This window comes from Marmota monax, unplaced genomic scaffold, assembly GCF_021218885.2.
Source record: "Marmota monax isolate L192 unplaced genomic scaffold, Marmota_monax_Labrador192_F-V1.1 WCK01_AAM20220418_F8-fsc00101, whole genome shotgun sequence".
NCBI classification, from domain to species: Eukaryota; Metazoa; Chordata; class Mammalia; order Rodentia; family Sciuridae; genus Marmota; species Marmota monax.
This window is the reverse complement of record NW_026692786.1, coordinates 1,225,110-1,346,483: the sequence shown is the minus strand read 5'-3', so window position 1 is coordinate 1,346,483 and position 121,374 is coordinate 1,225,110. Positions and strand designations below refer to the sequence as shown.

Sequence of the window (121,374 nt, the reverse complement as noted above, 5' to 3'; positions counted from 1 at the left end):
ATGCAACTACAGCTAGCTACAAAATAAATATTTTTTAAAAACCAATATGTCATTTGTGTTGTATTTTATTTATGGTATTTTTTCAATATGAATGATTTTATGATATCATACTCCAAAGCTGAGATTAACTCTAAAAAGTATTCCCTCCATATTTGTTTATACTATTTCATAGTTTTCACGTTTGATGGCTAGATCTTTGCAACATTTGGAATGGATCCTAATTTGAGCTGATGGTATACATGTCTTGTTCTCCTCTTTGACCTCACTTCCTAAGACAGTGCCTGAAACATACTAGTTACTCAATAAATAAGAGTGTATGGGTAATTAACACTCAGATCTGCTGACACAGTGCCCCTTGAAACTGTTGTTTTTGTTGCTTTACTGTAACTCGGGGACCCCTATGCTGTGTATCTCCCATTTCTCCTATTTCTCATAAGAAGACTCACTCAGAGCTTTTCCCCGTAGAGCACTGAAATTTTTTGGAGGGTGAGAAAACTACTGATAGCCTGTCTTCACGCAAAGGCCTCTGACCGGGAGACCACCCAGACTCCCAAGGTTGCTGTCTGTAGTTATGCTGCTGCCTGGATCCTGGGACCTCAAGTGCCTCTAGCCTTGCTGAACCCTTTTTCATACTCTGGGGTGATAACTAAGGCATGCCTCGCTCCAGATGATAGAAAACAGCCTCTTCTATGTTTGGCCATGGAAACCACTGGGCACATGAAGCCAAGGTCATAGAAAATTTCCGTCTCTTGTTTGAGAGCCGAGGCAGGTCTGTCCTTACTGTGCAGTGCTTGGTTCAAATTTACAAAATGTAAATTTAAAATGTAATGTGTGAAAACAAAAGGAAAGACATATGGTTTGAAGGCAACTTTTGTGGGAAAAACAACTTGCGTTGTTGCATAATACAAGGGGGTGAGGGCGAGAGTAAAGAAGGGAGGCCAAGAGACCACGCAGAAACACCCAGGTGGCCTCGACTCCGCTCTCCTTCCAATAAAACGGAGCCCAGGCATCCACCTGGGCTGCTCCTGCACTTGGCCTTCCCGGGTCGAGATTCCTCAGTGGGTTGTGCTGGGCAAGACCTCTCAGATTTCCAAAGTTGAGAAGCCTAAATGGCCCTAACCAGGAGATTCCTAATCCCAACTGCCACAAAGAGAGAAGAGGCAGGACTCTAAGGAAAGAAAGTTCCTGATGGGGAGGAAATGTCCTTTCCTGCCACCAGAAGAGCCAGTGCATCCTGAGGAAGCCACCAATTTTGCAGAGCCTGAGTTCAGCCCAGAGGACCAGGAAATGAATTTGTCATGTTCAGGAATGGAGGGAGAGTGAGGTGGAGGCTTTAATGGACTCAGAACCAAACCCAGGCTCCAGGGGAGAAGATTCTGTAGGGATGAGGAAAGGACTCAGTGTTCCACAGGAGGTTCAGCAAACACAGGTACAGACACCAGGAAAGAAGTCTTGGGGTCCAGGATTTTAGCAGAAAAGCATATTCATGTGGGTTCAGACTGGTACACGGGGTGAGAAACCTGGTGTGTGCTGGGGATGGGGTAGGCACATGCCAGCCTGAGCACGACAGGGCACTGGGCAAAGAAATGACTCAAAGGAGGATAGAAGAGAGGTGAGGTGTTATTTATCTATTACTGCACAACAAACTATCCTAAAATATGGTGGCTTTAAAAACACATTTGTTGCTGGGCAGTGTGGTGAACGCCTGTCATCCCAGCAGCTGGGGAGGCTGAGAGAGGAGGATTGTGAGTTCAAAGCCAGCCTTAGCAAAAGCGTGGTGCTCAGCGACTCAGTGAGACCCTGTCTCTAAATGAAATACAAAATAGGGCTGGGGATGTGGCTCAGTGGTCGATTGCTCCTGAGCTCAATCCCTAGTACCCCGCCTCCAGAAAAAAATAACCACCTTTGTTATTCCTCAGTTTCTCTGGGGTCAGAAAGCCAGGCGCAGCTTTTGTCATCTTCTGCCTCAATCAAGCCAGGACCGATGTCTCATCTCAAGAACAGGAGGTGGGCATCAGAGGAGGACTTCTTCTAAGTCTGCCTGCCACAGGTGGGGAAGCACCCGGAGAAAATAGCTAGAGCTCTACTTTCCCCTGGATCTAGACTGTTCTTGAGCAGTACTTAAGGAGACAACCTTTTAAGTTAATTAAATGGCAAAAAGAGAGAGAGAGAGAGAGAGAGAGAGAGAGAGAGAGAGAGAGAGAACTTACAAAAAATGTTAATCTTTCCCAAACTTTTTAGAGTCAATTTCCCAATATTTTATAATAACCAGGATTGACTTCTTATGAAACCACCTTTTAAAAATAATAATTAATGAAACATAGGCAATTCACCTTGGTATCGTTTGGATGTGGTTTGAGTGTGTTCCCCAAAGGTTCATGTGTGGAAGTCCCCAGTGTGTTGATGGTGGTGGCAGTTGTTGGGACCTTTAAGAGATGAGTCCTAATTGGAGGTCATTGGGGGGCCTCATGAGAGGCAATTGGTTCACAAAAGAGCAAGTTGTTATAAGAGCAGGATCAGCCCCTGGATGGCTCTCCGGCTCCCTGTCTCACAGTGTGATCTCTTGCTCTTTCCATTGTGATACCATCTGCCATGAGGTCCCCACTAGAGCAGAGCCATTGCCAGAGCCATGTACCTGAACCTCCCAAACTGAGCCTCCTGTCTTTACAAGTACCCAGCCTCAGGTATTAAAGTACAAAGACTTTGGCCTTGCCCCCTGTTGGAGTAGGAGGCTGGGAACAGATCCATCTGGCTGGACTAGAGAAAAATCACTATGCAAGGTCACTGGCCAAACCTGTGCATTTGTGATTCTCAACTTTCCTGTTAAGACGGTAAAACTCTTCATTTTCCACTGCAGTGTGACAAATTACCGCAAATCTAACAGCTTAAAACAACACCCATTTATTATCTCCGTTTTGTAGATCAGGAGTCCAGGAAGGCTTGGCAGGGCACTGCTTAGTTTATTGCAAGGCCAAAGTCAAGGTGTCCACTGGCTGGGCTTGAAGGGATAAATCCATGAAGATCCCAGAAATTGTACCTCTATCAGGACTTCCAGCATCAGAGCTTCTCTGCAAGGGGCTGCTAGGAAGGTTCTAGCCACCAGAGGGCACCAGAACCACAATCCTGAGGCAGCTGTCTGTGTTTCTGCCCCCTTTTGCCCAGTGTGTGTCTGGGTACCAGCAGCATCTGCAGAACCTGGGATATTGTTAGAAATGCAGAACCTCAGACCCTAAGACCAGACATGCTGAATCAAAATCTGCATTTTATCAAGACTTCCAGGTGTCTCATGTACACATAAAAAGGGCACCGGAGTTCGGTAGCTCTCAACTTTGGGTTCGTGTTAGAATCCCCCAAAGAACTTTTACAATTCCACCCTCTAGAGATTTATTGGCCTGGGATGTGACCAATTGACACAATTGGGGATTCTAATGTGCAGACGAGATTGAGAACGGCTTCAAGTCCAGCCTAGTGAGCTCCATCAGAACTTTGTATACACACGGAACAGAACATGTGTGTATAGACACGGGGAAAGAGAGCCCTATCCTCAGGGATCTCCCAGGATGCAACGCCCCAGACCTCAGGGACCTCCAGGCTAGAGTGAAGTCAGGGCAAACGTGAAATGCTGCTGAAGGGTTGTCTCATATTCCAAGGGCTTCGAAGATTCAAGGCACTTACCAGCTGCTCAGCAGGAATTCCAGTTCTTCCTCTGGGTGATGGTGCTGACCACCAGTATCCTGTTTGCTTATCTCACCTCCCAATCTCCACTTTGGGCTCCTTGAGAGCACAAAATGTGTAAATCCCTCTGCATGGCAGTGTTTGCTCGGTGAAACCCCACCCACAACTGCTATGTGACCTGGTCAGACACCGGCTGGTGATGGAATGGAGTTGAGTGTCAAGAAAGAATGTGCCTGGAAGGCAGCTACGGAATGTGAGCAGGGACTTTAGAAAATATTTGTTCTTTCCCAATTATATAGCTCTTTCCCAATGCACATTTTTTTGTACATTGTTTCGTTTTCATGATACCCATCTGCACTCGATTAGTGTAGGTCAGCTGCAACAGATGAGGAAGACTGAGTGACCGGGAGGTAGATGGAGGGACTGGAATTTTCAGGATGAGTCAGGCAGAAATAGAACAAGAAATCACTTTCCTGAATTTCTTAATTTCCTACATGCTATTTCCAAGAAATAGCTATATCCAACTTCTGGCCTCTCTTTCCCTTTCACTGGGGAGAATTTCTGGGCATTTTGACTTTGTTTTTTCCTTTTCCATTCTCCTTCCCCAAGTGGAGGGTTTTCCTTATCATTCTGGAATTCTCTGTTGACCTCTCAGCAAATGTCCACTGACTTACTTGATTTCTCATTTTCGATAGTGGATTCTCCAGATGTGGAATACATTCTCAATGTGTGCTAGCAACAGTGATAAAAGACTCATTTCAAGGGCTGGGGTTGTGGCTCAGTGGCAGAGCACTTGCCTAGCATGTGTGAGGCTTTGGGTTCAATCCTCAGCACCACCTATAAATAAATAAAATAAAGGTATTGTGTCCATCTACAATTAAAAATTTAAAAAAAAGAAAAGATTCATTTCAAATTTTTTGAATGTGTCTTTATCGTGCAATTCCCATTGCATCTCTAGTGCTGGACCCAAATGCTTGGGGAATGAATGAACAGTGATTCTAGTAAAGGGATTTGTGAAGTTAAATCTGAGGGAGGAAGCAGATGCAGAAATTTTATCTGCAGCAAGTCTGCAGGTGCTGTGGTGGACCACGGTTCTGACCCCTGAACCAAGAGCTGGAAATATGTCATGTGGAAAAAATAGTGTCAACACCATGAGGTGGTTGCTTTTATCTCCTCCAATAAAGGACAGCTCTTCTGCATCCTATTTCCTTTTCCTGACCCTCTCTAGGATATATTTCCTGCTCAAAGGAAATGCTGTAATGTTCCTGTAGCAGTCAGTGAGACTTTGCAAACTGATTCAATAAGGGCTTCCCTGGCTCCTGGTTTTCTTCTGTCAGATGCCCCTCCTCCTTTTGAGGTCCCCAAACAACTCTCCTCCCCTGACATTTGCGGTGTAGAAAGGATGTGATTATACACCCCACCTTCCACCACTGGTTTCTGCCTTGTCAGGATGCTCTTGGGCTCCGCACCTGCCCGCCACCAACCACCTACCCTTGTCCTTTCCCATTGACCTCTCCATCATCCCCCACTTTCCTTGAGAACCGGCTCTGGGGCTTGCAGTGCGTGTCCAGGGTGGAGCTGTGGCCAAGGGTATGGCTCCTGTTCAGCCCTGTCTGGCATCCTTGGTGTGGTAGACTTTCTGAACAGACCATGGGCCCGTATTCAGGGCCTGTGAGCAGCCAGTGAGGACAGGAGAAAGAGGCTACCACGGGTAGACGTTGACGATTGGTGATAAGAAGGCTGAAGAAAGAGTCATGGGCTCTGGCTCGCCTGCTTCAGAAGCTGCACCCACTGTAAAGGTTTTATGTCTCTGTTTTCAGATCACAAGAGAAGAAGTTTCCATGAGAGTGTAGACAACGAGTGTTCTGACTGGATCGAATTGAGACAATTTGAGGTTGAGTCCCAAGATAATAAGGGGTCCAAAGAGCCCCAATTTTTACCTTTATGTGGCCCCCAGGGTATTTAAAATCTCCTGATTCTTCAAAATCCAAGTCCTTTTCCTCATATTGTCTTGGATCTCATCTGAATGAGGTAGCAAATATTTACTAAGAATTTTTAGACACAGAATTTCCCTGTGCCACTAGGGAAATGTGGGAGGCTGTGGGTATAAATATTTGTTAAAAGAATACACTCAAAATGCGTACATTTTATAGTATATAAATTATACCCCAATAAGTTGTATTGAAAGATTGGCAACAATATCGATACTGTCAAAGATGGATAATGTACACAGGAACAGGTCATAATACTTTTCTCTCTACTTTTGGGAGTGTTTGAAAATTTCTCTAATGAAATGTTAAGAAGAATTTACTCTTGCTAGTACATTTAGTTTGGGAAAGCCATGGGTCATACTTGAATTTTTTAATTTAAGAATCACACTTGAATTTTTCTATTTACCAAGCAATGCACTGAACACCAAGTCTGTGCCCAACATTTTGCCAGGCACACAGAGAGTGTAACCAGGTGGCACCCTGTTCCTGTCCTGGTGGTGTGCATAGGCCAGTGGAAAAGACAGCATTTAACACATAATGGCCCAGATAAATGGATGATTTTCCTGATCAATATAAAGAAGAGGGATGTCACAAGACATTGGAGAAGGACCAGCTTGACCTGGGTAGTCGGAAACATTCCTAGAGGAGGAGTTAGCACAACTGGATGCTGAAAGATGAATAGTGTGTTCATAGACAAATATTTGAGCGTATTAATTCAGTAGAGTTTCATGACATTGTATCATCATCAGAGGAAACGGGGACAGTAAAGCCCCATGTCCCTGGATGCCCCCTTTCTCAAAAACCTAGCCTAGTTGAGTGACTAAAGAGAACAAGCCCGGGCTGGAATGTCCAGATACATATTATCTTGAAGGACACTGGCTTTGTCTTGTGCACATGGGAATGAGAGCAAATTAGTGTGATCTGTAGAAGGCTACTTTCTTGCATTTACACCGGGACAGTTGCTTCTTGGGATGCTAGTCATAGGGCAAACTGAACAAGCTAATGCTAATGCTTTTGCTGCTTTACATCCAAAACTGTGTCAGTGCTGACTGCTGTGGAACTGAGAGCACTGTAAAAGGATAGGGGTCTCTCGTCCAGCCTGCTGCCCTGGATAGGAGGAGGAGGCTCTGGTTGGCAAACACAGTGAGGGATGGAGGTGCTGTCTGTCTGGCCTGTCACCACCAAACGCTTCTTGGAGCGGCCACTGATCTCTTGTAAACTTTCCCCAATAAATCATATGTCTCCCACGCTGTCTTCAGGCACTCTCTCTGGCCTTTTAGCAACTGGGCTGTGGGCATGATAGGCATGGATGCTATGTGACTAATACCAACTATGTTTTCCTGGGAACTCTTATCAGGAGATTCCAAATGGTGCTGAGTATTTATTATGACTCAAGATGATTCGTCCTCTGACCAAAACCTTATTTCTTTGAAAACTAAGGAGAGAGATATCTTGGAGAGAATTATTGCTGAGGTGTGTGCAGTGGATGTCACCTGTAAACTAGATGTTAAAACATAGCGAAGGGCTGCAGTTGTGGCTCAGAGATAGAGCGCCTGCCTAGCTTGTGAGAGGCACTGGGTTTGATCCTCAGCACCACATACAAATAAAATAAAGGTATTGTGTCCACCTATAACTAAAAAATAAATATTAAAAAACAGTGGATATTCATGAGGTATATTCAAAGGTTATGCATGAAGCAGAAATGTTGCAGCCATTCAAAAAAAAAAAGTACTTTGGGAGTGGGAAAGAAGGTGGTGAGCCTGAAACTGGACTTTGAAAAGTGGGTGGGTTCTGCACAGGAACAAAGGGTACTCTAGGCAGGCTGGATCACACAGGTTTGTAAGAGGAACTGCAGTGATGTGGGGGGGAGACTGGGAGTTTTCTCCCACACTGAGGACCAGGGGGAGAGATGGCTGGGTATTCAAATAGGTTGGGGTTGGTGCGGGGCCTTTGAAAGCCAAGACAAGGTCACTGGAGTTCACTGCCAATTGCATGTCCCTGTCACTGACCCAACGTTGGGGGTGTGAATGAGTAGGACCTGGGAGCCTTTCAGTACCAAGAAGCATCTTCTTTCAAACTTGCTACGGATCAGGTCTGGCTGGGAAACTGCAGTCTGGCTGGAGGTGAATGTGGTCAGAACCTGAGCATCAAGTGAAACAGCGCTCACAGCTCAGCAAAGCAAGCGCAGCCGGGTTGAAGGACCGTTTTGCTTTCTGGAGGGATCTTCAAGCTCCGCCTGCTTGTGCCGCAGAAGGAAAGCTCACAGAGTCCTGCAAACAGGTTCAAACAATCTGCCTTCACCCAGAAGCCGCTCCTAAGGACCCAGACTTGGTGAACAGAATCCACAGTGACAGACAGGGGCAAAAAATAATGATGACGTCATCCACATGAATTGTCATCGTTCCCATCTTTTCAAAATAAGGGCTGCCAGGCACCTGCAAGACAGAGGGAGCTGAACTGTATTTGTTTTTTAATATTTATCTTTTAGTTGTAGTTGGACACAATACCTTTATTTTATTGATTTATTTATTTTTGTGGTGCTGAGGATCGAACCCAGGGCCTCTCACATACCAGGAGAACTCTCTATCACTGAGCCACAACCCCAGCCTCCTGAACTTGTATTTTTTTTTAGTGAGGAACCCACTCTAGAGATGACTCATCCACTCTGGAGATAATGGCATTAATCCATCTCTTAATACTGTTGCAATGGCGATTAGATTTCTCATGGGTTTTGAAGGGCGTAATTCCTCTCCCACACACATATTTCCTTCCTCTCATCCATCCTTCCAAAAGGATGAACAGCATCCTTTGTTATTCCATGACTTTTATTAAATCCATATTCAGTGATATTCTTGTGCTTAGGGAAATGGCAGAGTAGAGCGATGCAGGGTGCTATCCTTAGATTTTTAGTGGTAGATGGACACAATACCTTTATTTTATTTATTTTTATGTGATGCTGAGGATTGAACCCAGTAGATCCTCAGAGCTGGGCAAGGGCTCGACCACTGAACTACAGTACTAGTCCCCTTGTATTTCTTTATGATGCCACCTTTTTGTCTTTCTTTACAACTGGAGTTAAAATGTACCCCTCCTCCACTCCTATGATACTAGAACTGAACCTCCCATATCTCTGCTCTTCTGTTCCAAATCTGTTCCAAAGCTGCTCTCTGAGCCCTCTGGGACTTCCCTCTGCCACCTTGTTAGGTTGGCCTTTGTTTTATGTTTACTATCTTATTTCGCTGGAAACATCTTCTAGAAGCTTCTTGAGAAACAGTGCTTGGAGGCAATTTTTTTTTGAGACATTGTTTGCCTGAAAATGTCTCATCTTGTTTCCATTTGATTGATAGATGCATAAGCTAAATAACATTTTCTCCCCAGAGCTTCCAGTAGCCTTCCAACCACAGTCCTTTAACTGTGATCTATTTTTCCCTCTCTGGAAACTTATACAGTGACTGTTCTGAAATATTATTGTCCTATTTTAACAATTGTGCAGAACACTCTGTAGGTCTCTTCCAATTCTGTTCAGCTGTAGTGAGTTTCCCAGCAGTATTTCTTTAATACGTTCCTCATAACTGTATTTTCTATTTTCTATTTTTTTGTCATTTCTGGGTTTAGCCTCTAATTTTCTTATTGTTTTTTTCTTACTATCCATTTTTTGTTTTATTATTTTTAGGGAGTTTTCCTTTTTAACACTTGTAGTTCATACACCTCTAAGGAAGCCCTCTTCGATTCCTAGTTTGCTAAGAGATTATAGTCATGAATCCATACTGAATTTTCTAGAATGCTTTTTTTTTTTTGCATCTTTTAATCTATTAATGTGTTGGATTACTTTTATTGATTTTTCTATATTAAACCATCCTTACAAACCCACTGCGAATTTCAGTCTGCTAATATGTTGTTCGGTGTTTGCATCTATGTTTTTGAGTAGAATTCTCTTTTTAACAATGAAAATTGACAAATTTGTCAGATTTTGATATCGAAGTAATACTAGTCTCATAAAATGAGTTAGAAAATTGTGGGCTGAGGATGTGGCTCAGTGGCAGAGTGCTTACCTGGCACGTGTGAAGCACTGGGTTCAATCCTCACCACCACATACCAATAAATAAATAAAATAAAAAAGAAAAAGAAAATCTTTCCTCACTTTTCTTTCTGGAAACAATGTATTTTAGACTGGAATTGCTATTTTATTTAATGTTTGGTGAAATGTCCTGTTAAAAATTTTTTTGGCCTGTGTTTTTATGTGTTTGGTTTGATAGGGTGGTTGAGTGGAGAGGGAAGAATTTTAACCAGTAACTCATTTTATTTAATTTCCTTGTTACATAACTATTGCTATTTTATGTTTTTTCTTGAACCCATTTTGGTAAATTCCTAGGAATTGGTTCATTGCCCCTAAGTTTTCAAATATATTCACAAAAAGTCAATCATACAGCCTGTAATCCCAGCAGCTCAGGAGGCTGAGGCAGGAGGATCATGAGTTCAAAGCCAACTTCAGCAAAAGCGAGGTGCTAAGCAACTCAGTGAGACCTATCTCTAAATAAAGTACAGAGTAGGGCTGGGGATGGGGCTCAGTGGTCGAGTGCCCCTGAGTTCAATTCCTGGTACCCACTCCCCCGCAAAAGTTGATCATACTCTAGTTGTCATTTTAATATCTGTGAATAGGTATCTTTGTCCCTTTTATTCATTTTTAATCTGGTTTAATTATGCCTTTTCTTTCTATCAATCTTTCCAAAGTTTTGTCAGTTTTGCAATGAACAGTTTTGTAATAAAAAGAATATATTCTTGGGGCTGGGGTTGTGGCTCAGTGGTAGAGCGCTTGCTTAGCATATGAGAGGCTCTGAGTTCAATCCTCAGCACCACATGAAAATAAATACTATAAAATTTTTTTAAAAAAGGAATATATTCTTTCCTTGTTGGGTGAAATTTGTTGATTATCTTAGAATCATTATCTCTTCCTAGTGAACTGAACTCTTATGTTGTTAGGTAAAGGCTTTCTTTACCTTTAAAAATGGGTTTTTTTTTTTTGCTTCAGCATTTTTTTATTTGTTATTCTAGCTGTACAGTCTTTGTTGTTGGTGTTTTTTTGCTGAGAAATCTTCTTCCTTCTTTTTACTTTCAACCTTCCTTTGTTCTCAGGTGTCGGTCATTTGTCTTGTCAACAGCACAGCCTAGTTTTTTTTTTTTTTTTCCTGCTTCTGGTTTGGCGTGTGTGTCTTTTAACTGAATTGCTACTCCATTTACTCATATTCTAATTGCTGATATGTTTATTATATTTCAGCCACAATGTTTTATGCACTTTCTCTTTATTTCATTTCCCTCCAGATTTCTTATCTCACCTTTTGTGACTTCTTTTTGATGGAGGGTTTTTCTTGTCCATCTTTATCCCTCTAGGAGTTTAGAAGTTACGCGTTCTCTATTATTTCAGATGCATGTTTTGGGCTGGGGATGTGGCTCAAGCGGTAGCGCGCTCGCCTGGCATGCATGCGGCCCGCGTTCGATCCTCAGCACCACACACAAACAAGGATGTTGTGTCCGCCGAAAACTAAAAAATAAATATTAAAAAATTCTCTCTCTCTTAAAAAAAAATAGATGCATGTTTTGCCTATCAAAGTTTTTCATCAGGGCTGGGGTTGTGACTCAGTGGTAGAGCACTTGCCTTGCACATGTGAGGCCCTGGGTTCCACATTTCCCAAGGGAAGAAAGCTATCACAACCAATAGAAAAGGCCTTATTGAAAGCCTTCCAGTACCAAAAACCAAAGAGGAGATTCTTTCATTCCTGGGTCTGGCAGGCTACTTTAGGGCATGGGTACCAAATTGCTCATTACTTGCCAGACCATTGTATGATCTAGCAAAGGGGAACAAGCATGAGCCCTTGTTACTTTCAGCAGCACTACATTTCAGAACCCTCCAGAAGGCCCTCTTACAAGCACCGGCTCTACACCAGCCAGGTGTTAATAGGCCTTTTACTCTCTATGTCCATGAAAATAAAGGGCAAGGCTTGGGGGTGCTGGGACAAATGTATGGGCCCACCTTTGCTCCGGTGGCATACCTCTCAAAACAGTTAGATCCAACTGTCCAGGGATGGGCTCCTTGTCTCCGTGCCCTAGCGGCCTCCTATGTTTTATTAAAAGAATCACAAAAACTTACCTTTGGAGCTCAAATCACTGTCACCTCTCCTCATCACCTCAATGACTTGCTAACGTACAAAGGACTGCAAACCCTCCCTCCCTGTCGAATTTTCTCTCTCTTGATCTCTTTCCTCTACGACTCCTCCGTGTCCTTCCAAACCTGTGCCCCTCTCAACCTGGCAACTCTGTTACCCATTCAGGGTCAAGGTCAAACACAGTCCCCAATACATAAATGCAGGGAAATTCTAGAAAACTTCCTCCCATGCCCAACCAATATCACTGAGGGACCTCTAGACCAACCTGATTACACCTGTTCATTGATGGCAGCTCCTTTATGCATGAGGGGATCAGGAAAGCTGGATATGCCACAGTGTCCCTATCACGGGTAATGGAAGCCAACCCCCTGCCTGCAAATACCACCTACCTCAGCACCACATAAAAATAAATAAACAAAATAAAGATATTGTGTCCACGTATAACTAAGAAAACAAATTTTAAAAGTTTCTCATCAGTCCTTTGGTCTCTACGAACAACATAAGAACTTTTAACTTACCATTATCATGGATTTTAGGTCTATCCTGCTTTTTTTTTTTTTTTTTTTAGCCTGAAATGTGTTTTTGTGCCATCACGGTCCTGTTAGATCTGCACCCACATTTGTCACTTTTATTGCTCATTATTCAATTCTGTGTCTCATATTTCCCCCTCGGATATGGCTTTTCTTTCTGTTGAACTCAATTCTTTAAAACCTCCTTTAATAAGAAAATAGATTTAGCAAAAAATTTTCAGTTTTGATTCCTGAAAGTGTGTTTATTTCCATTTGCATCTTTGAAGGACCAACACGGATGCAGTTCTAGATTGACAGTGGTTTTCTCTCAGTAGAGTGAATGGAAGTATCATCCTCGTTCCCACTTTTGCTACTGAGAAATCCACAATAAGTCTAATTTCTGTTTCATTGGTGATTTGTCTTTTATTTCCAGCTACTTTCAAGATCATATCATTGTTTTTGGTGTTCTGTGGTTTTAGGTGTGTTTTTTATTATTATTATTTCTATTTATTTTCTATTTTAATGATTCTATTTTCATTCATTGCACTTATTTACTTTTTTTAAAAAAAATCTAATTGGGCTTCCTACCCAACATACTTTTTTTTCTTTTTTTTTTTTGTTGGTACTGGGGTTTGAACCCAGGATTGCTTTACCACCGAGCCACATCCCCAGCCCTTTTTATTTTCTGAGACAAGGCCATGCTATTGCTGAGGGCCTCACTAAGTCGCCAACAATGGCCTCTAACTCACGATCCTCCCATCTCAGACTCCCAAGTTGCCGGAATTACAGGGGTGCACCATGGCACCTGGACCAACAGCACTTTTCAATGAAGTCCTCTTCATCTACAATTTTTTAAAGTTTTTCTTTTATTTATTTATTTAGTTTTTCAGTTCCTGTGTGTATCCTTCCTTCTCTGTCTTTCTAGTGAGAAATTCCAAACAAGAAAAGCTGAAGGAACTATTCATTGAACACCATCTACGTTCTGCCACTGACATTTTTCTACACTTACTGTGTCTTATTTTTTATGCATCTAAAGTCAGTTGCAAACCGACTTTAGTGGGCCACCACACCTATAATTCCAGCAGCTTGGGAGGCTGAGGCAGGAGAATCATGAGTTCAAAGCCAGCCTCAGCAACTTAGCGAGGCCCTAAGAAACTCAGCAAGACCCTGTCTCTAAATAAAATATAAAAAAAGGGCTGGGAGTGTGGCTCAGGTTAAGGCCCTCTGGGTTCAATCCCTGGAGCTAAAGAAAATAAAATGAAAAAATAAAGTCATTTGCAGACAACAAAACCCACCTAAACCCACCATTACGCATTCCTCTTTCAGTTACCTCTGGCTCATGAAGGAGGGGAGCTCTTCCTGTGCCAACTAACTGGGAAGCTTTGTCCGGGGCAGGGGATAGTTTTAGTTTCTGTCCAGCAGGAAGCCTCCCTGGTTCCAGTAAAGTTCCCAATTCCAAGGAATATGTGTCTGTGAGTCCTTTAACCTTCCGTTGCCCCAACTGGCCACAAGCAGCAGCAGGAAAGCCACTCACCCCCACCTCCTCCCTGACAGCCAGGCTGCTTCCTGTCCAGACAAGAGTGTGATGACTCTTCCTCCTGTGCAGCCTCCCTGGCCCCGGGCCTTGATGGTAGCCGGTTCCAGAAGGTTCCAGGCTGCCAGGTTGTATATCCCTCTCTTCTTATTCCAAACAAGTGGCTGCTGGTTTGACCATCAGGATGAGCTCTTTGAACTTTGCAGGCTTAGTCTGAGATCATCACCACGGACAGTTTTTCTTCCCTTCTTCTTGGACCCTTGAATTTCATTGCCTTGGTAGCCCTTCCTCCAAGGCCATATGTATGTATTATTAGGCTGCAAGTGGAGAATGCATAGCATGTAGGCTTTTGAGTGCTCCCCTATGGACCGGTGTGATTCCTCAAAAAAAGCATATGGCAGTGCTTTTATTTGCCAAAATAATAATAATAATTAACATAAAACTCTTAATATCCTGGGGATGGAGGAATGGGAAGTCAGGAGGAAACTTTTGGGAATAATGGATATGTTGGTTAGCTCGACTATGGTGATGTTTTCATGGGTATCCGCATCTGTCAAAGCCACATATCAAATCATATGATTTAAATATGTGCAGTTTATCATACATCAACCGTACTTCAGTAAAGTTGCTAAAATAGTTTTAACATTGTTATTAAATTGTTAATTATTTTAAACTCTTTATTGAGGTAGAACATACATACAATAAGATGCACAAGTCTTAAACATACAGTGTAATTAGATTTTCATATGTGTTGGGAAAAGTATAAACGGCAGCCATACCCCAGAGAAAAAACCCCAACATGGCGCCTAAGCACCTCTTCTTCCTACCTTCTTCTTTTCTGCAGTGTGAACTCTCCCGCCAGCGCCAATTTCAAATCTCGCTGGCGGGGAACCTTAGCCCCAATGAGAACTAATTCCTGGACTCCGGAGCTGATATCTGAAAGAACTTGCCAATAAACGGGTTGCCTGCCATTTATCTAAGCCCTACCATCTCCCCCTTAGTTCTATATAAGCACACTGCTTTTTGCAATAAAATTGGAATTCTCCCGGCGAAGTGTCTTTGCGTGGGGAATTCTTTCAATATGGATGCCAGTAATACTTAGATTAAAATTCTTTGAGAATTTTTGCAACACCTCAGAAACTTCCCTGTGTCCTCGAAGTCCAAGGGTGAGCACTAGGCTGACCTGGAATACCACAGATCAATTTTTCCCATTTTCAAACTTCATATTAATTCTGAGGTTTGTGTCAACAATTTTCTTATTTTTTTAAAGAGAGAGAGAGAGAGAGAGAGAGAGAGAGAGAGAGAGGACCAGCAGGAGGGAGTTTTTTTTAATATCTAATTTTTTACTTTTCAGTGGATACAACATCTTCATTTTATTTTATGTGGTGCTGAGGATCGAACCCAGCGCCCCGCGCATGCCAGGTGAGCATATTAGTGCTTGAGCCAAATCCCCAGCCCAATTTGCTCATTTTTACAGCCATTTTACATTCCATTTTCTGAATATATCACAATTTATCTAGTCATCCTATTACTAATAGACATCATCAAATTTTGAGCTATTATGAGGAAAACTTCTAATGTCATTCTCATTCATGTCTTTTAGTGACTATTTACAGTCTTTTCACCTGGGTGCTGTAAGAGATTGAATTGTGGTCTCAAAAGAAATTTCAACATCCTAGTCCTCTGAAACTATGACTTTGAGCTTATTTGGGAAAAGAATCTTTGTAGATGTAATTAAGGACCTTATTTTGGATTTTCCCAATGGACCCAACTCCAGTGACAAGTGTCCTTCTAAGAGACACAGGGAGGAGGAGAGGTCATATGGAAGACCTGCCGGCAACAGAAACTGGAAGAGACCTATGACAGCAACACAGCTCTGCTGACATCTTGACTTTAGATTCCCAGCCTCCATAATTCTGAGATAGTAAACTTCTGTTGTTTTAAGCCACCAAGTTTGTGGTAATTAGTTATGGCAGACCTAGGGAACAAATACAGATGTCATTTAAAATTTACTAACATCCATTTATATTTGTTTTTAACGTGTACTGAACTCAAACTGAAAAACACATTTTTAATTAGGTGCTGTTTTCCCCCATTTTGTAGTTAAAGAAATGGAGGCACAAGTCTACATAGCCTCCGTGGTGAAGGTACATTTCTTTCAGGTAACCAGGAGCCTAGTTGTTATCCTCAGTATCCTCTCCAGTGTGAATCTATAATTTTATTTTGCCACATAAATATTCAATTATGGTCAAACTTGAGATTAGTACACATTAATTTTATTTTCAATTGAAATGAGATTTCTGGCTTTGCTTTGGATATAGTTCTGGATGCCTGGAAGTCCAAGAGCGTCTGATAAGGGCCTTCTTGCTACCTCATTACATGGTGAAACGTGTCACATAATGAAACAGCAAGTGTGCTCTCAAACTGAAGTTTTAAAAATATTCCCAATGCCAGACAAACTTTTTCTTCTATTTCTGGAAACAACCTGATGTTTTGCTCAATATGCAAAAGTGTTGAGAGTAGCCCTGTCTTAGTCCCTTGTGTGTTACTAACACAGAATACCCGAGACTGGGTAATTTATAATGAACAGAAATTTATCTGGCTCATGGGTCTCAGATCTGGGAAGTCCAAGATCTAGGGGTTCCTGGTGGCAAGGGCCTTCTTGAAACCTTAACCCATGGAAGAAATTGGAAACTTCTTAAATTTCTAACACATTCAAACTACAGCAGGCCTCAGTGCATTTGTTAACATAGCTGCAAACCTTGTCAGTCACATGTGGGACTCTGAGAGCCATATTCTTACCTAGAGGGGTCTACTCCTTAGGCAGCCTGTGCTGCTTCTGCTAGTATGGCTAGTTCTCCATCCCTGTCTTTTTTCAGGTCTGCAAGGACAAGTCCACCTGTTTCCTATTAAAATATGCTATACGAGAATTTTTAAAGATTTTTCTTTTCACAAAGCAGAACCAAAATATGCATAATTCCAATACACAGAGCAGAAAATCAACCAACCAACCAACCAACCAACAACAACCACAACCCCCCCACCAAATTATACCTAATGAAACCTGCCCTGTTTGGAGGGCTTTTCTGACAACCTGATTGTGGAACAAAATGGAATCATTTCAGTTCCCTGTTCTTTGTTCCCTTTCCAAATACGCATGCATCACCTTCTCATTTTCAGGGTTTTCCCTGGGGCTGGAGTTGTAGTTCAGTGATAAAGTGCTTGCCCAGCATGTGTGAGGCACTGGGTCTGATTCTCAGCACAGCATATGAATCAATAAAAGAAAGGTCCATCGACAACTAAAAAAATATTTTTTTTTTTAAAAAAGAGTTTTCCTAATAAGCGGTATGGAAAAACACCCAGAGCTAAACAAAGCCAACATAGAGAGCTGACCAGTATTCTAGGATTCCTGTATTTCTCCTAGCTTTATTTCCCCAGCACCTGGTTCCCAGCATCTTGTATAATGTGGTTGTTGAAATCATGAACCATGGACGCTTAGTCAAACACCCTCTCGGGAACATATAATAGTAGCTTCCACGGTGACTTGGTACTTAGTGTGTACTCAGAGCCCAGGCCAAGCATTTTACTTATATTATCTCATTATAGCCTCTCAAAACCTCTTGAGGTGGGTAATAAACTCCATGCTTTATAGATGAGGGTTGTAAGCTCACTGACTGCAGGGAGCAGATCTGTAGATCTGTGGCTCAGTTCCCCTTTTCTAGAAGAGCAGCTGACAATGTGTTTGTCACTGGGAGAGGAGAAAGTCTAAAAAAAAAATATTGCAATTGATCAAAAGACCCTCCAACCCTCACTGCTGAAATGGACCCTCTACTGTGTTGGAGGTTCCTGAACAGAGTCCAGATGGGCTGACAGGTGGGATGGAAATCCCATTCATTATAAATCCCTCCAAAACAAAAATTTTACATTTGGTTTTGACAACTCCTTGTGGAAATACACCCCAGTGGTCAGAAAAAAGCAACTTTATTTAGGTTTGAGAAGCAGAGTGAGTCATGTTATTCTGAACTATATCTGGGTCTTCTCCAGACTTTTCAAGATAGCAATAAAATATATATACAATGAGACCCAAAATCGAAAAGTAGGTGCTGGGAAGAAAGATGGGGAACAAGAAGAAATGCATTAAGTCCAATCTTTAGTATTCTGGTTCAAAAAATAAATAAATAAATAAAAGGAAAAAAAAAATCTTCACTCCTGCCCTGGTGCTAGTTCCTTGAGCAACTCAGTGTACACCAAACTTCCTCTGCAGATAGCCCCAAGTTCAAGGACAGGAAATGGCCTTGAACCTGGAATCCCTGCTGTGAGAGTAGCATCTTTTCTATTCAAGATGACAGAGGACAAAGCAAATGTTGATGAGAAGCAAAAACCCAGTATCACTCAGAGGTCACTCCAGAGGGTGGCTGGGAGGGAACTGTCCCACAGGAACACGTCAGTTTTGTAGAACTGGAGCTCATTGTAGCCAGAAGGGTCAGAAGGTGAACCAAAAAATTGAGGAGAGGACATCAGAGGAGCTGGGACTTTCCAGGGTGGAGGGCGTGGGACAGGGTTTGGTCCACATCAGACGCACTGGGGGAAGAAACCCGAAGTAGACAGAGAACGTGGGTGGGATTTGATGGGACTGAGGGTTCTGGGGTACTGAGTGGGTACATTCATGGAACAAACCAGAAGTCACAGTTCATTGGAAACAAACAGACACAGACGACAAGACAGCAAATCCTTGGGGGACATTTAAGATCCAAACTAGAGCACCCCCCCCCATTCCATTATCTCTGCCTTTCTCACCCCCTTCAGGGAAGTCACAGGGTCATAAGACTGCCCAACAGAGTCCCACCTGGGGTGGGGGTGAATGGTCCAGATTTTGTGCTATTTCTATAGATTTTTCCACATGAAGTTGATGCATAGACAAGGTCTGTGATGGTTGAACTACTTTCACTTCTTTGTGGGTGCCCAACAGAGTGTGGGTCTGAATATTTCTGACAAACAATAAGCGTTGAGTAATGTTTTCACTCCCCAGATACATCAAGATTTGCTGTACCATCTCACCACAGATCCAAAGCAAGAGGCCTATAGATCATCCACTGGAACCTCCAAAACCGTGAAGCAAAATAAACCTTTTTGCTTCCTCCACTGAATCTCTCAGGTATTTGTTACAGTAATGGGAGGCTGACTAACATAGAAAGGGATGTTTTTCAACTCACAGAGCATTTAGGGTGGGGAAGCATGAGGACATTCTTAGGTAACCCTGCTCTGTTTGAGATTTCATTTCCACATATAAGTGCTTTCCCATGTTTCCAAGATCACTGGGTTCACATGAGTTTTCTTCTTTCTGTAGTCTCAACTCTGAACTTTACTCAAAAATCTGCCTGCTGATGCAGAAGGTCAGGAAAGGCAAAGAGAACACTGATTGGAAGCTCAGTTTCACCCGATAATTCAAACCCTAAGAAAGAATCTTGAGTCAACCTTGATGATACCTGAAGGTACTAATCTTGGGCAAGGACAGAAGAGGGAAAAGATGTGCCAGGTGAAGCGAGGACAAATTGGACAGCTAGACACTTGGGGCTAGGTGATCTCCACCTACTGCTGCAGGTTCCCAGGGTCAGCTTGAGCTCTGCTGCATGTTGCTTGACGCCTCCATCAGAGGTCCCACGGGCATCTCTAGATAGAACTCTTGGCTGTTTATTTTGCAAAACATTCCAATTCTCTGCTGCCCTTTCAGTTGCTAAACCACAGGTTTGGGGGATTTAGCTGGGTCCCACTCCTAAGTATGGACTGACAGGCAAGGGTCACGCACATTTGAGGAAACTTAACCAAAATACATGGACAGCGACCCCATGTGGGCACTTTGGAAAACTCAGTACATTCAGGACAGGTTGAGCATCCCTTATCCAAATTGCTTGGGACCAGGAAAGTCTTGGATTTGGAATTTTGAAAAATTTTGGGTGGCGGGGGACGACTTTTAGGGAAACAGTTATCTAGCAGGGTGTACAGTGACTTCACTTGGGTGTCCTTGACCTAGGAGGACATCAGGAGGTGGCTTTGGGCCAGCTGGTGCAATCAGGCTGGGAAGGACCCTCCCCGGGAACACCAGCTCACCACAGGCCACAAGAGGTCTCCAGGGCTGCACCGGCAGGTCACAGGGTGCACCAAGTGTCCCTCCATCCCCTGGTGGCACGGAGGTAGTGGATGCAGTTCTCCAAGGGCACCGAGGCTCCAGATCTCTACCGCAGGCCCTGTGGGGCCCTTCATGGGCACCGAGCCATGCACAGAAGGCTGGTACAGGGCTGCCTTGTCCAGTGGGCACAGAGGGACTAGGCCCATGGGAAAGCCGCCAGCATCAGAGCGCCACATGTGTTGGAGACACCCAAGTCATCCTGAGGATCCATGCTAAAGTCCCCACCTAGGCCATAGAGGGTATTCATGTGGCTCTCATAGTCACCCTAGGGCCTGGGGTTCATGGATGGCCATCGAGAGGCCAGAGGCTGCCTGGACCCCCCAGGACGTGGAGAAAGCCCTGAGTGTTCTCTGAACACAAAATTCTACACACAAAACTTATTTATTTATTTATTTGTTTATTTATTTATTTTTAATTTTTTTAGTTGTTGACAGACCTTTATTTTATTTATTTTTATGTGGTGCTGAGAATCGAACCCAGTGCCTCACACATGCCAGGCAAGTGCGCTATCACTGAGCCCCAGCCCCAGCCCACAAAACTTATTTATGGTTTCATATATACCTTCTCCACATAGACTGAAGGTAATTTTATATATTTTTAAAATAATTTGGGGCACAAAACAAAGTTTTGTTGTACATTGGACCATTAGATATGTGGCCTCTTGTTAGTACTCAAGAATTTTCAGATTTTGGAATATTTTGGATTTCAGATTTTCAGATTAGGGATGTTCAACTTATATTGTAAAGATATCAATTTCTGGTTATAGCCTAATAGTCAAATTCTCATTATTGGATTTTTTTTTTCCTTTTGAAACTTGATAAACTGACTCTGGAGTAAGAAGATAAGACTTACTGATATCAATACTTACTACAGGGCTAAAGTAATTCAGATAGTTTATAGTTCAGGGCTGGATAGGAAACCAACCTGAGTACTCACAGATGGACTCCTACAGAGGAAGCAGGGCTGGCCGGGCAATCAGTGGGACTCTGGCTCACCCAGGAGCACTCGTGCCAGCTCCATTTTCATAGCTGAAAACCAGACACAAGCCAGTGTCCATGGGCAGGAAAAAAATGGATTAATTGTGATGCATTCTCACAGTGGAATACTGGACTGCAGTAAAAATAGATGAAGTAGAGTTAACCTGTAACCACACAAGATGCATCTTAGAAATACACTAGACTCTTCCCATGTGCGGTTTTGCTTTCCAGGGTTTCAGTTACCTCCAGTCCAAAAATATTAAAAGGAAAATACCAGAAATAAACATTTCACAAATTTTAAGTCGTGTACCAGTAGCATGATGAAATCTCACAGTCTTTCTCTGTCCTACCCAGGATGTAAATTATGGCTTTGTCCAGTGTATCCATGTTGTATATGTTACCTGTCCATTAGTCACTTAGTAGTCATAATTGTTATCAGATCCACTGTTGAAAAATTGGTACTTGTATATAGGATTATGAATATGGATTCAGAGGTTCCAGGTATCCACTGGGGGTCTTTTAATGTATCCCCAGAGGATAAGGGGCACTACTGTAACGTTGCATGAGAAAATCCAGTCCTAGAAGAAGACACATGACCTATGTACATATAGGAATACATGACCATTATAACTCCACATCATATACAACCACAGAAATGGGTAGTTATACTCCATGTATGTATGATATGTCAAAATACATTCTACTGCATTGACTAAAAAGAACAAATAAAAAAAATTAAAAAGATGACATGTGATAATGTTTCATTTGATTTAATAATTTATTTTTGGTACTTGAAATTGAACGTAGGGGTGCTTAACCCTTGAGATACATCCCCTGCACTTTTTATTTTGTATTTTGAGACAGGTTATCACTAAGTTGCTCAGAGCCTCACTAAGCTGCCAAGGCTGGCCTTGAATTTATGATCCTCCTGCCTCAGCCTCCCTAGTCACTGGGATTACAGGGTGTACCATTGTGCCTTGCAGATATGGTTTCATTTTATAAAACTCAAAAATAAGCAAAACTTATAAAAATACATTATTTAGAAATACATACTAATGTGATTAAAATTATTAGAAATAGTGGAATGATCTGGGCGCGGTGGAGCATGCCTGTAATCCCAGCGGCTTGGGAGGCTGAGGTGGGAGGATTGCAAGTTCAAAGTCAGCCTCAGCAATTTAATGAGACCCTAAGCAACTTAGGTTAAAAAAAAAAATTAGAATGCTAACTTTCAGATGAAGGGTAATAAAGACTTCTGGAAGAAAAGCAAAGTGGTATGGGAAGTGGCCTAAGGCAGTCACGGGTTCAAACAAAGAACAGGGTTTGGGGCTCATTTTATTGTTATATATAAAAACTCACATCCATGATGCAGATACCCCTTTGTATGTGTCAATTTATTATGTAATAAAAATGGAAAAGGAGGAGAAAAGTATCCAACTTAAGCCATGTGGAATGCCAGTGTTATGGGGCAGGTCGAGGAGAAGGAACTGTACTGAAGTGAGATGGGGGTCTCAGAGATGTAGGAGGGGACCCAGAAATCCTGGCCCACAGAGGCTGAGAGCTTCCCAGAGGGGAGAGGGATGCCCTGGGTTCAAGGCTCCTAAAAGCAAAGCAGGAAGATGAGGGCTGGCAGATGTGTTTGATTTGGCCACCAGGGTGGTCCCTGGACCTGGAGGCGCAGTTCTGGGGAGCGGAGGGCAGAAGCTGTTGGCTACAGCGTGGCGGGCTGCAGGCCAACGCAGGGGCAGACCACTAAGGGCCTAGGATGAGGATGACCCTTTCTTGAAGGGACAGTCAAGAAGGGAAAGATGAGGTGGCCTTCCTCAGTTCCTCTGTAGTACGAGCACCCCACCCCCACGCCACTCTCCCCTTTCTCTCAGGAACAGCTGGCCAGAGGGTAACGCGACTCCACCCGGACATGCCATTCCAGCCTGAAGGTCATGACTCTCTGGCCAACCAGGACTGGAGATAAAAGGAAGGGCCAGGTCTCCTTCCCTTATCCTAGAGGCCTGAAACCTGTGAGAGAAGAAGGAGGAGCCCACAAGGTAGGGTAATGGGGTTCTAGGGTTCCTGGTAAGGTCCAGGCCTGGCCTCTAAAGGTCAACGTCTTCCTCAAACCCAGAGGAATCCTCACGGGGTTCCACGGGCCCTCCTTCCCGGCTCCCTGGGAGGTTAGATCCCAGGAAGCCTTCGCTGTGTTCGGCCATGAGGACAGGCAGGCTCCTGTCTAGCCTCCCCAGACCCAAGTGGCCTCCAACACCGTACTGCAGTGGCAGGAACTGGCCAGGCTTCCTCCCTGGCTCTGGAGGCTGAAGCAGCCACCTTCCCCTTATTTGTCTTGGGAGGGGCAAGTGCTGGGCAAACAGGGAAGGGAAATCCTGGATTCTGCCCCTCTCTCCCACTAATCAGCCGTTACACAGGCCTGAGGCCACTAGGGCCCACTCAGGCCTGGTTCCTTCTTGGCCCTGTATATGGAAAGGACGTGGGGTTTGGCCTGGAGTGTACAGAGCGCCCAGGGCCTGGTTTTAGTGAGTACTTAGAAACACTCCCAGCCCAGGGACGTGGACACATATTTGCTGAGCACTGGCTTCATGGGTGGCCTGGGCTGGGTGCTCTGCATGACCAAGCTCTCTGACACGGTCCACTCATCCGAGGATGTTGAACTAGGACCTTTAGTGTCCCGAAGAAGGAACTGAGGCTCAGGGTTATGAGGGAAGAGTGTTGGAAGATGTGAGAATCCCACCCAGATCTCTGTGACATCCCTGCCCCCCAGAACTCACTTCTCTGAGTGGCCCAGGAGGGGACGGTGCTAGGGGCTTGTTGGACAGGGCCTCCTCCCTTCACCTATCTTTTTTTCCTACCCCACAGGCCACATTGCTGTCCACAAGCCTCCTCATGGCTGAGCTCCTACCCCTGCTGTCCTGGGTGCCCCCAGGTTCCCAGGGCAGTGCCCAGGACTCTCCTGTTCCTCCAGCTGAGCATCGGGCACAAAATGAGAGATCCCAGGGCCTGGCCCCTGAGTCATGGAGGTTCCTGGAGGTGCCCACCATTCACATAACACCATCTAGTGACGGGGAGTCACCCCCCTCCACCCCAACCACCCCACGCTTGCAGCGACCGAGGACCCCAGACCTGGAAAGTCTGTCTCAGGACAGGTGAGACCTGGGCAGTGGAACGGATAGTGGGTTGGTTTTTTTCCTCTCTCTCTACTCATGTTCAAGGGTGGGATCCTTGTGGGCTGTCGTTGCCTAGGTGGAGGTGGGGGGACTACAGGTTAGTGAGGGTGGCCCCACAGGGACCTGGCTGGAAATGATGAAACAGTCGTAGTAGAGTGTGCATTGGCACAACTGAACACTGCCTAGCAAGACTAGAGTGGAACCCACCCTGCCCCCCGCCATTTGACACACTCAGTGTTTTTCAAACTATGGGTGAGGACCCACGTAAGGGTCACGAAACTAATGTGGTCAATTGTGATCCCACTTTGTTCCCACACCAAAATAATATAGAATTGAAAGTAACACCTCATATGGGGCTTAGCAAGCGTCAGTGTGGTTTCCTGCAACTTCTGTGACATGACATATATTCCTAAGTGTGTGCCGGAGGCAAATGCGAGAGGTATTTCCTGCTGTAGCTCACAGGCCAAAAAAAAAAAAAAAAAGGTTTAAACAAAACTTCTGGAAAGAAATCCTACCTCTATTCCAGGGAGACAGGAACTGGGAGGTTCAAGGGCACAAGGGGAAAAAAAGGAAAGAACTATGATGACCTGAATAGAAATACTCAACGTGGTTTCTTCCAACAATGGACACTCCATAGAGCTGAAGTTTATGAAGTAGAGCTGTGTGCATCGGTGTGCAGAAACCTCAGAAATACTGGGGATGAGAAAAAGCAAGTTGCAAAACAGTACTTTAGGAGCCCGATTGTGTATCTTTTTCAAAGACACCGAATGATAGGCGATGTTGTTAGTGGATGCATCCTGATGCGGGAAAAGGATAGGAAATCACATGGGAAGGACCAACACTGGCTTTGAGGCAGGTGGCACCTTGGGGTGCCCAGGCAGAGCAGGTGGGGATGGGGAGCTGGGCCTTTGGCTGTAACTTTAATAGATAATTTCGTCTTCTCCTTCTTTTGTAAGGATCTCAAACAAAATGGTCAAACGTCCACATCTATTGGATATGGGTGATGGAGACCTAGATGGCCATGATAATTTTTTCCTGTTGGAAATAAACCCTACTTAAAAGTGTGAAAGCATTTCAAAAGAAGAAACAGGCAAGGAGAAATGTATAAAGAGGGCAATGGGACACGGGAAAGGGTGGAAGAAGGACCTGCCGGACATCAAAGGAGGAGAGGCAGCCATGGGAGAATGGGGAAGAGCTTTCCTAGGCAGAAGGGGTAGCAGGAGGAGGTTGAGAGGCAGGAGGCCTAGGGTAGGAAGGTGCCTGGAGAGAGAGAGAGAGAGAGAGAGAGAGAGAGAGAGAGAGAAGGGAGTCACGGTGGCTGGGGGAATGAGCCAAAGGGAGACCTAGGAGGAGGCAGCCACAGGTGAGAGAGGCCAAGCACAAGGGCCATAGGGGCCAACCTGAGCTCTTCTTGGCTTTTACCTGGGATGAGGTGTATGTTAGGGGTGGGGTTGGGGTGTCCCTGAGCCAGGACTGGACTGGAACAGGAGACCAGGGATGGATGAGGCTGGTGTGATAGTCTGGGTAGGAGTAGGGGAGAGGATTTTAGATTCTGGATAAGGTTTGTAGGTGGAGCTGACAAGGTTTGTGATATTTAGGGTGTGGGTGTCGGTTAAAGAGAGGGGTGAAGGAAGACTCAGAGGTTTGGGGCTGGCCATCAACAAATATAGGAAACACGGTTGTTTGTGTTTTGTTTGGATGGGGGTTGGAGGTAGGGAAAGGTTAAGGGCTGGGAAGGGATGTTTTGTTGTTGTTGTTTTTTAACATCTTACAATTTTAAAATTTTGTTCTAATTAGTTATACTTGACAGTAGAATGTGTTTTAACACATCATACATAAATGGAGTATGAATTCTCATTCATCTGGTGGTGCATGATGTAGAGTTAACAGGTTGTGTAATCATATATGCACTTAGGTGATAATGTCCCATTCATTCTACTATCAGAGAATGGAGTTTTTTCAGAAGAGGTAGGGATAGCCCACCCTAAAGAGGGGTGGGGAACAAGTCCCTCTGCTGGGGGCCTGAGCCTAGGAGCTGGGAGTTGGGGTTCATGTTATGTGTTTTTGGTCAAGGAATTCAGGACACCAAAAGACAGCACCTTGCAGAGATGGGTGCAGGCTATGGCTTCCAAGCAAGGGCCTGACCCACGTCGCACGCAGTTGGGTGGCTTGCAAATCACTTCCCAAAGGTCAGTATCTTCCCCAAACCCAGAGGCCGGGCTTCCCATCTCTAAAAGCACTGTCTGTCGGGGAAAGCCCTTACCACAGAGTTAGTGGGATGCCCAGGCCCGGGGTAACTTGCTCAGGGCCACAGCACTAACAAGAGACAGAGGGGACAAGCTTCTGACTCAGACTGGAGGACTAGGACTGCGAAGTCCCCAGAGACCGAGGTCCTGGAGACTGGGAGGGGGAAGGGAGCCCCACCCCTTCCCGCGCTCTTCGGTTCCCCCCAAAACCACCTACACACCTCGGCTTCCCAGCACTTCTGTGCCACCTTCGCCCCACCCCTCCTGGTCCTCCCTGGGGTATGGGTGTCAGTTAAAGAGAGGGGTGAAGGAGGACCTTTTTCTGGGTGCCAGGGGACAGGGCGCCCAGTGTGTCCCAGGCAGTTACCATCCGGTGTTCGGTTTTAGCAGAGCCTCTGTGTCCCCTTCTCTCGCTGTGTCCCTGTCCTCCTCCCCATTTCCGACCCCCTGGGTGAGCGGGACTCCCCCAGCTTCTCGGTCCTCTCCTAGGCCGCAGCGGTCGCTCCCGCCGTCCCCGCCCGGGCAGGGGGCGGCGCCGTGACGCGGCGGGGCGGGGGCAGGAAGGGGGTGTCGCTGACGCCGCGGCGGCCTCCGGCGGCTCCGGCCTTTTGTGCGGGCGGCGGGGTCGGGTGGGGGCGGCGGCCGAGGCAGGCGAGGCCGGTGCCCTGCGGGGTCGCCCAGCTCAGCCAGCCCCGCTCAGCCAGCCCTGCCCTGCCCTGCGGCCGGGCGCGCCCGCCGCGCCGCATCCATGTTCGAGTAAGGAGCGGGCGGCCGGGGTCGGGCCGGGAGGAGCGGGAGGCCGCCGCCAGGGGTGGCGGGTCGGGAGCTGGTGCACGTGGGCGCCGGCCGGGGCGACCCTGGCCGGTGGCGGGGGGCGGAGGTGCGGGGGGCTCACGGGGCAAGGGGTGCAGCCGGGGATGGAGCGCCGACGGCGGGGAGGCCCGCGGTCGGGGTGGCCGCTGCTGGCCCGCGCCGCGCCGGCGTGCGGGGTTCTGCGGGGGGCCCGGGGCCCTTCTTGCGGGGAGGGTCCCCAGGCCTGCACTGGCTCGGCCCTCGGGGGCCAGGGGCTGGCGCGAGGCCGGCCGGGTCTGTGGGCCCGGGAAGGAGGGAGGACCGTGGCCAGTCCCCGCCAGCCGGGCCCACAGGCCGCGCAGCCCCGGCAGGCCCGGGACAGGGTCCCCTGGGCGCGCCCCCTCCCACCGTCCTCGGCTGCCGCTGGGGTGGGGGCTTCTGCGTGGCCCGAGGACCCAGCGCCGAGATCCGCTGGGGCCAAGTGGGCGCGGAATTCAGCTCCTCCCGGGGTCTGGCCACCGTGTGCGACGATGTTTCCCATCTGAACTGCGTCTCCCAAGTGTCTGCAGGTCTGTCTGGGCTCTTGGCGCGTGTGAAGCAGCTGTGATCCTTTTCGGTGGTATCTGTGTGTGTAATTCACCATAAATTCCGTCTGTGGCCCTGGGTGCTCCCACAAGTTACCTGTGTGGGTCTGATTGTGACTGTGTCGTGTGTGTCTGGGGCTTTTCACCTGCAGCTGGGACCCACCATTGGCTGTACAGCGTGTGATGTGTTTTCATTCCATCTGTGACTCCATGAGCAAATACAAATTACCTGCTAGGGACTTAGGAGTGTTTACCTGCGCCCTGGGGCTCCTGTGTCCTCCTTGGTTGTTTGTGCAGGAATTTACCATTAATTCCATCTGTGGCTCCAAGTGTCACCGAGAGTTCCCAGTGTGTGTTCCATAATGACTCTAGTGTGTGGACATGTGTCTGGGGCTCTCTGTTGCACCATGACCTACTGTGTTCCAACTCTTATTTAGCTTTGTATGCAAATATGAATTACCAGTATGTGTCCACTAGTGACATTGAATGTTTGGAAGATCTGTTTCTGTCGATGTGACCCTCTGTTTGTGCCTGTAATTTACAGTTCTATGTTTGGATGACTTTCCATACGTATCCATTTGTGACATTGTTGTATATTGAGTGAGGTTTTCTGTGTGCCGCTGAGACCCTTTGTGGCTTTGTCTGTGTGAGGAGAGAGAGAGAGACCCCTGGTGGTTCTCTGTGGGCCTGGGACCTTCCTTCCTGAGACCTTGGGTGTAACCTTGACTCTCTGGAGGCAGTAACCGTGATAACTGATGTTGTCCCCCTTGGTTTGTAAAGCATGTCCTACACATTAATTCAGTATCTGGCCACTGTGTTGTCAAGGTGTGCCCACAGCCCCCTGGACAGTATTACTCCGGAGTCCTTCATGGTGTGTGAGTGTCAAGGTTCTCTGCTGTATCAACAGCAGCTGACCATTCCATCCCTTGTCACTTTAAAACTGGCCTTTGCTTTGTCTTTCCTGACAGACAGTGAGACCATGAGGGCAGGAAGTGCAGGCTGACCAAATGACTTCATTTACCTAGGACTGTGTGTGTTAGCTGGGGGCCCCGGGATTGTCGCCACGTAGCTTTCTTTGTGATTGTGGAAAGGTTTTTGCCTTTGATGCTTTCCTGACATTTTCTTGAGGCTGTGTGTGAATGTCCTTTATCTGGGACTTTCTGTGGTTTTCGATGTGCTTCTGAGCCCTCTGCAGTGCTGTGTATGTGCAAGCCTATGTGTGTGTGCGTGTGCGTGTGCGTGTGCGTGTGTGTCTTTTCCAGAACTTTGTGTGTTGCTGTAGCATATTTATAATGCTGCGGTTGTGTGTGTTTGTAATTATTCTGGGACCCTGGCTCTGTGCGTGACTATAGCATATCTGTGACACTACCATTGTGTGTGTGTGTGGGTGTGTGTGCATATGGCAGACTTTGCAGTTTGCCCAGGACACTAGCTGTGTGTGACCCTCCTGAGTTTTCGGCATACCTGGGTATGCATTGCCCCACTCTGACCAGAGGCATCTTCGGGCAGCCCCGGAAGTCTGAGGTGAAGCGTCTGCAGTGGCAAAAACCCACACTTCCCAGTCCCCGCCCCTGTAACGGTCCTCTAGCTGCTTGGGCTCCTCCCTTCACTCTCTACTGCCAGCTTGGTTGGGCAGACCCTGGGCTGGGCCTGCCCTTGGGCACTTCCTCATTGTCCTGCCCAGGAGCAAGAACTGGGGTGTGGGCCTTGCCCTGTTTGTGTGTCTTGAACCTGTCCCAGGCACCCTGCCTCTAGACCTTGGCTTTGGGAGAGTAGGGCAGGGCTGTGGCTCTCAACACTGTGTTTCAGGCCAAAGGTGAGAAGATTGGGGCAGTGGGAGTGGCATGATCACCCCCTCCTCAGAGCCCTTCACCATTCGCCAGTACCCTCAGGGTGAACCCCACAAACTCCTGACCAGGGTTCACAGGCCTCTGGCCTGGGCCCTCCCCGCCTCCCCCAGGCCTGCTGGCCGCCTCACTCTTCCTCAGACTTGCCAAGCTCAGTCCTGTGCCTGAACTTGATGTTCCTGCACCTAGAACTGTCTTCTCCCGTTCTCCCACTCTGCCAGATCTGCTCTTTGCCCTCATGACCACAGCCTTGCCCAGCAAGGCCTCTGCAGACTCTCTCACCAAAGAAACCATCCCTGCTCCTAGTTGTCCCATCCTGTGTCTCTGTGGTCCTTGCCTGTGAGCGTGTAGCAGAATCTCCCGGGGCCCACCCTGGTTTCTGATTCTGGAGCTTAGGACAGGGTCCTGGAATCTGCATTTCCAACAACTTCCGGTGCTGCTGGTGCTGCCAATGTGGGGCTATGCTGAGCAGTGCTGCTCAGGAGCACTGGCCAGTGTCTGAGGTCATCAACCTCATTATATGCTTTCTTACTGATTGACTGGGTCCCTCAGCGGGCACACTGTCCCTACAGAGGGATCTGTGTGTTCCCCCACCCCGCCGTGTGTCCCCATGTGTCCCCGTGTGTCCCCAGTGCCAGGTGCAGGGTAGGTGCAGAGCATGCGTAGACAGCGAATGACGGAGGCTCCCGCCGCCAGCCTAGGTGCATGGGAGGCACTGTCAGGGTCCACGCAGCATGTTGGGTAGAGGGGCCAGGATGGTGGTAGGGCCCCTTATCTGCTTGCTCCTGAAAGAGGGAGAAGAGTCCAACCAACCAAAGTGTCTCTATATGCTGGGCTTTATGTGTCGCTTTTTTTCCCTCCAGGTAACCCTGTGAGGTGGGTGCAGTTGCTATTCCCATTATATAGCAGAGTAAACTGAGGCTCAGGAAGGTGCAGATAGCAGCCTGCAGTCACACAGGAAATGGCAGCACTGAGACTGGAAGCCCCTAGACCTGCAAGTCCAAGTTCTGCAACTTATACGCCTGGTTGAATCCAAGTTCTGGGAGGGAGGTGATGGATCATTCACTCAGTCCGTCCGTAGTGCAGATCTGCACAGGGTACCTACTGTGTGCCAGGCCGAGGCCAGGTGGTTGGATGAGAATCTGGGGGAGATACAGAGGTCTGCTGCTGAGGAGAAAGAAAGCAGAGAAGGGGATCAAGGGTGGGCAGTGTGGTTTCAAATAGGGCACAGGGCTGGGGGAAGTGTCCTGAGATGTGTCCACCGAGAAGGACCTGAAGGAGGTGACATCTGGAAGAAAAAGCATTTGGGTTGCAGGGGAGGGAATACAGGTGACATGGGTCAAGAGGGACCAGATCCGGGCTTTCCTGGGGTGAGAGGTGGCCTGAGTCCGGTTTGCACAGGTTGGCTCTGGCTGCAGGTGGGCACAGACTGGATGCAGGCACTGAAGCAGGAGACCAAGGAGGCTGGTCCAGGAAGAGTGGCAATGGCCCAAGCCACCATTTGTGTTAATTTATTCATATATTCCACAAATTCATTTCACAAGTATGTGACTGCTTCATTCTGCATTGTCCTGAGCAAGGCTGGGACAGACACTTGAACAAAGCAGGGACCAGAGTAGACCCAACAATTGCCATCAGGAAGCCAGCAGACCTGTGGGGGAAATGAGCTGACATCAGACAGTGACATCAGACTGATACGCACGTCAGGCGAGGGACAAGGGGCACTGGAGTGAGGAGAGGGTGCGTGAGCAAGTCTTGAAGGACACATAAGAATCTGCTGGGCAGAGAAGGGCAGGGGTGGACTGGACGAGGGAAGGGTGTGTGCTGATGCTTGGTGGCAGGAGAGGTGAGTTGCTAGAGCCCCTCCTGGTGGAGGGAATCCCACCTGCATCCCAGAACAGGTCACTGCCCTGAAATAAACCAGCTGCCGTCCCTAGGCAAGTGGTTCATACTGCCTCCTCTATGAAGCGGGAATGGTGATGCGATCAGGTGCACAGGATTGTTTGAGGAATAATAAAATTAAGCACACAGAGAGCTGGCCATAGCTCCTGATAAGGAGTCCACAGTGAATGTCCCTTTAAAGTTCCCGATGCTTACCCCACAGCCTTTATTATTAGTCTGTATTTGCGCAGTCATCCGAGTGCTCTGTTTGTCTAACATCTCCCCACCCCCAGGTTAACTCTCCAAGGGCGGGAGCCACAGCCAGCTCCAGGCAGCATGGGATCATTTACTCAGTCACCCATGTTTATTGTGTGTCCCATACAGTTTGGGGTACTAGGTGACAAGTAGCAACCTCCTGATATGCACGTCAGGCAATGAACCAGGGTGAGTGTAGATAACATGGGGTGTGACTAGGGAGGTGCCATGCTGGGCTGAGTGACCAGGAGGAGGAGCATTGGAGATGCGGCTGCGGTGGAGACGACCAAAGATGCAGAGGCCTTGTCATGGGAATGAAGTTTGAGAGCTTAAGGAACAGAAGGAGGCTGGAATGGCTGGGACAACAAGGAGAGGGGAGGCCATGAGGTCAGGGAGGTGACAGGACCTGGTCACTGGGGCTTTGGGTCTCAGGGTGAGGACTTGGCTTGAACCTGAAGTGAGGTGCAGTCAAGGCAGGGCAGGACTTGGAGCTGGGAGGACCCTGATCTGACTCAGGTGGTCACAGCCAGAAGAGGCTGCAGTGGGAACAGACTGTGGGGGCAGGGCCAGGAGCAGGAGACCCAGGTGGAGGCCGTTGGGTGCCCAGCAGTTGGGGATGGAGCCTGGAACAGGGAGAAGTGGGTAGAAAAGAAATAATGGGCGGTGGTGCACACCTGTAATCCTAGCAGCTCTGGAGGCTGAGGCTGGAGGATCACAGGTTCAAAGCCAGCCTCAGCAACTTGGTGAGGCTGTAAGCAACCTAGTGAGACCCTGTCTCTAAAAAATAAAAATAAAAAGGACTGGGGATGGGCTCAGTGGTTAAGTACCCCGGGTTCCATCCCTGGTACCAAAAAGAAAAAAAGTAGTTTTACTTTTTTGTGCATGTGCGTGCTGGGGATGGAACCCAGGGCCTTGGGAATGCTAGGCAAGTGTTCTACCCCTGAGCTACATCCCCAGCCCTGGAAATAAAGTGTGGCGGTGGATCCAGTGGGACTTGCTGACAGATTGGAAATGAGTGTTTGGGAGACAGAAAGAAATTAAGAAAGACTCTTAAGTTTTTAGCTTGAGCAACTAAGTGGAAAGTCACTGTTCGATAAATATTTGTTGTATGAATGAATTAGTATGTTTTTTAAAAAAAGGCTAGGTGCCGTGGCGCAGACTATCATCCCAGCTACTCCGGAGGCTGAGGCACGGTATCACAAGTCCAAAGCCAGCCTGGGCAATTTAGTGAGACCCTGTCTCAATATAAAATGAAAAGAGCTGGGGATGGGGGTTGTACTCAGTGGTAAAGCGCTTTCCCGCTCAGGCCCTGGACTCTATCCCTAGCACTGCAAGGGGTTGAGGGGGAAGCAGGTGTTCTTGAGAGCTCAGACGGACCTGGCTCTGTTAGAGGCACTCAGTACTTACACATAGTGATTTGTTTATCACTCTCTGGATGGTAAAGGAGGTAACTGAGGCACAAATGGATAGATGAATAGATGGAAGGGTGGGTGGGTGGATGGGGGTTAATGGGCCCATAGATGGGCCTTCAAAAACAGGCCTGGCAGGGCGCAGTGGTGCACGCCTGTAATCCCAGCAGTTTGGGAGGCTGAGGCAGGAGAGTCGCGAGTTCGAAGCCAGCCTCAGCAACTGAGTGAAGCCCTAAACGACTCAGTGAGACTCTGTCTCTAAATAAAATACAAAACAGAGCTGGGGATGTGGCTCAGTGCTCAAGTGCCCCTGGGTTCAATCCCTGGGGCCCCCTCAAAAACCAAACAGAAAAGAAAACCCAGGCCCGTCCCCATCCCCAGCCCGTTTCCCTCAACACCCCTCTTCTCTCCACCCCAGCACCACGCCCCACTCTGGCCGGAGCACACCCAGCAGCTCCCCGTCTCTCCGCAAGCGGCTGCAGCTCTTGCCCCCAAGCCGGCCCCCTCCTGAGCCAGAACCAGGCACCATGGTGGAGAAGGGGTCAGATAGCTCCTCAGAAAAGAGTGGCATGTCTGGGACCCCCAGCACCCAGAGCCTGGGCAGCCGGAACTTCATCCGCAACAGCAAGGTTGGCGTAAGCGCCAGTTGGGGGCACAGAGGGGTGGCAAGGTGGGTAACCCGAGGCCTCATCCTAACTCCTCTCTTTCCCTTGCAGAAGATGCAGAGCTGGTACAGTGTAAGTATCTGGGCAAGGGGACTTGCTAGAGGGGGCAGGAGGGAGGGGTCCATCTGCTGACCTAGAGCCCCAGGTTGAAGCAGTCAAGAAACAGGGGCTGCAATTAGCAGACCAGAGTCACACCCTGTGCTGCTAGTTATGTGCTGTGTGATAAAGGGCATCAGTTAACTCTCTGGGCCTTTCAAACTCTCCTTAAGAAACAGCCCTGCCTTACAAGGCTGAAGGGGACAGTCAATGGGAGTTGGTGATGCTGGCAGGACTTGACATAGAATCTGGCTGATCTAAGAAATCAGAAAATGACAGCTGTCACTCAAGGGATCCTCATGTCATGGGCAATAGAAGGCAAAGCAGGTTAGATACTGAAACTTCAGAGCGCCTAAGAGGCTGGGAAGACTGAGGGGGCTCTGGAAGCTTTGTGGGGCAGAGCTGCAGGTGGGTATCCCCATCCAGGTTTTCTCTCCCAAACTTCTAGATGCTGAGCCCCACCTACAAACAGCGCAATGAAGACTTCCGGAAGCTGTTCAGCAAACTCCCTGAAGCTGAGCGCCTCATCGTGGGTGAGTCCCTGCACCCCAGACCTGGTCCCACCCCCTTGACCTGTGTTCCCAGCCTCTGGGCTGCGCGAACAGCCAGCCAGGTGACTCCAGTATCTACCTGTCTCTCCTCTCCCGCTCTCAGATTACTCCTGTGCTCTGCAGCGTGAGATCCTCCTTCAGGGGCGCCTCTATCTCTCTGAGAACTGGATCTGCTTCTACAGCAACATCTTCCGCTGGGAGACCACGGTGAGCTGATGGGAGGGAGAGGCCTCAGCGTGGCGGGGCCCTGGCCCCTTCTGACCCTCCTGCCCCCTTCAGATTTCCATCCAGTTGAAGGAAGTGACGTGTCTAAAGAAGGAAAAGACGGCCAAGCTGATCCCTAACGCCATCCAGATCTGTACAGAGAGCGAGAAGGTGAGTCCAGGGACCCAGTGGTCACTGATCTCAGCATCTCCCTGCTCCCCTGACCCAAAGCCAATCAAAACCAAGCTCCGTTTCTTCTGGACCCCAAACCTCTCTCAGGTCCGTCACCTGCTCTTTATTCTCCCAGCCCCTGCCATGGCCGGGCTCCCATCCTCTCTGACCTGGGTCCCTACCTCAACTTCCTGTCAGATCCTTTCCTCACACAGCCGCTCAGGGACATAGTGAAATCCTTCCCTCCCATGTCTCTAGCAACTCAGATGTCCTTGCCCCTTAGATGCCTCTCTGATGCTCCATCCTGTCCTCTGCATTATTGCCTCAGGGCCAGTTCATTGGAAGATGGCTAGTCCAACCACTTGCAGGACAGGAAGCAGGGAGGGCAGGGGAAGACTTCATAGCAAACTTCCTTTGTGTTTTGTGGATCAGCTGACCACTTCAGAGACCAAGGGGGCTGGGAAAGTGCCCTGAGCTGAGCCTGTCTAGAGAAGGGTCTGTCTCCCACCCAGACTGTGAGCTCTGAGGAAGAGCCATGGGCTGTCTCCACCTTGCGGTGACCTTGCAGGTCTGGGCACAGGATAACTATTTTGTGGAATGAATGCAGGGACAAATGAGTGGGTACATCAGGACAGAGCAGCAGGGATAGTCCTGAATGAGGATGGAGCTTCCCCTGGCCCCGCCCCACCTCTCCCCTGGCCCCGCCCCATCTACCCTCTGGCCCCGCCCCATCTCCCCTGGCTCTCACATGCCCTTCTTCTCTGCAGCATTTCTTCACTTCCTTTGGGGCCCGTGACCGCTGCTTCCTCCTTATCTTCCGCCTCTGGCAGAATGCACTGCTGGAAAAGGTGAGCCTGGTGAGGCCTGGGGGAGAAGCAGGGTGCCAGGGGACCATGGAGCCAGGGATGCCAGACCTCAGGGAACAGGAGGAACCCCCAGCTCTTCTCCATGGACACCAGGCCTCATGTAGCCTCATAGGTCCATCCAGGGACAGCCAAAGGCTTCTTTCAGGCCTGACTCTGAAGCTGAGTCTCCAGCAGAAGAGAGGAGTGGGTGTAAACCAGTCGTTAATCATCCCTGGGGCTGGGGAAGAGCCCCGCACTGGGCAGCAGCAAGGTTCTGCTGGCGGGAATGTTGGGTGCTCCTCACACAAAGGCTGATGCTGGGGGCCGCAGCACCTTGGAACATCCGCACCCCCTCCTCCAGCTCTGCTGTGTATGCCCTGCCATCTGAGGACCTCTTATCCCCGGGGGGCAGCTCCAGCTGTGGTCACCCCCAGAAGTAAGAGTGCCAGAGAATCCACCGAGGATCCTGAGGGGACAATGCAGAGTTAGTGTCCAGAGAGGCCAAGGGCAGAGGACAGTCACAACTCAGGCCCTGCAGTTCCAGCCCCATCACTGATTAGTGCCACCTGGGGCAAGTCATTAAACCCCATCTGGCCCATGGGGACCGCCCCTACTTCACAACACCCAGAGCTGGGTCCGGAAGAAGCACTCGGTGATGTCAGCTTGTCTGAGGTGGGTGGGCTGGTGACTAGCGCCAGAGCTCTCCACGGCCTCCTGGGAGCTCATCCAGCACTGCTACTTCCCAGTCAGCTGACCTTGGCATATTACACTGCACCCGGCTTAAAATGAAGACGGTATCTTAGTGCCCACTTCCCAGATCCGTTTTGAAGTCCTGGTGGGTTAGCGGACGTGGGTTAGCAGAATGCCGGGCTCCTCATGGCACACCAGTGGGTGCCAGCTGCTGCCACCACTATCACTGTTATTATTTCATCACTGTTGTCATCCAGCCACTCTGAGCACAGGCAGCTGAAACCCCAGGGCGTCTGAGGACACCTGAAGAAAGAGTCGGGGGCACTGTAGCCATCGTGGGTGGGAACATGAGCTCTGAGTCTGGCTGCACTTGAATCCCAGAGGCAACTGGGATTCACTAAAGTGACCTCAAGCATATAATTTCCCATTCTTGGGCCTCCTGGACTTCTGTATTCTCCTCTGTAACAATAGAACCTTAACTGGCCAGAGCCTTGGAGGACTTGATAGGTCAGAGGTGTAGTGCCCAGGCACAAGGTCTGGCAGGCGGGAGATGGGTTTCCTGCCCGAGGGGGCGGGGCCTGGCTCATGAGGTCATGCTGCCCCCTTGTGGACGTCGGGGGAACAGGAGGCTGAAGACTGGTGGGGAACCTAGAAGGGAGGGCTCTGGCTGGACGTGAGGTCTTCCCCATTCCTGCCTACCCAGACGCTGAGTCCCCGCGAGCTCTGGCACCTGGTGCATCAGTGCTACGGCTCGGAGCTGGGCCTCACCAGCGAAGATGAGGACTACGTCTGCCCCTTGCAGCTGAATGGTCTGGGGTGAGTTGGAGGTGAAGGGGCTCCAGGGTTTAGAGACCAGATAGGGCTGTGTGCAGAGTTCCAGAAGGGCCAGGTGGACGAGGTGGGTGTGCAGGGCCTGGGAGGCCCAGGAAGGTGAATGGGGGATGGAGGATCAGTGGTCCCACGTTTTCCCTTCACTGCAGGAGCCCCAAGGATATGGGAGATGTGATTGCCCTGAGCGACATCACCCCCTCTGGGGCTGCCGACCACAGCCAGGAGCCAAGCCCCGTGGGATCGCGCCGTGGCCGCATCACCCCCAACCTGTCCCGGGCCAGCAGTGATGCAGACCATGGGGTGAGCAGGCGGGTACAGGAGAGAGGAGGGTGCTGACTGGGAGGGACAATGGAAGGATGGCAGAGAGGGACTAACTAAGAGACATGGGCGAAGGAGGGGACGGATGGAGGTGGGAAGATGGTCAAGGAAAGTAGGGCTGGATAGGGAAGAGAGACAAATGGAAAACGGGAAGGGTGAGAAGCAGAAGGAGCAAGTTGGATGGGTGGATGGATGGAACAGGGACAGACAGATGGACAGGAAGGCAGAAAGCATCCCAAACAACCCTGGTTGGAGCTAAGAGGAGCCCTCATCTGGGTGTCCGCAGGGCCTCTCAGCTCAGCCTGAGCCGCAGGTGTGCACACCAGCTCCCCAGCATTGGCTTCACTGACCAAGGTCTGAGCAGTGTCTCAAATCCTTGCAGCCAGTGTGCACCCAGGGAGGTCCCCAGGCTGCGATGGGGGTGGGGCAAGGCTGTATGAATCCTTTCTCTGCAGGCAGAGGAGGACAAGGAGGAGCAGACGGACAGCCAGCCAGATGCCTCCTCCAGCCAGACAGTGACTCCAGTGGCAGAACCCCTGAGTACAGAGCCCAACCCACCTGATGAGCCCACTTCCCTGGGCCCTTTGGACTTGCTGCCCAGGGAGGAGCTGTTAACCGACACAAGTAACTCCTCGTCATCCACGGGGGAGGAAGGTGAGGAGGGAGGGCTCGCGTTCACTCCCTTCCTTACACACAACGACCCTTTCTCAGGAGAGTGAAGCAGGAGGGGATGTATTGGCTCATGGGACTAAAAAATGCAGGAGGTAGGCAGAGATGGCATTCAAATGGCATTGCTAGAAGTCTCTCTGTCCTGAGCTCCGCTTCAAAGGCTGCCTGGCAGGAAGAATAAGAGCACAGACTTGGAAAGCAGGTTGCTGGGGTCCTAATCCTGGTTGACCTAATTTCTAACCAGGATTATGTAATGTGGGCACATTGTTGAACCTCCCTGAGCCTTGATTCTCCCATCTGGAAAATGGGGAAAGCAGTAATAATGTCCACTTCCTAGGCTTGTCGTTAAGGTTAATTAAATGTTAGTACGTGTTAAAGTGCTTAGGCCAGTTATTCTGTTCATTTCTCTGTGCCAAAGAATTGTCAGGGTATCCTCTATTCTCGTGGGGGCAGACAGAGCCCCTGCCAAACCTAGTGTGAGAAATAACGAGGTGCCACAAAAAATCAAACACGTGCCAGAAAGTGGGTGGGCAAGGCAGACCTTTACTTTTGGCAGAAGGTGCGCTACTGGAACCCGTGCGCCTGGGCGGGCGGCTGTAGATCGTATCTAACCTACGCAGGGCTGCCCTTCACTCTGATCGGAGGAGTTCGGGGTTACAATCTACGTGATTGGTTAATTTTAGCTTTAGGGCGGGCAAAAGGGACGGGCTACAATTGGATCCAATTAAGCCTTTACTATGTTCTAAAAAAGGACCACCAGGCTTTCTATTTCTCACACTAGCTCAAAGAGAAGGGGCCCGCTTTTCCCAATAGCTACAGCAAGAATGTTAGGATTGCTTCTGATTGGTTCAGTCTGGCGAGTGGGCCCGCCCCCAAACCAATCTTTGTGGCTGATTGGCTGGCCTGGGTAACACACACACCCCTGGGCCAATCATCACGGCTGATGCCCCTGGGCGCCAAGCTGTGGCCGAGGGGCTGAGTTCTCTTTGGTCCAGGAGGATAGATGTGCATCCAGCCCACGAGGCCTGAAGTGGGGAGGAGCGGTCACCCAGAGAGAGGGAAGAATGGGACCTACCTCGCCCCAGCCCTTCTCTGTCTCCTAGCTGATCTGGCCGCCCTGCTTCCCGACCTCTCCGGCCGGCTCCTCATCAACTCCGTCTTCCACGTGGGAGCCGAGCGGCTGCAGCAGATGCTCTTCTCGGACTCAGCCTTCCTCCAGGGATTCTTGCAGCAATGCAAGTTCACAGGTCAGGGGCGGGCCAGAGAGGATGCCAGGGTCTCCCAGGTATAGGGGAAGGGCGAGGAAGGCCAGCAGTCTGGCAGTGAAAGCAATGCCCGTGGCCCTGGGCACCGTGGCACAGTCCTGTAATACCAGCCACTCCCGAGGCTGAGGCAGGAGGATTCCAAGTTCTAGGCCAGCCTCGACAACCAGACCCTGTCTCAATAAAATAAAATAGCATCTGAGAGAGCTGAAGCGGTTCAGCCTCATACCAGCCTTGTAGCCTTGGGCAGGTTCCCAGCCACTTTGTGCCTCAGTTTCTTCTTCTGTTTACTGTTCACAGCAGCAGCTTATGGGGATCCCATTAGAACTAGATGAGTTAGTGTTAGGGTAGTGCCTAGAACAGTGGTATACAGTAAGGGTCTAATAAATACCAGGTAACGGTCACAGTGTCCACTCGTGCAGGGCTTGGAGACCATGAGAGACCAGGGTAGATTAACTCCTGTTCTCAGTGCCCAGGATCTAGTGGGAACGGCAGGAAATGCACAAATAAGTACCACCTGCTGCAGGTGTGATGTGAGGGGCCCTGAGGCCACCAGGATGGCAAGATTCGGACTTGAAGGAAGGACAGCAGTTGGGGACAAATCTCCAGGAAACCGAAACCCTCAAAAACCCTTCTCTTGGGGAACTCATGTTCTGGGTGGGTATTGGCCAATAAAAATGGGTCTGTGGGCAGCTGTGTTTGGAGGGCAGTGAAGGGGCTGCTAGGACATGAAGCTGGAAGGAGGAACTGAGGAGGGTGCGAAAGGGAGAGGGCAGGGGAGGAGGCCAGCGAGGTCAGGCCTCCTCTAAGACTGGAGGCAGACACAGGGTCAGGGCTGGAGCGGTGAGAAGGAAGGGTTGAGGTGAGACCGCTGAGCGAGGCTGGGGGAGAGATTCCAGCAGGCAGCGCCTTAGTCAGATGGTAATTTTTCCTTGTTTCCTCTGTTGAAAGTGAACAATATAGATTCCCCTGTGGTCCCAAGGACGGTGGGTGCCCTGTGTTGGGAGAAGACAGGCCTCACAGCAGCAGCTTCCGTCCTGGGGATTGACACATCAGGCAGAAAACTCAGGCAGATAGGTTATGGTCAGTCTTGGCTTTAACCAGATATCCCTGACCAGAAACGGAGTCTGAGGGCAGGTGCCGAGCGGGAGGCTGGGGAGGAACCCTGGGCAGGCAGGAAGGGGCCAAACCAGGAAGGGTCCCCAGGAGCACTGAACAGATGGTGGAGCTGACCTTAGGGAAGTGAGGTCTAGGACTCCAGTGGGAGCCCAGAGGACACTGGGATGGGGACCCAGGGCAGACGGGCTAAGGCCAGTGGGGCTCCATAGGTGTGAGGAGGCGGGAGGCTTCCGGGGAAAGGTACCCAGAAGGCTGAAGGTGCTTAGATCTGATGCCCCGGAGGGAAGCCAGTCTGGTACAGAGGGGGAAACTGAGGCTGCAGGTGTAGATGGGATGGCCCCAGGAGGGGTCAGAAGAGGGCCCAGCTGTAACTGTCATGGATTCCTAAAAGGAAGGCAGGGTAGATGGCAAGATTCGGACTTGAAGGAAGGACAGCGGTTGGGGACAAATCTCCAGGAAACTGAAACCCTCAAAAAGACTGAGTCTCCTACATCCGGAGGGCAGAGGACCCAGAATGGTTCCATCATTCTTTTCTTCTCTTCTTTAGATGTGACCTTGAGCCCCTGGAGTGGGGACAGCAAGTGCCACCAGCGCCGCGTGCTGACTTACACCATTCCCATCAACAACCCGCTGGGCCCCAAGAGCGCCTCTGTGGTGGAGACACAGGTGGGGCCCGTGGGGTGGGGTGGCCAGCCAGGAAGAATGGCTCGGTGGGTGGCTCTGACTGCCCTCCTCCCCGTCCTTGCAGACGCTGTTCCGGCGCGGCCCGCAGGCAGGTGGGTGCGTGGTGGACTCGGAGGTGCTGACGCAGGGCATCCCGTACCAGGACTACTTCTACACGGCCCACCGCTACTGCATCCTGGGCCTTGCCCGGAACAAGGCGCGGCTCCGGTGAGTCACCCCTTGGCCTGGTGGCCTCAGGGCCCCTACTCCACTCTCCTCACCCTGAGTCAGCTGCAGATCTCACCTTGGAGGAGGAACGGAAGTGTTGGGTCCCTGAGACCCAGAACTCTGAACAGCAGAGCATAGAGAGGGTGGCCCTGGGGATGACTGGTCCCATCTGCAGGGGGTGTTTGAGCAAGAGAGGGCAAGTGAGTGTGCAGGTGAACAGTTCAGTTGTTCACCTGTTTATTGAGCATCTATTGTGTGCCCAGCCTATTCGAGACCGTGGGGCTACAGCAAAATTAAACAAAAACCCTTCTCTTGGGGAACTCATGTTCTGGGTGGGTATTGGCCAATAAAAATGATAATGAGCCTGCAGGACATTCACTAGTGATAAAAGCTTTAGGGAAAAGCACAGTGGGCTAAAGAGCGTGGGAGGCGCTGAACCAGCAGAGATTTTATCCTGAGTGTGCTGATCAGGGGAAGGTTCTCTAAGGAAAGAATATTTTATAAGCACGTGAAGGAGGTGAGGGCTGATGGCAGTGCAAAGGCCCTGAGGCAGAAGTGTGGGAATGGCTAGAGTGGAGTCAGTGGAGGAAGAGTAAGAGGTGAGATCAAGGAGATGGCTTCATGGTCCTGGTGAGGTGCACTGGGTCAGGGCTCTGAGCTGGGGGACCCTGACCTGACTCAGGTGTTCACAGGCTCCTTCTGGTTGCAGGTGGGAACAGATAACAAGGGCAGGGGCAGGAGCCAGGGGACCTGACAGGGAGGAGGCGGCCACAGTGTTCAGGCAGGAGCAGGTGGAGGCTGGGCCAGGGCGAGGCAGCCCAGGGGAGGAGAATTTAGATTCTTGGACAGATGTTTGTAGGAGGAGGTGACACAGTTGGCTGAGATGGAGTCCACGTGTGCATATGAAGGAAGGGGCAGGGTCACGGGGACCCCTGGGGGGGTCTGGGCCAGGACATCAGCGTGTGAGTTCACGGGGCTCAGGCAGTGGGGAGACTGGCCACGATGGCTGGCACGGACGGAGATGGGGTCAAGGCCAGGTTAGGGGGGAGGTCCAGGAAGGTGAGTGGGCGGGGAGGGGGAGCGCATCTGTGTGTCTGAGTGACAGAGGACTCTCTCTGAGTTAGTGGAAGAACGGAACTCCCCAGGGGGTGGGAGCCCGGCCCTGACCCTCTTCCTCTCTCTCTGCCCCAGGGTGTCCTCAGAGATCCGCTACCGGAAACAGCCGTGGAGCCTCGTGAAGTCCCTGATTGAAAAGAACTCGTGGAGTGGCATTGAGGATTATTTCCACCACCTGGGTAGGGGCAGAGGGCCAGCCGGGGCGGGGTGGGGTCGTGGCCCGGCTGGGTACACATCCAGAGCCCTCTGTCCTTTCCCAGAGCGGGAGCTCGCCAAGGCCGAGAAGCTGTCCCTAGAGGAAGGCGGGAAGGAGGCTCGGGGGTTGCTCTCAGGTCTGCGGAGGCGAAAGCGGCCCCTCAGCTGGAGGGGTCACGGAGATGGTCCCCAGCACCCGGATCCAGACCCCTGCACCCGGGCTGGCATGCACACCTCGGGTGCGTTCCTTCAGGGCCTGCTCAGGCAGGCGGAGGCGCTGGGGGCCTGGGCTGGGGTGGCTTTGTGTGCCGTTATCTGACCCTGATGCTGTCTTACAGGCTCCCTCAGCTCCCGCTTCTCGGAACCGTCCATGGAGCAGGGTCCTGGGGCAGGCATCCCCAACGCCCTGGTTCTCATCAGCATCGTGTAAGAGAGGCCTGGATCTACAGGCTGCTGTGGGACCTTGAGCAAGTGCTTGGCCGCTCTGGGCTTCCTTGGTGCTCCTTACACAGTGTAGATGCTCAGTTTGTCATGGAGAAGATTCTCTGCTGGAAGAGCCGAGGCCCAGGGGGCTATGGGAGGTCAAAGTAACTTGACCTTGATGGGGGCGGGGGGGGGGGTTGTAGATTGGCATCAAAGGCTAAAGAATCAGCCTGGTGAGCAGGGAGAGGTGTGCAAGTGAACTACGGCCATTGGTGCGTTCTACTTCTGTGTCCCTGCCCAGCTCTAAGCCGGGTGGAGGTTGGGACACCGTGACCACAGCCCTCAGGGAGACAGACCTGACGTGAGCCCAGCGGGATCAGGACTGGGGTGGGGAGGCAGTGGGAGGGCAGCACCTGCTTCCTCCAAGGCCCCACAGAGGGGCAGTCGGGGTGACTTTCCTGGGACAGCACAGGATGTCTGAGCTGAGACCCGAGCAGGCAAGGCCCACGATCAAGGTGGGGAGGGGACAGGTGCTCTGGGGAAGGGAAATAAGGCCCCCGGGATTGAGCTGACCCTGGGAGGGAGGGCAGGGGGCTATGCTCTTAGCCGTTCTGGGCCTCAGTTTGCCAGACCAGTTCAGGCGCAGCCACGTGGCCAGCACTGCCCCAGCACTGCCCGGGGTGGGGGAGGGGGGGCGCCCGGCTTGGGCTCATGGCTCTCACTCTTTGCTCCCCTCACTGCTCCCAGGATCTGTGTGAGGTAGGGTCCCATGTCTCCCACCTGCCCTCCCCTCCCTGTGTCTCATCCCCCTGCAGCCTCGTCTCCCTATTCCAGGCCCCCCTGGGTCCCCAGGGATGTGGCCTAGGGTGGTGGTCAAGGGCCTGGGTATCATACAGGCCTGGTTTTGAACCCCGACTGTTTAACTACATACTGTGCATCCCTAAGCCTGTCTCTTACCCGCTCTGAACCTCAGTTTCATCCTCTGAAAAGATGGAGGTGTAATCTTAGTGCCCCCTTCAAGGTGTGGTTGTGTGGCGGGGTGTCCAGAGCTCAGTGCCTGACTTTGGGGCACTGACCTCTGACCCCTCCCCCAGCCTCATTGTCCTCATCGCCCTCAATGCCCTCCTCTTTTACCGCCTCTGGTCCCTGGAGAGGACGGCCCACACCTTTGAGTCGTGGCACAGCCTGGCCCTGGCCAAAGGGTAAGCGGGCAGTGAGAGGATGCTGGGCAGCTGGGCAGGTTGGGGAGGCCGGGGCTGTGCTCAGGCCCCTGTCCCTGCAGCAAGTTCCCTCAGACGGCCACTGAGTGGGCGGAGATCCTGGCCCTGCAGAAGCAGTTCCACAGCGTCGAGGTGCACAAGTGGAGGCGGATCCTGCGGGCGTCCGTGGAGCTCCTGGATGAGGTAGGGCTTCGCCAGCCGGGGCCCAGGCAGGGCTGTGGAGCCAGATGCCCTCCCCTCCCCGGGCCTGAGTTTCCTCCTCTGCAAAATGAGGAAGCCATTCCTAGTCCCCACCTCACAGAGTCGCTGGAGGCGTCCGTGGGATGGAGAAGGAATTTATTGGTTCTTATCCTGGAAAAAGTCCAGGGGGCTCCCTTCAGGCATGGCTAGATCCAGTCCCTCGATAGTAATAAGAATCCATCTCAGAGCATCTCTTGACTATGCCGATGCTCAGGGTTGGCTTTGTTTGGGGGGGTTTCCCTTGCTGCAGGATGATCAAGGTGGCACCTGCCACTCCAATGGAGAGTTCACTCTCATTGGCTGCTGGGGTCATGGGCCTACCCCCAAAACAGTCACTACAGCCAGGGCTGGGCTAGATGCAGTCCTGTTCCTCTTGCTCCCTTCTGGCAAAAGGGGTCATAGCGTCTGCAGGCAGAAGAGAGGTTCTCCAAAAAGGGAGTTGACCCAAGTACCCATGTAGTGCAAGGGCAGGATCCAAATTCTACTGTGTGATCTTGTGCAAGTGTCTTTACTTTGAGCCTTGATCACATAATCCATGTCACCTCTTGTGAGGATGGAGTGGGTTAACATTTGGAATAATGCTGGGCCAAAAGTCAACGCTTCATAGATGTGTGCTGTCAGTCAAGTGAGCCGAGCACCAGGCGCACAGTAGGAGTCTAATCAGCATGCCCTCCCCACGTGGTGAGGATGCCCCCCAGCATACCCGGCCCCAGTGGACTCCAGCAGGCAGCTGTGGTGGGTCAGGGCAAATGTGGGGTGCTGGGGTAGGTGCCCTCACTGTGTGTGAGGGGGGTGATGGGAAACAGGGAAGGTTCTGAGGTGATCAGAGCCAAAATTGCCAGTTGATCACCCTTGTTGCACCCTGAAATCATGCTCACGGGGAGATGCCCCCAAGGCTGTGCAGGACATGATGGGGAAGAAATTAAGGCTCAAAGAGAAGGAGGGCAGAACTCTTCCACCCTGCATTAAATTTTTGATGATTTTTCTCTCTCAAATTGCCGTGAGTACAGAGTTGACTTCGCAGATTGATTGTAGCGGCAGATGCAGGCGGAGCACTTGCCCAGGCGGGGCTCCCCCGGTTGCTGAGCGCGGGTGACACTCCTGGCCAGCCTTGTAGGGATGCTCTAGTTTCCCCTCTGGTAGCAAGTTAGGAGGTACGCAGCATCCTGGGGTTCAGGGGGTCAGGAGCTTGCCCAAGGTCACAGGGGAAAGAGTCATCCTTAACATACATTCGGCACTTCCTGTGGGCCAGGTTCCAGTGTTCATCCTGTCCCTGAAATCGTCCCATGAAGCAGGGACAACACTGACCCACATTTCAGATGAGGGACTTGGGCCCAGGGCAGTAACAGCAAAACCGAGATGGAACCCCAGGCCACCTGACCTCACGCTCACACTGAGACCATCCTCTGCTGCCTCGGAGAAGTTAAAATGGGGTGCAGCGGGGTGTAGCGTGGCTTTGGTGACCTGTGTTGGGTAGGGGCGTGGCCTCCTGGCTGCAGGATGGGGTTGACATCACCCTCTCAGTGCTCACCTGCTCTGCCCCCTCCTGGCAGATGAAGTTCTCGCTGGAGAAGCTACACCAAGGGATCACAGTCTCGGACCCGCCCTTTGACACCCAGCCACAGCCACGGTCTGATGACAGCTTCTCCTGAGGGCATCCGGCCACACAGCTGTCCCCTCAAATGGACAGAAGGACACAAAGAGCCCCGGTGGCCACTGCTGGCACGGTGTGAGCGCCGGGAACCTCCCGCCTGCCCCTCCCAGTGGCCCTGCCGAGGGCCATGCAGACGTGGGGACCACAGAGCAAGATGCACTTTAGACCAGCGTGTGCAAGCCCGACCGCCATCGCCTGCCCGGCCGGGGAGCTGGTCTGGCCTTTGGCGGCCCCGCACTAACTTATTTTGCCTGGCTGGGGTTATGGGGGTACCCCCTGGGGTGCACGATTTCCTCAGCTCTGGGTTTAATGTATTATATTTATTTGGGGCTGACAGAGTTCCAATAAAGGGTTGGAAGTGGCTGTGCCTGTGCCTGGAGGGTCCCAGAACGGGTGGGGGCTTCCCGTCGCACTCGGATCCCACTGTGGTGGGGAGGCCATATCTGTCCATTTCCTGGGGCAGCAGGTGCTAAAGTCATTGGGGATCCCCCCTCTCCAGCAGCTTCCACCAGCTCTGCATCATCCAAGTCCAGAGAGGGCACCAAGGATAGACTCATCCCCGTGTCTGGGCTCAACTACTGCCTCTTAGAAGTCCTGTCCCCTGGAGCAGATCAGTGACTTTGGACATGTTTCCTCTTTGTAAAGTGGGCATAATAACAGCACCTTTCTCTTAGGATTGTTAGAAGTTATCGGATCTCAGATTTAACCACAGGGGAATCTCCTGGAGAGCTGCTACAGAATACTGGTTTCGGACTCAGTGGGTCCCGGCAGGCCTGAGCTGCGGTGCCAACACACTCCCAAGGTGAGGCTGACAGTGGTCCTGCAGGGACCACACCTTGAGAACTGCTATTATGAGAACCCAAGGAGTTAATCCATGTTATTACAGGCCCCGGCACAGAGTAAGTGTTCAATGAACGTTATGCTTATTGCAGAAAAGTTGAGAGGAAAAAAAGGAATACCAAATATGCACCATGCTCTGTGCTGAGATTGGATGTTCATTTTACTCTCACAGTGACTCCTTGAGGTAGAGGCAAATAAAGATTTGTAGTGTCTGAGGCCACCTGGCAGGGAGATAGACTCCACGCCTGGCCTCTAGAATCCCCATATTTACATGCCAGGTTCTAACCTCCTTTAGGATCCCCCAGCAGCCCACCCAGGTGGAGGTTGTTTGGACACCTGTTTTATAGCTAGGAAAATGGACTTAGAGGTTCAGTCTCCTGTGCAGTTAGAACCAGATCCACCTCATCAGACCCTGTTCTGGTTTCAGACTGAGGAAGCCCTTGAGAGATCTTTGGCATGCCCTTGCAGAATTGGGGATTAAACCCAGGGCCTTGCACATGCTAAGCAAGTACTCTACCACTGAGCTACATCCCCAACTCCAAGAATCATCTTAATCAAAAACTTGGGGCAGGAGACTGGAGGAGGGATTGGATAGAAGCAAGGTGATTCGCAAGTTGCAAAGGGCGGTCAGCCCTTTCTGTCTTCTAGTGCTATAATTACGGCCAGTCAGCCACTCTGTACCTCAGTTTCCGATACCTGTCAACACCTTGTAGGAAGAATTAATAGGAAAGTGCTGAGGTCAGCGTCGAGCCCATAGCAGATGAACAACAGCTTACAAGGCTTTTAGGAGATGCCCGTGTCCTCTGATAAGGACTGTCCTTACTGTGCCTCCACCTACCATCCCCCACAGAGGAAGGGCCTAGGGAACAGCAGGAGGGTTATTTTCTGCTGGGGAATTTCACAGCTCAGGGGAGACTGGCCTAAAAGCCCAGACCACAAAGGTGTCGGGTATCCCTGGCTCCCTGCCCCTCTGCCCTGGACCTGCCCCACACCCTGCTTCCTCTTTCCCCTGCAAGGCTGGACCAGGGGAATTCTGGGACTTTGCCCCAATGGGAACTGGAAGGTAAGACCTGGGAAGCCACCTGTCACCAAGAGTCTCACTCCCACCATGACCCAGAGCCCCACCCCTGTCCTCTCTGTTTGGCAAAACTACTAGTAGCACAAGCTACCCATCCTAATAGCCCAGGATGCCCATCATTGCCAGGGCAGCATTCCAGGTCCACTTTAGGCCAGCTGTATGGTGACCCTGGGCAAGGGAGTGAACCTTCCCCAGCCTCAATTTCCTCATTTTGTAAATGGGGGTGATAGAACTTGCTGCAAAAGTTTGGGGAGGCAAAAGTGGGTTCAGTGAATCCGAAGGATTAAATAAGCACTGGTGTTTATTCTTGTGACAGATAATGAGTACCTACAATGTACGGTTCAAAGTGCTGAAGATGGTCCTCACTCTGGGGAATCTTCTATTACAGGGTTGGGGGGACAGACAGCGAACAGATCAACTGTATAAAAGAGCATAGGTAGAGACACTGAGGAGAAAAAAGAGTAAAGAAGGTCAAGTAGAGAGACATTTACCTTGAATAAGACACAGAAGACTTGAGAAGCTTCAGGAGGTGAGGGACTGAGCCCTTTAATCACCTGGGGAGAGTGTTCTGTCCAGGCAGAGGGAAGAACTAGGGCAAGGCAGGAAGGAGCTCTGCTGTGCTGGGGTGAGAGGGGACCTGGATTGCCGAATGGAGTGGGAGGAGAGAGGGGTAGATGACGTCAGAGACTTAAAGAGAGGGGCGAGGGATCATGAGAATGGCCCTCCAAAAAAACCGAAAAAACAAAAGGGCACCTCCAAACCCCCAAGTCTCTTTTACGTGTTGGACTCCAGGGTGCCACCGGTTTGGACTCCAGGGTGCCCTTCCAGTATATTATTTGTAGCCCTACTCGGAACTCCGCCCTCATGTCCACTTGGGTCCTTCCATGGTGACCTGCAGGCCTGGATATCAGGGACCTCAGGGCCAGGTCACTTGGATGATCCAGCCACAACCCCCTCGAACTCATGAGGATGACCTCCATCCATATTTTGGAGAGCCCGTCCGTTCCCCAAACTGCTCGCTAAGTCCTCTTGTGTGTCCGGAGGTGACCTTTCTCAGACTCGGAAGATGAGGGATCCCCGGAGTCGGGCGGGGTCGCAGACACACAGACCACCGTCCCCGCGTCCAGAAGCTGCGGTCCCTGCGCCACCGGAGAGGCCAGCGCAGCGGGCGCCTCCCGGGCCGCTGCGGCAAAGGCTGGGCGGCCGCGCCCTCCCCCCGCGGTGATTCATCCCGCCCCCTCCCTCTCCCTCTCCTCCCTCCTCCCTCCTCCCTCCCCGGGCCGCCGCCGCCGCCGCCGCCGCTGCAGTGCGCAGGAGACCGCTGTCCGCGCCCCAGCGCGCCCGAGTCGGAGCCGGGCCGGGGTCGGTGCACCTGGCGGATGCGCCCGGCTGTGCGCGCCAGCGCAGCAGCCCGAGCAGCGGCCGCCGCTCGCGCGGCGGGGATGCCCGGACGCCGGGCTCCGGGGCTGGGCCCCCGGCGGTAACCGGAGCGGGGGGGCCGCGCCCCCCCTCCTCCCCCTCGCCGGTCCCACAGCCGCAGCTGCTGCGCCCGCGCGCTCCCGGGGACATTCGAACCTCCGCCCGGGCCCGCCGCCGCTCGCCCCGCTATTAATACCGGCGGCCCGGGAGGGGGGCGCAGCGTGCGCAGCGCAGCGATGGGGACGCTGCTGGCCTTCGTGGTCGGCGCGGCACTGGGTGAGTGCGCTGGGGGCGGGCGCGGCTAGGGACGCAGCCGGGGCACTGGCGGGATTGCGGGATTCGCGCTCGGGACGCCCGGCGGACGCTCCAGGGCCGCCCCCTGCCCATCCCCGGCCCCGCGAAGTCCGCTTCAGAAGTTGTGCGCGCGGGGAGCGGGGCCCCGGAGGGCGGTGGAAGCGCGGTGGGCGAGAGCCGGCGGGGACCCGGTTGGCACGGCCTCGCCGCTGCGGGCGCCCAGCCGGGGGCGAGGAAACGCGGAGTCAGCTGCTCCCAGAGCCCCGCAGGCTGCAATGTGACACCCACAGCCGCGGGAGGGCGGGGGGGGGGGAAGGCGGCGCCCGGAGACTGGGACTAGAGACTGAGAGAGATGGAGACGGGAGGGAGGAGGCCAGAGACATGGAAGGACATCGAGTGCTCCTCTGGGATACTGGGGATGTGGGGCTAGAGTGGGAGACCAAGGGATGAGAGAGAGAGAGAAAGAGAGAGAGAGAGAGTGAGTTAAGTGTGTAAGCAAGGTAGAGAGAGAAACTTGAAGAGAGGCAGAAGATGGGGAGATGAGGGAGGGAGATGGAGACAGACCAGGGAGAGAATGCGGGGAGGAATTTAAAAAGGGAGAAATATCCAAAGGTGGCCACAGAGTGACTCTGAGCCTACAAAGAGGAGAGGAAGTCATAAAGTCAGGACCTTCAGAGAGACCCCAAAGAGGAGCTTGGGAAACAGAGACATCAGGGGAGCAGACAAGAATCTCTGAAGATACAGAGAGGAGGAGACTCAGGGACCAGGAAAAGACCCAGACCTGAAGCTGGAGACACAGCTTTAGCTGGAGAGCACTGGGAGGCAGGAAGGGGGTGGCAGGTAAGAGGGGAAGGAGGGACCCAAACGGCCTGGATACAGTGGAGGTGCAAGGCCCTAAGGGAGGAAAGAGCTTTTGAGAAACTAATTGATGGGGTGGAGGTCTGGAGGGGAGGAAGCCTGGGGCAGAGGGGACAGAGGGGGTGGCTCACAGGGGCTTGTGGAAGGAGGGAGCAGAGCTGGAGTGTGGGTTCACCTCCTGAAGCCATCCCTTGTCTTAAACCATGACTGGTTTTGCACAGCAGTCGGTGGTGGAAAAGGCTCTGCCGTCTTGAACTTGAAAAGCAGCTGGAATTCTCGTCCGGCCACCTGGATGCATTGGTGCTTTGGGCAAGGGACCTTCTGAGCCAGGGGTAGTTGGGTGGCACAGGCTGAGTTACTGACCACATTGACAGAACTGTTTTCTGGACCTCCTTAGGATTCTGCACAACTACTAGAAACAAAGATGATCAGTTCTTTTACTAAACAGAGAGGTAAACTGAGGCTCAGAGCTGAGTGATTGGCCAAGGTCACACTGGGAGGGAGAGGCAGAACCTGCTTGGCACATGGGTCCGTCGATCTGTAATCACTGCTGAGGGGAACCAGATGGTTTCTGAAGGCCCTGGGAGTCAGCAGCCAGTGAGCCGGGCATCACCTAGGGTGACTGGTGCCTCTGCTCGACTTGAGCCTGCTGTCCCCACAGTGTCCTCGGCCTGGGGGGGCTGTGTGGAGGTGGACTCAGAGACTGAGGCTGTGTATGGGATGACCTTCAAAATACTGTGCATCTCGTGCAAGCGTCGAAGTGAGACCACCGCAGAGACCTTCACCGAGTGGACCTTCCGCCAGAAGGGCACTGAGGAGTTTGTCAAGGTGTGTGGGTGCCTGGGGTGGCCACGGGAGGGCTGTGTGCAGAGTTGGTGGGGCTGGCTCTGGAGGCAGGGGTTGTCTTAATAATAACAATGTGGCTAGGAGTGATGACCTGGATTCAAATTCTGGCTCCACCACTGACCAGCTGGTGCCTTTGGGCAAGTCCCTGGTCCTCTCTGAGCCTCAGTTTCCTCCTCTGTAATGATGGGGTGGCAGGGGTCTCCTGCCCATAGAGCTGTGTGAGGGATAAATGCACTTGGCATATGACTGGCATGAAATAAAGGTCCCTGGAATTATTTGGCATCAGCAAAAATGTTGTGAATAGTCATCAGCGAGAAAAAACAGAACTTTTTTTCTTTTTCTTCTTCTTTTTTTAACCTTTATCCTCTGTGTTTGGAATTGCCTGTGGTGGGGGTATGTGATACCACTAGAGAACTGGGGTCCACAGAAGCTGGGATCAGGCTGCCCTGTCCCTGCCTGAAGTGCGTGTCCAGAGGCTGGGGAAGGATGGCAGACCGTGAGGGGCTTGGGAGGGTGACGGAGGGTGCATGTACCTCAGGACTAGAGGCAAAGTCAAGGTCTCAGCTGTCCCAGGTGTGATCCCAGCCCCTCTGCGTCCATCTGGCCCGAGGTTAAGGTGACTGAGTCCATGTGTGTGCCGTCTGTGTCATGGCAGGGGACAGAATCACGGGACGGGGCTGGGGGAGACGGGCCCAGGCAGTGACACCCCCTCCCACCACCCCCAGATCCTGCGCTACGAGAACGAGGTGCTGCAGCTGGAGGAAGACGAGCGCTTTGAGGGCCGCGTGGTGTGGAATGGCAGCCGGGGCACCAAGGACCTGCAGGACCTGTCCATCTTCATCACCAATGTCACCTACAACCACTCAGGTGACTACGAATGCCATGTCTACCGCCTGCTGTTCTTTGAGAACTATGAGCACAACACCAGCGTTGTCAAAAAGATCCACCTTGAGGTGGTGGACAAAGGTGAGTGGGCCCTGCCTGCCCCTTCGCCCCGTGGCCCACCGTGAGCCAGATGGAGGGACAGATGGCAGATAGGGGCCGGGCTGGCTCCGTGCCTGGGCCAGCCAACCGCCCACAGCAATAGCGGGAGCGTTGTGTCCATGTCCGTGTCTGTCCCCCAGTCCCCCTGTGCGGCCCCCCCAGCTCTGGTCTCCTCTTCCCCTCACCCCACCGGAGAGGTCACAGCAGGCTCCTCCCCACAGACATTGTAGGTACCAAACCTAGCTTGGTGGCCTGTGCTGTGTGACCTCCTGCAGGTACCTTCTTGTCTCTGGGCCACAGAGTAGTCTCTGAGATGATAGGAGTACCCCGCTTGGGGGTGTCCTTTGAGCCATTCTGATGTCTCGGGAGTTATGAGGGTTGAGCACGGGGCTGGAGACCGGCTGCTGTCCTGCGCCTGGCTCGCAGCGGGGCCTGGTGCTGGAGGACAAGGGTCGTGTTCTGATGGCCCATAGCCTTGGTCCTGCCTGGGTCTGACCTGGCAGAGGATGTCACCCAGAGGAGAGCGCCTCATATGCCACCAGCGGCTTGTTCAGGTGCCTGGCCTGACTCAGCAGATCTGGGTGGGCCCACAGTCGTCTCTAGTGCGTTTTTGAAGGTGGGGGGTGGGTGCCATAGGGCTGGGGGCCCCAGTGTGGGCAGCAGGGTCTCCGGGGTTTGTCCACCGTCTCAAGGGTTCCGCTTCAGCTGCCTGAGACCCCCGCTCTGCAGGAGCTCCACCCCTTCTCTGGCCCGTGCTCTGATTGGCATGAGTTGGAATTTTCCAGGGCCCTGTGGCTCACTGGCTTAGTCAGGAAGCTACTTTAGGCCTGGAGCCAGCAAAGAGCCATGGCAAGTCCGTCCCCTGGGACCGCAGCACACACAGCATCACGGACTGCATGCTTTACGCTCCCTCTCCAGGAGACCGTGCTGGCCTGAGTGCCTCCCAGGAAGTCCCTCCCTGAGCCCTCCCGCCCACCCTCGGGGCCAGGGGTTCTCGTGTCCCCATTTTGCAGATGAGAAAGCAGAGGCTCAGGGAGGGAAGATCTCACGGCCAAGGTGACAGAGTCAGGACCTGGATCTGAACCCAGCCGCTCCTGGGTGACGATCGTTTCCGTTCCTGGCATGAATCACCGCACTCCCTCGTCAGCCAGAGCCTGCGGGACTCTTTATATAATTAGCATTTTTACGTTTCCTATCCAAGTGGATCAGCAGAAGGCAGTTCAGAAGATGTACATGAGCCACTCGGTGGCCCACGTCACCGTGTTGGGTGGGTGGTCAGCCCTGGACACGGAAGATGGAGTCATCAGTGACGCAGGGGATAGAGCTGAGCGACTCTGACAAAGATGCCCGGCCTCCCGGCCTCTACAAAACCTGGCTTATTCCTCTACCAGGAATCAGTGCCCAGGAGAGGGGGAGGCAGGTGGGGAGGCTCCAGGAAATGTTGTCCCCTGGCTTTTTCCAAATTGGCCATGGACCCTTGCTCCGAGAGCTGTCCTCACCTGCTTAGCACAGGCCCACCCGTACCCTGGGAACAGTGCTCTTCCTCACATAATCTACCCTATCATGCCGCCTCCCAGAGCCTACGTTTTTAACAGTATTTAACACAACATAGAGTCCTTTGTGCTGTCTTCTGGAAGTCCATGTTTTAGCATTAACACCGTATTCTAGTGCTTCCTATCCACCCTATTAGAGTATGGCTTTTTACATCCCCCACCCCCAGTATTTTATTTTGTACTCTCTATGATACTGTTTTTTGGGGGGATTTGTTTGCTTCTTTTTTTCTTTTGGTACTGGGGGTTCAACCCAGGGGTGCTTTACTGCTGATCTACATCCCCAGTCCTTTTTTAAATTTTTATTTTATTTTTATTTCTTTATTTTGAGACAGCGTCTCACTAAATTGCAGAAGGTCTTGCTCAATTGCTGAACTGACCTTGAACTTGCCATCTTCTTGCCTCAGCCTCTGAGTTGCTGAAACTGCAGGCACGCACCACCAGGCCCGGCTAGACCATGCATTTCTTGTCATTCTCTATCATGCCAGAGTCTGTGGGACATTTCCCACCATGATCTTGTGTTGTCATCCTTGCCCACCATGCTGTGCTCCGGTGCTTAAAGACATTTTTGGTGACCCTGTAGTACTGTTCAGTATCACCTGTGGTGCTGCCCTGCGCTCAGCACTACCCATGGTGCTAGAGTCAACATGATTACCCCACTGTAGTATTTTTCCATTACTGATGATATCTCTGTATTGTTGGCATTCCCGGCCGTCTCATGTCTTAAAAATCATTCCTGTTTTCTGTCTTACTCCACTTTCAGGATTAGCAATCAACCTGTATTGCCTCCTGGTAGTGGCCCCTGAGGAATGAACTGAGTCAGGTCCAAAGGAGGGGGCTGTGGGCTGGGCCTGTGATCACAGCAGCTCAGGAGGCTGAGGCCGGAGGATCGCAAGTTCAAAGCCAGCCTCAGCAACTTAGCAAGGTGCTAAGCAACTCAGTGAGGCCCTGTCTCTAAATAAAATATAAAAAGGGCTGGGGATGTGGCTCAGTGGTTAGGCACCCCTGGGTTCAATCCCTGGTACCAAATACAAAAGCAAACTGGGGACCATCTGGCCTGCAGAATTGCACCAGGGTTTCAGATCTGGGACTCCCTATGTGGGCAGGGCCCGCAAAGCTCTCGAGAAGTTTGGGGTGTTTTAAGAGATCAAAGGCCTCCCCAGAGAAGGTGCCTGTGGCCCTGTGTGTGACTCTTCTGCCTTGGCTCCTCATCTGTAAAGTGGGCCAGTGGCAGTCCCAGCCCTCTCCTGAGATGTCCGCGGGGGTTCATGGAGACCGTGTTTGTGAACCGCAGCTGTGACCCCCCTCTTTGGTCGTGGAAGGGTTACAGAGTGGAGCTCTAGCCCTGCGTGTGGTTGCACTCGAGGCTGGCTCCTGGCTCCGAGTGCCCTTGGCCTAGCACCTGTCCTTCTCTGGGCCTCAGCAGCCTGGTCTGGAAGCGGGCTACAGATTCGTGCCTTTCCCCGACCCAATCTGACTGGGAGAGGGAAGACTGGATCCTTGTTAACCTAGATCTTTGTGGGCACAGAGCTCCAGGAACAGGGGGGAGATTCCAGGGACTGAGATGTATTCAGACAGTGAGGGGCTCAGGTGGTTCCTGGCCATGGGGAGCCTGGGCAACCCCAGCCTGGGGGCCTTTCCGGGGGCCAGGGAGACTCTAAGACGAAAGCAGCGCAGAGCCCGGCCAGGAGCGGGCCATCCTGCTGGACCGTGGAGGGGTGAGTCCTGGAAGCTCCTCCAGGCTCCCCTGCAGGGGGGGGAGGGGAGAGTCCAGCCCCGCCCCCTCCCTCCTTCCAGCCCAGAAAAGCCTCAGTGCCATCTGCACAGGGTGGGGCGGAGCAGGGGCCAGGCTCTCAGGGAGGAAGAGCCCACGAGGACAGCAGCCGGGGAAAGAGGTCCCGGCCACCCAGGAGGGGACCAGGGATGTGCATGGATGGACACCTGTGATATCCGGCTGAGGACGCCAAAGTGGCCTGTGACTCTGGTCCCCTGGCTGAATGTGTTCCCTTTGCAGTTTAAATTTAGGCTCAATGAAAGGAAGCTGGCAGAGGCAGGGGCCAGCGCTGCAGCAAGGATGTAGGGCTTCCGGAAAGTCGCCAACACTTCGCGGTGGTTTTGCAAGTCCTCCAAGCATGGCAGGGATGGGTGTTAACTCATTTCCTCTTCCTGGCAACCCCTGGAGAGGGTATTAGTATCATCCTCATTCTACAGAGGGGGCATCAAGACTCAGAGAGGTGGAGTCATTGGCCTAAGGTTGCACAGCTAGTAAGAGGCAGGATTTGCACTCTGGCTGTCTGTGTCTGGACTCTCTTCTCCTAAGCATTACGCAGTACTGCCCCAATCGTAACAGTAATAATAATAAAATGACTTTTTTTTTTGAGTGTTTTTGATAGGTGGAGGACTAGTCTAAGCATCTTTAAAGCTTATTTAATTCTCACAGCACTTCCATGGAGGTATTGTGGTTATGGACATTTTGCACATGGGGAAATGGAGGTCCGGGGAGGTCGAGTCACTTACCCAAGGTCACACAGCGGACGAGTGGCCAAGCCAGGGTTGGAACCCAAGCCTTTCGAGTGTCGGACGCTCGCTGAAGTTCCACAGGGAGGCAGTTGAGGGTGATCTCCAGGCCCATCTGAGCCTGGTTGTTAATCAGAGTAACAGCGAGGACTCTGGGGAAGGAACATGATGGTCCTGTGTGTGGCCCAGGCCCAGGGAGGTCAAGCCACTTGGTCTAGCTCACACAGCAAGTGCGCCACACACTTGGAGGTGTCTTGTCTCCTAAGGTGGAGACAGGTGCCTCAGCTGCCATCTGAACCCCACCTGGTCCCCGCAGCCAACAGAGACATGGCGTCCATCGTGTCTGAGATCATGATGTACGTGCTCATCGTGGTACTGACCATATGGCTTGTGGCAGAGATGGTTTACTGCTATAAGAAGATCGCGGCTGCCACGGAGGCCGCTGCGCAAGAGAATGCGTGAGTGGGGTAGGAGGGGACGGCCAAGGCCACCGAGGCACCTCCAGACTTCCTGGAGTGGGTGGGAGCTGCATGGGAGGGGTGGGGGCAAGACAGCAAGCCAGGGTGCCACCTGTCTGTGCTCCCCAGAGCCGGAGCAGGTTGTCAGGTTCCAGATCCTTCTTCCCTTAAACTCGGGAGTCCGGCCCACAGCCCCCTCCCCTCTAACTCAGGGGCAAAGGCCTCATCCTTCCTCATTCTCCTGGGAGGGGGGCCAACTGGTGATGGGGTCACTGTATACCTGGCCTTTCCCCCACAGCTCGGAGTACCTGGCCATCACCTCTGAAAGCAAAGAGAACTGTACGGGCGTCCAGGTGGCCGAATAGCCCTGGTAAGGCGGGTGGACAGGGACTCGGGGTCCCCCAGAGTTTTGGCCTACTGGGTCCCTAATTCCCTATCTGTCCCTCCCCTCTAGGTCCTGGGCTCCGCCCTGATGGGGGACAGCCTGCCCCCAGAGGGGGCTGGCCATTCCTGGGCCTCCACGAGCCTCAGAGTCCTGCCAACAGAGCCGCCAGGGAGGGAGGGGCAGGGGGACTGGCTCGGCTCACACCCCAACTCGGCCTTCTTTCCTCCTGCCCCTTGCCCACCCACCGCCATGCATGATGGGTAAAGCAATACTGCCGCTGCCCCTCCCCCTGCTTCTGCTGCCTGTTTGGGGAGGGGTCGGTGAGGCGGGGGCAGCGGCTCCGCACCTCTTCTTCTTGCTGATTTGCACACATCGGCCGCTTTGGACGTGCACTGCTGGGCCCAGCCTGTCCCTGCCCCGTCCCTGCCCGGCCCTGGGGGGGGGGAAGGGGTCGTGATGGGCTGGAACAGTTTGGGGCAGGTGGTTCTGGTACCCACTGCGACCCCAGCATCATTTCCCCTCCTGCTTCCTCCGGCTGGACCTGGGGTCCCCTGTCCCTGTAATGCACTCTTGCCCCGGCCCCACCCGCCCTCTCTCACCAGCCTTGGATCGTGGCCACTTAGAAAGGGGCCCATTCTGCCTCGTCTCTCTTTACAGAAGTAGTTTTGTTCATGAAATAAAGATTCTTGGACTTGATTCCCCGTCTGTCTCGTGAGTGAGCCCAGGCACCCGCTCTGCCAGGCCCCCAAGTCCGAAAGCCTTAGATTGCCCCAGGATCCTCCCTCCGGGGAGGCAGAGGGGACCTCAGGGAGTTAGGGACTCAGTGGGGAGCCTATGGAGCCACTTAGAACTTGATTAAAGCCTGGTTGAGGGGAGTCATTAACTTAGTGGGGGCTGAGACGCAGGGGAAGCCCGAGCCAGCAAGGAGGAGCCTCTGAGCCTTGGGGGTGCAGGGAGAGAGATTGGGGGCCGGCTCCAGGCAGGCGAAACCAGTGTCCGCTGGGCAGGTCCGAGGCTGGGGTCTGTGGGTTGGACTGGACAGGGGACCTGTGAGGGTGAGCAGGTGGACCTAATTGTGCGGGGACAACAGATCTGGGGTGAGCCGCCCTGGTCTGATGGCAGGCAAGTGGCTGCTGGCGACCTGGCCCGTCTGGGTGTTGATCTGGCCTGGGGTCTGACGTGGATGGCTCTTGGTTGCTGGCGGGACAGCGTGTATCTGCTCTGGCCACTTCCGGCCACTTGGCCTGGGCCTCAGCACTCAGTGTAGCCTTTTCCGGGCCAAGCCCCCATCCCCCTACCTAGGACTTTCCCGGCTCCAGAGGTCACCACGGCAGGCGGCAGGGAGGCTGCCAAAGCAAACCAGCCCCCGTGACTTGTAGGAAAGCAGCTGGGGGAGGGGGCTGGCGGGTTGAGCAGGACCATGCGGCAGAGGCCAGAGGCCGCGCTGGGCCAGGGACAGGGAAGGGGTAGAGGCGACAGGTGTTAGGGGACGGAAAGTGGCTCCGAAAAGGGAGGGGGCTGAGGCTGGAACCGGTGAGGGACAGGGAATGGGCCGGGCAGGAGAAGTGGCAGTGGCAAAGTGGGCTTGGGACAGCCAGGCCCTTCCACCTGGTTCCCTCGGATCCGGGTCCATCACCCCTGGCCGCCTCGCTGCCGCGCCCCTGCGCCCCTCTGGAGCTCCAGTCGGGCGGGTTTGCTGGGGCTGCCTGGTCCAGCCCCTGTCCGCCCGGCCCCACCAGCCAGGTGGCCTCTGGGGCTGCCAATCCCCGGGCCCGGCCCCTCCCCGCCCCTTCCCCCGCCTCCCGCCCAGCCCCCTGCTCCTCAGGTGAGGCCGCCTGGCCTAGCAGGCCCCACGCCACCGCCGCCACCGCCTCTGCCTCCCCGGCCGCCCGCTGCGGGGCCACCATGCCGCTGCCCCGGCCTGGAGACTGACCCTCAACCGCACCATCTCCAGGCTCTTCCCCCACCTGCTGGACCCCAGGGTAAGGACCAGGAACCCCAGGACAGGGGTCCCCTCGCCCCTACCCAATTCGATGCCCACCTCCCAATCCAGGGGCTCCCAAGCACCCCAAACATGACTGTCCAACTTCTTCCCAAGGACCGAGGACTCCAGCACACTCTCCCATCAGACTTGGAGATTGGGCCCCCAGGTTTCTCCATGTTCAGACTCGGGAGTCCAGCCCCCAAATTCTTGCTTCCCCTCCGCCCTCTCTTCCCTCAGACCCCATGGGTTCCAATCCCGGTTCCCTCCGACCCGGGTCCATCACACCCGGCCGCCTGGCTCCCGCACCCCTGCACCCCAGGCTCAGGTCTGGGGGTCCTCAGCCCTTCAATTCCAGGAGTCCCCGTGGCACTGGTCAGACACTGACCCCATCCTTGAACCCAGCCCAATCTGCCTCCGTGATCATGGCATGCTCTGGTCAGAGCCCAGTCCCTCCAGCTTCCCTGGATGGACGCCTGGGACTGGGGGCGCCAGTGCTGGGCTGGGCTGGGCTCCCCCAGGCCCTGCCTCCCTGTTCATCTCCCCACAGGTCCCACCCTGGCCCAGGAGGTCAGCCGGGGAATCATTAACAAGAGGCTGTGACATGGCTGAGAAGGAGGGTGAGTCCCCCCCCTTTCCTGAGCCCCCACTTGGGCTCTGCCTGGTGCCCTTCTGCTGTGCTTTCTCTTCAACCTTCCACCCCCATGGAGCCCCCATCTCTGGTCCCCCCTCCCAAGCCCGTCCCCACCCCCTTCTGCAGCCTCGTCCACCTGATTAACCATTAACTCCGTGTTCTGTGCACTTGTGCCACCCCCTGGCTCCCTGCTACCCCGGATGACCTTCCTGGCACCTTGCCTCAGTTTCCCCTCACCCCCAGTGATTTCTCAGCTCACCCTGAGCCTGTCCTCTACTGGGGGGATGGTGACATGGGGACAGGACATTGCTCTGCTGCCGTGGTTAAGGGCCCAGATGTTAAGGTCAAACACACGGGCCTTGCACTTGAATTTGCTCCGGCCACTTTTTTGCTATGTAGTCTTGTGCAACTGACAGCATTTCTCTGCACTTCAGTCCCCTTTTCCCCTGCCCCCGGGGTCAAGTGTGGGTCCAATACTCCCTCCCTGAGGTAACAGGGAGCATGGGACACACAAGGCACCCGCATGGGGGCTCAGGATGTAAGACGGGTGCCATAAACAGCAGCTGTCAGGACAGAGGTTGGGAGACTCGGAGTCCCAGGGACTCAGGACCCCCAGTGCGTCCTCACATTCCTCCTACTGCCTGGCTCTGTGGGCAGAAGAGCAGAGGGAGGACTTTGGACTCAGCCCAGATGGATGGAGAGAGAAGAGGAGGTGAGAAGTCACCCTGGGGATGCTGGAGAGAAGCCACCCCGTGGAGTGGATGGCATTCAAGGGCTCTAGGCAGCCCGCCTCCCTCTCAGCCTCTTCCACACTTGGGGACCCAGCTGAAAGGGCAGTCTTTTCTTCCAACCCTACCCCAGTTGGGATTGACTCCTCCTCTTCTTCCTGGAGCCAGGCTACCTGCATTCAGTCCCAGACAGCAGCGCTTTCTAGCTGTGTGGCCCTGGGCAAATAGCTTACCCTCTCTGGGTCTCAGTTTCCTCTGTAAAATGGAGATGGCATTCGTATACCTCACAGCATGGCATGAGGGTACTGGCTGACATGACTAGCCCAGACTCTGGCCTCCTCAGGTCTCAGTCTCAGTGTAGACAGCCACTCAGACCCTCAGATCCCAACCATTCAGCTGCCATTCAGAGTGAACCAGATCAGCTGAGCAGGTGGGTGACAGAGCCTGGCTCCTCTGAGACAATTTCTTCTTTCTGGATCTGAAGGGTTCTGATGCCGCACCTGCTTGCTGGGTCACGGGGGTGGGTGTCTGTGCCTCTCTGGGACTCCTCTCCTCATCAGTAAACAGGATGACAGTAACGTGTGCCCAAGGCTCTCAGTGCTTCTGGGGACTGGGGAATCCGAGGAGGTGACTCCTGAGTTCAGACTCAAAGGATGAGGAGGGGTAGGTAGCGTGTGCCAGGAGGGGAAGAACGCGGCTGCAGCCCGGGTGGCAGACTGCCCCGCGACACAGCGAGCGCAGCTAGTGCTGATGTTTCTGGAGGTGATGCAGGAAAGGAAGCTGTGGGGGAGGTGAGTGCTGCCACTGGACCAGGCTCAGTCCCCACTGGGTCAGGAGCAGGGGGATTCCTTGGCAGTGCTGGGTCTCTCCACAAGGTGGCGCTGGCGGCAACGCTTCGTGCCTCTAGTTGGTGGTATGAGTTCTGTGCTCCCCTGGCTCTAGGAAGCTCTGGGAGGTGTACCATAGGGAGCCGAGCGCTGTTTGGAATTTGGGGAAACACATCCAACCCTCAACTCTCAAAAAGCCACACTTATATCCTGCAGGGCTGGACACGTCCGGCCGAGAGACTTAGCCTCCATTCTGGGGGCACTAGGGAGTCATGGATGGTTCTAGGTTAAGAAGGGACAGGTTGGATTTGGCATTTTAGGAAGGTTCCCCAGGCTTCCTTGTGGAGAGAGACTGGAAGGGGAGACAGAGCTCGGTGGTTGGATGGGGCTGAACTGAGGCAGGACCAGGGGAAGGGAAGGAAGGGTGGACAGGAGGGTCACTTAGGAGGACTGGCCAGGCTGGAGGAACTGGCAGGCTTTAGGGAGAAGGAAGTGTCCTCCAGTTGAGGGCCAGTCCTGGGGTGAGGGCCTCGGGACCTGGGAGGAGGAGGAGATCTGGGGAGACCTTGGGGCCATATGGGACCTGGGGGGTGAGAAGAAACTAGGGGGTTTCAGGGGAAGGTGTCCAAGAGGCTGCAGGACCCCTGACCCGGGGCTCAGAACCCAGTCCAGGGCTGAGGACACAGAGTGCAAACTGAGGCCACAGAGGCAGGTGAGACAGACGTCAGACCCAGGAGGAGAGAGAGGGAGGAGCTCACGGCCATCTTAGGAATCTGGATTCCAGGGAGTGGACAGAGAGCCTGGAGGCAGAGCCTTGGAGGGGTCCCAGGAACACAGTGTGTGTGTTGTCTCCAGAGAGGGAGCATCTCAGGCAGGAAGTCCAGGTCATGTAAGAGAGGGGTTTCGACAGATGTCACAAAGATGTCACCTTTAGTGGAGGCAGAACCATCCGGAGAGAAGCTGGGGGACCGCTGGGGGACGCCCCGAGAAACAGAGCAGAGAGTCTCAGGGAACAGTGGGGCCAGGAGAGACCCGACCTGCAGAACACAAAGCCCCATAGCTTCCAGAGATTGTGATGTTGAGGATGTCACCTCTCAATGGCAGGAGCAGAGAGCATCTTGTCCCAGAAAAGATACCCAGGAAGGGTGTCTCTTTCACCAGGGGACCCAGGTTAGGACACAGCCTGTCCCACCAGAGGGACCTATTTTGGAGGTGCTCAAAGTCCTAGCGTGGAAGCAGGTACTTTCTTGTCACCCTAGGAGACACAGGTGGCATTGCTTGCTGTCCCCCCAGATACATCAGAGCCTCTAGGTCTTGTGCAGACTGCACCCCTGGCAGGCACACCCCGAGACAAAGGGCCCGGAGCCTGTAGATGCAGGAAGCCAAGACACTCCCCTGGAATCAGGAAGATGTCAGAGGCCGAGCTGGGCGTGGGGACAGGCCTGAGAGCCCTCCCCACCCGTCACCAGGACAGGCAGGGGCTGAGCTGGGTCGCCCCTGCCCAGCGCCTCCTGGAGGGATGCAGCATTTCCTGATGCTGGGTGGGAGCCACCCAAACAATGACTCTCCCCGGAAGGTCCTGGACCACTCCCGGCTCTGTTCCGGGTACTGACCTGGCACTCTGCCCACCAAACATGCCACCCCAGACACGGACGAGGGAGCTGGGAGCTCCTGAAGCCCTGAGAGAACTTTCTGGCAGCGGAGCCCAAGACAGGGCCAGGGCCAGGCCATTAGTGGTCTTTTTCCTTTGGTCCTCCTAGAATCCCTAGTGGGCGAGTTGGCGTTTGATCTCCAGGACCTCTGTGCACTGGAAATACAGTTCTTCCCTCCTCTGGGCCACGAGGCCTCCCTAGCTGGCCCGGGCCTTGGTTCCCACTGCCCTCCCTAAGCCTGTGCCCTTCTGGCCTCCTCCAGGGCCTCTCTAGCCCTCTAACACAGTGAGCTTGTTCTTGCCTCCTGGCTTTGCCCATGCTGTTCCCTCTGCCCACCATGCTGTTCCTTGATGTCCTCGCATGGCTGCCTTTGCATTCTGGTCTAGCTCCAGAGTCTTCTTTTCTTCTTCTACTTTTTTTTTTTTTTTTGGTACTGGGGATTGAACTCAGGGGCACTCAACCACCGAGCCACATCCCCAGCCCTATTTTGTATTTTATGTAGAGACAGGGTCTCACTGAGATGCTTAGGGCCTTGCTAAGTTGCTGAGGCTGGCTTTGAACTCGGGATCCTCCTTTCTCAGCCTCCTGAGCCACTGGGATTACAGGTGTGCGCCACTGCACCTGGCTCAAAGTCTCTTCTTCGGGAACCTCATCCCCCTTGAGAAGCCCCCCACCTCCATTATTTTCCTCATAGCCTTTGCCACAATCTGGAAATTATCAGGTTCATGTTTAGTTGCGGGCATCCCCGCTCCCAACTCACACCCCGTGAGAGCCATCCTCTTGTCTGTCTGTCTTAACCTCTGCTCCCAGAGCCTAGAGTGGTGCTAGGGACACAGAGGATGCTCAGTAAGGCTCAAGCTCCATTTTACCCACGCAAACAGAGGCTCAGAGGGGTGAAGAGCATTGCGAGGACCACACAACTCTAAGGAGGTCTCAAGCATGTACTGAACACTTGCTGTATGCCAGTGGCACAATGAGAGGCTTCATGGTTATGTACTTTGGTCCTGGCACCCAGTCTGCCCAGGGTTCAGATCTCAGCTCTGCCTCTTTGCAGGCTGAGTCACACTGGGCATGTAACTTGACTTCTCTGAGCCGTAGGAAAAGTGGGCATCGCAATGCAGGGCTGATACGCAGACGGAATAGTTGATGTGTTTAGAACAGTGCTCGGCGCACAGAGAAAAATGAGTTGGCTCAGTATTATTTAAAAGGACTCTAAAGTGTCGTTTTTAGAAGTGGGTGCTGGGTGGATGCCCACTGAACAGATGAGGAAACCGAGTCTCAAAGAAATGGTGCCATTGCCCAAGATTCCAGCCAGAAGAGTGAGGCTGGCAACTTTCCAAACTTCGGTTCTCAACTTCCAGGGACCACATTGGGTTTGGGGGCTGGGGGGGTCTCCCAAGCAACGGGGGGAGGGGGAAATCAGCATCATGAGCCCTGATGCTGCAGGAGCCCCTGGAAAAGTCAGCCGAAGAGAGAGGTCAGGGGGCACAAAGTGACAACAGAAATGCCAAAGCTCAGTGCACCTGGGAGGAGGAGTCCCCTAAGAGCCAGAGGAGTGCCAGGGTAGTGGCAGCGGGCCCAGCCGTGGCCCCTCCCCAGCTGGAGCCCTTGGGGAGCTGGACACCTGGTTGTCCACCTGGCTGGGGAGGGACCGCCCTGCCCATTCTCGGCCCCAGGGCACAGCAGGCTCAGTGGTGACAAGTTAGCCCTGGGGGACAGGGCAGTGCTGGCCCGGTGCCTGGACCCTGCGGCAACGGGGACAGGCCTGGCAGTGGCCCCAGCATGGTGTCTGTTGCAGGTGGCCGGACTGTACCATGCTGCTCCGGACCCAAGGTGGCAGCTCTCATTGTGGGGACCCTCCTCCTCCTGACGGGCATCGGGGCAGCGTCCTGGGCCATCGGTGAGAGTGGTCCCTGTGCCTCTGACCTCCCCTGGCCCTGCGGCCCCCGATGCCTGCCCTCACCTCCGCCTTCTCTGCAGCGACTCTTCTACTCAGGAGTGACCAGGAGCCGCTGTATCCGGGTGAGTACAGCAGCCAGGACCCTCTGGGGGTCCCTGGAGGAACCTGCGGGGATGTGGCTCAATAAAAGTATTTTTGAGTGAACGTATCAGTGCACGCGGAAACGCTAATGATAATAGTGCATTTGTATCGAGTGCCAGCTGTCCCAGGCATGTTTTAATAAGTCTGTCCCTTGTCCAACCCAGTGTTTTTCAGGCTCCAAATGGCTCACTCCTGAGTGCACGAGGGATTTAAATTAGGGAGTTGGAAACTCCCACTTTTTAAAAGTGATTAGAAAATATCAGGGTGCATCTCTCCCAGTAGGAAAAAGTGTGGTTCATTTTCTTCTTTGGATTTTGTGTATTCATCGACATGCCATCCCGTGGCCTCTTTCAGCAGCCCTGTGAGGGTAGGACTGTGATTCTCCCCAGTTTACAGATGGGGAAACTGAGGCTCCGTCATGTAGTTAGCCTCAGACCGCAGCGCTCCCGTGGACCACGTTGCGCCGCCTGGCCTGGTCAGCACATGTTCTGGAGGCACAGTGGGAATTCAGGGATCCTCTAACTCCCCTAGGAGGTAGGAGAGTGAGGTTTGCTCAGGCTACTATTTGCCCATTTTCCAGATGTGGGAAATGAGTACCAGAGAGGACACAGCTGGTAATGATGGGCCCGGAGTGGCTCACCTTGGCCAGATGTAGCCATGGCTGCAGGCCCGTGGGGTGCCCGCCACAGCACTCAGGAGATGCAGAAACGAACTGTGGGATGAGGGAGTGAACCTGCCCTAATGCCTTGTGTGACCCCAGGGCGGCCGAAAGAAAGGGGGACTTGCTTGGGAAGTGTGTTTTCACATCTTCAGGCCTCCTCAGATTTCTTAAAGAATTCAGTTCACACCAAGAGCAATAATGAAGTTCCAGACCCCAAAAGCCAGCATCAGCGTCCCCTCTGCTGGCGGGCACTTAGGTGACGTTTGCCTGGGTCAGGCGAGCACCTTGGGGCTTGACCGGATCAGCTTTTTTTTTTTTTTTTTGGTACCAGGAATTGAACTCAGGGGCACTCAATTCCTGAGCCACGTCCCCAGCCCTTTTTATTTTTTATTTAGAGACAGGGTCTCACTGAATTGCTTAGGGCTTTAATAAGTTGCTGAGGCTGGCTTTGATCTCAAGATCCTCCGCCTCAGCCTCCTGAGCTGCTGGGATTACAGGCGTGCGCTGCTGCACCCAGCTCGAACCCGTTCTTTCAGTCCTCCCAAGCGCCCCTGTTTGTATGGGGGAACCAAGGCACGTTTTGGCCAAGGGACTTACCCCAGGTCACAGAGCTAGTAGGTGGCAGGGCTGTGACTTGCACCCTGGGTGGCCACTGTGGGTGACTCCCACCCTCTATTGTGTGTCAAGGAACTGCTGAATTCGTTGTCATGGTAAAAGGTAACCTATGCCAGGTCCCAACCACAACCTTTACCCAACAGGCCTACGGGCTGGGAGTTGTCATAGATCTAGAGTTTTGTGTGGGCTGTGGGAACCTGGCACCCAGTGAGGTGAACCGACGTACCCGAGACCACTCCTTGGCAGAGACATGAGATTAGGCTCTTGCAGAAAGCCCCGGGGGTCGCAGGATGAAGTACCCACCTCATAGGCTCCTGGGCTCCCAGGATGAGGGACTCAGTCCACCCCACCTCCCCCTGACCTCTGGCACTCTCTGGGCTCCAGTCTGTGGGGGCTCCCCTGCTCCCCCCGATGTCCCATTCCTGCTGTCCTCGTGGACCCACCTCGTGCTCCCACTCCTGATGTGTTTCAAGCGGGCAGGGGCATTTTGTTTACTGGTCAGGCAGTGCTTGGCGCACAGTAGGCACTCAGGACATCGTCGCTTAATAAATAGCACCAGGATGGATCACCGAGATGAGCTAGGCTGTCCTGGGCCTTCAGCTGGACAGTCACCTGGCCACGACTCAAACCTGGATCTGGCCAGTTTCCAGAACCCTGGGGAATCGTGAATCAACACGACCCCCCATCCCTGCCTTGTTTTGTGGGGTTTCCCGCCTCTGTCAGACGGTGCAGGAGGCCCACAGGTGACCCGGAACGCACTCTTGGCATTGCCTAAAATAATATAAACAAGAAGAAAACATTTCAAAGTGAGACGCGGCGCATAGACTGTGGTTTTAAAAATAACCGGAGGAGGCATTTGCTGTCCCCCTCCCCTCCCCCGCTCCCCACACCTCCCGCAACACCCATCCACAGACTCATTCCTTTTTCTCAAACCCCACACTTGCTGGAAATTTCTGGAACAGTTAGGCGTCATTTAAAAGTAAGACTCCACCTCCACCCTACCGCCCCTGCCTTGCTGTCCCAAACTCTGTTCTGGTCTCAGAGCTCAGGGAGCCGCGGGCACCACCCAGAGGAGAGGAGTACCACCCCCCCACCCCCCCACCCCCCGTGAGGGGCCATCATTACACCAGACCAGCCAGACAGCTTTTCAGTCAAGTGCAGCCAGGGAAGGGTCAGGCCCGGTCCACATGGAGCGGGGACTGAAGGTCGGCACGTCTGGGGTTCCAATCCTGGTTTCGCCAGTTCTTTGCTGTGTGTTCCCGGGCACGAGTATCCTTCCTAGGCTAATCCCCCCCGCCCCGACTGGTGGGACGGGCATGGAAGTGGTCACTAGGTGGGCCTGGTTTCCGCCCTGTCCTTGCCTCTCACTGGCTTGGTGGTGTTGGGTGCGCCAGCCCATCTCTCTAAGCCTCTCCATCTGGAAAATGGCAGTGATTTGGTGGCTACGAGGCCTGGGTTGATGGCGGGGCAGGGAGAGTGTGGGCATAATGCCAGGCACACAGTAGGTCCTCAGCAGGGCAGGTGCTTGTTGGAAGTCCTGCCTTCCCTGGTTCAGACCTGTGGGTACCCAAGCAGGCCCCGCCTGGGTGCGGCCTCACCGGGTTCCTCTTAGAAGAAGTCAAAGGCCAGTTATCACCAGACTCGGTGTCCCAGAAGGTGCCATCGGGCCACGCTGGAGGCTCCTGAGAGCACACAGAGGCTCACAGCCCATGTTTTCACAAACCCGTCCCCTCCGCCGGCCCGTCCCCACCTCTGCAGCTCCATCCTTCTGGTGGCTCTGAGGGCTTGTCCTTGACCCCTCTCTTGCCTTCACTTTCACAAGTGAATCCAAAGCAGACTGTCAGCTCCACCTGCAAAACTTATCCAGAATCGCACTCTTCCCCAGCCCCCTGCTCCCGCCTGGGCCCAGCCCCTGCCCCCTGCCTGGACTTCACCGCAGGCTCCTGCTCCCGCCTGGGCTCCCGCCTGGGCTCCCCCCTGCAATCAGAGGAGCCTGCATGGGGCCCTCCAGCTCTGAGCCCCCTGCTGCACCTGGTTCCAGCTCAAAGCCCGGCTCCATCCCATCTCGGGTTGTCCCCACCCCCACGGCCCCCACCCTGCGCCCGCCCTGGGCTCTGGCTTGCGAGTCCCTTGGCCTAATTTGCTGTCCCCTCGCTGTCTTCCTCACCTCCCTCAGATCCTTAGATGCCACCTTCTCTGCAAAGCTGTCCCTGCCCACCTACTGAGATGTGCCACCTCACGCCTGTCCCCTCCCGTCAGCTTCCTTTGTCTGCATAACCCCTTCTTCTGTTGTGACATGTGACATATTTTACTGCTTCATCCTGTTTATTATCTCTCTCCCCGACTGGGCTTTGGGCTGCACCAGGGCAAGGGTTTGTCTGATGTGTTCATTGCCTAAAATAGCTCCTGGCACCTCGGCGTGTTTGGTAAACAGAGGAAATGCACCTGAGGGCTGTGACCCGGCTCAGGTGCTATCAGGGATCCCCTGATGCATGGGCTCGATCGATGGGCCCCTGGGGACATCAGTCTCCACACAGACTGCCCCCCCTCCCCCAGCCCAGAACGGAACCACCTCCCAAGAGCTTGCTCCGCTGCCGCCCTCCTGGGTAGCTCAGCCCTGCTTCATGTCACGGGCCACTTTTTCATTCCTGTCTCTCCAGACTCGGTGGCTTGGTGATGGCAGAGCCCAGAGCCATCTCTTGGTCATCCTTGTGTCCTAGCACCACTGGGCTTGGAGCGTGGTCAATGTCTGATGCGTGAAAGAATGCATATTGCTTTGCCTAAATGGGAAATTAGCATTGGAGGCTCTGATGAGTCCCACAGAAAAGCCAACCTTCTTCTCCCTCCTCCTCCTCCTCCTCCTCCTCCTCCTCCTCCTCCTCCTCCTCCTCCTCCTCCTCCTCTTAACCCTAGAATATTTATTTAAATGTTTCAGGAACCTGGTGTATTAGTCAAGGGTCTTCAGACTGCAAAAGACAAAACCAAGTAATGAACTGGCTAAGCAAACAGGAAACTTATTAGCTCACCCAACTCTGGGGTTTCTTTGGGGACTTTAAAAATGTCCCCAGAAACCTCTCCGCTCTCCCCCACATGAGCTGCCCCTTCTTCTCACGGGGGCAAAGAAGGCCCTTAACATCTGAGTGATGGGTGCAGCCATTTTTGGAAAACTGGGGACATGGAAAGGACTCCCTCTCCCGAACACTCCAGTTTCAGTGGCCAGCTTCGGAGTCCGGGGCCCAGCAGCTAGTGGCCCCAGCTCCTTGCCCTTCAGCGCCTGCGCTTGCTCCTGGGCCCTGTGAGGCCTGGGGCTGGAGCCACCTGACCTAACAGGCCAGGGGGGCTGTGGCCAGGGAGGTGGGTCAGGATCATGACCGTGGGACCCAGGCGGCCGGCTCTGTCACCCTGCAGTACAGGCCAGCCCTGTGGACGCCCGGCTCACGGTGTTTGACCAGACGGAGGGGACCTGGCGGCTGCTGTGCTCCTCGCGTTCCAACGCCAGGGTGGCAGGGCTCGGCTGCGAGGAGATGGGCTTCCTCAGGTACCAGGGAGCCCCAGGGGGTGGGGCTGGGGGCGGGAGGAGCAGGTCTGACCCCCGCCCTGCCCAGGGCCCTGGCCCACTCGGAGCTGGACGTGCGGACGGCAGGCGCCAACGGCACGTCGGGCTTCTTCTGCGTGGACGAGGGCAGGCTGCCCCACGCCCGGAGGCTGCTGGACGTCATCTCCGTGTGGTGAGGAGGGCAGCGGTGGGGTGGGGACAATCCCTGGCCCCTGGGTCTTCATTTTCCTCTTGTCTGGGCTAATTGGTGTTTTGTTTCTGTGTCCTCGTCCCTCTCTCCATCACAGTGACTGTCCCCGGGGCCGGTTTTTGGCTACCATGTGCCAAGGTGAGACCCCCAAACTCAAGACTGTTTCCTTTAGCTTCTCCCCAGGGGGGAACATGGCCCCTTAGACTCTCCCCAGGGCAGGGCTGTGGCCCTGCAGGTCTCCCAAGGGGATGTGTCAAGTTCAGACCGCAGGGTGGGGCAGGGCCGGGCTCTGTCCCCTCAGTCCCCTGGGGCAGGTCTTCCTGTCCTCAGACGCTCCATCACGAGCCCTGGGCTCTCAGAACCCAGGGCCAGACCTCTGTTGGGCTCCCACCTCACTCTGCCACCCCGATGCCTTCCCCCACAGACTGTGGCCGCAGGAAGCTGCCCGTGGACCGCATTGTGGGAGGCCAGGACACCAGCCTGGGCAGGTGGCCCTGGCAAGTCAGTCTGCGCTATGACGGTGCACACCTCTGCGGTGGGTCCCTGCTCTCCGGGGACTGGGTGTTGACAGCTGCCCACTGCTTCCCAGAGTGAGTGCCCCCACAGCACCCACCAGGGGGAGAGGCGGTGAGGCCGTGCCTGGCCGGCCACCACCCTTCCCTCGTGTCCCTTGGCAGGCGGAACCGGGTCCTGTCTCGATGGCGGGTCTTTGCCGGTGCTGTGGCCCAGGCCTCGCCCCAGGGCATGCAGCTGGGGGTGCAGGCCGTGGTCTACCACGGGGGCTACCTTCCTTTTCGAGACCCCAACAGTGAGGAGAACAGCAATGATATCGCCCTGGTCCACCTGTCCAGCCCCCTGCCCCTCACAGGTACATCTCGGGGGCAGGGCTGAGCCTTGACTTGGGGACTCCAGAGACAGACAGGACAAAGGAGGGGGACAAGAGCAGACTAGAATGCATTGATGACCCAGGTGTTCATGGTAATCAGGGGAATGAGTGATCATTAAGTCTGGGCAGTGGGTACAGCCACTTGGGAATGTTCTGGCAGTTGACCATGTGACAGTTCCATACCTGGGATGCACATCCAGGAGGGACACCGCGTGTCTACACAACTGTACACAAATGTTCACGTCAGCATTATTTATAAAAGCCCAAAGATGAAAACAACCCACATGCGTGTCATCTGACAGATGGATAAACACAACAGAGTGCATCCCTACAGCGGACTCCTATACGGCCATGAAAAGGAAACAAGATAGGGGTTCACCCGGCACCACGGGTGAACTGGGGAGTCCTTCTGTCCAGTGAAGGAAGCCCGTCTTGTGTGATTCCATTCCTATGAAATGCCCAGAACAGGCAAATCCATAGAGATCAAAAGTGGGTTCATGGTTGCCAAGGGTGGGCAGCGGGACTGTGGAGACTGGGAGGATTGGTAAAGGATACAGGGTTTCTTTGGGGGGTGGTGACATGTTCTAAAGTCCATAGTGGTTACCATGTGTGTCTGGGAATACACTGAAGCCGTGGACTTGCACGTTCCAAGCTGGTGAGCAGGATGGCCTGGGAGGTGTAGCTCACGAACGTGCTGCCCAGAATAATTAAATGAAGTATGAAATCTAAACAGGGAGAGGCCAGATCCGTGGAGAGGTCACCAGGAGTCCCTCCTTTTACAGTTCTCTGCATAGACCTCGGGTTCCAGCTCTCGCAGGCCCCAGTGTGATAGTAACGAAAATCATGATACAGTGGCGATGTAGTTATGGGCCACAGGAGATGGTGTTGGTCAGTGATGGACTGTACAGGGGACATCGGCCCGTGAGCTTATGTGGCCTCAAGCATCTCAGGTCGCATCAGCTACGTTCTGTGCTATCTGCACAAAGTCACGTCACGATCCATCTCTCAGATACGGACCCCACCCTTAAGTAACGCCTGGCTGTAAAGCAATGAGGTGACTCAGTAGTGGCTTTGCCCACAAGCCTCCACGCTAGCGCGGTGCCTGCCCCGGGCCAGGCTCTGTCCTCATCCCTTGCTCACGGTGGCCCCGAGGAGCATCTCACAGAGCCTGTGGCCCACCTGCACAGGGTCCCCGCACAGGGAAGGGAAACCGCTCCAGGCTCCACGGCTGGCAAATGGCAGAGCCGAGCTGGGGCTGCCTGGCGCTGCCCCTGGTGCCAGGCCGGGGGCCAGGGAGTTCGGTACCCTGCCGTGTGTCCGCAGCACGTTATTGTGGTCATTTTCTCTTTTGTGATCTGAGATCCTAGTTTTTCACTTAAGGGAGGGATATACGTTTTTTTCTTCCCTTCTCCTTAGCGAAGAGTGGAGGGTTTACAATGTTGAAATGAGGACTGTGGGGGGCGGGCGGGGAGCAGCCGGGTTTGAGACACATGGCTGAGGGCTCTGGGGACAGATCCGGGTATTTGTCGACGGTGGGATCTGGGGCAGGTGGCTTCACTGTACTGTGCCTGTTCCTCAACTGTAAAACAACTTCCTGGGGTTGCTGAGGCAATCAAAAGGGTTCAAACGAGTAAAGAGCTTTGAGAATCAGCAGTCCAGAGCAAATGCTCCAAAACTGTTAGCAGTTACTGCTGTGACTGTCACTTATTACTGTGACTAGTCACCAAATACTTGCTGTTTGATTCCAGGCATATGCTGCCTCACCAAATTTTCAGGGTGCTTCCGGTGGGTCATGATCATTATTTTGATTTTACAGCTGAGGCCTCTGAGTCTCAGGCAGGAAAAGTCAACAGTCAGGGCTGACAGGACCGCTTGGGAAGGTTGTGCACTGAACAAGGGTGCCACATCTCGGAGGGGCATTCTTGGTGTAGGGCTACGTATTTCTCGGTATGACAGGTGGAAGTCAAGCATCTCAACACAGGATTCTTCACAAAGATGCCCTTTGGGCTGGGGGTAGTGCCATGGCTGTGGTTAATAAAACAGGCTCAGAAATTGGGCCAACCTAGGTCCAAATTCTGACTTCACCATTGATTCGTTATGAAACTTTGGTCAAGTGACTTGGCCTCGTTTCCCTTCTCTGGGGTCATGGCTGCCCCTACCCCCCGGGGCTGACGGGAGATGAGATGAACAGGAGAGCACTTAGCACACTGAGAGCTCGCCTAGGCGGTGGGTCACTGTGGGCATCACAGACTGTCAGAGGACAGGGTCTGGTGGGGGGACGTGGAGGCAGCTGAATGGGCTTGTGCTGGGCGGGGCTGGGCAGGCCAGCAGGGGCTGGACCGACGGGGTCTCTGTCACAGAATACATCCAGCCCGTGTGTCTCCCGGCCGCTGACCAGGCCCTGGTGGACGGCAAGATCTGCACTGTGACGGGCTGGGGCAACACGCAGTACTATGGTGAGTCCTGTGCCCTGCCTGGACACCGTCATTAGGGAGACTGACCCGGGCAGGGGAGGGGCAGTCCAGTGCGCTGGACAGCCACAGGCCCTGGTGTGTAGAGACCCTGGGGGTCGTGGGGTGGGCGCCAGGAGGGAGGGGGTCGTGCATGCTCCTGGGCTCCAGCCAGCCTTGCCCCCGCACCCCCAGGCCAGCAGGCCCGGGTGCTCCAGGAGGCCCGAGTGCCCATCATCAGCACGGATGTCTGCAACGGCCCCGACTTCTACGGGAACCAGATCAAGCCCAAGATGTTCTGTGCCGGCTACCCCGAGGGTGGCATCGACGCCTGCCAGGTAACGGCTGTGTGGGGACAGCTGGGCCCCTGCTGCCCAGGGACGGAGACCAGGGCGGTGGGCGGCGGGGCTCCCTGCCTGAGCACAGAGGGCCTCCTGGCCTCCAGCCGCCTTGCCCTTCCCTCACCAGGGTGACAGTGGTGGTCCCTTTGTGTGTGAGGACAGCATCTCTCGGACGCCACGTTGGCGGCTCTGTGGCATCGTGAGCTGGGGCACTGGCTGTGCCTTGGCCCAGAAGCCAGGTGTCTACACCAAAGTCAGTGACTTCCGGGAGTGGATCTTCCAGGCCATAAAGGTGAGGTGTCCCCTCCCCACTGGGGGGACTCTGGGGTGCTAAGGGGAGGCTGAAACTTTGGGCACCCTAGAAGAAGGCGCCCTGGGGGACCGATGGGTCTCCAGTCTTCTGGGGAAGGGAGATGGCTCGTGGGACTTTTGGGGAAGCCCCTCGGACCTCAGAAGCCCCAGCTGTCTGTCCCCAGACTCACTCCGAAGCCAGCGGCATGGTGACCCAGCTCTGACCTGTGGCGGCTCCTCGCAGCACACCTGTCCGGGGCCCGAGGTTGGGTGGCTTCAGCTCCACACGACAGGATCCACGCTGAGCCCAGGAGGGAACGCTCTTCCTCTTGAACCAGTCCACAGGCCCAGGGACGCCCTCCTCCAAGGTCCTGTCTTCCACAGTGGGGGGCTCACTCTGCCTCGGACCATCCAAGCCTCACCCTCCCGACCCTTGTAAATATTGTTCTGCCCTCTGGGGGCTCCTGTCTGGAGGCCCCTGAGGACAGGATGCTGTTTAAATAATAAAGATGGTTTTGATTAATGCGGCCTCCGAGTTTGCAAGTGTAAGCAGCAACGAGGACATTTTATGGAGAGGGAAGAGAGGAATTAGGGCCTGGGGTTTATCAGGTAGAACGTGTGATGCCCCACTTTCCACAAAATTAAGATTTTTTTCAAACACAGTGACACCCACCTGTAATCCCAGTGACTTGGGAGGCCGAGGCAGGAGGATTACAGATTCAAGGCCAGCCTCAACAACTTAGGGACACCCTGTGTCAAAATAAAATAAAAACAGGTCCTGGGATATAGCTCAGTGGTAGAGCACTTGCTGAGCATGATTAGGATCCCCAATCCAAATCCCTAATATAGCAAAAAAGAGAGAGATTTTGACCAGTTTGCTTAAATGGAAATACCCTGGGGGCATACTGGCTTCAGGTACTGCTAGATCCAGTTGCCCTCAAATCTACTTTAATTGTGTCAGTTTCCTTTCCAAGCAGCCGCTCCTACACACAGAGACAGAGACCTCCACCTAAACTCCAGGCTTAGACACCTCACCCAGCTTTGCAGCTCTAGCTACAAATGTTTCTTCCCTAATAGCAAAACAAGTCCCAAGGAGACCCAGGTCTCTTGAACAGATTTGATGGTATGTTCTCATTGAATCACCGTGCACTTGATGCACATGGGGGTGGGGGGTAGGGGGGATGCACAGGGGGTTGTCCTTCAAGAACAATGTAAGATGAAATGAAGACTTGTTTCCAGAAAAAGTGGACATCAATGCCCAGTGAGCAAAAGCACATCTTCTTTGGACCAACACAGAAAACAGGGCCTTTTGGATGGAGGTGGGGTGCAGGCCTTGTGATTGCGCGCTGAAGCCCCCACCCCTACATCCATGCGGGCTGGGGTCAGGTCCCACCTTTTCTTGGAATGGGGCTCCCCAGCCCGTATTTCTCTCTCTCTCTCTCTCTCTCTCTCTCTCTCTCTCTCTCTCTCTCTCTCTCTCTCACACACACACACACACACACACACACACACACACCCCTCTGGAGCATCTGCAGATCTTTGTGATGGCCAAGAGGGCCACCAGAGGGCGCTGTTGCCTGTACATGGCGAGAACACGTTTCCAGCCTAGTGTTGTTAAAAACCAGCAGAAATAATGTGTCCACTGGGTGCCTGTTTCTTGATACTTTAAAGGATAAAAATTATAAGGTATCAACCTCAAGCTCCCAAGAAACTTCCTAGAGTATAAATAGACCCTCCCCCCAAAAAAAATCTCCTTTGAAGGACTAACAGAACATCCATTTGGGAAATGCTCCAACCATGTACCTGTCCCTGATCCCCAAGCCTTGTTGGTCTCCACCATTGCTGATCAGTGGAATCTCCCAACCCTGTTTCTCAGCTTGCAGAACCTGCACACAGACTTTCCAAATGACTGCATGTGGCTGCACTGTCCTAACCACGGTATTTGGGGTGTGATTTGAGATTTGACTTGTACATTAGTTTGTTAGAAATGTACAGAGTTAGAGGAGATGACTGAAATTTTTCAGCTGAAAATCGTGTTGTACATGTGTTTTGTGAAGTTTGGGGACTCTCGGGGAATGTGACTCACCCTGGGGTGATGGTCTAAACAGATATGTCTATGCCCTGGTTGGGGGATTGGGTCTGAGCAGCAGGGGGCATTTAAGAGGTCATGGACCTGCCCTGGTGGATCTGAGGGAATGTGGCCCTATTCTAGGGGATTTGAAGAAAGTTTGACATGTATTATTAGTCTGTTTTCCCTTGCCATAACAAAATACCCAAGATTAGATGCTTTATAGAGAAAAGAGGATTATTTAGTTCGCAGTTTCAGAGCTGGAAGTCCAAGATTGGGCAGCCGCATCCACGTAGGCTCTGATGAGGGTCTCACAATGGATGCTTCACAATGACAGGGAAAGATCACATGGGAGATAGTAAGAGACCAGGTGGGGGCCAGTCTTGTTCTTGGGGTCTGCCAGCACCCTTGCTTTCTTGGAGTGGAGCAGGAAGGGGGGTTGGGTCTCCCTCAAATCCATTCACTAGTTTTCTTAGGATGCAGGAGTCAGTGGGTTTCAGGTACTCCTCTGACTCCCACCTACCTCGCCACCCATCCCAAGGAGCCAAGGAAACCTAAAGATCAGTATAATGACAATCTCAACATTGCTTTAGGGCTCTGCTGGGATCTTGGGCTTCAAAAGGCTGGACGTTAAAAACCCTTTCTTCTATGTCATGCTGTGCCTCCCGAGTCAGATATCGATCCATCTACAGAACAAGTGTAGCCACATCAGGACCACAAGCAAGGCCTGGCAATCACATTCAGCATTTATATCTGACTATCCTCTTTTCAAATATAGAGAAGCCTTCTGGGTGTCGCTTGGGGTAGAAAGCTCTGTAGGGGGTTGGTTAAGCTGGCATTTTTGCAGTCAAGTCGAAGGAGAAATGTATAGTTACTCTTTCATAATAGTTATTTAACAGTGGAAACACTAAAAGATTAACAGTGGTTGTCAAGGCCGGTAATTTTATATTCAGAAATAACCGCTGTGAATGTTCAAATAGTGGTGTAAGTAGGGCAATGGATTTTGGTTTCTGCATGAGAGGTAATGCTATTTCAATTATTCAGTGATTAAGTGAGCTGTTGCTCTGGCTCTGTTTCAGCAAAACAAACCACCCTAAACCTAGTGGTGCAAAGTAGCAACCATTGTATTAGACTCATGGACTCCACGGCTCAATGTTGGATAGACGTTGGAAGGGACGGCTTACCTCTGCTCCATGATGCTCAGGTCCTTAGTAGGAAACCTAAAGATAGTGACTTGGGGAACAGGGACTGGATCATGAAGGCTTCTTTACTCATAAATCTGGTGCCTGGGCTAGAATGGCTAAGAGGCAGGGATCCATTGGGACTTCCAATTCATTGTCTGTCCAAGTGATTTGGGCTTCCTGCTGTTATGGCTGCCTCCGGACCTTTGGACTTCTCACCAGGCAGCCCAGGGCTTCAGAGCAAACCTCTGCATTTTACACCACGGCCTCACTACCACAAAACTTCCCAGACTCTATGATAGGGGCAGAGACCCCACTTTTCAGTGGAAGACACATCAAAAAATTCAGGGTCGTTTCTTAGAACTGCCATTGGAACTTATAGACCATAGGAGCAAGTTGATAGTTGACAAAACAGAAATAATCCCTCACTAAAAATTCGGCCTGAAAGATTTGCCTGCTAAAGTTGCAGATAACAAAAATTATATTCTTTATAAAGTAAGCCATCTCAGGTATTTTGTTATAGCAAAGGAAAACAGACTAATACACGCCCAACTTAGCAATACACGGTCCCATTTGTTTGTTCGGTTCAGAGGTTCATTCTATAATGGGAATGTTCAGCTTCGGACAAAGCTTGATTTTAGTACTTAGTCAGCATTTGGCCACAGTATCTATTTGTTGTACCATATATAATAATTTTTTATATTAATAAATATTCTCATGAATATTGTTTTTAGCATTTTTTCTGTACCAGGCACTGTACCGGGAGCTCTCTGTATGTTCCTTCAGTATTTCCTCAAATTCAGATGTTTGAAGGTGCTGATTTTAATTTTGCTATTTATTCAATTAATATTTATGAAGCACCTATTATGCGCCAGGCACAGTTCTGGGTGATTTGTTTTATTTATATTTCTCTTCCTTTTCATATTTCTTTTTCTTTTAAACTCGACTCTGACAGTAACAGGTACGAAAGTGTGGATTTCGTGTGGTAGTGGCAGATACATGTGTTTTCAATATAAATCAGAATAAAAAATGTAAGTGAAGGAACACTGAGAAGATGATAACAAACGTCTCCCTCCTGTACTCTCCGGGGTTCCTGCACCCAGGGTGCCGCACTGCGGGAATCACTTGGTTCATCCCCTTACAATCTGGGAGGAAGGGGCCGTGGGGCTCAGCCTCCTTCCCTGGTCATCTGTCCCAGGTGCCAAGCTGAGCCTGGGACCCGTGAGGAGAGCAACTCTGCCGAGGGCAGGGGGCCACCGGTTCCCACCGGCTCTGCAGCCACCCGGAAGGCTGACGCCCCGCACGTCTCCAGATGCGAAACTGTTACCCAAACGTGCCCCTGGATGGGCAGGAAGCGAGGACCAGCTCAGTTTCGATGGGGCCAGAGGGACCCTACAAATAACCTGGCCTAGGCGTGCCTCTGTCCCACCTGGCGTGGCCATGAGAAAGGCCAGCTAAGGTTGGGGGAGCCAGATCCGTGCCCTTGGGACATCTGATTTGAAGGTGAGTCCCCACTGCCTAACTATGAGCACCTTCTGGAGGGAGAACCTCTTCGAACCTCCGCAGGTGCTCAGTGCTGAGCCCCTTCCTGCTCCCTGTTCACCCTCCAGGTGAATGTCCTCCTGCCACTGTGTCCCCTGCAATAGTCCTAAATGCCCAAGACGAGGCTCAGCCCCCATCCTTCTCTGTGGAATCCCGGCCCCGGGGCCCCGGGGGGCCTGGTCTTCGCTTCCCACAGGCTCCCCCTGTTCCCAGGAGTCTGTGAATTAATCTTGAACCTGCAGGAGAGGGAACTGGCAGGGTCCCTGGGGAGCACAGGCGCTGGGCGACCTCAGCCTCCTGTCAACCCTTTCACCAAGAGATGCCTCGATTCTTCCTTCTGCAGGTGGCTGGACTGGCCTTGGCCCCTGAGGAGTGTGGAGGCCGCTGCGGCCCCTGGGAGCCTGTGGCAACCCTGGGGCTGGGGAAGCCCTGGACACATCGGTCCCTCTTCCTTCCTGGCTGCACCTCTCTCCCCCAGGCCTGCCCAGCCCCAGCCAGACAGGGTGGGCCCAGCATGGCCTCATGCCTCCCAGGCCCCCAGAGGCATGAGCAGTGGGCCACGGGGCAGAGCTCCCTGCCCACCCCAGTCTCTACCCGGACCCCTCCTGGGCCCCACCTCAGCCCTGGGATATGCCAGTCTGGCCACCCAGTCCTGGGTCCACCTTGAGGCTGTGCTGTTGGGTGCGTGGGAGCGCGGGCCCAGGGAGCACGCTGTGGCGGGTGGGCTTGGCTCTTAGCTGATCCCCTGGTCCCCTCTTCTCAGTGACTCGGAGCAAGGAGATCGAGGTGAAGCCAGACACACTTCCTAACCTGGAGAGTGACCTGGGGCAGGAGGGGAGGGCCCTAGGGGTTTAAAGGGATGTGGCCCCACCCTGGAGTCCCTCAGGGGACCTGACCCTGCACATGAGAACTAAGGGAACACAATTGACCCCTGGGGTCTGAGAGGCATCCAGGTGGGACTGGAGGAGCCTCCGTATTGGTGGTGACCCCAGCCTCACTCCTGATCCCTGTGGGGTGGAGCACGGGGCGCGGGGGGGGGGGGGGTGGGGGGGGCCCTCTCTGCAGAGGATGGTGGCTTCTCTGAGCTGCTGCTGCCGGATCCCTTTGCTCTGAGGTCACACACAGAACAGTCTATGTGAGTCCCTGGCCACAGTGCCCCCGGTCTCTCTTGTCCCCAGCCCCACTCCTGACCCTGTACCTATCCATGTCTTACTCCCTCCTGGGCCTCGTCCTGGGCCCTCCTGGGGTGGGACCTGTCCCTCCTCTGCCCCCCAACATGATGACACTCCCTGCCAGTCTCCCCCACCTCCCCCAGGCCTGCACCAATGGGTTGGTGTCCTCTGGGGAGCCTGTGGCCCTGTTCACGCCTGAGGCACTTCCCCTGGAGACAGGCCAGGCCTCTGTGGCCCTGATCGGGACTGTGGGTCCACTCTGAGAGGGGGCCATATGTGGTCCCACGGAGCCTCCAGCCAGGGGCCAGAGGGACCCTACAAATAACCTGCCCTAGGCGTGCCTCTGTCCCACCTGGTGTGGCCATGTGAAAGGCCAGCTTAGATTCGGGGAGCCAGCTTAGGTTCTGGGGGGCTGGGGCAGGGCAGCTGAAGACCTGGCCTTCCCTTCCCCAGCCCCCCAACCCCCCAGCCCTCGAGCCTCGCTGGTGGCCACCTGGGACCAAATTCCTTTTTTAAGAAATTTTATTCTAATTAGTTATACGCGACGGCAGACTGCATTTCAACTCATCGTACACAACTGCAGCACAACTCTTTGTTTCTCTGGTTGTTCACGATGTCGAGTCCCACCATATGTGCACTCACACATGTCCCTAGGGTAATGATGTCCATCCCACTCCACCCTCTTTCCTGCCCCCATGCCCCTCCCCTCCCCCCTCCCCTTCCCCAAGTGAAGTAAGACAAAGGCCGAAGCTTCCTTCTGAGAAGTGAATGCTGACCTGTAATGGGGGGGGGGGTGCGGCGTGGGGAGAATGGAGGAACCAAATTCTTTTTTTTAACATTTTTTTTTAAGTTTTAGGTGGACACAATACCTTTATGTGGTGCTGAGGATGGAACCCAGGGCCTCACACATGCGAGGCCAGCACTTTACTGCTGAGCTCCAGCCCCAGCACCCCCCCCCCAATTCCTTTTGATGGGTCCCTTGTCCCCAGGTGAAGAAGGAGGTGGCCAGGCTGAAGACTCAGGCCCAACCACCAAGGAAGAAGGCTCTGGGCTCTAGACTAGTGGGAGACATTGTGGAGGAGAGAAGTGGAGACGGAGGAGGAGAGGGAAAGAGAGAGAGAGAGAGAGAGAGAACGGGAGAGGGAGGGAGAGAGAGAGAGGGAGGGAGAGAGAGAGAGGGAACAGGCGTGAAGGAGTGGAGGAGGCTGGGGAGCCAGGCACAGAGAGGCAGACAGAAGAAGTGCCACCAAGGAGACAGAGGCCAGTGGAGAGGGAGAGAAGAAGGGGCAGAAAAAGGGAAATAGAAAGATAGAGACGGGGACGGTGGTGGAAGGCCACCATGGGCTCTGGTGGAGGTGACCACAGAAGCAGCCTGCCCCAGGGCAGATGGGACCAGCTAAGAAACGGGGTGTCGTGGGTGCTCCTGGGCCAGCCCATGACGCCCCAGCTCCCTGCCCTGGGCCCCACAGGTGAACACCTTCCAGGTGGTGCTGGCCACGGTCAACGGCGTCCCTGGGCACTGTCCTTCCACAATGACATCCAGTGGATTCCTGTGGCAGGAGCCCCCACAATGGCCCAAAGCATGGCAGCCCAGGTAGGTGGCAAGGAGAACCCACAAAGGCTGCCATCGAGTCTTGGAAGGGTGACCAGATGGCCTGCTCGGCCCCATCCTGAACCGTCTCCCCAGGTGGCCTCGACAGTGGCCAGCAGAGGGGCCACTGTGCCAGCCGCGGCTCCAGGGCCTGGGACGCAGGCGGGTGCAGCCAGCAGCAACGCGGGCACCTGGGTTCAGGGCCTTCTGCACGAGCACCTGTGTGGTCCCAGTGACTGTGCCTACAGTGGTGAGGAGGTGGGGACCCAGCCTCAAAGGCACCCGCTCCCAGGCCCAGGTCCACAGAGACCCCAGCCTCTCCTCCGGGACCAGAGAGTTCCCCCCCAGCCTCAGACCATCCTCAGACCCACGTGCTGCACCCCCAGCCCTCTCCTTCCTCAAACCCTAGGCCTGGACACCCCACCCAGCCCCACTCTGCTGCCCAGGTCCTGCCCCTGGGAGCCTCTTTCTGGAACAGCAGTGCCATAGCCTCAGGCACCACTGTGGGCAGGAAGGCCGGGTCTGGTGCTGGCCAGAGGCTGCCCGGTGGGCCAGCAGGGTACACCTGCAGGCCCCTTCCCACGCTGCCCCTCCCAGAGCCTCCTGTCATCTGGGCCCCCAGGGCCATCTGCACAGGCTCTCAGCAGCAGCTCCAGCCCCGCCATTTCACCCTGGCCCTGCTTCCTGGGTCCACCTGGAGGAGAGCCCCGGTGCCTGAGGCCCTGGGGCCAAGGGTGGTCACGGCAGGACGTGCTGGAGAGGCCCAAGGCCCAAGAAGGCATGGCTGGCGGGTGAGGCAGGGAGCAGGGCTAGGGGATGTACCTGTGGCAGGCGAGGGGACAGAGGGTCCAGTGACAGGTGGACAGACAACAGGCAGAGAGAGGGACACGGTGAGAGACCTCAGGCAGGTGGACAGGAAGGTAGGCCGTGCCAAAGGACAGAGAGAGTCAGGCTGCAGAAGTACCTGGGTGACCAGGAAGCTGCTGAGGCAGAAGGAAGGGAGACAGAGGAACAGGTGGACAAATGGCGGGCAGATGGCAAGCCACAGGCAGGTGAAGCCACCCAGGGTCACATAAACGCAGCCCCCCAGGGCCTCTGCCTTGCCTCTCCCTGCCCTGGCCCTTGTCATACACCTCTGCGCTGGTTCCTGCTCAAGTACCAAGTCGCCGGTCATCGGGTGACCCGCGGGCTGAGGCCATTGCTCCCCATGCTGTGTCCCTCTGCAGTCCCTCCTTGCTTTCTCCTTCCAGTGCTCAGCTGAGGACCCCGTTTGAGCAGCCCCAGCTTGTCCACTTAGGCGGCTGGACACCTGGCCAGCATCCTGTCCATGACCATGAACTTGACTGGGCTTGACGAGCCATCTCGACCGCTCCTTGGTACCTTCACTTGCCCTCTCCTGGTGACCTGTTCACCCTCCCCGTCCTCTGCTGTGATGGAACGTGGTCAGTGCTCCTCCCTGGCTGTGGCCCGCCCTGTGACCGTCCCCAGGTCTCTGGGCAGTTCTTCCTGCTCCACCTTCCTCTTCATCAGTGGTTCTCCACGTGGCCCCGACCAGCAGCCCCACCCAGGAGCCTGCTGAAGGCGCCTTCCTCCCGGGGTTCGGTGAGCTCTCGAGTTGGAGCATGGGATCTGAGTCGGAGTCTGCACCACCTATTTGAAGAATCTGGTGGATTCTTCACATCCATCCCAACAGGCTGGGAGTGTCCCATACCCTCAACCCCTCTGGCTATTATTGCCCCATTTCTCAGACACCCAGCACCCCAAATGCCTGCAAGAGAGTCATTATCTACTCCCTCCCCCCAACTTCGCTTTTCTCGCTCTCTTTCAAACCCTTTTCAGTCAGGGTGACGTCAGCCTTCAACTTCACGCCACCAAAACCTTTCTTCCTTTCTTCTTTTTATTGGGGGGTACTGGGGATTTGTGAGGATGGCCCTAGGCCTGGGCCTAAGCAACTCCATTTTAAAAACTCCAGTTTGAAACCTGCAGTCTCCCCAGGCACACCCACAGAGCAGAGCCCTCCAGTGTGGCCTCAGACAGGTCGCTTCCCCCACCCTGATAAACAGTGAAGCCCCTGGCAGGCTGTCCTCCCCGGATAAGAGGGAAAGGCCAGAAGATCAGGGTGGAGACCACAGAGCAGGTGTTTCTGACCCCAGGGTAAATGATGTCATGGAGAAATCTGGTGGTAGCTGATGAGGATTGAAAGCGACCATCTTGTCCATCTCCTTGCCTGTTGTACTTTCTATCTGCCCATCTGTCACTGGACCCTCTGTGTGTTCATTAGCTCTATTATTTATACTAAATTTTGGGAGGTCAAAAGCCCCCAAATTTAGTATAAGTAATAGAGCTGATGAACAGGGATTCAGCCAGCAGGAACAAGGATGCACTCGAGCTGGACAGCCTGATGAGGACCTGACATCCCATCACTGGTCATCGTTTGCCCGATCCTCTGTGTGATCCTCACCACCCTCAACCTCTACCGCCTTGTCTGGACCCTGGTGAGAGCCGCAACTTCTCCCTACGGCCCTCTCCTCAACCGGCCGTCCACTCCACCCAGGAGAAGCCTGCCTTGGTCCGGACCTGGTCACCACAGTCTGAGTGAGTGTGCAACTGCTGGACGGAAAGCCTGAGGCTTGAGACTTTAGAACTGAGCACGCAGAGGGAAGGTGTGTCACTAGCCTGTCATGATTCAGTGTGTCTGCTGTGCTTAGAATAATCGAGAATTGTTTGCTGTGTATTAATTAATCTAGAATCGTTTGATGTGAACTGATTATGTCTATGGCAGTGCCCAGCATTAAGGATTGTCATTTTCTTGATTAAGAACCTATAGAGTGAAATGGTATTGAGTGATTTGAGTGACTAAAGCATTGACAAGGGCAGAAACACGTGGACATTCTTTATTTTTCCTCCTTGACTGCATATGTCACAATTTTGCCCCCTCGTGACAGGATTGAACCCAAGGGTGTTTAATGGCTGAGCCACATCCCCAGTTCTTTTTATTTCTGAGACAGGGTCTTGCTAAAGTTGCTTAGGGCCTCCTTAAGTTGCTGTGGCTGGCCTCAAACTTGGGATCCTCCTTCTTCAGCCTCCCTAGTTGCTGGGATTATAGGCATGTGCCCCCACACCCAGCCCAGCAAAACCTTTCTTAATGAGGTCCCCCATCCAGAGGTTCCTGCTCAGCCTACATCCTGCCTGATCAACTGTGGGTGCTGACACAGGTCTGTCCCTTCCTCAACTCCCAGGATGCCACTCTCTGCTTTCCTCCCATCTCCGCAGCGGCACACCCTTTGGGCCTTACTCTTTCGAAGCAGGGGTGCCTGGGCTTGCCCCCCCTCCCCCTCCCTCATGCCCTGGGGCATCTCACATGGGTTTTCTGCTGCACTTGGCCCATTAGCTTCCTGCACCCCTCAGGAGTGTCACCCACACGGGGCCCTGGTCTTCCCCGTCTTCCTAACGCGTGCCTTGTTATCCCAACTCCTACGGTGAACGCACAGAGAGTCCAGTGACAGGTGGGCAGACAGAAAGTAGAACAGGCAAGGGGATGGACAGGATGGAAGGCCACCAGGCAGAGGGACAGGATGACAGGAGGCTCTTCCTGCTGACCCCAGCACGGTCTCGTGTCCCTGCAGGTGGATGGGAATTTTCATCCTCTGCCCATCTCCATCACCAGGGCTGGACTTGATGTCCACTCAGGGGACACAGCCACTTGCCTGGCTGTGGACACAAGCCTCGAACGGTGGATCTGGCATCTGGAACTCACGGTGCCAGAAACTGAGCTCACTGTTACCAGGGGCCTGTGTGGCCTGCGGCTCTGACCCTCTGAGGACACAGATGGAACCTGGCTGTTCCGCCAGCTGGAGGCCGCAGGGTCCTGAGGCTCAGCCCGGCTGCACTGCCCTCCCTGAGAGGCCAGGCGTGCAGGCCCCAAAGCCCGCGGGCAGCTCTCAGACAGACCGGCCCCTCTGCAGTCTACACTGGACCCTCGCTGTGGGCCTGTTGGTGGACAGCGGTGCCGAGGAGCTGTGGGTGGCCAACGGGAGCCTGTGTGTCCTCTGACATGCACTTTGCCTGGGCTTGTCAAGCTGCTGACATTCCTGTGGGTACCTGGTGTGTCCTGGCTTCTGCGGCCAGCTGGAGGAATGGACATAGCAAAAAGACTAGTGAGACCTGGGCCCAAGACTACTACATCCAGTTGTTCAGGCTGTGAACTGCACAAAAATATCTAGCCATACCTTGGGGTCTGACAGCCCTGGGGAAGGTGGGTTTTGGAAGAAAACAGCTCTGGGGGACTGATAGGTCATTATCCTGCCCTGGGGGCCTGGAGTCATGGTTCTGACCCTGGGGGTGGGGACAGTGGTCTGGATGCTGATTATCTCTTTCCCCCCACCCCCACTCCCCACCCCCGGCTCCTTGCTCCAAATCCATTCTGCCCCAAAACAGCCACCGGGAGACAGTGCTGACCTCTGCAGGGCCAGCTGTCCACGTGAGGAGGCACCTCTGGCCTGCCACTGCCCTGAATGAGGGCTACTGCTCAGTGGTGGAGTGTGTGTCCACCTGGTCCTCTGGGGCTGGCCCTGGCTGCGTCCTGCCTCTGGGGTGTCACAGCTGTGTGAGTGCAAAGAAGCCGGGCAGCCACCACTGCTGTCCCCAGGCTTGTGCAGAGGGGACAGCATGCCCCCTGCGCACTGGACCTGGCATTGTGGAGTCCTGAGAGGTAGCAGCTGGGTGTCAGGTGACCCCCGTGACCACCCTGGTGATGGGACAGCCCTCACAGCCCAGGGAGCCTGCTGCACCTGCGCCACGCCTGTCACGCTGGCCAGGGACATGGGCTTTACGGTGTGGGGGACAAGGAGTGCTGAGCCCCATGACCAGTGGGGCACAGCGACAGAGGAGCATGTCATGAGTGACGGTGACGATGGACGCCCTTGGGGGGGTTCAGGTGAGCCTGTGGGGGCACTGAGACCCACTCCCAGAAGGACAGGCTCGGTCTAAGGGGGACAGGGTCCCATCCCGAAGGTTCTGAGGGAGTCGCAGAGTCCATTGAGGTCACAGTCCCATCTGTGCCCATCTGGCCCTTACACCTGGCTGGTGGCCTCGGGCACGTCCACTTCCATGGTTCTGGGGCACTGCTGCAGACGGTCACGGGCCTCCTGGTCTCCCAAGACAGGCGCCACCACATGTCCATCAAGGTACCTGAGACTTGCACGGGTGCCCTCTGTGTCCTGCGTGGGATCCCAGTGGCTCCTCGCTGTCCCACACAGTGGCCTTCATGCTCAGCAGGAAGGACCGGCCCTCTCCAGCCAGCTGCTCACTCATGGGCCCTGCCCCTCTGTGCCCACATGACAGAAAGGGCTGGTATTGGTCACTGGCCTTCAGTGGGCTGCTGGTGGCCCGGAATGAACCACGACAAGTCTGTGACGAGCCCGTGGAGGCATGGAGAGCCGTGTCTGCCACCTCTGTGCCACAGCAGGTTGGCGGCAGACCTTGTGTGAAGTGCTGGGAGCTCTGCCCAGCAGTGCCAGGCCCGGCCTCCTCTGCAGCCCTGGAGCGCCCGGCAGACTGCGGCCAGGGGCACCTGCTCCAGGTCCCATCATGCCCTTGGCCTTCCCCGCCCTGCCAGCCAGCGCCCTTCGGCTTGCTGGCTATAGGAAGCCACGAGGGCACATAAGCGGGTGGCTTGCATAATTCATGGCGACGGAGTGGGTAGCAGGCCTGGCTCCACCAGGCACTCTCGGCTTTACCCTCTCCCGGTCTCTTGGTGACACCATGTTGGTGCCACATCCAGGAGGGCTCTCTCTCCCTGAGTACATCTGGCAGCCACTCAGGTTTCTGCCCAAGAGGAAGGACAGTCTGTGGGTCCTGGAAGCTGCAGTGTAAGTTCACCGCATCTGGACGGATTGGATGGGCTCCTTTGCAACCGGTCAGGAGGCCAGGGGAAGGAGGCCAGGGAACGATTACTCCAATCAGCTTCTGACTGCCCCCAGCCTCTGCCCCTGGGGAGATCACCTGGCAGAGGCTGGGATGAGATTAGCAGAGGCCATGGGTACTGGCTGGTGCCCAAAGGACAAATGTCCACTCCCCGCCCCCATCCTTACCCCGATGCCAAGTGATCTTTGTTAAGATCATGAGGCAGTTTTCCAAACGTTTTGGGGTGGAAACCCACAGTACCAAACACAGTCAGGGGTGAATTTTCTATTTCTTCTGTAACAAATTGCCACAAACTTGGCAGCTTAGAGCAACCCAAATGTACCATCTTGCAATCTGTAGGTCAGAAATCCAATGCTGTTCTCATCAGGGCAAATCCAATTGTCACAGGGCTGTGTCCCTCTCTGGAGGTTCTGGGGAGATCACTGCCTCGCTCCACAGCTCAGCAGAATTCATCTCCTGGCCGTTACAGAACCCGGGCCCCCGTTTCTTTGTGGACTGTAAACTGGGGGCTGTTCTGGGCAGGAGGCCCCCGCCTGCTTTTTCAAAGCCGCTGTGGGTGTCCAGTGTCTTCTTCCTTTTTGTGATACTCTTCTGCCTCCCCTTCCATTTTTAAGAGCCCCTGGGACTGTAACTGGGCCCATCTGGACAATCCAGAATAATCTCTCCCCTTTCAAAGTCTATAACCTCAATCATGTTTACAAAGTTCTTTTTGCCCGTGTAGGACAACATATTCGCAGGACCTAGCAGTCAGGCCAGGGACATCTCTGAGAGGTCATTATTCCACAGACCACACCGATATATAAAGTGTTCCCAGATAGGAAGGAGGGCTCGAACACTTTCCATTGCATTCTTTCTTACTCTGTTTCTCGGTTAAAGCCAGGGATGCCCCACTTATGTTCAGCATCAAGAACGGGAACATAGACTGCCTTGGTGAGCCTCTCAGCCTCAGCACTTTCTAACTGTGTAGTCTTGGGTGAGTCGCTTAACCTCTCTGTGCTCAGTTTTCCTTTTAACAACATAACAGGAGTGAGGTTAGTAGTACCTACCCAGTTAGGGGCTTGTGAGGATCTGATTAACAGCTCCTAGCAATATAGTGAAAGCTATGTAAGTATATGTTGTCATTACTAAGTTGATTTTTAAACATCCCATTAAAGAAAAGACCCTGCGTTAACGTCACTCAGCCACCAGATGAGGACCACAGTGCTGCCCTGAGTCGCTGTCGTGGAAAGGCCTGAGGACAGCCCAGCCCAGCTGCTCCCAGGTCCAGGAAGCAGAAGGCCACACAGCCAGCATGAGGCAGGGAGGGGTCGCTTAGGGTCTGACCTCCCACTGGGGGATGCTGTGGACGTGGCAGTGACAGAGAAAGGCCCAACCTGTCCTCCCGGGGCCCACATGCTGTCCCCAGACAGGGACGGCCCAGGATGTGGGGGCTGTGGTGGGGAAGTCAGGGAGTCAGGTAGGAAAACTTGGGGGTACATTGGAGCCCAGAAAAGGAGTTGGCCCTGCCTGGGGAGTCAGGAGGCGTCCAGAGGAGGGACATCTGAGACGAGGCCCGAGGGACAAGTCAAAGTCAGATGGTAAGTGAGAGGCAACTGTTCCGGGAGGAAGGGACGCGTCCTCAGAAGCCGGGAGCCGAGTGCAGTCAAGTCAGGGGGTGGGGGGCGGCTGGGGAGAGGCAAGGCCTGGACCTGGCCGGGGCTGGCCTGGGGCCTTGAACGGCAGGCCAGGAGTGAGGACCGTCTTGAGGCTTGTGGCCCCTGACCCCCAGGACTCCAGGCCAGTACCTCCAGTCCCCCGTGCTTCCCGGAACAGGAAGTGAGCTCAGGGGGCCACAAACAAAGCCTCTTGTCAGGAGGGAGTGGCCACCAACACTTAAATTTTACATGATTTTCACACTTCACAAAATATCATCCTTGTTTTCCTTTGGTCCCCGACCATTCAAACATTAGAAACACTATTCTTAGGCTGTGGACTGTGAATCACAGGTGGTGGGCCAGAGGGGGCCCCAGGGGAGTAGCTGGTCAGCCTTTTGCTCCAAAACAGCTGCCCCATGAGGTCACAGATTTCTAACTGTCTGGGTCACTACGGCACCCCCAGTCTCTCGAGTGCCCCTGGCATGGAGGGGATCCCCAATCAACTGAACAAACCAACGCTACAGAGAAGGGCTTCGGTACATGTATTAATTCTTTCAACAAATATTCATCGAGGGTGCCATGGAGCTGGGCCCTGGGGAGACAGAAGGGACCAGAACTGGGTCCTGGGGGAGCGAGTTGTCCCTTTGGTGCATCTACTTCTGTCCCTCCAGAACTACCCTGTGTTCCTCACAGTCACTGTGAGCTTGGTGGCTCCTCCTGTCCCAGCCCCTGTGCGTAGCCTGCTGCCCGACAGCTGCCCCATGCTGTGCCAGCAGGGCATCAGTGTGACTTGGCTTTGTGCTAGTGGCACTGACTGCTTGTCCCCCATCCAGTGAGCCTGCTCCATGGAGGGCACTTGCCACCTGGCTGGGGAGGCCTGAGCAGGCAGCATGTGAGAAATTCTACAGGGTGAGGCTCTGCCCACGCTGTGAACTGCTGTCCTCCTCCATGGGCCTGGGTGGAGCTGAGGGACCCTCAAGGGCACGTTTGGGTGCTGCCCACTGTCCCCTGGCACCTGCCAGGCAAATGGGCCCTTGCACGTTATCACCTTTGACGGGAGGATCTTGGAGCTCCCAGGCAGCTGCGTGCCCGTCCTGGCCAAGTCTGTGGCTCTCTGGCTCAACGCCCTTCTTCAGAGTAGAACTGGGCAAGGACAGGCCCAACCTCCCTGTCACACTCATCTCAGAAGCACGACCCAGGTCCACCTGCAGAAGGACATGGCTCAGGTAAGTGATGGTTCTGGGGGCGGGGGACATAGGGTTCTGAGGAATCCAAGCCCCTCACCAAACCCACGGCCCCAAAGGAAAAACTTCTGTTCTCTCCAGTATTTCCCCATTACCCTCCATCCTCAATTACACACACTTTTCTGTCTGTATCCATCAGATGCATCTAATTTAAAATGATAGAAATAGTCTTTGGATCAGCTTAAGGAAAAAACAAGGAATTTATTGGTTGACATAATTGAAAAACAATCAGGACATCCCGGGGTTCAGGCAGGGCTGGGTCCAAGGGCTCAACCAGTGCATCTGGAAGCTGTGTCTGTTTCTAGGCTCTATTTTCATTCAGTTTCAGCCATGGCCAGTCCACCTTGTGAGGACAAAGATGGCGGCCAGCTTAGCAAATGCCTCTGGAGAAAGAGCATCTTTTCCTGTAAAGTCCCAGGACTGGCCCTCATTGGCTCAGCTTAGGTCATGTGACCATCTCACATGACTAAGTCTCTGTGGACTGACTGGCTGGGCCTGGGTTATGTGCTGGGAGTTAGGCTGGGGTTGACTTCCTTCCTGTGAACCATAGATATTGCAGGGACAATTTCTAAAAGAAATCCAGAGCAAGACAAAAAGAATGCTGAGCAGAAAGAACAAGAAGTGATACTATTGTAGTTCTATCTTTGTCTCTTCATTGAAACATATTTTACATGCATTTGAGCACTTGAGTCATGTGACATTGACCCAGACTAACGTGGTCCAACTCTCCTGAACCACAGTCTTTGACTCGGTCTGTTCCTTAGGTGAGTGGTGAGACAGTAGCCCACCTGTAAGCTCTAGAGGGGACAGCCTTGTCATGTCCTGGAATGGCCTCTTCTTCATGCTGTGGTTGGACTTCCGCCTGTGGCTCACCACAAACCTCGTACAGCCTCACCTGCCCCAGCCCCAGAAGGGTCACACCTGTGGGCTCTGCAGCAACTTCCGTGGCAACCTAGCAACGATGCTGAATCCCTTGTCACCTTGGGGAAGCAGAGCAAGGCTTGTGGGGACGACTGTGGAGCTGCCTTCCAGTCTGCAATGACCAGGAGCAGATTGTGTCTGTGAGGAGGCAGTGTGGGCTCCTGCAGGAACCCCAGGGGCCCCTTGGTCCCTGCCACAGGAGATCAACCTGGATCCATGTAGATCCAGCTGTGTCGGTGATGTGTGTCTTGCTATGACCGCATCCTCTGCTTGGCCCTGCAGACATAGGCTGCAGTCTGCCAGGGTACAAATGTCACCCTTGGGCACTGGAGAAATTCTTCCTTCTGTGGTAAGTCATGGTTGAGCCGGACATATTCTGCATATTCCATATGGTCATGCCAGTAGATCACAGACTGAAATACTTCTAGACCCCTGAGTTGCCCAAGTGCTACCAGCCACTTCCTGCATTCCAAAGCCTGGCAAGACAGGGCTCCCAGATCTTCTGGGTAAGCTCGAGATCTTCTAAGGGGTGAAGCCTATATTCTACTGATTGCTACATTTTTTTTGGTGGGGGCACCAGGGATTGAACCCAGGGGTCCTTTTACCACTGAGCCACATCCCCAGCCATTTTTAATATTTTATTTAGAGACAGGGTCTCACTGAATTGCTCAGGGCCTCACTAAGTTGCTGAAGCTGGCTTTGAACTTGTGATCCTCCTGGCTCAGCCTCCTGGTCCACTGGGATTATAGGTGTGTGCCACCAGGCCTGGCTGCTACATGTTTTTAATACCACCCTGGTCAGACCTTCAGAAAACCTGACCTGAGATGCCTACCTTTCACCTCCCAAAGATGACAAAATAATAATAATGCCAACAACCACTAATACCTACTGCACACCTGCAGTGTCCCAGGCACAGGGCTAAGGGTTCTGTGTACTTATTGCTGTCAGCTTCTCCAGAACACCTTGCAAGTCAGAGCGGATGACTGCTATCATCCCCATTTTACAGCTGAGAAAGCTGAGGCTCACAGAGCTCAGCCAGTTGTCCATAGCTAATTGACATTTGAGCCCTATTTTCTCTAGCGATGGAAGAAGTTTTATTATGGTCCTATCTTTCAATTCTTTCCTTCTTGTTTACTTGAGTTCCATATTATAGATGTTTTCATCATAAGTGAAAGGAGAGAGAGGAGTGTAATTAATGCCCTGGACCCATCAAGCATCTTCAACAATGGTCAAGTCGGGGTCAACTTTGGCTCCATCCCAACTTATTTACTTTTTTTTTTCTGGTACTGAGGATTGAACTCAGGGGCACTCAACCACTGAGCCACATCCCCAGCCCTATTTTGTATTTTATTTAGAGACAGGGTCTCACTGAGTTGCATAGCGCCTCACCGTTGCTGAGGCTGGCTTTGAACTCACGATCCTCCTGTCTCAGCCTCCTAAACTGCCTGGATTACAGGCGTGCGCCACCGCACCCGGCTTTATTTATTTACTTTTTATAAAACAAGCCTCAGATGTTGGGTCAATCTGTAAATATTCCAACATGATTCTCTAATAGATTGGACTTCAGAAAGAATAAAAATTACCATGATTTACTCACACCTAACAGAAGGAGTAATAATTTCTTGGTAGCATGAAAAACCTAGTCCTTCTGATCCTCCTTCAAAAGTCTTTCTTTCCTTCCTTGTGCCAGAGTTGTTGCTGGCTCCCCGGTGCAGGTGTTCCCCCCGCCCAGGTTCTAACATTATTGGGGCAATAGGGGCAGGGCAGGTTCTCTGGGGACAGCAGCTCCTTCGCTCAACCAGGGCACCAAAAGCCTCCACAGAGCCATCCTGGGGGGTCAGGACACCCCTAAAGCCAGGCCCTGTCCGTGATCAATGTGAGTGTCTGACACTCAGCCTTTGCCTCTCAGAGATGCTGGAGTTGGGGTAGAATGGGGTTCATGCAGTGGCAAAGGTAGACGGGGGCTCTCTGTGAAGTAAGAAGTCAAGTTCACCCGGGCCCTCAGCGTGGGGCTCTGCCCCAGTCTCCTAATTTAACTTAACCTTCAACACAAGTATGAGGTCGGTATTCAAGAGCCGATTTGCCAGAGGAGGGGACTAAACCCCAACAACAGGAGCTGGTGGCAGACAGGTCAGGGATTGGAAGCCCCGGGGCAGGGAGCTGAGAACTGCGGAGCCCTGTCCTCCTCGCCTGCGTTTCCCCTGCCTGCCCAGCCGCGAAGCTCCCAGAGCACAGCGGCTACCGCACCAGGGGCTCCGCCTGCCCAGCTGTGCCAACCCCACGGCGGCCCCGCCTGCATGGAGGGCTGTTCTTGTGATGTGTGCACCATGGACAGTGCGCCTGCGCACACGGTGGCCGCACCTGCCAAGTGAGCCAAGGGCTGGGCCTTGCTCCTGTGAGTGGGACTGGTCATCCTGGGGGATCACAGAACCCCAGGACACGCTAGGTTGCCCGATCCAGGACGGCACGCTGGGAATTGACTGTTGTCTCTGTGGTTGCTGGAATTATTGATCTACTGCTATTGATGTTTATTAAGCTCATTCTCCGTGCACAGCCTGAGATGCTGAGTGCTTAATATTATTACTATTGTTAGCATCATTGGTTTTTAAAAATTAACTAGTATTTAATGGGCTCCTACTAAATGGTTGGCCCCCAACTCAACCATGTGATGGTATATCAATATCAATAAAAAAACCAATAATCACAACAGTTAATATTATTTAGCATTAATACATACAAAACTGTATTAATAATACAGTTTTAATAATAGTGAGTTACTATGTTGATGTAAGTGAGTTACTATGTTGCTGTTATTGTTGTCATTATTTCATTTTATTTTATTATTGCTTTTTGGTACCAGGGATTGAACTCAGCGGTGCTCAACCCCTGCGCCACATCCCCAGCCCTTTTTATTTTTTATTTTGAGACAGGGCCTTGCTAAGTTGCTGAGGCTGGCTTCAAACTTGCCATCCTCCTTCTTTAGCCTCCTGAATTGCTGGGATTACAGCATATGCCACCATGCCTGGCTGTTTGTGTTATTTTAATCACGGAATTTGAGCCCTGACCCTATGTCATTTCCTATACTGCTACTACTAATTAAAATGTATTGGGCCTTTAGTTGGTATCCATGTCCAGGCTAAGTATTTTAATAGTAGTTAAAGTAATAATAATAATAATAAAAATAATAATAATGCATGGTGGGCATTTGCTGTGTGTAAGCATATTAAATGATAATGATAAGAATAATAATGCTCAGTATGTCCTGGGCATATATTATGTTTCTGTAATAATCATTATACACACACACACACACACACACATATATTATATAATGATAATAGCAGCAAACATTTTTGGTCACTTACTACGTGTATGATTCTGTCACCATAGTAACAAGTCATATTTTCGGAGAGCTCATCCTGAGCCAGGCACTGGGCCAGCACATTCGCCACAGTATCAGCTGACGTAAGTCAAGGGCGTGCTTGCTGTGGGCTGGCGGCTGCTGAGCGCCTCCCACACATGATCACACTGGCCCTCAACACAGTGCTCATTGCCCGATTGGAGAGAGAGAGGAAACTGAGGCTGCAGCATGCCCAGAGCCCTCCGGGGACAGAGCCAGGTCTGGACCCTTCACCACCGGGCTGTGCTTTCTGCGGAAGGAAAATGGTCTTCACAAGTTTGCTGCCTTCTCGGCAAGGAGGTGACCACAGGGTCCAGCCCGCTGTTGTTGTTGAGCATCCCTGCGTTCTTGCCCAGCCCCAAGCTAAGCAGCCCTCCGCCTCGGCTGTTTTGGACCCACCCCCAGTGTGGGGAGCCATTCTGACACGTGACTGGGCTGGGCAGCTCCCGTTAAGGGTCTGAGGCTTCTGGCTGTGTCGGAACTTTCCCGGCCCTTTCCTGATGAGAGAACCCATCCGTGTGGGGGTGTGACTGACCACTGACCCCGGGGGGCCCAATCACTGACCCTGACCTTGGAGTGCAGTCCCCCCTCAACCTTCATTGGATGGAATTCTCCCCTGAATCTCTTGTTCCCCAATAAAAAGCTACTCCCAGGCGTGTTCACTCTCCCTCTCTCCTGCTAGCCCTGAGTAATCCTTGCTGCCCTGCTGGGCGGTTAGAGGAGGGAACCAGAGAGGGGAGCCGTCTCGGACCTGGCAATAGAAATAAGGTAACTGAGTCTGTGTGTTTTATTTTGATCTCTTCTAGCTAACTTTTATGCCAAGAACCTCATTAATGAAACTATTGCGCTGGCCGCATGGTGGACCCCAGGTCTGCCAGTTCAAGTCTGTGCGCAGGCAGAAGATGCCAGTCTGAGTTGGGAGAGCGACCTGGCTGCACCAGTGCACCTGTAGCTGCAGCTGTGACAGACGTGGCCCCTGCCCCTGCAGCCCAGCCCACGGTCCTGTTGGGGAGATCTGTGGTCTGTGGGGTGGGTGAGTGGGCTGCCAGAGCCCCTGGGATACCTGCGTGACCATCGGAGACCCTGGCTACCTCACCTTCAATGGGGCCATAGCCCACGTCCCAGGTACCTGCACCTATGATCTGGTCCATTCTTGAGGGCCACACGCACTGCTGGGGGCTTCTCCTCCAGTGTGGAGGCTGCCAATAGGAGCTTGTGCGGTCAGTGTGTGTCCTTGTACCACGTGGAGGTGGAGCTCAGCAGCTGGGGACTGAAGACACATGTGATCCTTCAGGATCAAGGGCAGCAGGTGCAGGTGAGGGGCAGAAGGGCGATGGTCCAGCTGCAGACCTGTCCAGCCAAAGCCTCATCTTAGACGTACCCATTATTGCCCAGGCGTCAGCCGCCCACTGCCCCATCCCTCATCCCTGCCTCCCCCATCCTTCCACCCTCCCCTCATTCACCAACTCCCGTCGCACACTGACCCAGCTGTCCCTGCCCTCCTGTCCCCCATTCCTCAGATGGCCTACTTCCCTGTTGACCCATCCCTTCCTGGAGCCTCCCCCACATCAAATGATCTCCCCAACACAACGCCTGGTATAGCCGTCAGCGCCCCCAGCCACCCCTCCCTCCATCTAGTATCCGTTCCTCCTTCCCTCCCTTCCCCCATCCCTCTATCCCCTATCAGCTCACCCACCCATCCACCCTTCTTTATGGTCATCCACCTGCCCCTCCACACATCCATCTTCAAATTGGTCCAACGTCCGTCATCCATGCAACCAACAAAACTTGGCCAAACGTCTGTCTTCTGTCCTGCCCTGTTCTGCTGGGAGCCATTAGCCAAGTAAGTATGACAATTTCCTTGCCAGCATACCCCATGTTGCAGTGACATTGAATGTACTTAACCTTGCTCAAGGACCAAGGCAGATTAGGGTGTTCCCGGTTTTAAGATAATCTTGTTTAGGGCGTTCCCAGTTTAGGTTCCAGGTTTAAGGTTTAAGATTATTCCTGCTGGGAATAGGGCGTATCCTGCTGCCTGAGTTCCCCTTGAGTTCTCACGGGATTCAGACAGTATATTTTGGAGATAGAAGCCCAGTGGAGGTGAATTTGGGAGAGAAGGAGGATTTGGGAAGAGAACGTGGATTTCCCCAGAACGTGATTGTAGACGGCTGGTGTGAGTTCGGGAATAAAGAGTTGCTGTTTGAATCTACAAGCTGTGTGGTGGCTCGTGATTGTGTGCCCAGCCAGACTGCGGCATTTGTGCCCAGCCAGACTGTGGCATTTGGTGGCTTGTACGGGGAACTTCTGAAGCTTGGAGGTAAGTGAAATTGCTCGCCCCTGAGGAAGAGCGAAAGAATGGGTGACCAACTCAAAAAACAATGTGTTATTGTTTTGATTTATCTTGTTTTTGTTTCAAGCTGCCTATCCCTAGAAATTTCTCAGGCAAACTGGAAAAAATGGTTGACTAAAGGTTTGAAGTTTGTCGGCCCTGAGGAAGAGAAAATTGATACAACGATTTTTTATTCCGTTTTTGTTTCATTCAGTTTCGGCTTTGTTTTGTGCTATCTTATTGGGTTGCGTTATCTTTATAGTAAAAAGGCCACAACAGGAGGCTGTTAGATTAGAAATTAGTAAAAAACAAACCGAAAAGATGTTAAGTAAATTGTTAGAGGTTCAGACCATGGAGAAAGACATTTTAGAATTCAACCAACAGCCCCACCGATGGAGACAGCTGAGTGGCCCTCAAACCCCGTAGTTGATAAATGGGATCCTGAGACAGGACCTCAAAGATTAGCATGCCCTGTACTTGAACAGGCAGGAGGGCAGCGAATTCACCGTGCTTTAGATTTTAAAACAGTGAAGCAGTTAAAGGAGGCTGTAACAACCTACGGGCCCCAAGCTCCCTTCACGGTAAGCATGGTCGAGTCCATTACTAACTTGGACATGACGCCAGCAGATTGGGCTAGCATGTGTAAATCTGTACTAAATGGAGGACAATATTTGTTATGGAAGGTTGCCAATGAGGAATTTTGTGCGGAGACAGCTAGGCGAAATGCAGCAGCCGGTTACCCTCAAAGAAATCTAGATATGTTGTTAGGAAAAGGACCTTATGAGGGTCAACGGCAACAAATTGAATATGATCCTGCTATATATGCACAAATTGCTGCAGACGCAGTTAGGGCATGGAAGACTTTACAAGGACATGGAGATTTACAAGGTCAGCTATCTAAGGTAATACAGAGAGCTAATGAACCTTACGCTGACTTTGTAGATAGGCTAATTCAAACGGCTGCCAAAATTTTTGGGGATACAGAACAAGCAATGCCATTAATAAAACAACTGGCTTATGACCAAGCAAATCGTTGCTGCAGAGAGGTTATTAGACCATGGAGACATGAAGATTTAAACACATATATTAAATTATGTAGAGATATTAATGAACAAGGGCAAGTCTTGGCAGCTGCAGTACAACAGGCTTTAGATGCCAGGCCAAAAACATGCTATGATTGTGAACAAACAGGACATTTTAAAAGGAATTGCCCCATAAGAGGAGGGTTTAACAAAAGTAGGTATCAAAGGAATAGAATACCGGGTATTTGCCCACGATGCCGTAGAGGGAGACATTGGGCTAATGAATGCCGTTCTCAAACCACCATAGAAGGTACTCCCTTATCAAAAAACGGACAAAGACCAGGTATTTATCCAAGATATCGTGGAGAAAGGCATCAGGCTCCATTGCCAAAAAACGGACAGGGGGGCCCAATGCTCCGGGGCCCACAACCACAAATATACGGGGCAGTGGAGGATCCCAGCAACACCATCAGGGTAGTGCCCAGGACACATTGTCCATTAAATCCCTCATCAGACAAACCCGAGGGAGCGCAGGGTTGGACATCTGTGCCTCTGCCAGAGCAGTATTAACTCCAGAGATGGGAGTTCAAATCATTCCCACAGGAGTAAAAGGACCTCTTCCCCAAGGAACAGTAGGCTTATTACTGGGACGTAGTTCATCTACATTAAAAGGACTTATGATAAGTCCTGGGGTAATTGATCCTGATTATGTAGGTGAAATAAAAATTATAGCTAGTTCTCCAAGAGGTATATCAGTAATTTCACCTGGAGATAGAATAGCACAGTTGTTAATAATACCCAGCCTACATAATAAATTTCCTAGTCATAGTGTAGAAAGAGGTTCCAGGGGATTAGGCTCCACAGGTGTAGATTGGGCTATGTTGTCTTTAAATTTAGATTCTCGCCCAATGCTAAAACTAAATATTCAAGGTCATGAGTTTAATGGGCTACTGGACACAGGAGCTGACCTTAGCATAATATCTCGTCAAGAATGGCCAAAACATTGGCCATTACAACAAGCCACTCAAACGCTTCGAGGCCTAGGAGTGGCGACTAATCCCCATAGAAGTTCTATGATATTAGATTGGAAGGATCCTGAAGGATGTGAAGGAACTATACAGCCATATGTATTGGATCATCTTCCTATAAATTTATGGGGACGAGATGTCCTAGATCAATTAGGTTTGACGTTAACAAATAATATCAATCCTAATGTGCCCACTACTAGAGCTAGACAAGGCTTTAGGAAAGAAAAAAGATTAGGAAAACAAGGGCAAGGTATAGCAGCACCAGTACAAATAGATCAAGGAACAGACAGACATGGGTTGGATTTTCAGAAAGGGCCACTGAGACAATCAAAATTACTTGGAAATCAGAAAGACCAGTGTGGGTTCCTCAGTGGCCCCTGACTAAAGAAAAGATACAAGTAGCCCATGATCTGGTCAAACAACAATTAACGGAAGGACATATACAACCTTCCATATCTCCCCATAATACTCCCATTTTTGTCATCAAAAAGAAATCTGGTAAATGGAGATTGTTGCAAGATTTAAGAGCCATTAATAATGAGATGGTTGTTATGGGACCTGCTCAATCAGGGATTCCTCAATTGTCTGCTTTGCCAAAAACCTGGCATGTTTTAGCTATAGATATTAAAGATTGTTTTTTTTCAATTCCAATTCATCCCGAGGATAGTCCACGTTTTGCATTTACTATCCCTGCATTAAATCATGAAGGTCCTGATCAGAGATATGAATGGAAAGTACTCCCTCAAGGGATGGCTAACAGTCCAACTATGTGTCAAATATATGTTAACAAAGCAATCCAGCCACTTAGAAATCAAAATCCTGAACTACAAATATTTCACTATATGGATGATGTATTATTGGCACATAAAGATAAAAACATATTGCTGGAATGTTATGCCACACTTACAAACTTATTAAAAAATTATAATCTAGAGATAGCAATAGATAAAGTACAATTAAATTTTCCAATTAATTATTTAGGAGTTCTATTATCCTCAACCATGGTCCGTCCACCAAAAATTCAAATACGAGTAGATCAACTCAAATCACTTAACGACTTTCAAAAGTTATTGGGAGACATAAATTGGATAAGGCCTTATCTAGGTATACCAACAGGAGAGTTGGGACCTTTATTTGATATTCTAAAAGGTCCATCAGATCCAAATTCACCCCGCATGTTAACTCCTAAAGCAAGAAAGGCATTAAAAATTATTGAAACATATATGGAAAACATACATTTGGATAGAATTGATATAAGTTTGCCTTTATTATTTATTGTACTACCAACAAAAAATATTCCTACAGGAGTATTTTGGCAAGAAGGTCCATTAATGTGGATACATTTACCTTATTCTCCTAACACTATTCTTACTAGGTATCCTGAGGCTGTAGGACAATTAATACTCAAAGGAATAAAAGCAGCGAAGGGAGTGTTTGGAATTTCTCCCAATAAAATTATTACTCCATATACTATGGATCAAATTGATGAGTTAGCTAATGAGTTAAATACTTGGGCAATAATCATGTGTAAATCTAATGTTTCATTTGATAATCATTTACCATCTAATCCTTTGTTGTCTTTTTGGTCTAAGCATCCTGTAGTTTTTCCTAAAATGACAAGAAAAACACCTATCATGAATGCTCCAAATATATTCACTGATGGGTCAAATAATGGTACAGCAGCAGTAGTTACCCCTGATCAAACTTTTACATTTTTAGTACCCAAACAATCAGCTCAAAAGGTAGAGCTTAATGCAGTTTTACAAGCTTTTGTGATGTTTAAAGATTCTGTATTTAATTTATTTTCTGATAGTCAGTATGTAGTTAATGCTATAGTATCTCTTGAAGATGCTGGTAGGATTTCCCCTTCTTCTACTGTTTTCTCTTTGTTTTCCACTATACAAAGTCTAATCTGGGACAGAAAAGATCCATTCTTTATAGGACATATTAGGGCACATACAGGATTGCCTGGAGCCCTTAGTTTAGGCAATGATTTAGCAGATAAAACTACACATGACATACATATTTTCTCTACATTTGAAGAAGCTACAAATTTTCATAAAAGGTTTCATGTTAATGCTAATACTTTACAAAAGCGTTTTAAAATAACTAAGGAACAAGCCAGACATATAATAAAACAATGTCAAAATTGTGTGACATTTTTACCACAAGTTAATCTTGGAGTCAATCCTAGAGGACTGATACCTAACCATATTTGGCAGATGGACGTCACACACTTGCCAGAATTTGGAAAATTAAAATATTTACACGTTACAGTCGATACTTCTTCTGGATTTTTGATGGGCTCCCTTCATGCCGGAGAAAAAACTAAAGATGTTATAGCTCATTGCTTACAAAATTTTGCCACTGTGGGCGTTCCTAAACAGTTAAAAACCGATAATGGTCCTGGCTATACCTCTACCTCTTTTAAACAATTTTGCTCATCATTTGGTATTACTCATATAACAGGAATCCCATACAATCCACAGGGACAAGGCATAGTTGAAAGAGCTCATCAAACTATTAAAACATACTTATTAAAGCAAAAAGAGGGAATTGGAAGGGGGTATATATCCCCCAAAGATAAACTTAAAATAACGCTTTTTACTCTAAACTTTTTAAATTTGGATTCATCAGGACTTAGTGCTGCGGAAAGGCATATGTATCCAAAAAATGTACATAAGCCTAAAGTACTTTGGAAAGATATTCTAACAGGACAATGGAAAGGTCCTGACCCAGTGATTGTCTGGAGTCGGGGGTCTGTTTGTGTTTTTCCACAGGGAGAACAGCAGCCCATTTGGATTCCAGAGAGATTAACTAAAACAGTTTCTACAGATTGAAAAGAAGATGATTTGACTCAAATCCATAACAGCTGATATCCAGAGCTCCAGCTTGGCCATTCTTACATCTGCGACAGTGATTAACCAGGATGCTTTTTTCAATAGCTATTTTATTATTGCATTTTTCCACATCATAAGGTTCTATTTTTATTTTTTGAGCTCATACAAACCTAGGTTAATGTTTTTCTGATCAGTTTTATTTTTTGACTGTGGAGTTTTTAAACATTGCAATGGAGATTTCACCTAGGTAAAGCTACAAGGCCTTTACTATTTTCTTATGTGTTGTACGTTTGTGTACACTCTTGTGTTTTGTGTTGTATGTCTGTATGTGCGTATGTCCATATTTCTTATATGAGGAGCGCTCATGAAAAAATGGATCCGAATTATTATTATTTTTTTATTCACGTGATTTAAATCGTTTAATTTAAATTATGTAAACAGCTGTTAAGGATTGTTTTTAAAGGTGGTTAACAGATGTTTGTTTACTAATTTAAATTAGGTAAAAAGCTGTTAAGGATTGTTTTTAAAGTAGGTTAACAGATCTGTTTGTTTACTTTCACCTTTCCTTTTCATTATATTTAATAATTCTTTTCAGGATAATGTCTCTTTAGCATCATTGCCAGAATTCCTATCTCCATCCCAGTGCCAGTGAAGAACTCAACAAGTAATGCTCAATCAAAGAGTCAACTTACTTTGGGAGGAAACGGATTTTGGGAGGAAATGGACATATTAATAGATTCCTCTGCTTTGAACTGCTTGCAGAACTTGCCTGGACTATGTAACTATCGTTTGGTGCAGCGAATTGTGGTAATGCTGGCATATCTTTGCTGATGGTGTCACTAGTGATGCAATTTTTATTTCCTTGCCAGCGCACCCCATGTTAATTGTGGTAGTGCTGACATATCTTTGCTGATGGTGTCACCAGTGATGCAATTTTTCCCAAGGAGCCGTCAATTGGCTTGGTGTCGTGGCATTTCTGTATCCTCCTCCCTTCTGCTAGTGATGGTCTAAAATTTGGGGGCCAATGGCTTATGCTGGACCGGTAGTCAGTGACGGGTATGATCCAATTGCAGTGGTATCAACCTAAGACAGGAGGCTGACGCCTAAAGGTCAGTTTTCCGATGACGGGTAAGAACCATATGTTGAATTGGACAACCTACCAGGCACGGTCCATATGCCACATTAACCTCACTCCCCCACTGGCACCAAGGCCAAATTTGGGGGCCAACAGAGGTGAGGCAAAGAACCTCACCCCCCCACTGGTGCATAGACCTATCCACAAGTATGGCTGTATGCTGGACCGGTAGTCAGTGACGGGTATGATTCAATTGCAGTGGTATCAACCTAAGACAGGAGGCTGACGCCTAAAGGTCAGTTTTCTGATGACGGGTAAGAACCATATGTTGAATTGGACAACCTACCAGGCACGGTCCTTAAGCCACATTGCTTGTTGTTTAATTAATCAGAAGGGGGGAGATGCTGGGAGCCATTAGCCAAGTAAGTATGACAATTTCCTTGCCAGCATACCCCATGTTGCAGTGACATTGAATGTACTTAACCTTGCTCAAGGACCAAGGCAGATTAGGGTGTTCCCGGTTTTAAGATAATCTTGTTTAGGGCGTTCCCAGTTTAGGTTCCAGGTTTAAGGTTTAAGATTATTCCTGCTGGGAATAGGGCGTATCCTGCTGCCTGAGTTCCCCTTGAGTTCTCACGGGATTCAGACAGTATATTTTGGAGATAGAAGCCCAGTGGAGGTGAATTTGGGAGAGAAGGAGGATTTGGGAAGAGAACGTGGATTTCCCCAGAACGTGATTGTAGACGGCTGGTGTGAGTTCGGGAATAAAGAGTTGCTGTTTGAATCTACAAGCTGTGTGGTGGCTCGTGATTGTGTGCCCAGCCAGACTGCGGCATTTGTGCCCAGCCAGACTGTGGCACTGTTCTAGGCCTCACAGCAAAGATCCAAGCAGAGGTCCCTTCCCTCCTGGAGCCCGCGGCATAACTGGGAGACAGACAGCCAAAACAGTGTCTGACATCTCAGATAGTAAGATGGCCATTACAGGGCCAGAAAAGTAAGCTGGAGAGGAGAATGATGGGGGGAGCCTGGTGTAGAGGGTGGGGTCATCCCTTGAACAGAGGGAGCCGGAGAAGCAACACTGGGTAGAGGATGCTAGAGGGCAGAGGAGCCTGCCGGTGCCTGAGGGAAGAGCCGCCCAGGCAGAGGGGGCCGCGGGTGCAAAGCCCAGGTGTGGAAATGCCCTTGATCTCCATGAGAAAGATCAGGCCAGGGGCCACGTGGCTGTAGTGGAGTGGGCAGGAGGAATGACAGGTACGCTTAGGGAGTCGACGGGGGACGGGGACAGGTCTTAAAGGCTTTGTGAGTCTCTGTAAAGGTCTGGGTTTTGTGGGGAAGGGCAGTGCACACCTGTAATCCCAGCGGTTTGGGAGGCTGAGGCAGGAGGATGGTGTTCAAAGCCAGCCTCAGCAACTTAGCAAGGCGCTAAGCAACTCAGTGAGACCCTGTCTCTAAATAAAATATAAAAAAGGGCTGGGGATGTGGCTCAGGGGTCGAGTGCCCCTGAGTTCAATCCCCAGTATATATATATATAAAAGATCAGAGCTTTTACCCAGAAAGAGGTGAGATTTGGAGAGACTCTGGGCTGAGGGGGCTTGCGGTCTGACTTGGGTGGTACCAGGAGCCCTCTGGCTTCCTGAAGGGAACCTTCTTGGTGACTGGGGAGCTGGAAGGCTGGAGAGGAGGCTGATGGGGTGGTTGGGGCAGGAAGTGGCAGTGGTCAGAATCAGGGAGGAAATAGAGGAGGGGAGAAACGGTCAGACTGGGGAACGTTCTCAAGGGCCCAGGTGTGGGGTGAGAGGCAGGTTGGGTGTGGCTCGCTGTGTGGCCTCAGCCAGCTGAAGGTACGAGCTGCCCCCACTGGGGGTGGGGAGGGGGGAGAGGGCTTGGGGTAAGACCCAGTGCTCAGATAGGGACGGTGGAGTTTGAGAGGCCTCTTTGTCCTCCTGTCCCTTCCCCAGGAGCCGGGGCACAGCGGCGGCATGTGGGAGCCTGCAGGGGAGGTGGTGGGAGGGGACAGACCCTGACCTCCCCCTGCCCCCAGGTGGGCAGCCAGGGGGGAAACTCTCGCTGCAGCTGGGCCCCAAGGTTCCATGTGGTGGGAGCGGGGCCTGGTGCTGCTGCAGGTGGGTCCCTGGTTGCAGGTTCAAGAGCCATGACACTCTCTTTGTGTGGATGGGACCTGAACACAGGGGCCACCTCTGTGACCTCTGTGGCAACTTCAGGGGTGACTCCAGCCATGACAAGGTGTTCCTCAGAGGGGTTCCCTCCCTCAGTGACACTGACTTTGACAACTCCTGGCAGACCTGGGACAGCCGACCTGGGTGAGTGGTCACCCAGGGCCATGGAGGGCCTGAGTCAAGGCATGCTGGTTGGGGACAGACAGGTAATGAATCAGGGTCAGACAGGCTGAAGCGGAGGCCACCAACTCCACACGTGGCTCTCTTCAGAACCAGTAGCAATTTCCATACCCACTGACAGACACAGAGACCAAAGCACAGGAAGGATAAGAGTTTGTTCCTACACAAGGAACGGTGGGCTGGTGCTGGGAGACCAGCAGCCCCCCTGAGTATTCCCCTCCACCACCAGTCTGAAGGGGCACAGGACGCCTCACACCAGGACCTCAGCCCTCCAACGTCCAGTGCTAACCAGGTCCTATTTAAAATGAAATGAAAATAGTGTCCATTACACACCTGGTTTCTCAGTCCCGCTTAGCCACATTTGAAGGACTCCATGGCCACCTGTGGCAGTGACCACGGTATGGGACAACACACATTTGGAGACTTGGTCACGCAGTGGAGCTGGGGTTTTAAGTCAATTATGTTGATTCCAGAATCCATGATCAACTTAGTACCTACCCTGTGCTGAGGGGCAGGACGGGAATCATCTGGGACTCTGGCTCGAGGTTTTCGTTATGGGGCCGATGGGTGTACCTGGGATTGAACTCGGGGGCACCTGACCACTGAGCACATCCCCAGCCCTATTTTGTATTTTATTTAGAGACGGGGTCTCACTGAGTTGCTTAGTGCCTCGCTTTTGCTGAGTTTGGCTTTGAGTTCCTGATCCTCCTGCCTCAGCCTGCCGAGCCGCTGGGATTAGAGGTTGAGCCACTGAGTCAGGCTTGAGGTTCTGAAATATTTGTAACTCTGCCCCAGGGGCTGTTGAGGCTGGCAGGGAGGGGCTGGGGAGGGCTGGAGGGGCTGGGGCGGGAGGGGGCTGGCAGGCGAGAGGCAGGGGGTGAGGCCTGGAGGTGGTGACTCTCCGTGATCCCCCAGCTGCTGGCAGGACACTGGACGTATCAAACCCTGCCAGGACATGCCTGGGTGGCACACCTCTGCGGACTTCTCATGAACGGCTCTGGGTCGTTTGCCAAGTGCCCCTGGCATGAGGACCCTGTGCCCTGCACCCAGCTCTGCACGCTGCCCGGTATCTGTCTGCCTGGGTGGTGAGCCAGCATGTGCCTGTGGGAGACCAACCTCGCACGTGACCGAGTTAACTCCCCTGCTGGGCGATGTGGCATCAGGCACCCATGCTGCTAGACTGCCCGGCTCTTCTAGGGTTCAAGTAACTGTGTCTTGTGCCTGGGAGTGGCTTCCTACAGCCCCATGGGTGGAGCTACACTCACCTGTTCCTTTGTAATCTAACCCCTTGCCCTGTTTGGGATAGAATCTTCCATGGAAGTGCCTTGTGTGTGTCCCCTCCTCTTACTCTGCCCTTGGGTGTGGCCTACCCAGGTGTCAGTCAACCTGCTGACAGTGGACATCATGAAGAAAGACTCAGCCCCCTGAAACCTGACCCCTTGCCTCATTTGAATAGCTTCTCCTCAATAAAAGGGGTCAGCCGTGCTCTCGTGCTCTCTCTCTTCCTGCGGACCTTTAAGGTCAGAGGAGCCATCACAGCGACCCCAAAGAAAAAGGTCTTTGTGTCTCTTGTGTGGTTATTTCTTGCAGCCCAGTTAGCCCAGTTTCCCTGGAGAGACCCCTGAGCCTTTTAGTCGTGAACAAAAACTTGGCATGTCCCCCTGTGCTTTTGCCGGCCCCAGCTCACCCCTGAGCCAGCTAGGATGCCACCTTCTCTGGCTGGTTGAAACCCCTCACCCCCAGGGACACCCGGAGTCCTGCTTGGGATGGTGACCCAAGCCTCAGAACAGAATGAAGGCCCCTCTTAACCCCTGTCCCCACCTCGCCTCCCACCTCCCCACAACTCAGTTGTCCAGAGTTATTCACCACGTGCACCCATTTCAGAGTCCTGCAGTTGTGACGCGAACAGCCAAGTGCATGGCGAGGAAGCATTAGTGGAGGTCTGGAGGTCATCCTGGGGACCACCGCTGCCCCCGCCTGCCCTTCACCACCCTGGCTTTGCCTCCCTCTGGTTTCACCCTCAGGCCTCCTCTCCCTCCCCTAGGTGTGGTGGGTCTGGCCGACAGCTACTATGACAAACCCAGGGACACTCGACCACTGAGCCCCATCCCCAGCCCTATTCTCTATTCTATCAGAGGCAGGGTCTCACTGAGCTGCTTAGTGCTTTGCTTTTGCTGAGGCTGCTTTGACCTCAGGATCCTCCTGCCTCAGTCTCCGGAATCACTGGGATTACAGGTGTGTGGCCCCCTGGGCCCAGCAGATGGACGTGGACGTGGCAGAAGGGTGGCTGTCATTGCTGGCAGGACAGTTTGGGATGGTCCAGGCGAGTAGCACTGGCTCTAGTCCTCTCTCTGTTCCAGAGAACCCTGGTGATGTGGCTCAGCTACTCTGACTTCTGAAGCCAGCTTGCCCGTCACCTGTCCCAGGCCCAACTCCTCTGCACCCTGTACCTGTGAGTGGTCAGCTGGCTGTTTCTGCCACGAGGGTGTCGCCCTGGAGGCAATGGCTGTGAGCCCTGTGCTTGCTGTGGCTGCCACCTTCAGGGCTGCTATGTCCCTCTGGATGCAGCCACCTATGACCAGAAGTGCGTGCGCCGAGTGGCTGGACACTGGCCGGGTGCCACCCTCATGCTGTAGGGACCATGAGTGCTGCCAGCACGGGGGTTGGGGGCTGCCCATCATGATGGGACTCTCTGGCTCTGTGGAGACCCCACCTGCACACCTGCAATGGGACCTGCCACCAGCTTCAAGAGCCTGGTGAGAACGATGGCCCAGAGCACACCGGGCACACACCCCCTTGGCCATCTGAGCGCAGGTCAGGGGCCTGAGCCCTGAGGTGCCCCCAGGACCCAGCAGGTAGACATGGATGTGGCAGGAGGGCAGCTGTCATTGCTGGCAGGACAGTTTGGGATGGTCCTGGCTCTAGTCCTCTGTCCCCGAGAACCCTGGTGATGTGGCTCAGAGGCGGAACATGCGTGTGGGACCCTCGGTTCAATCCCCAGCACCACAAAAGGCAGCGGGCTGAAGAGATGGTCCCCCCAGAGCGTCCCCCGTGCCGAGGGAAGAAGTGGGGGCTCTGCTGCACTTAGAAGTGGACTGAGGGCCCTGCCCGCCCTGCAGCCTCCTGGGACCCCGGTTCACTCCATGAGCTGCAGCCCCAGGGGCCTCTGGGCAGCCCTGCAGACCTGGCGGTCCCTCTGCCCAGGTCCTGTGGACATGGTGCCAGGACAGGGAATGCTCTGTCTAAAGGGCTCAGAGCCATGTCCAGTCCCACCCTGGCCTCATGCCCGGCCCATCCTGCCCATGTGACCATCCAGGCCCTATGGCAGGACAACGGCGGGGTCCACCCTGGGCGGAGTGAGCACAGGCCGTGGTGAGTATTGTGCAGCTGTGAGAGGGCAGCGGGCGGCTGGGAAGAGACAAGGGGAGGACGCGGGTGACCTCTCCTTGGGTGCCTCATTCCAAACCCACATCTGGCCTCAGGGACATTAGGAAGGCCTAGGATCCTGGCAGCAGGATGCAGTGTATTTCTCAGCAGCTTGGCCTGGGCTCATGAACAGGAAGACCAGGAGATGTGGGCCGCCACTCGTCCTCTTGTTCAGGGCCTTGTGTTGGGGGGCTGATGGACATTGGGTCCACCTGGATGCTCTAGCAGGCAAAGTGGGGCTGGGCCCCTGGGTCCTGGGTTCAAATCCCAGAGTGCCATTTACTAGCTACTGACCTTGGTCCGGAGGCTTTCTACCTCGGTGCCTCAGTTTCCCTCTATACGATGGGGCTGATGGTACCTCCCAGTGTGTGAGCATTGAGGGGTGAAATCGCCCAGGACAAGACATTTAGTAAGGGAATGAAGGTGTTTGATCAGTAAACCCAACATTAATGGCAAAGCCAAGTCACTCCCACCCCAGCAGGTAAAGATGCGATCTTTAGTGACATCAACTCGGGTCACATTTTCTCCTACCCCAGAGTACCCCCATGGCTTCATCTTACTCAGAGTGAGTCGATGTGACCCAGCAGAACTGATCTCTCATCTTGCTGCCCTCCTGTCCTCTCTCTAGTCCCCACACTGCTTTAATCACATGACCTCCCTGAGGGTCCTCCAGCACCCCAGGCAGGCTTCCACCTCAGGACCTTTGCACTGGCTAGTCCCTCTGCCTTGAGGTCCTCACCTAACAGATTGTTCTCATCCTTCAAATCTCTGCTCAAATGTCACCTCCCCCAAGAAGTCCTCCCTGACCACTCCTATGAAAGGAGTCATCCTTCCCAGTCCTTCTCATACCCCCGCACTTTCTTTCCTTCCAAGTAGTCATATTCATCAATGTCTTAAGTCATCTTTCTATGGTCATTTCTCTCTCTCTCTCTCTCTCTCTTTCTTTCTTTCTTTCCCCCCCCTCCTCCTCCTCCTTCTTCCTCCTTCTTCTTCTCCTTCTCCTTCTCCTTCTCCTTCTTCTTCTTTTTGGTACCAGGGATTGAACTCAGGGGCCCTTGACCACTGAGCCACGTCCCCAGCCCTATTTTGTATTTTATTTAGGGACAGGGTCTCACTGAGTTGCTGAGGCTGGCTTTGAACTCTCGATCCTCCTGCCTCAGCCTCCTGAGATGCTGGGTGTTTCCTGATTTTGTTGAAAAATAAAATAGACGAGAATTCCCTGGGAGCAAGACAACCAACCGATACATTAAGTGAACTTCTGGCAACGTCGTGAGATATTGTTCTGGAGAAGAACAAAGCAGGGGAGGGTGGGGGCTGCACCCTGAGGCGGGGCCGGCAGGGCAGCCCTGGGATGGGGACCTGGCTGAGAGGTCTGGAGAAGAGTGGGGGAGGGTCCAGGCAAAGGACACAGCCAGGGACAGGTCCAGAGGTGATGATGGTCCCTGGGCATTTGAGAAATAGTAGGGAGTGACAGGGCGAGGGGCCCTGAGAGGACATGAGCGCAGAGTGGCACTGGAGCCCAGTTTCATGGGACCACATGGTCATGGTGAGGAGTTTAGATTATCCACGGGGGAAGTAGGGAGCCATAGAAGGTTAAAGCAAGGGGGCAATGGGGTCCAATGTGTGACTTTAAAAGACCCACTGGAGACGGGTGCTGTGACGCAGGCCTAATCCCAGTGACTCCAGAGGCTGAGGCAGCAGGATCACAAGTTCAAAGCCAGCCTCAGCAACTTAGTGAGACCCTGGCTCAAAATATTCAAAAAGGGCTGGGGATGGGGCTTAGTGCTCAAGTGCCCCTGGGTTCATTCCTCTGTACCAGGAAAAAGAAAGAAAGAAAGACCCACTGGGTGCTCCGTGGAGAGTGGAGGACAGGGTCCAGGGGGAGCTGGTGACTGGGCGGGGCCCCTGACACTGCCTGGGTGTCTGTGTTCCAGGTGAACAGGTCCCAGGTCAGCTGCCCCTGCCCCTGGCTGGAGGAACACTCAGGGCCTTCTCCATGTCTGGGTGGTCCCAGCTGCCTCTGGCCTCTCGCTGGCTGTCCACGAACCCCAGGCCCTAGGGTGACTGTGCCTGACAGCTACATGAACGCCCTCTGTGGCCTGGGTGGGGACTTTAGCATGGATCCTCAGGATGACTTGGGTGTCTCTGACACACGTGGTGCTCTGATGCCCATGGCCTAGCCCCTCTGTGCCCACTGGACAAGGCAGCCCTGTACCAGCCTTCTGTGCATGGCTGGGTGCCCATGAAGGGCCCCACAGGGCCTGCGGTAGAGATCTGGAGCCTCGGTGCCCATGGAGAACTGCATCCACTACCTCTGTGCCACCAGGGGACGGAGGAACACTTTGTGTACCCTGTGACCTGCCGGTGCAGCCCTGGAGACATCTTGTGGCCTGTGGTGAGCAGGTGTCCCCACGGGAGGATCTTTCCTAGAATGATCTCACCAACTGGCCCAAAGCCACCTCCTCCTAGGTCAAAGACACCCAAGTGAAGTCACTGTACACTTCACTAACTGTCTGGCTAACTGTCTCTCAGAAAATCCCACCTGCTTCAAACCTTTCAATAATAACGCCTGAGCACTGTTGAAGCAGTCAGGATAGGCTGGGTTGTGCTGCAGTAACAACTCGACTGTGCATGACCAGGGGTGTTTTTCTCATCTGCAGATCTCACAGTATTCTCCTGGGCACCCGTCAAGTTCACTTCCACCCTGTGATGCCACCCTAGCAACATGGGCACCTCAGCTCTCCAATTCCTCACCTTCAAAGTCCCCCATGTCACTTCTGCTCATAGCCGTCATCCCAGCCAGGGTGGGTTAGGGATCGGGAAGTGAGGAGGCTCACGGGCACTGTATGGGTGCTAAGTGACCATGCCAGGGGCGTCATTCAGTCCCCATATCCTCCTGCCCATAGTATTCTTGTTTCACAGATGAGGAAACTGAGGCACAGGCAGGCTCAGTAGCTTGTGCAAGGCCCCCCAGGGTCAGTGGGAAACACGCCGCTGTGCCTCCCGCTGTCTTTGGGATGCACCTGAGTTTTCTAGCTGAGCAGCAGAGTCGCGCTTCCCACCGATGCCTTCTTATACTTCAGGAGCTCGAGGGGTGCAAGTCCCACACCCGCCGGGCACTTTCTCACTGCTCTGTAAGGGCTCAGGAGCCCACATGGCAGGGGGACCAGGTAGGCAGAGGGGTAGAGTGGGCTGGGGGCGGGCAGCAACGTGGGACTGTGTCCTGCTCATGGGGTTGGCATTGTGCCAGGGGGAATGCAGCCTCAGGGAGCCCACAGGCTTGTTCTTAAGCCCAGCCCATCACTTCTTGGCTCTGTGACCTTGGGCAAGTCACTTGACCTCTCTGGGTCTTTGTTTCCTCATCTGTAAAGGAAAGGGAGCGAAAGGCTTGTTAATGTGGCGTGTGAAGAGCAGGCGCCCGGTGACTGCTCAGGTGCAGGTAGTTCTTTCCATGGATGAGATGATAACAATCGTTTGCGGTTTCTAGCTGACTCAGGGAATCCAGGAAGAAAGTACTGAGAATTAAAGAGAGAATACCTAGCAGGGTACGGAGCAGGGCCTGGCATGCAGGTGGTGCTCAAGCAGTGTTATCTCACACCCATTATTAACTCCATTGCCACCACCAGCAGCAGCATCACCACACTGCCACTGTCATTACTGTCACCACCTCACCATCTCTATCCCCACCACCATCACCACCACCACCAACATCAGCACCACCAACATCGTCACCATTGCCACCAACATCATCACAACACCACCAATGTCACCACCATCACCACCACCAACACCATCAACATCGTCACTACCATCACCACCACCATCACCACCACCACCACTAGTATAACGACCACCACCAACAAATATCATGATCACCATCACCACCACCAACATCATCACCATAAACATCGTCACCACTACCATCACCATCACCACGATCACCACCACCAACATCATCACCACCAACATCATCACCATTGCCACCAACATCATCACAACACCACCAATGTCATCACTACCACCAACAATGTCATCAACATCATCACCACCAACACCATCAACATCGTCACCACTATCAACACTACTGCCAATGTCATCGCCACCATCACCATCACCACCTCCATCAATAGCATCATCTCTCCCATCACCATCACCTCCACCAATGTCACCACCACCCCCATGAACATCACCACCACACCACCGTCACCATCATCACCAATATCATCACCAGCACCACGGCTGCCACCGCCACATCACCACGCTACCTCCCTGATGGCCCTTCCCCTGGCCCCAAGGCCTGCCCTGGCCCTCTCAACCCCCCCTTCCTCGTCCTCCCTCTGGGGGGAAACGTCCTGGAATAGTAGCGCTGCCCACTTACGTGCCCCGTCCTCCTCCCTCCAGAGCTGCCCGCATTCCCCACAGTCACCTGGGCTTGGCGGCTCCTCCTGGCCCAGCCCCTGCGCCCAGCCTGCTGCCCGACACTGTGCCTACAGGGCTGCCCATGGGAGGGCTTGGTACCTGGCGGGACCGGCTGCCTGTCCTCTCGTCCCGTGTGGCTGCTCCATGGGCAGCAGGTGCCCCCGCGCAGTGAGAAAGTCTGCTGGGCAGGCTCCACCACGCTGCGCACGCTGCCCTTCTCCCTGAGCCCTGGGCAGAGCTGCGGGACCCCCAGGGCATGCTCAGGGCCACTGCTCTCCCCTGGCACCTGCCAGACAAAGGAGCACTTGCTTATTGCCACATTCAACAAGAGGACAGTTAAGTTCCCAGGCACCTCTCCCCTGTTTGGGCCAAGCCCTGGGCTCCCCAGCTCACTGCCCTTCCCCAGGCTGGAACTTGGGAACGGGAACAGGTCCAGCAGCCCCACTGCACCCATCTCAAGGACATCTATCCACGTCCACAGGACCCAGGTTGTCGGTGCCGAGAGAGCCTGGCCTGGCTGAGCTGAGCACCCACCAACATCATCAAGCTTAAAAAAAAAAGAAAAGAAAGAAAAAGCATCTGGCCTGGTCTGGTGGCACACGCCTGCAATCCCAGCTGCTTGGGAGGCTGAGGCAGGAGGATCATAAATTCAAAGCCAGCCTCAGCAAAAGTGAGGCATTAAGCAACTCAGTGAGACCCTGTGTCTAAATAAAATACAGAAGAGGCTGGGGATGGGGCTCAGTGGTTGAGGGCCCCTGAGTTCAATCCCTGGTACCAACAACAACAACAACAAAGCATCTGCTCAAACTAAGTGAAAATCATGACCTATCCTAGTGAAAACGCAGTGATTCTGTGTCCACAAACTTCCTCTAAATATAATCTTAATTGTTTGGGTTGCAAGTAACAGAAAATCTCATTTAAACTAAGTTAAACTTTTAGATTACATAACTAAAAATTCCAGAAGGATTATGAGATCAGGTATGGTTTGACCAAGGTATAAATTTGATTTCTCAGACTCTTTTTTACTGGTTGGTGGTCTTTTATAGTAGCAGCTTTGGCTGTAGGATGGCTTTTCATATGGTGGAAAAACAACTGTAGAATTACCAGGCCTCAAAGGTACAATCTTCACTGTCCAAAATCCAAATCTTTTCTGAAACCAAGTGTTGAACAAGATTCTTATATTTCACTTTCATGGGACGCCCCTGAACCAACCTCTGTGGCTCAGAGGTCACCTTAAGCCTGTCCCAGTGTATTCTCAGGAGCTGCAGGTGGTAGAGATCCCCCACCAACACTCAGATGCCCTGTGCCAGTGGGCAAAATGGGGCCCTCTATGGTGTCCTCTGTCCCCAAACCAGTCCTGCTTGTTGTAACAGTCTTCACAGAACATAAAGGCCCTGGTAAACCTTCCCTCTGAGACCTGACACTTTTGTCTGCACCCACGGGGTGGCTGTGTTTTCCACGCCCGAGGGCCCCTGCCTACAAGCGTCCCTTTGTTGGCTGTTGGAAAACACACAGCCGCACCCCTCCCACTCCACCCGCTTCCAGGAAGGGCACCAGCTTTCGGAATTAGTCACACTGTCAGCCTCCCACACAACAATCCCATTGAATCCAAAGGGCAGCTCTGCAGGGGGACTGCTATTATTATCTCAATTGTGCAGACGGGGAAACTGAGGCCCAGGAAGGGAGCCCGGCACTTTTTTTTTTTTCTTTTTGAGATCACACAGTGAGAAAATACCAAAGCGAGCATGTGTACTCAGGTTGTCTGGCTCTGAGTTCCTTTCCTCTCCACCTGTGGGCCTACTGTGTGCTCCTAAACCTGTGCTAGACTTAAGGAGGATGGGGAGTCTGAGTCGTGTATTATGGGACCTGGGATACAGTAACTTTCAAGTATGGTTTTCACTGATGCTCAGTAGACATTTTCTGAGCACCTACTATGCGCCAAGCCCTATGCTCTGGTGCTGGGGAAACAGCAGGGAGTGGGATGGCCCAGGTCCCTTCTGCAAGGAGCTACACTCTAGAGGAGGGAGAGACAAAAACATATTAGTCAGTTTATTAGTGCTACAGAAAAAAATAAATTGAAAACCCATGTATAATTTTTAAAATAAATTTAAAATTTTATTTAAAAAATAAATTTAAAAAGGCAAGAATAAGAGCAGGTGCTGGGGTTCCAGAGAGAAAAATGGTCCTAAGTTTCGTGGCCGAGGAGGGGTGCCTCACTGAGAAGGGGACGACTGAGCAAAACCTGGAAGAGATGAGGGACCCCGTGCACATCCGGGAGCCGTGAACCCCGTGGTGTGGACCACGAGGGCCAGGAGGCTGGGTGGGCGGCGTGAAGGGCGGAGCGGGTGGCCGTGCAGCGCCCCCCCCCCTCCCCCGCCAGCGAGCCGGTGAGTGAGGGGAGGAGGGCAGCGGGTGACCAGGTCGGAGAGCGGCTGGGAAGTCACTGCTGTGCCCAGGGCTTTTGCCTTCACTGGGAGTGAGGTGCAGCTCTGACCTGGGAGGGCCCTGATCCAACTCGGGAGGTCGCAGGCTCCCTGGGAACAGGCGGGGGGCAGGGACAGGAGCAGGGGGCAGGGAGGAGGGGATGGCGGCTGGTCGGGGTGGAGGCAGTGGCTGTTCTGGAAATCCTCTCGGAGGTCTCATCTGCTCTTTGAACCCTGCTGTCTGTTCTGGGGACCCTGACAGTTCCAGGGACCCTCGTTGTCCCTTTATCACCCCCCCCACACACACCGCACAGGGATCCTGGGTGGGAATCCTCACTCTGACCTTTCCTGAAGGGTGTGATTTGTCCCTAAGTGACAGAGCCTTAAGGGTCACAGTCTCCTCTGCAGGGAGAATAGCGCATGTGCCAGGATCTGGTGTCCCAGTTGGCACCCCCAAAATGTTAAGAGTGGGCGAATCTAGGAAGGGTCTCTAAGTGCGCTGTAGGGCTCCTGGCTCTCTGGGTGCAGCACCTGCATGCCAAGGCAGCACCAGGGGACAGGGGGCGCTGAGCTGGATGCTCCCAGGATGCCAGTGGCCAAGGAGTCAGCGCCTCCCCTGGCAGGGGGTGCCAGGCAGCTTCCGGAACTGCAGACTCACGGCCCTGCCTCTGCAGCCAGCGGAGCCTGCCAGCCTCAGCCTGAGCGCGCAGAAACCTTTTCCTGCCCTTCTGATTTGCTCAGGCCTCAGAGCCTCAGGGACCCTGGGAGAACAATGCTGGGCAGCCCAGAGCCGGGTTGTCACCCCCAGCGAGGAAGGGGTGGACCCGCGCACTGAGGGGTCACGGCCTGTGAATTGATCCAGGAGGAAATAAGACATTATGTTGGGGAGGCAGGGACCCAACAGAACACAGACTTTTATCCACAGGAAAACAACCCCTGAGTAATATTTGGTAGGTGTATAACATGCATAAATGCGTAATTTCTTACATTCAATTAAATTCTGTTTAACTTTTAGGTTACCAGATTCTAAATTTACTTTCCCCTCCATCCTCTCGGAATTATTTTTTATCTTGTGGTTTTATTACTTTATATTTTTATTGATTTTTTTTTCTCAACGCTGAGTTTGAATATTTTTGACTACAGAAAAGTTACATTAGCCATATAACGAACTTAGAGAGCCTTCATAGATTGACCAGTTCTTAATATCTTGCCGCCTTGGCTTTATTTCTATTTATATATAAGGTGTTTTGTTTTATTTGCTTGTTTGTTTCTAGATTCTTCTATCTCAGAAATCTTTTCCTGCCCACTTGTCTGGCCTTACAAGAGATTCAGCCAGGCACAGTGGTGCACACCTGTAATCCAGGCAGCTTGAGAGGCTGAGACAGGAGGATCAAGTGTTCAAAGCCAGCCTCAGCAATGGCAAGGTGCTGAGCCACTCAGTGAGACCTTGAGTGTCTAAATAAAATACAAAATAGGGTTGGGGATGTGGCTCAGTGGTCAAGTACACGAGTTCAATCCCTGGTACAAAAAAAAAAAAAAGATTCAGTTTTTTCTTATAGTCAGTTGACAAACAGAGCTTTTTTCAGAAGGGAATCATAAAACATGAGCAGGCATGTCCTCAGTGGTACCATCTCACCTCAAGTGGGCAGATATACCCTCTCTTCCTGGACACAGGATGCCAGCCCTGGGGTCTTTGCTGTGCAAACCACCCCCAGATGCCTCCCCGAGGCTGGATCTGTCATGGAGGCCATCCAGGTGCAAGATGGGATTAAGATTGGAGATGACAGGCACAATCCTGGGGCCAGAACGACCCTTGAGTCTCCTTCTTCTTACTCTTTCTTGTGAAGCCTCAAACCAAGGAAAGATGGGGCCAGGGTCACCTCAGGGAGAGAGACCTGACCCTTCAACTACTGCTGCCAAGTGGGAATGTTTATAATTTATAATGAACAGAAATGGATTCAGCCTACAGTTCTGGAGGCTGGGAAGTCCAAGAGCATGGTACCGGCATCTGGTGAGGGCTTCTTGTTGCATCATCCCATGGCAGAAGGTGGAAGGGCAGGAGAGGGTGAGAAAAAGTGAACAGGGGTACAACCTTGCTTCTAGAATAACCCGTTCTCACAATAACTAACCCACTCCCATAATGGCGAAATGCATCTATCTCTCATGACCTCATCAGCTCTTAAGCTGTCCCTCAGCACGGCTGCCTTTGGGAATAAATCCCACCTCTATGAACTTCGGGGTACACAGAACCAACTTGTGAATTAAAAGAAGCTTAATAATTGGATTCAGTTAAGGGGCCCGGTGGAGGTGGGGGCTGTATGTAGAGTGGTCAGAGCAGGCTGCTTGAGAAGGTGGCATCGGTGCCTGGAATTGAAGAAGTGAAGCAATGAACCAAGCAGACCCCAGGGGGAATCCCAGGCAGAGGGAGCTAAAGCTGCCAATCTCTGGGGCGGAAACACCACAGACATTCTGTGGAATGTTCTAGAACTCGCAGGGAGGCCGAGGTGTCTGGAGCAGGATTAATGACAATGGGGGTGGGGGACGCTGAGCCTCTCCCCAGTTGGCCTACCCCTTCAGCTGGGGAGCTCAAAGTAGTGGCCCCAGGGCCTTTTCCGACCAGAGGACACATTTCATTTGTCCTACAAAGTGTCAAGAAAATTCAAAGTCAGCTACCAATATTTAAACATCCAGAGATTTTCATCATAAAAATCTACATTTCTAGCTTGTTTTGTCAGGTTCTGATCTCCGTGCAACATGGGGAGGGGTCTCAAAGAGGTCCATAGATGCTGGGTCACCCCATGGGGCACCTCATGCATGGCTCCAGAAGCCAGGCTGGAGTAGCCATCACCACGCCAGCCCCAGGTAGCAGGACAGGGCCACCTGCGGCTCCTGAGGTGCTTCTCCCAGAGGTGCTGACGCCTGAGACCACAGGGGACAGCTGCGTAGAGCCTGACTAGCCACATTCACCTGTCCATATGTCTCTGTGTCCCCTTCTGGCCCAGGAAGTGGGACTGGGCCTCTCAGCCTCTGCCTGTCCTGAGTGGGGGCATCTCTGGCTCCACACCTGAGGCTGGTCCGTCCAGGACCAAGAGCCCACATAAGCAATCGGCCTTAAACAAGTACCCACCAAATTATTGAATGAAAATTAGTAAAATTTTGAAATCCATGACTGCCTAATACCAGATTGATTCTCTGCTTTAGTCTCTAGTCCCCGAAAACTTTGCAATATTCAAAAACTGCCTGAAGGTTTGGTTTTTCTCATTTTGCAAGAATTTCCAGGATTCTGAGTAATTATAAGCTAGCAGAGTCTCCATAGGTCCTTCGGGAACCAAATGATTTCAAAAGCAAAATGGAGGGAAACACTTGAAGTCATTTTATCATCTACATAATATATATCCATATATAAAATATGTTATATGTACAGTCAGCCCTTCGTGTCTGCCATGCTACATCCATGGATTCAACCATCCACAGAGTGAAAGTGTTCAGGAAAAAAATTGCATTTGTATCGAACAGGTACAGACTTTTTTCTGGTCATTTATTCCCTAAACAAAACAGTACAACAACCATTTACATAGCATTTACATTGTATTAGATATTGTAAGGAATCTAGAGATGATTTAAAGCATGTGGGAAGAATCTCATGGGTTCTATGCAAATACTACTGGATTTTATATTTAGGAACTTGAGCATCTGTGCATTCTGGTACCCAAGGGGCTTCTGGCTTGTTAGGCACAGATGCTCAGGGATGCCTGTGTGCTCATTAAATATGTCTGAAGTCAAATCAGCCAGGAAGACTCTCTCCCAAAGAGACCCAACCCCCACAGGAGGGAAATGACCACACCTAACTCCACTCCCCATGGGCTTTGCCAGGGACCCGGATGTCTGTATACACAGGGTCTCAGCATCCTCCTGGCCACAATCCCAGCTCTGGCCCAATGCCCACGTGGCTGTGGCATGTTCAGGCCCAGCCTAGGAAGAGTTTTATGATTGGCCTAAGTTGAGCAAAAAGCCCTATAAACACATGCACAACAGAACCTAAGACCACGGCAACGAAAGATTCAGAATATGAGCTTGACAGAAGTCGCTGATGGGTAGGATCCCCCAGACTTGAAACCTGCTCTTAACTGTGTCTTGTTTGACCTTCATAATTTAACATAAATCTTAGCTCGCTTTTAATATTGAGTATTCACCCACAAGATTCAAATTGATTCCCTCCTTCCCTCCCTCCCTCCCTTCCTTCCTTCCTCTTTTGTACCAGGGATTGAACCAGGGGAGCTTAACCACCGAACCATATCCTCAGCCCTTCCTTCTTTAAAATTTTATCTTATTTAGAGACTCAGTTGCTTAGGGCCTTGCTAAGTTGCTGAGACTGGTCTCAAACTTGTGATCTTTCTGCCTCAGCTTCCTGAGTCACTGGGATTACAGATGCACAACCCCGAGCCTGGCCAAATTTCTGACATCTATGGAAAATACGGTGGTCATTGGCTGGAACTGTAGATGCAATCTTCTAATGGTTTTAATTAACCTTTTTTTTTTTTTTTTGAGATGCACATTTCCAAACATAAAATTCTAAAGGTAAAAGGAGCATATGATGAGGAGTCTCTTCCACAATGTCCTCCTGCCTCCCATGTCCCCTCTCCCGAAATAGCCAAGGGGTCAGATTTCCAAAGATGCCTTACAAGTGTATGCATGAAAACGGTTTTCTCCTTACAGTGATGGCACACTCTGCAGTTTCCCTGTACTAGCTTTGTTCCCTTAGCAAGGTCCCTGAGAGATATTCCTCCATCCACTGGGACTTGCTCTGACCTTTTTGGATATGACAGTGGTCTCCAGTTTGCCCAGTGGCCGTGGTGCTTTACGGTTTCACACCTGTTCTGCTTCACTCCTTCGGGACTCTTGCCTGGTCTCTGGCATCTGAGCCCGCAGACGGGTAGAGACGAAGGACAGAGCAGAGCGCCCTTCCTGTCCCCACCCACTTGCCGCCACTCTCTGATGCCTGCAGTTCCTACACTTTCCAGCAGAGGGCGTCACCACCTTGCTCCCAAGCCCACCAAGGGGTTTTTTCAGGGAGGTCCAGACTCGACGTCCAGGGAAGAGATGCTCTCTCACTGGACACAAAGCCTCCCTTAGCTGGACTCAGATCCTCCCGCCACCACCCCTGTCCTTGTTCCTCTGCTTCTATCTCCCCGCACTCCTCTGTTTTGAGCTGTGCCCTGACTGTCCCTCTCTCCTGTGCGGACGGGCCCCTCCTTCACGGGGGTGGGGGTGGGGGGTGGCGGAGCTTGGTTTAGTCTGGGGCCCGGAATTGAGA

The 121,374-nt window shown here is 52.6% G+C and overlaps 5 protein-coding genes and 1 long non-coding RNA gene across 14 annotated transcripts in view; 5 read left to right on the top strand and 1 right to left on the bottom strand.

The window, feature by feature from the left end:
* Positions 1-23,911: 23,911 nt before the first annotated feature.
* Positions 23,912-46,742, top strand: Gramd1a (GRAM domain containing 1A). Of its 4 annotated transcripts, none has more exons than XM_046447984.1 (19): positions 23,912-24,186; positions 33,640-33,850; positions 33,938-33,958; positions 34,431-34,515; positions 34,637-34,740; positions 34,813-34,908; positions 35,676-35,756; positions 37,147-37,259; positions 37,424-37,574; positions 38,048-38,246; positions 39,365-39,508; positions 41,190-41,308; positions 41,391-41,533; positions 42,725-42,828; positions 42,910-43,083; positions 43,183-43,270; positions 44,362-44,469; positions 44,550-44,670; positions 46,281-46,742. In XM_046447984.1, exons 1-19 carry the CDS (start codon positions 23,927-23,929, stop codon positions 46,377-46,379), a joined length of 2,421 nt encoding a protein of 806 aa, XP_046303940.1. In that variant the 5' UTR covers positions 23,912-23,926; the 3' UTR covers positions 46,380-46,742. The 4 variants fall into 4 exon arrangements, with proteins under 4 accessions (XP_046303940.1, XP_046303938.1, XP_058436441.1 ...); XM_046447982.1 differs by having other exon boundaries at positions 39,347-39,508; XM_058580458.1 differs by lacking the exon at positions 23,912-24,186 and adding an exon at positions 27,072-27,209 and having other exon boundaries at positions 39,347-39,508.
* Positions 46,743-49,807: 3,065 nt separating this feature from the next.
* On the top strand, positions 49,808-58,306 carry Scn1b (sodium voltage-gated channel beta subunit 1). Its single transcript, XM_046448116.2, has 6 exons — positions 49,808-49,994; positions 51,532-51,698; positions 52,442-52,682; positions 57,084-57,225; positions 57,524-57,595; positions 57,680-58,306. The coding sequence occupies exons 1-5, from the start codon at positions 49,955-49,957 to the stop codon at positions 57,588-57,590; spliced, it is 657 nt and encodes a 218-aa protein (XP_046304072.1). The 5' UTR covers positions 49,808-49,954; the 3' UTR covers positions 57,591-57,595; positions 57,680-58,306.
* Positions 58,307-59,429: 1,123 nt separating this feature from the next.
* On the top strand, positions 59,430-74,986 carry Hpn (hepsin). 4 transcript variants are annotated; one of them, XM_046448052.1, is made up of 13 exons: positions 59,430-59,592; positions 60,142-60,211; positions 65,231-65,332; positions 65,413-65,454; positions 70,158-70,287; positions 70,355-70,477; positions 70,593-70,633; positions 70,920-71,085; positions 71,173-71,363; positions 73,742-73,837; positions 74,027-74,169; positions 74,300-74,464; positions 74,708-74,986. In XM_046448052.1, the coding sequence occupies exons 2-13, from the start codon at positions 60,196-60,198 to the stop codon at positions 74,900-74,902; spliced, it is 1,410 nt and encodes a 469-aa protein (XP_046304008.1). In that variant the 5' UTR covers positions 59,430-59,592; positions 60,142-60,195; the 3' UTR covers positions 74,903-74,986. The 4 variants fall into 4 exon arrangements, with proteins under 4 accessions (XP_046304008.1, XP_046304009.1, XP_046304011.1 ...); XM_046448053.1 differs by having other exon boundaries at positions 60,113-60,211; XM_046448055.2 differs by having other exon boundaries at positions 59,433-59,592; positions 74,649-74,850.
* Positions 74,987-84,897: 9,911 nt separating this feature from the next.
* On the bottom strand, positions 84,898-87,795 carry LOC124095008 (uncharacterized). 2 transcript variants are annotated; one of them, XR_006852385.2, is made up of 2 exons: positions 87,094-87,571; positions 84,898-86,145 (listed from the first exon to the last, which is right to left on the bottom strand). XR_006852385.2 is itself a non-coding variant. In XM_046448118.2 (2 exons), exons 1-2 carry the CDS (start codon positions 87,793-87,795, stop codon positions 86,092-86,094), a joined length of 642 nt encoding a protein of 213 aa, XP_046304074.1. In that variant the 3' UTR covers positions 84,898-86,091. The 2 variants fall into 2 exon arrangements, 1 of the variants encoding a protein (XP_046304074.1); XM_046448118.2 differs by having other exon boundaries at positions 87,208-87,795.
* A 115-nt stretch (positions 87,796-87,910) lies between these two features.
* On the top strand, positions 87,911-95,906 carry LOC124095028 (uncharacterized). 2 transcript variants are annotated; one of them, XR_006852391.2, is made up of 3 exons: positions 87,911-88,915; positions 89,097-90,802; positions 91,585-95,906. It is a non-coding gene; the product is annotated as an uncharacterized LOC124095028 (long non-coding RNA). The 2 variants fall into 2 exon arrangements; XR_009227085.1 differs by having other exon boundaries at positions 87,911-90,802.
* A 24,207-nt stretch (positions 95,907-120,113) lies between these two features.
* The window catches only part of Fxyd3 (FXYD domain containing ion transport regulator 3), a 7,526-nt gene continuing 6,265 nt past the window's right edge, over positions 120,114-121,374 (top strand). Inside the window, exon 1 of the mRNA XM_046448120.1 lies at positions 120,114-120,154. Within this exon, the coding sequence (XP_046304076.1) occupies positions 120,129-120,154 (26 nt within the window). The 5' untranslated portion in view covers positions 120,114-120,128. The remainder of the gene's footprint in view (positions 120,155-121,374) is intronic.

Bases quoted from the DNA above. Each gene is read 5' to 3' on its own strand.
- LOC124095008 (XM_046448118.2), bottom strand. From the start codon at position 87,795: ATGTGGCACCAACATGGTGTCACCAAGAGACCGGGAGAGGGTAAAGCC. The intron at 86,146-87,207 runs GTACCTTGATGG...CCATTCCTCCAG, and splicing joins GGCACCCGTGCAAGTCTCAG to CTGGCCGCAGAAGCCAGGAC.
- Hpn (XM_046448052.1), top strand. The intron at 71,086-71,172 runs GTGAGTGCCCCC...GTCCCTTGGCAG, and splicing joins GCTGCCCACTGCTTCCCAGA to GCGGAACCGGGTCCTGTCTC. The intron at 73,838-74,026 runs GTGAGTCCTGTG...CCGCACCCCCAG, and splicing joins GGGCAACACGCAGTACTATG to GCCAGCAGGCCCGGGTGCTC.
- Gramd1a (XM_046447982.1), top strand. From the start codon at position 23,927: ATGGCTGAGCTCCTACCCCTGCTGTCCTGGGTGCCCCCAGGTTCCCAG. The intron at 44,470-44,549 runs GTAAGCGGGCAG...CTGTCCCTGCAG, and splicing joins AGCCTGGCCCTGGCCAAAGG to CAAGTTCCCTCAGACGGCCA. The intron at 44,671-46,280 runs GTAGGGCTTCGC...CCCTCCTGGCAG, and splicing joins CCGTGGAGCTCCTGGATGAG to ATGAAGTTCTCGCTGGAGAA.
- Scn1b (XM_046448116.2), top strand. From the start codon at position 49,955: ATGGGGACGCTGCTGGCCTTCGTGGTCGGCGCGGCACTGG. The intron at 49,995-51,531 runs GTGAGTGCGCTG...CTGTCCCCACAG, and splicing joins CGTGGTCGGCGCGGCACTGG to TGTCCTCGGCCTGGGGGGGC. The intron at 51,699-52,441 runs GTGTGTGGGTGC...CACCACCCCCAG, and splicing joins GCACTGAGGAGTTTGTCAAG to ATCCTGCGCTACGAGAACGA.